Below are 139,351 nucleotides of genomic sequence, written 5' to 3' on the forward strand. Positions count from 1 at the left end.
GGAGTTGGAGGAAGAACATTGGAAATAAGAGCAGGAATAGGCTATTCGACGCCTTGACCCTGCCCTGCTTTCAACCAGATCATGGTTGAACTTCTACCCTGCCATTTTCCCTTACGATCCCCATATCCTTTGATGCCTCTAATATCAAAAGGAAAATCCGATGATCTGTGAATCTGTTGATCTCTGAAGAAACTGAGTTAAAAGATTATCTTTCCCTTTCATCATAATAAAATCGGTGAGATAGAAGACGCACAGAATGTAGGATGTGTGAGATACATTGGCCAAATATTTATCCTTGGGCCAGATGTGCAGTCCGGAGATCTCCTGGTTTGGTGAATCCTGACCTTTACGAACGGTCACCTGCAAGTGGGATTTTCAGTTGGTGAGCAGCGGGCTGAAATAGGAGTCGGACGGGTGTTGCCTGAGGAACGAGTTTTCAGGGGGCGGAGGAGGATTGGGTACAAAACCTGCCTCTATGCTCTGGCACTGTGTTTAAATAAATTTAAAAAATAATAAAACAATAAGCATCTTTCCAGCCCTCTCTCCTGAACCCACTTGAAACTCCCTAACACTCCCTATGCCACACCCATACCACCCCTTGCTAAACCATGCCCCTGATACCACCATTTACCCTGACCTCCTCCATGCCAACTCACCTAATATCCTTGGACACATCCTGGACAGCTTTGATACTTCCTGGACAGCTTGACAGATCCTTAACAGCTAAACAGTTCCAAAGAGGGTGTGCATGAAAAGTACATAATCATGTTTAATTGTAACAACCACAAAGAGTGCTTTATTTCTCCCACAGATGACACAGGGCTATCCAAAATCTCTAAAATGAAACCCCGGCCAACCATAAAAAACTACCAAGGCCAGACCTCCTTACATCTGGGCCCAGATTTTTGCCACAATAGAGAGGCTCCCCATTGTGGCGAAAATCTAGGAAAAGCTGAATTTTCTAAGTCGCACCTGAATCCAGCATTTTTCAGGGCAAGACTGGAATTGGGCCAAAGTTCACATGTGCATGAATCACAGAGGCTGCTGGCCATTTAAATCAACAGCTGCCTCCACTGACTTCACAATTTTGAACCCTAGCTACATGAATCCCAAAGTGCACACAGCAGAATAGCTGAGAGGAAGTCTCAACTTGGTGAATTCATTTGGGGAGCCAGGGTACACCTGGTGAACCCTGAGGTGCATTGGTTGTGTCACAATGTTCCGACATGTGTAACATTGATCTTTAATTACATTGGCTGGCCAAACATACATTGAACTGCTTAAAAGGGAATTTGAAAAAGCAAGTAAACATACTGGGGTTGAATTCTCTGCCTCCCTGGTCACATAATCCTTGGTGCACACTATTGGCAGCAGCAGGGTTCTCTGTTTCCGCCACTGGCCAATGGGATTTCCCATAGTGGCCACCCCATGCCACCTGCAAAACCCAGAAGCAAGGGTGTGCTGCCAGTGGAATGGAGAACCCCGCCAGCAGAGAATTTACCTCACTGAACTTAAGATAGCTGCCACAAGTCACCTGACATCTGATATTATAAGCTAACCAATTCTGGGGGTTCCAATATGGATTACAATATGGTACATTAAGAGAATCTTCTGTGGAAATTCACACCTACTTATGTCAAGCACTATTTCAAAGAATGAATTGAAACTATACTGGACCTCATAATTGCATTTCTACAAAGCTACCTTTCATGTGGAAACAGAAAATCCACCAGGATAATAACTATGTGGAAGGTGTCATCAAGATGGACGACAAAACCTTCAGGAATTAATGGCTGGGACATTACAGCATCTAATGACCTAAGTCATAAAACAATAGCCACGTCTGTCAAGACATGAACTAATCAATTGCCTTCTGAAATCATTTGGAGAGAGGTCATATGACCAGAATAACCATTTCTGAATGTGTTTTATGACAACATGCAAGTTGCTCTAACAAATCAACCAATGACACAGTAGCAATCTCTCTCCCCTTTCTCTCAAGTTCGAGACCCTACCTCAATAACAGTTTGAAATCCAGCACAGAGATAGGGATTTTTCAAACAAAAGAAATGTCAAGTACCCAAATCATCCTCATCTGGAAAAACAGATTACATTTTTTTAAAAAGGCTGTCCCCAGAAATTTGCAGTTTACATGGACTTCAAAATAACTCAAATTTCAAAACCACCATGGAAAAAGTCTGCTGGAGCCACAGATGCCAGTGAAGGACTCATAAATTGTAAATTATTTTTTTATTTACTTTTTATCAAGGATTTTTAAATCAGTCAGACGGTAATTTCCTATTGCATAACTTGTAATTTTGTAAGTGTGTGCACGTGTGTGTGTGTGTGTGTGTGCACATCACGCATGAGGGTGATGTGAATGTCTGTGCATCTGTGTGTGGTGTATTTGTGTGTGTGTGTGATGTGTCTGTGCGTGTGTATGTGTGGTGTTTTTGTGTGTATGTGAGCATGATGTGTGATGTGTATGTGCATGTGTGTGTGTGATGTGTATGTGCGTGCATGCATGTGTGAGTGTGATGTGTGTTTATTTGTGTGTGTGCTCCTCTAATTCTCGTCTTTTATTTCAACTCCTGTACCATTGCTGGCCATGCACTTAGCTTCCTAAGCTCTCTAAGTTCTGCAATACCTTCCTTCAACTTCACAGCCTCTCTTTGTCCCTATATGCTCCTAAAAACCCACCACTCTGGCTTAGGCATTTGATTATCTATTTTAATTATATTTGACAGTGCCCCTGTTTAAGTTTTAATGTATTCAAGATGTTATTTAAATATGGTTGTTGTTGATGTCATGACTCTCTTCAAAGTCAGATTCATGACCGTGTGAATATCCTTCAAATTTCTTTGTAAACAAAGCATTTCCTGTGTGGTTATGGGCCTGGTCATTAAGGGCTATGTTTGTAAGAGGAAATGAGCAAGCTGTAGCTATTAGAAAGCTACTATTAGAAAGATAGCTGTGGAATTGAAGGGACATTTATGCTGATGAATGGTCATCTACATTGCAGTTTCTACATTAGATAGTCAGGGAAAAATAAGAATTCTTCCAGACAAGAGATCCGTCCAGTTTATTCCACAGCTTCCAGTCTGAGATAGGTCACAGTTAAAGCCAGCATTTAAATGCTGCTCTCAACAGAGTGAAGCATTTCAAGACACTTCACATGTGTGTCATTAAAGAAAATTTGACATGGGGCCAGAGAAAGAGATATTAAGACAAGTAACCAAAAACCAGAATAACGGCACAGGGCAGGATTTTCCCGCTGTTTCTGCCGGTGGGATCATTCTGTTCCGCCGATGGCAAACCCTCGCCAGTGAAGTGTTGGCTAGTGTAGACTTCAGAGATGAACAGACACTTCCAACACTGATGAAGGTTCAACTCAATTTTATTAACTGCTTCTAACCAACTAACACACAATGACTGTGGGTCTAAATTATGCTAACTTAATCAAGAGACCTAAACCATGTCCGAACCAGTTGATTCTCTCAGCACGTGGTGTAAGTCTGTGCTGGGCTGGATGGGTTCTTGTTACACTCAGAGGCAGCACCCAGAATGAGCGGGAACCGTGGTGCCCTCTGCCTTTATAGTGTGTGCATTCTAACTGGTGATTGGCTGCGGTGTGTGTACATGTTGATTGGTCCCTGTGTGTGTCCATCAGTGTGTGTCTGCACCATGATATACTGGTGTATATTATGACAGCCAGGAGCTCCCCAACAGTGTGGGGGGGGGGAAAGAAAAACAGGCTGTCTCCACTGCCGCACAACACGTTGCAGGAGGGCGTGGAAAATCTCATCCACATTTTTAAGCACAACCCAAAAGGAAGAAAGAGAACAGGAGAGGTGGAGAGGGAATTCCAGAGCTCAGGGCCCAGGCAGCTAAAGGGATGGCTGCCAATGTTGGAGTAATCAGGAATGTTCAAGAACCCAGAATTTGGAGGAGCGCAGGGACCGTTCGCACAAACCTCCTCTCTGACGCTCAGATTTTAGCACATGGGCAAGAATGACTACATTTTTATTCATCTTGTAAACTGAAGGCCCAAATTTTAAAACAGGTTATTGACACTGCATTGGAGTCAACCTCAGGCTATATCAAAGATCAGCAATAATGTACAGTTGTTCCTGAATCTAATCTCTCTCTCTGTATATCTAGTTTACAGTTATATGTGCAGCCTAGTCTTCCTGCTGGGACATTGGCCTCATTGTGGTTTAGGTACAGCCTATCCCAGCAGTACAGTTCTTCCGTGCCCCGGTATTGGTGCCGGTGCCCGATGAAATAGAACCTCTCACTCCCACTCTTTCAGCTACACTTTTTTTAAATTTAGAGTACCCAATTCTATTTTTTCCAATTAAGGGGTAATTTAGCATGGCCAATTTAGCTACCCTCCAAATCTTTTTGGATTATGGGGGTGAGACCCATACAGACACAGGGAGAATGTGCAACTCCACATGGACAGTGACCCAGTGCCGAGATCAAACCCGGATCCTCGGCGCCGTGAAGCAGCAGTGCTAACCACTGAACCACCGTGCTGCCCTTCTTTCAGCTGCACTGGCGAATGGCAGCACAGTGGTTAGCACTATTGCTTCACAGCGCCAGGGACCCCGATTCTATTCCTGGCTTGGGTCTCTGTCTATGCAATGTCTGCATGTTCTCCACATGTCTGCATGGGTTTGCTCCGGGTGCTCCGGTTTCCTCCCACACGTCCTGAAAGACGGGCTGTTGGGTGAATTGGACATTCTGAATTCTCCCCAGTGTATCCGAACAGGTGCCGGAATGTGGCGACTAGGGGCTTTTCACAGTAACTTTATTGCAGTGCTAATGTAAGCCTATTTATGACACTAATGAAGATTATTATCAGTATTACACCTTTCTGTCCAACCCACGGCTCGGGCAACAGTGTCGAGACTAGAAGCACGTAATCCCGCATTATCACTTTGTTCCTTAGAGGACTTCTGCCTCTACATCATTGATTCTGACACAGACCACAACAATAGAATCTTTTCCATCCTAGAACCAAAGAAACCTGCAGAAAAAGGCCATTCAGCCCATGATGTCTGTGCCAGCCAACAAAAAGAGAAACTAGCTGTTCACATTAAACCCATTTTACAGCACCTGGTCCGTAGCTTTCAGGTTCCAGCACTTCAGACACAGTTCCAGGCACCTTTTAAATCAGTTGAGTCTTTCAGCCTCAATCACAAACTTAGGCAGTGAATTCAAGACAGCAACCACCCTCTGGGTAAAAACAGTTTTCCTCATGTCCCTTCTAATCCTTCTACTAATCACCTAAAATCTATGCCCCCTGGTAATTGACCTCTCAGCTAGGGGAAATAGGTCTATCCTGTCTGCACTGACGAGCCCCCTCATAATTTTGTACACCGCAATTAGGTTGTCCCTGAGCCTCCTCTGTTCTAAGAAAAACAACCTCAGTCTATCCAACCTCTCTCCCTGGCTGACATTTTCAAGCCATGGTAACATTCTTGCAAATCTCCTCTGCACTTTCTCCAGAGTCAATATGTCCTTCCTGTAATGTGGGGAACAGAACTGTACACAAAACTCCAGCTGTTGCCTAACCAGCATTTTGTACACTTCCTGCATTACATCCCGGCTTTTGTATTCAATACCTTGACCAATAAAGGAAAGCCGTCCATTGCTTTCTTTACCACCTTGTCCACCTGTCCTGCCACCTTCAGGACCTGTGGATATGCATTCCAAGGCCTCTCATTTCCTCAACCCCTCACAGTATCTTCCCATTTATTTGTTTGCCCTCCCCAAATGCATTACCTCACATTTTCCAGATTTAATTCTATTTGCCACTTCCACTATTCAAAGTTCGCCTCTCTCATTGCTTCAGGGCATGTTTTACCCTGGAACCAAACCCTTGTTATAAAAACATATCTGTTTCATTGCTGTTCTGTCAGTGAAAGGGAGATGCCCTCTCACCTGATCAAACCTGCACATGACTCCAATTTCACATTACACTTACTGCGCTCTAACAGGGCTCGACGAGCCTCTCCATTAGAACAGGCAGGAAACAGGTAACAAATACTACTTGCCAGCTTTATTTCAAGAAGAATTTTAAAAATACCTCTTAATAGAGGAATAACTGAGTGGAGTTATCCTCCAGTTGATGAATACCTTACAAGGTTGACCAAGCCTACAGAACGACACGAAAGGACCACACACGGAAAATTTCATTTCAACTCAAGCCAATACCTTTTGTGATCCCAGGAAGTGAGCCTTTGCTGAGGTACTTGTGACAATGCAGTGCCCATAAAACCTCTGAAATAACCAACAGAATTACTCTCCGTCTGTAAACACGGATTGACAGAAATTGCAAATGTAACTACATTAACTGGAAGAAGATTTTACTTTTAAAAATAAAACTCTCCAAGAGGAATTGAAAGCAGGTTTTGTAATTGCATTTACCTGAAAGCTCTATAAATCAGGAGAAGCATTGTGTACTGAAACATATTGTCACTCTCAGAACACACTTCTGCCGCATCAACCTCATGCCATTTCTTCTCTTTCACCATCTGGTGCTTCCCCTCTCCAGCTGGGCCCTCAGTTTTGTGAAAAGTTTTCTCACATTGAACTCAGTTGAATTGTTAATGTGTTTACATTCACCCCACTCTGCATGTGGCAGTAACAATGAATAGAAATCTATGTTGAGAGGCGGGGTTTGCTTCCATGGCTGGGCAGGAAAGCTGGTGAAGGTTCTGGCACAGCACTTAATGTTCAGTTCCTGTTACCATTTAGGTGCCATCATTTGAAATGGTCAGTTCAGCCTCCTGACCAGGGAAAGCAGCAACAGTGGAAAACAGAAATTTAGAGGTTTCCAGATCCCGCCAGGCCACACCTTCCTAGCATGGATAGGGTTGTCAACTGTGATTAAATGATTTCCTGGCAGTTTCATCACATGACTTGCCCGCATGCTCCAGCCATTATTCCGAAATCACATCCTTGTGACGTACGACCTTCCAACGCCAATTGTAAAGCAAAAAGGTTCATTATCAAATTGGATGACGCTTGATTTTTAGCCAGACAGCCTCTTGCCCATCTGCCCTGTCCCATTGGGGCAGCACGGTAGCATGGTGGTTAGCGTCAATGCTTCACAGCTTCAGGGTCCCAGGTTCGGTTCCCGGCTGGGTCACTGTCTGTGCGGAGTCTGCACGTCCTCCCCGTGTGTGCGTGGGTTTCCTCCGGGTGCTCCGGTTTCCTCCCACAGTCCAAAGATGTGCGGGTTAGGTGGATTGGCCATGCTAAATTGCCCGTAGTGTCCTAAAAAAAGTAATGTTAAGGGGGGGGGGGTTGTTGCGTTACGGGTATAGGGTGGATACGTGGGTTTGAGTAGGGTGATCATTGCTCGGCACAACATCGAGGGCCGAAGGGCCTGTTCTGTGCTGTACTGTTCTATGTTCTATTTTCAATATTTTTCGCATTTTTCTATCTGATAAAGAGAAATGTTCAAAGAAAATGTCAAAAACAATCATTTTTAATGTTCCATTGACTTTTCTCCAATTCTCCAATTCCTGGAGACTCCAGATCAATCCAGGAGGGATGACAACCCTATCATATAAAAGCTGAAGGTTGGACAAATAACCTTTCCCCCAGGGACAAATTGGGATTCTCCGTTGGCTAGCGCCGAAATCACGAAACGCTATTGGGCAGGGAGAATCGGTCTTGACATCAAAATCATGGGGTGTGACAGAGGGTGACCAGGGATGGGCCATGGGATCAAGGTGACCCACCCCTAGGGGACCGGGGTGTCCAGATACTGACCACCATTGCCGTAGCCTGCAAGGCAACCATCTTTCTGCACACCCAACTGGCCATCCACCATGGCTCATGGTTGTGCTGAGTGCCACCGACTGTATGGGTGCCCTCACCCCACCAGTCAACACACTTGAGCCTCCACCCTGAACCCCACCAACTCCCCCTCCCTTCTGACCCTCCGCCACCCACCTGCGGGGCAGCACATGGACCACCCAAGGGCTACGCCCACAGTAGCACCTGCTGGAGGACGCCAGGCAGGGGAAGCGGAGCGTGCTGCTGGCATGGGTAGCGCCAACCAATGGTACCCCTGTCAGCAGGAATGAACGCCAGGGCCAGGGGCCCACACGATGCTGGGCACCGACAGGCCTAGGGCTGCGGTTGGCAGGGTGCCGGGGAAACAATCGGGGGTGGATGAGGAGGGGAGGGAGGGATACGTGCGGGGGAAGGGTCTGCAGTGCAGGCTGGGGCCACCGTGTAGCCCAGTGGGCCAGATTTGACATGTCTGACTTCCATCCCCCACAGACAATGGATTTTGGGATTCAACCAGGAATGGAGGCCTACACCCAGCTGTGGAGCCTGCCTCAGAGGATCAGGTGGCAGCCGGTGAGGATGGAGAGCCGGCCGACAATAGGTCGAGGAGGAGGTGGGCTCGGGAACCATATGAGGCCACAAGTGTACTGGGCAACAAAATGTACGTCCAATTAGTTAAATGAAGGACAAAACACACCTCTCTGTAAAATAAAGCAAGTTAGCGCGGGCAAATAAAATGTAATATAAGAAGCAACTGTTTATAAATATGAGAAAAGCCAATAAAAAGATTTTCAAAACAAAAGTGTACAGGCAGTGCATGACATTCGAGGACCTGCCGGACCAGCTATGTAGCCAAACACTTCGGCTGAGCAGGGGGTCAGTGCAATGTATCTGCCGCACCGATCATTGCGGGGGTTTGGGGGAGGGCACCAGCTCCTGGTGGCCATCAAGGTGGCGGTTGCCCTGAAACGTTACACCACCTTGGCGGAGGTGGGGACAGTACGTGGGGGGGGGGGGGGGGGGGGGGGGGGATGAGGGTGGACACCGGAGTGGTGAGTATGGATGAACTGAAGACCCTAGACCAAGACCACCCTCAATGTTTGCATATCCTCACCACCCTCAGTGTCCCCGCTGCAGTCAGCCCAAATCAGCCCATCCCTCACACCCTTCTGACAGAGCGCCTAGGCAAGTTGTAAAGTTTCTGTGTTTACTGTGAACAAGTAAACATATATGTATATATAGCTTTGTGCAGTAGCCCCTATCACTATCCTGTGTGCTGCACCCATGTCAACTTCACTAGTCTCTACATTTCTGGCCTCATGGGCCCTAACACTAAGCCTAGGTGGTACATCAGGAGTGGAGGAGGCCTGCTCCAATTCTCACCCTGTGACCTGGGTCCCCTTTGGCGGGCGTCTTCTGGGGCAACTGACCCTAGATGGGCCTAGCTACTGCTCAGGTGTCTCTGGTGGCTTGGTGCCACTAAGTTGTGCCCGCTGCCCATCGGATTCGCCAGGGACAGGAGGGAGCGGGGGCGGAGGTTGGGGGGGAGTCTGACACGCTGCGGTGTTCCAACACCTCCCCTGCAGGAATCACCAGCACGGAGCCCCATCACTTCCTCCTCCCTCAGGGTTCCCAATGGCCCCCGGGCTACTCCATGGGATGGGGTTGCAAGTGGAGCTAACCCCTCAAGCTTCCCCGTCACCTGGTGCTGCCAATCCTGGAAGCCCACCCCGTCCTAACCAGAGTTTCGATACTCATGGCCATGGAGCACAGGGTGTGGACCACCTCCCTCCGGGACTGCACCACATCTTGCTGCGATTGTGCCATCACCTTCTGGGTCTCTCCCACGTCAGCCAGTGACTGCGCCACCTCCCTCTGGGTCTGTGCCATGTCGGCCCATGCCTGGCAATGCTGCCAATGCCCTCAGCCATGGCCCAGTGCAATGTCCAGACAGCCCTGGTACATGGATGCCTGTGACAGGGCAGCCCTGTCTGGGCCTCGGGCACCACCCGCACAGAGCGACCCAGGCCTTGGACATGCTGATCTATAGCCGAAACCTTTGCTCCCAAGGTCTCCACCACAGACCCCATTCATGCGGTGTTGGCCTGGGTGGCATGCATGGTTGGCACCATCTCCTGCTGCTGCACGTGGTTGAACTCCTCCAACTGCGCCTGCAGGTGCTGGATGCTCACTGACAACCCCTCATGTCCTCACTGGCTCTGCAACTGCATCTCCACTGTAGGTGGGGCCGCCCTTTCCAGAAGCCCAGAAAATGCCCAGACAGCAGCTAGTCCCTGGGGTTTGGCTACCTTTCAACCATCCACCCCCTCGGGTGTTCCTACCTCCACCATGTGTGGTGTACACCAGATAGTGCCCCAGGAGCCTCTTCACTAATTTGCCCAGCCGAGGTGCGTGTCTCTGGGATAAGATCACAAGAACTAGGAGCAGGAGTAGGCCGTCTGGCTCCTCAAGCTTGTTCCACCATTCAATAAGATCATGGCTGATCTTTTTGTGGACTGAGCTCCACTTTCCCGCCCATTCACCATCACCCTTAATTCCTTTACTGTTCAAAAATCTATTTATGTTTGCCTTAAAAACATCCAACGAGGTAACCTCAACTGCTTCACAAAATCACAGAAAAATACAGTATAGAAAAGGCCTTTCGGCCCATCGAGTCTGCAACGCCGCATGAAAGGCACTTAGTCTGCCAATCCTAACCCCATTTGCCAACACCTGGCCCATAGCCTTGAATGTTAAGACGTGTCAAGTGCTCATCCAGGTACTTTTTAAAGGATGTGAGGTAACCCGCCTCTACCACCCTCCAAGGCGGTGCGTTCCAGACTGTCACCTCCCTCTGGGTGAAATTTTTCCTCAAATCCCCCCTGAACCTCCCGTCCCTCACCTTGAACTTGTGTCCCCTCGTAACTGACCCTTCAACTAAGGGGGACAGCTGCTCCCCATCCACCCTGTCTATGCCCGTCATAATCTTGTACACCTCGATCAGGTCGCCCCTCAGTCTTCTCTGCTCCAGAGAAAACAATCCAAGCCTATCCAACCTCTCTTCATAACTTAAATGTTCCATCCCAGGCAACATCCCGGTGAAACTCCTCTGCACCTGTTCCAGTGCATTCACATCCTTCCCAAAAAGTGGCGACCAGAACTGCACACACTACTCCAGCTTGTGGCCTCACCAATGTTCTATACAACTCCAACTTGACTTCCTTGCTTTTGTAATCTATGCCACGATTCATGAAGGCAAGTGTACAATATGCCTTTTTCACCACCTGCCCTTCTCCCTTCAGAGATCTATTTACAAACACGCCCAGATCCCTTTGTTCCTCAGGACTTCCCAGTGTGGTGCCATTCATTGAATATTTCCTTGTCAAATTTCTCCTTCCAAAGTGTAACACCTCACACTTTTCAGGATTAAATTCCATCTGCCGCTTTTCTATCCATTTGACTATCCCGTCTATATATTCCTGTAACCCAAGATTCTCAGCCTCACTGTTAACCATCCAGCTTTTAGTTGTGTCATCTGCAAGGGCACTGGGCAGGGAATTCCACAGATTCTGGACCCTTTGGGTGAAGAAGTTCCTCCTCAACTCAGTCCTAAATCTGCTCCCCCTTATTTTGAGGCTATATCCCCTAGTTCTAGTTTCACCCACCAGTGGAAAAAAATCTCCCCGCTTCTATCCTATCTATTCCCTTCATTATGTTATATTTTTCTATCAGAACCCCCTTATTCTTCTAAATTTCAATGAGTATAGTCCTAGTCTACTTTGTCTCTCCTCATAAGCCAATCCTCTCAACTCCAGAATCAACCTAGTGAATCTCCTCTGCACCCCTCTAGTGCCAGTACATCCTTTCTCAAGTAAGTAGACCACAACTGTACACAGTACTCCAGGTGTGGCCTCACCAGCACCACCAGCTGTAACATAACCTCCCTGTTTTTAAATTCTACCCCTTTCGCAATGAAGGACAAAATTCCATTTGCCTTCTTAATTACCTGCTGCACCTGCAAACCAACTTTTCGCGATTCATGCACTGCAACATGCTGCAATTTTGGTGGAGGGTGTTTGAGACAAATGTGACACGAAGTCAGTGTCGTCCCCAGATTGGTGCTCTGGGGTGTTGCCGATTGCGGGCAGAGGGCTCCGTTGCTGTCCATATCCGCCTCTTCCTCGCTGCTCTTAGAACATAGAACATAGAACAGTACAGCACAGAACAGGCCCTTCGGCCCTCGATGTTGTGCCAAGCAATGATCACCCTACTTAAACCCACGTAACCCGTATACCCATAACCCAACAATCCCCCCATTAACCTTACACTACGGGCAATTTAGCATGGCCAATCCACCTAACCCGCACATCTTTGGACTGTGGGAGGAAACCGGAGCACCCGGAGGAAACCCACGCACACACGGGGAGGACGTGCAGACTCCACACAGACAGTGACCCAGCCGGGAATCGAACCTGGGACCCTGGAGCTGTGAAGCATTGATGCTAACCACCATGCTACTGTGAGGCTCCTGGAGTTGTGGGTGGGACCGGGGAAGGGGACATCAGAAGGGCCCGCCTCGGACGGCACGGTAGCACAGTGGCTAGCACTGTTGCTTCACAGCGTCAAGGTCCCAGGTTTGATTCCCGCTTGGGTCACTGTCTGCGGAGTCTGCACATTCTCGCCGTGTCTGTGGCGACTAGGGGATTTTCGCAGTAACTTCATTGCCGTGTTAATGTCAGCCTACTTGTGACAATAATAAAGATTATTATTATCATCGGCAGGAGATCCTGCAAGACACAAGATAAGACACATGTTTGTGGTGGCAGGTGGTGGTGGAGGGGAGGGTGTTGTGGTGGGGTTGGGGTAGTAGTGGTGGTGATGGGGATGGTGGGGGGAGTGGTGGCACGCATGCCATGGGGAACCGCAGCTCATCAGAATCTCACTTGCTCTTCCAATGCCAAGCTCCGCCTCGGTCACTGCCCTCTCCCTGGGCCCACTGATCAGGTCCATTACCCGCTGCTCTGCTGAGGGGAGGGGCTGCAGGTCCGGATGTCCCCCTCTGGTCTTCTTCCTCTCATGTCGGTTGTGGGTCGACTTCTCCTGGGGGCGGGAGACAGAGAGTGCAGAGTGTAAGACAGTCGCTCACATGCAGCACAGGGGGTGGGTAGCTGATGGCCTTCGCGGCCAGGGCACCCGGCCATGGCAGCCGCTATGGGTGTTGGCAAGTGGTGCAGTTTAGGGAGGGGGGGGGGGACCACGGCGCCCATGGCCTTTCCCACCTGTGCCCTGGCCCGGTGAATGGTGGTGGGTGGCAGCCTCCTCCACACCCTGACGTCCAGCAATGTCTCTGGTTCCGCGCCGATGAAACGGCTGCCATTCTCTTTGCTGCTAACTCGTTGGCTGGGATGAGTGTGTGCGGGTAAGGGAATGGAGTACTTATACATGGCTGCATCTTGCCAGCTCGTGTCAATCCTGACTCCGGTGAATCGGACACCGTTATTCACTGGAATTGGATGTGTTCCACGTTGCACCAGTGCTAGCCCATTAACAGTTGACGAATTGCTCTGGGAAAGGTGGTAACTTTCCTGTCATAAAACATCACTGATTCCATTGCGGCGTCAACACAGTCTCTGAAATGGAGAATCCTGCAGGTTGTTCTTGGGAATGAGGATCAGAAAAAATCTCTCCTGTGGTTTGCACCATACCAATATAAAGGAAGATGATTGTGGCTGTTGGAGATCAATCATCTCAATTCCAGGACATCACTGCAGGAGTTCCTCAGGGTAGGGTCTTAGGCTCAACTATCTTCAGCTGCTTCTTCAATGACCTTCCTTCCATCATAAGGTCAGAAGTGGGAATGTTCACTGATGGTTGCAGTGAATAAACGGTATCCGATTCACCGTAGTCAGGATTGACACGAGGCTGACAAGGTGCAGCTGTGTATAAGCACTCCATTCCCCACACACACTCATCCCAGCCAACAACTGATGGTTGCAGAATGCTCACCACCAATCACGACTGCTCATACTGAAGCAATTCATGTCGAAGTGCAGCAAGACCTGGACAATATCCAGGCGTAAGCTGACACCTGACAAGTTACATTCGTGCCTCGTAGGTGGCAGGCAATGACCATCTCCTGAAAGAGAGAATCAAATCATTGCCCCTTGACATTCAATGGCATTACCATCACTGAATCCCCAGTATCAGCATAGAACATACAGTGCAGAAGGAGGCCATTTGGCCCATCGAGTCTGCATCGACCCACTTAAGCCCTCACTTTCACCCTATCCTTGTAACCCAATAACCCCTCCTAACCTTTTTGGTCACGAAGGGCAATTTATCATGGCCAATCCACCTAACCTGATGTTGTGATGTTGTGGCGATTTCGGAGACATGGGTAGAGCAGGGACAGGAATGGTTGTTGCAGGTTCCAGGATTTAGATGTTTCTGTAAGAACAGAGAAGATGGTAAAGGGGGGGGGGGGGGGGGGGTGTGGCATTGTTAATCAAGGAAAGTATTACGGCGGTAGAAAGGACGTTTGAGGACTCGTTTACTGAGGTAGTATGGGCCGAGGTTAGGAACAGGAGAGGAGAGGTCACCCTGTTGGGAGTTGTCTATAGACCTCCGAATAGTTCCAGAGATGTAGAGGAAAGGATTGCAAAGATGATTCTCAACAGGAGCGAGAGTAACAGGGTAGTTGTTATGGGGGACTTTAACTTTCCAAATATTGACTGGAAATACTATAGTTCGAGTACTATAGATGGGTCAGTTTTTGTGCAGTGTGTGCAGGAGGGTTTTCTGACACAGTATGTAGACAGGCCAACAAGGGGCGATGCCACATTGGATTTGGTACTGGGTAATGAACCCGGCCAGGTGTTAGATTTAGATGTAGGTGAGCACTTTGGTGATAGTGATCACAATTCGGTTATGTTTACTTTAGCGATGGGCAGGGATAGGTATATACAGCAAGGCAAGAATTATAGCTGGGGGAAAGGCAATTATGATGCTATTCGGCAAGATTTAGGATGTATAGGATGGGGAAGGAAACTGCAGGGGATGGGTACAATCGAAATGTGGAGCTTTTTCAAGGAACAGCTACTGCGTGTCCTTGATAAGTATGTACCTGTCAGGCAGGGAGGAAGTTGTCTAGCAGGGGAACCGTGGTTTACTAAGGAAGTTGAAGCACTTGTCAAGAGGAAGAAGAAGGCTTATGTTAGGATGAGACATGAAGGCTCAGTTAGGGCACTTGAGAGTTACAAGTTATCCAGGAAGGACCTAAAGGGAGAGTTAAGAAGAGCGAGGAGAGGACACGAAAAGTTGTTGGCGGATAGGATCAAGGAAAACCCTAAGGCTTTCTATAGGTATATCAGGAACAAAAGAATGACTAGAGTAAGATTAGGGCCAATCAAGGATAGCAGTGGAAAGTTGTGTGTGGAATCAGAGGAGATAGGGAAAGCGTTAAATGGATATTTTTCGTCAGTGTTTAACCTGGAGAAAGACAATGTTGTCGAGGAGAATACTCAGGTACAGTCGACCAGGCTAGATGGGATTGAGGTTCACAAGGAGTAGGTGTTAGCAATTTTGGAAAGTGTAAAAATAGATAAGTCCCCTGGGCCAGATGGGATTTATCCTAGGATTCTCTGGGAAGCCAGGGAGGAGATTGCAGAGCCTTTGTCCTTGATCTTTATGTCGTCTTTGTCGACAGGAATAGTGCCGGAAGACTGGAGGATAGCAAATGTTGTACCCTTGTTCAAGAAGGGGAGTAGAGACAACCCTGGTAATTATAGACCTGTGAGCCTTACTTCGGTTGTGGGTAAAATGTTGGAAAAGGTTATAAGAGATAGGGTTTATAATCATCTTGAAAAGAACAAGTTGATTAGCAATAGTCAACACGGTTTTGTGAAGGGTAGGTCATGCCTCACAAACCTCATTGAGTTTTTTGAGAAGGTGACCAAGCAGGTGGATGAGGGTAAAGCGGTTGATGTGGTGTATATGGATTTCAGTAAGGCATTTCATAAGGTTCCCCACAGTAGGCTATTGCAGAAAATAAGGAAGTATGGGATTGAAGGTGATTTAGCGGTTTGGATCAGTAATTGGCTAGCTGAAAGAAGACAGAGGGTGGTGGTTGATGGCAAATGTTCATCCTGTGGTTCACTTTGGAAGGAGAAACAGGAATGCAGAGTACTGGGCTAATGGCAAGATTCTTGGTAGTCTAGATGAACAGAGAGATCTCGGCATCTAGGTACATGAATCCCTGAAAGTTGCCACCCTGGTTAATAGGGCTGTTAAGAAGGCATATGGTGTGCTAGCCTTTATCAGTAGGGGAATTGAGTTTCGGAGCCACGAGGTCGTGCTGCAGCTGTACATAACTCTGGTGCGGCCGCTCCTGGAGTACTGCGTGCAGTTCTGGTCACCACATTATTGGAAGGATGTGGAAGCTTTGGAAAGGGTTCAGAGGAGATTTACTAGGAAGTTGCCTGGTATGGAGGGAAGGTCTTACGAGGAAAGGCTCAGGGACTTGAGGTTGTTTTCGTTAGAGAGGAGTAGGCTGAGAGGTGACTTAATAGAGACATATAAGATAGTCAGAGGGTTAGATAGGGTGGACAGTGAGAATCTTTTTCCTCGGATGGTGATGACCAACACGAGGGGACATAGCTTTAAATTGAGGGGTGGTAGATATAGGACAGATGTCAGAGGCAGTTTCTTTACTCAGAGAGTAGTAGGGGTGTGGAACGCCCTGCCTGAAACAGTAGTAGACTCGCCAACTTTAAGGGCATTTAAGTGGTCACTGGATAGACATATGGATGAAAATGGAATAGTGTAGGTCAGATAGGCTTCAGATGGTTTCACAGGTCGGCGCAACATCGAGGGCCGAAGGGCCTGTACTGCGCTGTAATGTTCTATGTTCTAATGTTCTATGTTCTATATAACCTGCTTGTCTTTGGACTGTGGGAGGAAACCGGAGCACTCGGAGGAAACCCCCTCAGACACGGGGAGAACGTGCAGACTCCGCACAGACAGTGACCCAGCGGGCACTTGAACCTGGGGCCCTGGCGCTGTGAAGCCACAGTGCTATCCACTTGTGCTACCATGCTGCCCATCACATAAGAACATAAGAACTAGGAGCAGGAGTAGGCCATCTGGCCCCTCGAGCCTGCTCCGCCATTCAATTAGATCATGGCTGATCTTTTGTGGACTCAGCTCCCCTTTCCGGCCCGAACACCATAACCCTTAATCCCTTTATTCTTCAAAAAACTATCTATCTTTACCTTAAAAACATGTAATGAAGGAGCCTCAACTGCTTCACTGGGCAAGGAATTCCATAGATTCACAACCCTTTGGGTGAAGAAGTTCCTCCTAAACTCAGTCCTAAATCTACTTCCCCTTATTTTGAGGCTATGCCCCCTAGTTCTGCTGTCACTCGCCAGTGGAAACAACCTGCCCGCATCTATCCTATCTATTCCCTTCATAATTTTAAATGTTTCTATAAGATCCCCCCCCTCATCCTTCTAAATTCCAACGAGTACAGTCCCAGTCTACTCAACCTCTCCTCATAATCCAACCCCTTCAGCTCTGGGATTAACCTAGTGAATCTCCTCTGCACACCCTCCAGCGCCAGTACGTCCTTTCTCAAGTAAGGAGACCAAAACTGAACACAATACTCCAGGTGGGGCCGCACTGGGGGTTACCAAACTGGATTAGCCATATAAATATTGTGGCTACAAGAGCAGGTTAGAGGCTAGGAGTCCTGCAGTGAGTAAATCACTCCTAATTCCCCAAAGCTTGTCCTCAATCCATAAGGCAAAAGTCAAAGGTATGATGGAATACTCTCCACTTGCCTGGATGAGTGCAGCTCCAACAACACTCAAGAAGCTCACCACCATCCAGGACAAAGCAGTCTCACTTGACTGGCACACCATTCAATCCCTCCACCTTTGACACAGAATAGCAGCCATGTGTACCACCTACTTGACCTCACCAAGGCTTGTTAGACTGCACCTTCCAAACTCGTGACCACTACCATCTAGAAGGATGAGGGCAGCAGACACGTGGGAACGCCACCACCTGCAAGTTCCCTTCCAAGTCACTCACCATCCTGACTTGGAAATATATCACCGTTCTTTCACTGTCACTGGGTCAAAATCCTAGAACTCCCTTCCTAACAGCATAGTGGGTGTGCCTACACCTCAGGGACTGCAGCAGTTCATGTAGGCAGCCCGCCACCACCTTCTCAAGGGCAATAAGGGATGTGTAATGAATGCTGACCTATCCAGCGACACCCACATTCCGTAAAGTGAATTTTATGAAAGGGAGGGAGATGTAAATCTGGGTCACTTCTGCTGATTTCAGGCAGACTAAAAGAAAAAAATATCTTCAAGTCACCATTCGCTGTTTTATTTTGCTGGGTGATCCCCGAGGAGGTCAGTGAAATGCATGCTACAAAATGTTGACAGCGTCATTCCTAACTGGCAGGTTGAGAAGAAAAAACTATCATCCACATACTTGACAATAGAGAAGTGGAGATGTTGAATGCAAAACATGGAGTGGATCTATCCTCAAACCATTAGCCATCTAACATCAGGACCATTTGCTGGTCCTTGTTCAAAGGTGTTGTGCGCCATCCAGGAAGGTCAATTAATGGGCGGCCTCCATGAGCACTGATCGATTAGGGATGGCAGGCATATTACGAAGGTGGCAAATCCCATTTCCTGAGTTAACCGTAACTACAATCACCTCAACTGCAAACTTTCCCTGGCTACCTTAGGACCAGCTCCCACTGATGCTAGGATAGCAGACAGAAACTCCAATATTTTAATTAATTTTTAAGACTGAGGAAAGGATACTTTTCTTCACGAGTGATTCCACACAAATAGGGATATGGTATATTAAAACAAACTTTATTACGAACACAGGATTAAAATGATTTTAACATTACACAAGAAATTACCAGTTAAATAATGCTTAACAATAAAAGGAAATGCTTGAACTTTTAACGGAGATCTTCTTTATCTCCAATCAAGCAAAACCCATCTCAGGTGAAACCCCACTTTTAAATACAATTAGCAAACTCAGGAATACTTGCTGTATAGAAATATCTTAGAGAAACTGCTTGGAGTGAGAGAGAGATCCTTCAGGAACCAGCTTGCGGATTCTTGTCTATGTCAAACTATTGCTTAAATTCCCAGCATTTAGCAAACATCTGTTCTGTTCTCAGCAAGTTCTTAACTGAAAACTCAACACCTGACTGCTTTGGCCCCTAGCTCCTCCCATTAACTACATTATCTCTATCTCACTAACTGGGTTATGACCATCTTACTAAGGCTGAACACAAAGTCTCTAACTATCTACTCCCCAGAGAACCTTCTTCCTATAAACAAAATTCAATTCTCCCTATTTCGGCAAACAATATCCATGGTTGGAATGAATGATGACCTAATTTTTCCAACACTTTAATTACCCCTTCTGTAACCCCAGTGTCTGCCTGTCTTTTAAAACAGGATTTTTAAAATCCTTACGACTGTAGAGAGGCACACACACTAACCCAGGATTTTAATCATTACTGAACAAGATACATATAATACAATATATATCTGAAATTCACGTTCATCACACATAGCAATGAGCCCCAGACTGACCCCTGATCGAAAACAGTCCTCCCACTTTCAGCACTCACAATCAGAGAGCTCTGCTTCCATTATGGCAAATCTGTGGCAATGAATGAGCTCCTCTTTGGCAATGACTCTCCTTTATACAAAGGACTGATTGGCTGTCACTTTAGTCAATGGCTTCTTGCTGTGGGAGTCATCTCCTCTTCGGAAAAATGTGCTGACACAGCATGGGGTCCGTATGCCTCTAACAATTATTGCTCAAATATTGTGACAGAATACCTCTCCAGTGTCTGCTCAATCTGCTTCATTGCCTGTTCAATTGCCTTCATTGACCCCTCAGTCAACTTCATTACCTGCTCAATCGCCTTCCTTGCCTCCTGAATCGCCTTCATTACCTCCTCAATCAGTTTCATTACCTACTCAATCGCCTTCATTACCTACTCAATCGCCTTCATTACCTGCTCAATCAGCTTCATTGCCTACTCAATCAGCTTCATTGCCTACTCAATCGCCTTCATTGCCTACTCAATCAGCTTCATTGCCTACTCAATCAGCTTCATTGCCTACTCAATCGCCTTCATTGCCTACTCAATCAGCTTCATTGCCTACTCAATCGCCTTCATTGCCTACTCAATCGCCTTCATTGCCTGCTCAATCACCTTCATTGCCTACTCAATCAGCTTCATTGCCTACTCAATCAGCTTCGTTGCCTACTCAATCGCCTTCATTGCCAGCTCAATCAGCTTCATTGCCTACTCAATCGCCTTCATTGCCTACTCAACCAGCTTCATTGCCTACTCAATTAGCTTCATTGCCTACTCAATCAGCTTCATTGCCTACTCAATCAGCTTTATTGCCTACTCAATCAGCTGCATTGCCTACTCAATCACCTTCATTGCCTACTCAATCGCCTTCATTGCCTGCTCAATCAGCTTCATTGCCTACTCAATCAGCTTCATTGCCTACTCAATCACCTTCATTGCCTGCTCAATCAGCTTCATTGCCTACTCAATCGCCTTCATTGCCTACTCAATCACCTTCATTGCCTACTCAATCAGCTTCATTGCCTACTCAATCACCTTCATTGCCTACTCAATGAGCCTCATTGCCTGCTCAATCGCCTTCATTGCCTACTCAATCGCCTTCATTGCCTACTCAATCAGCTTCATTGCCTACTCAATCACCTTCATTGCCTACTCAATCAGCATCATTGCCTGCTCAATCAGCTTCATTGCCTACTCAATCAGCTTCATTGCCTACTCAATCGCCTTCATTGCCTACTCAATCACCTTCATTACCTACTCAATCAGCTTCATTGCCTACTCAATCACCTTCATTGCCTGCTCAATCGCCTTCATTGCCTACTCAATCACCTTCATTGCCTGCTCAATCGCCTTCATTGCCTACTCAATCGCCTTCATTGCCTACTCAATCAGCTTCATTGCCTACTCAATCAGCTTCATTGCCTACTCAATCAGCTTTATTGCCTACTCAATCAGCTGCATTGCCTACTCAATCACCTTCATTGCCTACTCAATCAGCTTCATTGCCTACTCAATCGCCTTCATTGCCTACTCAATCAGCTTCATTGCCTACTCAATCAGCTTCATTGCCTACTCAATCGCCTTCATTGCCTACTCAATCAGCTTCATTGCCTACTCAATCGCCTTCATTGCCTACTCAATCGCCTTCATTGCCTGCTCAATCACCTTCATTGCCTACTCAATCAGCTTCATTGCCTACTCAATCAGCTTCGTTGCCTACTCAATCGCCTTCATTGCCTGCTCAATCAGCTTCATTGCCTACTCAATCGCCTTCATTGCCTACTCAACCAGCTTCATTGCCTACTCAATTAGCTTCATTGCCTACTCAATCAGCTTCATTGCCTACTCAATCAGCTTTATTGCCTACTCAATCAGCTGCATTGCCTACTCAATCGCCTTCATTGCCTACTCAATCGCCTTCATTGCCTGCTCAATCAGCTTCATTGCCTACTCAATCAGCTTCATTGCCTACTCAATCACCTTCATTGCCTGCTCAATCAGCTTCATTGCCTACTCAATCAGCTTCATTGCCTACTCAATCAGCTTCATTGCCTACTCAATCAGCTTCATTACCTACTCAATCAGCTTCATTGCCTGCTCAATCACCTTCATTGCCTACTCAATCAGCTTCATTGCCTACTCAATCGCCTTCATTGCCTACTCAATCAGCTTCATTGCCTACTCAATCGCCTTCATTGCCTACTCAATCACCTTCATTGCCTACTCAATCAGCTTCATTGCCTACTCAATCGCCTTCATTGCCTACTCAATCGCCTTCATTGCCTACTCAATCAGCTTCATTGCCTACTCAATCACCTTCATTGCCTACTCAATCAGCATCATTGCCTGCTCAATCAGCTTCATTGCCTACTCAATCAGCTTCATTGCCTACTCAATCGCCTTCATTGCCTACTCAATCACCTTCATTACCTACTCAATCAGCTTCATTGCCTACTCAATCACCTTCATTGCCTGCTCAATCGCCTTCATTGCCTACTCAATCAGCTTCATTGCCTACTCAATCGCCTTCATTGCCTACTCAATCAGTTTCATTGTCTACTCAATCGCCTTCATTGCCTACTCAATCAGCTTCAATGCCTACTCAATTGCCTTCATTGCCTACTCAATCGCCTTCATTGCCTACTCAATCGCCTTCATTGCCTGCTCAATCAGCTTCATTGCCTACTCAATCGCCTTCATTGCCTACTCAATCAGCTTCATTACCTACTCAATCGCCTTCATTGCCTACTCAATCGCCTTCATTGCCTGCTTACTCAGCTTCATTGCCTACTCAATCAGCTTCATTGCCTACTCAATCAGCTTCATTGCCTACTCAATCGCCTTCATTGCCTACTCAATCAGCTTCATTGCCTGCTCAATCAGCTTCATTGCCTACTCAATCAGCTTCATTGCCTGCTCAATCAGCTTCATTGCCTACTCAATCAGCTTCATTGCCTACTCAATCAGCTTCTTTGCCTACTCAATGAGCTTCATTGCCTACTCAATCAGCTTCATTGCCTACTCAATCACCTTCATTGCCTACTCAATGAGCTTCATTGCCTACTCAATCAGCTTCATTGCCTACTCAATCACCTTCATTGCCTACTCAATGAGCCTCATTGCCTGCTCAATCAGCTTCTTTGCCTGCTCAATCAGCTTCATTACCTGCTCAATCAGCTTCATTGCCTGCTCAATCAGGTTCATTGCCTACTCAATCGCCTTCATTGCCTACTCAATCAGCTTCATTACCTACTCAATCGCCTTCATTGCCTACTCAATCGCCTTCATTACCTGCTCAATCAGCTTCATTGCCTACTCAATCAGCCTCATTGCCTGCTCAATCAGCTTCATTGCCTACTCAATCGCCTTCATTGCCTACTCAATCAGCTTCATTGCCTACTCAATCGCCTTCATTGCCTACTCAATCGCCTTCATTGCCTGCTCAATCAGCTTCATTGCCTACTCAATCGCCTTCATTGCCTACTCAATCGCCATCATTGCCTGCTCAATCAGCTTCATTGCCTACTCAATCGCCTTCATTGCCTACTCAATCGCCTTCATTACCTACTCAATCGCCTTCATTGCCTGCTCAATCGCCTTCATTACCTACTCAATCTGCTTCATAGCCTACTCAATCAGCTTCATTGCCTACTCAATCAGCTTCATTGCCTACTCAATCAGCTTCATTGCCTACTCAATCGCCTTCATTGCCTACTCAATCAGCCTAATTGCCTCCTCACTCAGCTTCATTGCCTACTCAATCACCTTCATTGCCTATTCAATCAGCTTCATTGCCTACTCAATCGCCTTCATTGCCTACTCAATCAGCTTCATTGCCTATTCAATCAGCTTCATTGCCTACTCAATCGCCTTCATTGCCTACTCAATCGCCTTCATTGCCTACTCAATCAGCTTCATTGCCTGCTTACTCAGCTTCATTGCCTACTCAATCACCTTCATTGCCTACTCAATCAGCTTCATTGCCTACTCAATCGCCTTCATTGCCTACTCAATCAGCTTCATTGCCTGCTTAGTCAGCTTCATTGCCTACTCAATCGCCTTCATTGCCTACTCAATCGCCTTCATTGCCTACTCAATCAGCTTCATTGCCTACTCAATCAGCTTCATTGCCTGCTTAATCAGCTTCATTGCCTACTCAATCGCCTTCATTGCCTGCTCAATCAGCTTCATTGCCTACTCAATCGCCTTCATTACCTGCTCAATCAGCTTCATTGCCTACTCAATCAGCTTCATTGCCTACTCAATCTCCTTCATTACCTGCTCAATCATCTTCACTACCTGGTCACTGGTTCTTTTGAGTGACCATTATCCCCGAAAAAGTGACTCTGGAAAAATCGCTACAACTCAAGACCAGATGAAATAGGAACAGGTCATTTGGCTCCTCGAGCCTGCTCTGCTATTCAATAGGATCATGGCTGATCCAACATTCCTCACGTCCACTTTCCTGCCCTTTCCCCGTAACCCTTGATTCCCTGACTGATCAAGAATCTACCTCAGGCTTAAATATACACAAGGACTCTGCCCCCACAGCTGTCTGTGACAAGGAGTTCTAATGAGACACAACCTTCTGAGAGAAGATGTTCCTCCTCATCTCAGATTTAAATTGGTGCCTCTTTATTCTGAGATTATGCCCTCTGGGCCTTGACTCTCCCATGAGGGGAAACACCCTCTCAGCATTTACCCTGCCAAGCCCCTTAAGAATCTTATATATTTCAATGAGATTACCTCCTTCTAAATTCAAATGAGCAGTCCCAACCTGTTTAACCATTGCTCATAAGACAATCACTCCATAATGGGGTCCATCCTAGTGAACCTACTCTGAACTACCTCCAATAAAATAATATCTTTCCTTAGATAAGGGCACCAAAACTGCTCACTACTCCAGATATGGTCTGACCAGTACCTTGTATTGTTGCAGCAAGACTGCCCGAATCTCATACTCCAACCCCCTTGAAATAAGGGCCAACATTCCATTCGTCTTCCTGATTACCTGCTGCACCTGTGTGGTAGCTTTCGCGCACAAGTATCCCCAAGTCACTTTGTGTTGCGGCTTTCTGCAATTTTTCTCCATTTTAATAATGCTTTGTTTTGGTGTTCTCCCTTCCAAAATGATCAACTTCACATTTTCCCACATTATATTCTATTTGTCAACTTTTTTCCCCACTTACTTAACCCATCAATATCTCTTTGCAAATTGTTTGTACCTCTCTCACAACTTGCCTTTCCACCTATTTTTGTGTCATCTGCAAATTTGGCTACGGTGCATTTGCTTCCTTCCTCTAAGTCATTAATACATATTGTAAACAGGTGCGGTCCCAGCACTGATCCCTGTGGAACTCCACTGGTTACAGGTCACCAGTCTGAAAAAGAACCTCTTATCCCCACTGCTGTTTCCTGCCATAAGGTAATTCTCTATCCATGCTAATATACTACCTCCAACACTTGGATCTTATCTTATGACTTAACTTTTTGTGAGGTGCCTTGTCGAACGCCTTCTGAAAATCTAAATGCAACACACTTGGTTCCCCTCTATCCATTCTGGTTGAGACGTCCTCGCAAAACGCTAATAAATTAGACAGATAAGCTTTTCCTTTCATGAAGCCATGCTGACTCTGCTTGATTAGATCATGATTTTCCAAATGTGCTGCTATTTCTTCCTTAATAATTGATTCCAACATTTCTCCAACAATAAATGTTAGGCTAATCGGCCAGTTATCCGCTTTTGGCCTCCTTCCCTTTTTGAGTAGGGGTGTCACATTGGGAGTTTTTCAATGTGCCGGGATGGTGGCACAGTGGATAGCAGAGACCCGGGTTCAATTCTGGCCTTGGGTAATTGTCTGTGTGGAGTTTGCACGTTCTCCCCATGTCTGCGTGGGTTTCCTCCAGGTGCTCCGGTTTCCTCCCACAGTCCAAAGATGTGCAGATTAGGTGGATTGGCTATGCTGAATTGCCCCTAAGTGTCCAAAGATGTGCAGGTTAGTTGGATTGGCCATGCTAAATTGTCCCTTAGTGTCCAAAGATGTCCAGGTTAGGTGGGGTTACGGGGATAGGGCGCAGTGGGATGGAGAGTGGACCTATGTAGATTGCTTTGTCGGAGGATTGGTGCATTTTGATGGGCCGAGTGGCCTCCGTCTGCGCTGTAGGGATTCTATCATTCTCAAGAATCCAAGGATATTTGGAAAATTACAACCAATGCATCTGCTATCTCTAGGCAAACGGCATGTCACCTTCTTGCTTGAAATTGCCGGCTAAGCCCAGCTCCATGGAAAAATTCAGCCCCTTGAAATCACAAAATCCGGGTGCCGGGAAAGCGCTTGCAGAAATATTTGAGAAAGTTTCTGACAGCAGCACGAGTGGGAGGAGGTTTTTTGTGAAGCAGAAACACTAGCATGGGTCAGTTGGGCTGAATGGCCTGTTTGTCTGCTGTAGATTCAGCTTAATTCTCTGTACACTCTCAGATGGTGTCCAATACAGTAGTAAACATTCATAAAGTAAACGACAGCAAACTCCATTACCGCATGTGTGTGCATAGTAATAGCTACTTATGGTTCTGTTCTACTTGACAGTTTGCATCGATACAGAATTGCTTCAGCTCTGAGGTTAATATTGGCCTTCGTATCACATTTTTAAAAATAGCACCTATGTCGGTGAAGTGTTTCAAAATGTGCTATTAAGCAGTAGGTTACTCAACGTTCTATTTTAAAATGTGCCTCTGACTGGCATAAAGGGAACTCAGATATTGTCAGAATGCTGGGATGTCATTTCTGACAAACCACATAAGAAATGTTTCAGGAAGCTTCTGCCTCATTCAACCAACGTCCTGGGAGATCAGCGTTCCTGCACATGGTGACCAGCCGGATGTTGCTGTAGGACTTTTAACAATCATCAAGAAACATGAATTCAATGCAATAAACTGGGCCCCGAGTTAAGAGCTGCATTTGCGGGAGTGGGTTTTGGCAACTCTCAAAGACGACGCACTGTAATGCTCAAATACAGAGCATGAAACTGGTCACGGATGGAACATAAGAACATAGGAAATAGAGGCAGGAGTGACCCAGTCAGCCCTTTGAGCTCGCTCTGCCATTCAATGAGATCCTGGCTGACAGATATATTTCTGATCAAAAAATAACAGGTTAAAGGGACCTGGACAACAGGTGGGGAGGAGGATTTGAGACCAGGAAGAGATCAGCCATGATCGAGCAGGCTCCAAGGGCAGAATTGACAACTTCTGCTCCTAATTCCTATGTTCCTATGTTCTACTTCAACACCATTTTCCTGCTCTATCCCTGTATCCCTTGATGTTTTTAATATGTAGAAATTTATCAGTCTCAGTCTTGAACATATTCAGTGACTCAGTCTCCACAGCCGTCTGGGATACAGAACTCCAAAGATTCACCACCCTCCCAGTGAAGAAATTCCTCCTCATCTCAGTTCTAAATGGCCTGCCCCTTATACGGAGACGGGTCCCCTGGTTCCAGATCATCCCCCTCGCCCCCTGCATCTACCCTGTCAAGCCCTGTACAAATTTTGTTTTATTTTCCGTTGACTTGGAAAATATTGCCAATATTTTTAATTTCAAACCGAGTAAAAATGACAGTGACGCTAGGAATGGGAGGGCAAGATGGGCTCCCATAGGATCAGAGTACGGTTTCAACACAGAAAGTGGCCATGCAGCCTGTTGGACAAATGCCAGCTCTCTGAAAAAGCAATTCAGCTAATCCCACTGGCCTGTCCTTTCCTCGGATCCCTGCAAATGTTTTGCCTTCAGACAATTACCCAATTCCCTTTTGAAAATCATGATTGAATCTGCCTCCATCACACTCTCAGGCATTCCAGATGCTAACCAATCATTTTGTTATTAATTTATGAGATGTGGGCATCACTGACTAAGCAAATATTTATTGCCCATTCCTAATTTCCCTTCGCAAGGTGGTGGTGAGCTGCCTTCTTGAACCACTTCAGTCCCTGAGCTATAGGTACACCTGCAGTATTGGGTGGGAGTTCTAGGATTTTGACCCAGCAACAGTGTAGGAACGCCGATATATTTCCAAGTCGAGGTGGTGAGTGTCTTGGAGGGGAACCGCCAGGTGGTGGTGTTCCCAGGTATCTGCTGCTTTTGTCCTTCTAGATGGCAGTGGTCTTGGGTTTGGAAGGTGCTGCTTGAGAAACCTTGCTGAGTTACTGAAGTGCATCTTGTAGATACACACTGTTCGTCGGTGGTGGAGGAATTGAATTTTTATGAAAGGGATGAGCTTTGTCCTGGATGATGTTGTGCTTCTTGAGTGCTGTTGGAACTGCACTCATCCTCCTGACTTGTGCCTTGTAGATGTGGACTGGCTTCAGGGAGGTCAGCAACTGAGTTATTTGCTGCAGGATTCCAAGCTTTTGACCTGCCCCTGTAGCCACATTATTTATATGGCTGGTCCACTTCAGTTTCTGGTCAATGGCAAGCCCCAGGATGTTGATAGTGGGGGATTTAGCGATGGTAATGCCGTTAAATGTCATGGGGTGATGGATTCTCTTGTTGGAGATGGTCATTGCCTGTCATTTGTGTGGCACAAATATTATTGCCACTTGTCAGCCCATGTCCTGATCTTGCTGCACTTGGACATGGACTGCTTCATTATCTGAGAAGTCAGTAATGTTGCTGAATATTGTGCAATGTTCTGATTTTATGATGGAAGGGTGGTCATTGATGAAGCAGCTGAAGATGAATGGGCCTAGGACGCTACCCTGAGGAATTCCTGCGGTGATGTCCTGGAGCTGAGATGATTGACGTCCAACCACCGTAACCGTCTTCCTTTGTGCCAGGTATGGCTCCAACCAGTGGAGAATTTTCCTGGATTCCCATTGACTCCAGTTTTGTTGGGCTCCTTGATACCATACTCAATCATTTTTCATTTCATTTCATTTGGCCCCTTATTAAACATGAGTCGCGTTGATTAGCAATGTGTTTCTTGGCACTGCTAATGCCGGGAAACACGCGGCTAAACACGCTCGCTAGATGACTTTGTTCCCCTTTGGGAGAATCGCACCCCAGGAGCTGAGTGACTCTGGGGCAAACCAGACTGGGAGTCCATGAGCAGGTTAATGCTGAGTAAGTGCCACTTGACAGTACTTGACAGTGATATAAATGTAAATAATCTTGTCTTAACCCCATCTAATTTTCCCCTGATTTAAAGTAGTAAATGGATGAATGAGCTTTTGTCATGTTCGAATTTTGTTTTGCTCTGCGGTGAGAGTTTGCTGAACTGTGATAAATTTATAGTTCAATCTAATCCTGCAGTGTGCTCGGATGTCATGTGCAGTTTAGCCAGAGTTAAGCAACCAAAATAATCCAGAGAGCAGAAAGACATTTGAACGTGGGTGTACTTGCAAAAGCAAGCACTGGGTGTGGTGCTGAAACTAAGCAGCTGACAAACTGCAGCTGAACTGTTGAAAGAAAGAAGCCTGGCACCAAGTAACACTGTGGTAAATCAATTGAGCAGGTATGACAATCAAAGTGCGAAGATAAAAGCAGAAAGTTTTCAATGTCAGGCGATTGAATGAATGCTTGCTAACATATACAATTTTCATGTTAAACATGTGATAGTTACTTATTTTGCCCAAATGATAAAGCAGGGGTGTACACAGCTCATTGGTACAAGGCCTTAAAAGGTGCCTTACAAATAATTTCTCAAGGTTTCTCCAGCAAACATGTACGTAATGTTTCTACTCAGGCCCACTCCTGCAACTCTTTTCCCATTACATTGATGACTGTATTGGTGCCGCTTTATGCTCTCATCCGAACCTGGATAAATTTATCGATTTTGCTTCCAACGTCCACCCCTCTCTCACCTTCACATGGTCCATCTCCAACACTTCCCTTTCTTGACCTCTCTGTCTCCATTTCCGATGACGGACTGACCACCAATATTCATCACAAACCCACCAATCTCACAGCTATCTTGACTAACACCCTGCTTCCTGTAAGGACTCCCATCTGATTCTTCCAGTTTTTCAGCCTCCTATTCTGATAATGCCACCTTCAAAAACTGCATTTCTGACATGTCTGCCTATTTGCTTAACCAAGGATTCCCCCCTGCCCTGTGGTTGACAGGACACTAAACCAGGTTCGACCTTTACCCACATCTCCGCCCTCACCTCCCAGAACCATGACAAGGTCCCCCTTGTCCTCATTTTCCAAACCACCAGCCTCCACATTCAAAGGATCGTCCTGGCCCATTTCTGCCAACTCCAGCATGATGCCACTAACAAAAACATCTTCCCCTTACTCCTCCTACCAGTATTCCACAGGGACCACTTCCTCTGTGACACCCTGGTCCATTCCCCCATCATACCCACCTCCCCATCTCCTTCCCATGGCACCTTCCCTTGCAATCGCAGAAGGTGTGACACCTGCTCCTTTACCTCCTCCTTCCTCACTGTCCAAGGGCTCAAACACTCTTTTCAGGTTAAGCAGAGTTTTATTTGTGTCTCGTTCAATTTGGTTTATTGTATACACTGCTCCCAATGTGGTCTCTACTAAACACCGACTGGGTGATCGCTTCACAGAACACCTTCACTCAGCCCGCAAGCATGACCCAATCTTCCTGTTGCTTGGCATTTTAAGTCAATACCTTACTCGCATGCCGAGATGTCTGACCTGAGACCTGCTGTAATGCTCTAGTGATGTCCACGCAAGTTGAAAGAGCAGGATCTCATCGTCTTGGGGTAGCACGGTAGCAAGGGGTAGCACGGTAGCATGGTGGTTAGCATAAATGCTTCACAGCTCCAGGGTCCCAGGTTCGATTCCCGGCTGGGTCACTGTCTGTGCGGAGTCTGCACGTCCTCCCCGTGTGTGCGTGGGTTTCCTCCGGGTGCTCCGGTTTCCTCCCACAGTCCAAAGATGTGCGGGTTAGGTGGATTGGCCATGCTAAATTGCCCGTAGTGTCCTAAAAAGTAAGGTTAGGGGGGGGGTTGTTGGGTTACGGGTATAGGGTGGATACGTGGGTTTGAGTAGGGTGATCATGGCTCGGCACAACATTGAGGGTCGAAGGGCCTGTTCTGTGCTGTACTGTTCTATGTTCTATGTTCTATGTCTGATTAAACACGTTACAGCCTTCAGGATCCAACACTGAGTTTAACAACTTTAGACTGAGATGTTTCTCCTCCATTTGTTTTTTAATAAATGTTTTTTATTGGGTTTTTGAACAAGGTATAATTACCGTTATGTACACAGGGTAAGAAACATATATATATATACACACATATATAGAAGAGAAGGGCACACCCGAACATACCAAAGAGAAGAAAATAGTGCATAGTGAAAAAAAAAATACAATAAAAAATAAAATAGAATAACTGGTAGGGTATTGTGCACCAGCTCAACAGCAGCAGCTCTGTACACCTGGCAAAATTATTTACAACACATAAGTAGGCGACTGTTTGCAGGGGGGGGGGAGGGGTTTGGGGAGGCAAATATACATTCGGGTGTCGGGGAGATAATTACAGTGGGCGATACTTGGCTGTGTTTCGTGTTGTTGTCGCTTGCTTCTCCCGGACGGATCTCGCTGCCATCTCGCGCTCACCTCCGCTTCTGCCGCTCCTCCCGTCTTCCGTCTTTATTTTCCTTTATTTATGCTCCTGGCGATGTCATGCTCGCTTTGGCATCCCGTGCCTTCTTTGCGGCTCTCATTTCTCTGCCTCCCCCCCCACCTCGCTGGTTCTCCTCTCTTGTTCCCCATTCCCCCCCCCCCCCCCCCAGATTTTTGGCTACCTGGCTATTCTTCCTCTTGTTCGTTGGCCACAAACAGGTCCCGGAACAATTGGGTGAACGGCTCCCACGTTCTGTGGAAGTCGTCTTCTGACCCTCGGATGGCGTATTTGATTTTCTCTATTTGGGGAGATTCTGAGAGGTCGGACAGCCAGTCTGCAGCTCTGGGCGGTGCTGCTGACCTCCAGCCAAACAGGATTCTACGGTGGGCGATCAGGGAGGCAAAGGCAAGGGCGTCCGCCCTCCTCCCCAGGAATAGATCTGGCTGGTCTAAAACCCCGAAGACCGCCACTTTCGGGCATGGCTCCACCCTCACCCCCACCACTTTGGACATAGCCTCAAAGAAGGCTGTCCAGTACTCCACAAGTCTGGGGCAAGACCAGAACATGTGGGCGTGGTTGGCCGGGCCTCCTTGGCACCGTTCACATCTATCCTCCACCTCCGGGAAGAACCTACTCATACGGTTTCTCGTTAAGTGGGCTCTATGTACCACTTTTAGCCGCGTCAGGCTGAGCCTTGCGCACGTGGAGGTGGTGTTGACCCTATGCAGTGCTTCGCTCCAGAGTCCCCACCCTATCTCAATCCCCAGGTCCTCCTCCCATTTCTTTCTTGTTGCGTCCAGTGTGGTGTCGGCCCTTTCTATCAGTCGGTCATACATGTCGCTACAGTTTCCTTTGTCTAGTATGCTTGCATCCAGTAGTTCTTCCAATAGGGTCTGTCATGGCAGTTGTGGATACGTCCTTGTCTCCTTTCGTAAGAAGTTTTTGAGCTGCAGATACCTTAGCTCGTTCCCCCTGGCTAGCTGAAATTTCTCTGTCAGTTTGTCCAGTGTTGCGATCCTGTCGTCCGTGTATAGGTCCTTGACTGTCAGTGTCCCTCCGTCATGCCTCCACCTTTTGAAGGTGGCGTCAGTCAGTGCTGGTGTGAACCTATGGTTGTTGCAGATGGGAGCTCTGTCCGACATTTTGATCAGGCCAAATTGCTGCCGCAGTTGGTTCCAGGATTGGAGGGTGGCTATCACCACCAGGCTGCTGGAGTGTTTTTTGGGTGGGGATGGGAGTGCTGCCGTGGCGAGGGCCCGGAGGGAGGTCCCCATGCAGGAGGCCTCCTCCGCGCGCACCCATTCGGCCTCTGGCTCCTTGATCCACCCCCTTATTCGCTCGGCCGTCGCCGCCCAGTGGTAGAATTGTAGGTTTGGGGGGGCTAGCCCCCCCCAGATTCTGTTTTTTGTAGGGCTTTCTTTGGGATCCTCACATTCCCCCCCCCCCCCCCCCCCCCCCCCCCCCCCCCCCCATACGAACGCCATGATTAGTTTGTCCAGCGCTTTGAAAAAGGCTTTGGGGATGTAGATCGGAATGGATCTAAACAGGAAGAGGAACCTGGGCAGTACGTTCATTTTGATCGTCTGGACTCTCCCCGCGAGGGAGAGTGGGAGTGTGTTCCATCTTTTCAGGTCCTTTTTAACTTCCTCTGTCAGGCTGGTGAGGTTCCATTTGTGGATCCCTTTCCAGTCATGGGCTATTTGGATCCCCAGGTAGCGGAATTTGTGTTGGGCTTGTTTAAACGGCAGCCCCTTTAGTGCTGCGCCCCCCCCCCCCCCCCCCCACCCCCTCTACTTGCGGGTGTTCTCCTCCATCTTAACCTCTTTATTGATATCCCATACATTTTTTTTGTTTCAATGCAAAAAAACCTCCTTTCTCATCTTTGCTCCAATTAAGTCTGGGATGGTAGGGCTTTTGGGCAACTGTGGTGATTGTCCTTTAAGAGCTTTAAGAGCAACACAGCAGAGTAAGGGTTACCTGGTTTTGGGGACCAATGGGGATGTTGTGAATCACCCCAGGGTGTGGAGCTCTCTGAGCCAAAGTGACTTTTTGGGAGCAAGCTGTACAATTATTATTAATAAATACTTTTAGTGTTCACTAATGGAAGTCTGTGAATGTGCTTCTTTACAGCATCCTTCCTATTCGGATGCCAATTGAAGCCCTTAAGTGAGCAACTAATGCATATTTAAGGACCCCATCCTGCAGTTGTTGGTATTTAATCAGAAGCGGGTAAAGCGGTTGCCACATGGGGAGCCCAAAAAGCAGACCAGGCGTGTTTACTTGCAAGCTTCCAGGGTGGGCACAAGCTCATTCAAAGGCACACAATGCTGGATTGAGGGATCCTACTTTGGGAAGGGGATGGGGGGGCCTGTTCAAATCACAACCTTGCCCTTTCTACGACCCTTACTTTGTCCACCTAGCCAGTGACCCACTCTACACTCACCAGTGTCATGGGTGCCTTGCTGCTCATGGGCCTCTGGTGGGTGCATTACCGGCAGCTATCACTGCTCTCCAGGTGAAACTGATGGCAATGAGGAGTTGCCAGCCTCAAATGGGCTGGCAACTCTTGGCAGTCTGCCCCTGTGGCCCTGATCCTGGGACACATGCCATTGGCCATTCAAGTGCCTAACTGGCACCTAATACAAGCCTTCCACAAAGGAGGTGACTCAAGGCTCTCGCCAGCCAGCAGGCGAGACCACCCCCCCACCGCCCCGGATTAAATTCCACGCCATTGGTGGGGCTTTGAATTGTTTAACTTCTGGTCCACATTCCCTGCTACAAAGAAGCCTTCATTAGCTTTTTAGTCAAGCACTCCATTAAATAACAACCTGTATTTACACAGCACCTTTAAAGTAATAAAATGTTCCAATGGAACAGGAGCCAATATTGTTATAACCTGCCTGGCCTGCTTACCATTGGCTGGGGACTAATGACAATCCCACAATCCTGTGGGAGTATGAGCTTCCCCAATGAGGGGGGCGGAGAAATCATTAGCAGACTCCCTGCATAAATAAAGCTGCCCAGTTTGGAACCAGCAGAGAGAGAGGAGTTAGCTGCAAGGGAAGTTGCTGCTGTTGTGTACATATATATGTTATTGTAAATAAATGTTATTTCTTTGTATCCTGAAGACTTGTGCTAGATTCTTCGTGGCCCTCACAAAAAATATGTGATGCAGAACCACCCAAAGAAACTAGGTCATAAAGAGAACATCCTAAAGGAGGACAGAGAAGTAGAGAGTTGGAGAGGTTTGGAGTGAGAATCCCAGAGCTTAGGGTCGCAGCGGCTGAAGGCATGACTGTTGATGGGGTAGCAGTGGATATCAGGGATATGCAAGCAGGCAGACTTTGAGGAGCACAGACATTTTGATGGGTTATAGAGTTGGAGGAGATTATAAACATAGGGAGCAGCAAGACCATGGAGGGATCTTAAAATGAGGATGTGAATTTTTGAATCATGATTTTGCAGAATGGGAGCCAATGTAGATCAGCTAACCCAGAGTTGATAAGTTAACAAAACCTGAGTGTGTGTTAAGTCACAGGCAACGGAGGTTTGGATAAAGTTAAGTTTATGGAGGGTGTCATGGTCTCCACACACCCTTTACAATAAATAATAATCAACGACTTTTATTTAAACACAGAACTACAGGATTAAGCAAAATAATTCTGTTCATCAAAGATTAAAGCAAATTATTTCAATATTCTCAACAGGCTTTACCATCGGATACATGCCTTTCATTAACACAGAATTTCTTCCCCAGTCTTCAAGAATTAGAGTTCATTTTTGAGATGAAGCAGAGCTGGGCCTTCTTTTTAAAAATGCATGCTGCCAGCCTGTGTTAAAAGCACCAAACTTTTGTTTTTGGGAACAAATTCAAGAGATTGTGAAATCAATCTGCTTGAAGGAAGCGAGATAAATCAACGCTTCCCAAACTATTTTCAAATGTGACCCCATTGTAACATGTGAAAATTAATGTGACACCACACACCAGCAAAAACAATAGTCATAAGGCAGCATGGTAAGATTCAGTGTATAATTATTAAAGTTTGGGTATTATAGACCAACATACATCATATAAATATGAAAACTTATTTTTAAAGTACTTTGTAAAACGTTATTTTTTTATGTGCTCACAAATTCTTTACTTCATCTAAGCTGCTCCTGCTCAAGGACCTTTGCCAGGAAGCAGTTGAAGTGTAGATTGAAGGCCTAAAGGTGGCTGATGTTGGAGCCCAAGTTGTTCTGTAGCTCCAGAGTGAGGTGTGGTCTTAGACAGGGCACAGCTCAGCAAGGCTCTTTGTCGAGGTTGGGAATGATCGAGGTTGTGTTCAAGGTCAATGAAGTGACCACAGGAAGGAGCTCATGGTCTGGGGTGGGGGGGGACAAGAGGTGAGCAAGGAAGAGCAGGGCTGGCTGCTGCCTCGTCCTTGGTGCTGGTGTGGGATGTGGAGGAGAGGTATCTTGGTCTGGGCCTCACATCTGTGTGATTCAGTCACTTCAGAACAAAGTAGTGTCCTGCCCAGTTACAGGGTTTTATATCTTTGAAAACGTTCTCACTTTGAATTCTGGCACAGTCCATGACAAATTGAACATCATTTATACGACTGGCAAAGCATTCAAGTCTAATCCTAACCTGCCTTGCAGAATTGCTCCAGTTGTCCCCGCAACTCTTTAAAGAGAGTTATATCTCCAGCGAAGATAACCATGACCCAACTCATATTTTCCTATGCTAATAGGGCTAGATGGACAGGGGTGGAGGAAGCCCGCATGCAGCATCAATGCCAACACCGACCTGTTGGGGTGAATGGACGGCATCACGGCTTTGTAACTCAGTGCGGCAATGAGTGGAGAGGGGTGGCTTTGAAATAAAATAAAAGGAAACACAGACAACATGATGATTAATAAGAACATAAGAACTAGGAGCAGGAGTAGGCCATCTGGCCCCTCGAGCCTGCTCCGCCATTCAATTAGATCATGGCTGATCTTTTGTGGACTCAGCTCCACTTTCCGGCCCGAACACCATAACCCTTAATCCCTTTATTCTTCAAAAAACTATCTATCTTTACCTTAAAAACATGTAATGAAGGAGCCTCAACTGCTTCACTGGGCAAGGAATTCCATAGATTCACAACCCTTTGGGTGAAGAAGTTTCTCCTAAACTCAGTCCTAAATCTACTTCCCCTTATTTTGAGGCTATGTCCCCTAGTTCTGCTGTCACCCGCCAGTGGAAACAACCTGCCCGCATCTATCCTATCTATTCCCTTCATAATTTTAAATGTTTCTATAAGATCCCCCCTCATCCTTCTAAATTCCAACGAGTACAGTCCCAGTCTACTCAACCTCTCCTCACAATCCAACCCCTTCAGATCTGGGATTAACCTAGGTGGAAGAAACATTTAATTTAATTGAACCGCTTGTGAGACTAGCGGAAAACTTTGTTCTGACAGTCTCCTGTAACGCATTTTGGGACATTTCACTCCATTAAAGGTGCTATGTCAAATCAAGTGACTGTTACTTTTAAGACTGTAAACAAGGGAGAAAATATTTAAATACTTCCACTGCGGTAAATGAAATGAAGTGTTTATTAGTAAACTAATGGAAAAACTTTCTCAGTATAATCGTTTATTAATGAATATCTCTGGTAAGCCACCAATTTTATTTTCATCAGATACTAATCCAGTAATCTCTACTATATTTTTCAGTTTAAAAAAATATCTTGCGGACGTCACAGGTAAAGAGTGACTATCCACATGCCAGTAGCAAAAGTGTATGTTCGGCACATCGAGGTCAAACAACATTAACTATAAATAACTATTGATATTTGGTACAAATAACAGTTAAGAAGATTTTAGAATTAAAAAAAATGAAGCATGCAATTAAGAAAATGGAAGTGAAACACATGTGATAATTTCAGAAACATCCGCAAGTTGGGAAACACTATTTTAGTCATCACACAGTGTACATTCACTGATTATGTTGCTGATCTCAGCAATACATGGTTTAAGATTTATTTTAAGTGCTAATATGTGATGTAAATAGCTCTGGGATACCAGCAATATGGTGTTTGTTGAACACTGCCTTTACTTTCCAGTACTTGCTACACTTTTAATGACTTTAATCCACTCGGTGAGTTCTTCCCGTGTCGCAGCCTGTATCAGATAGTGCACTTCATCTGCTGTGATGATTTCAAAGAGGTTTCCCTTTACTTCAGATTTCTTTCCTGTAAAGAAAATACTTTGTATGAGATACTTGGCGGCAAATATTCAGTTTAAAAAAAAAACAATCAATACGTGTTTATTTACGATAAACTACCCTCTACCTTTGTAAAGGAGTTTTTGTAAAGAAGTTATCTCAAAAGTGTTTATCTCAAAAGGGGGAGGATTTATTGGCCTATTTTTTTTGTCTGGGCAGACTTCTGAGGTAACCAGTGATGAAAAACCTATTTCCATCCATTCAGATCCTGACTCCCCCCTTTTTTATTTAACGACTATTTCTCTTTTTAATGTTTAATAATAATAATCTTTGTTAGTGTTACAAGTAGGCTTACATTAATACTGCAATGAAGTTACTGTGAAAATTCCCTAGTCGCCACACTGCGAGGCCTGTTCGGGTACACAGAGGGAGAATTCAGAATTTCCAATTCACCTAACAGCACGTCTTTCGGGACTGGGGAGAGGAAACCGGAGCACCCGGAGGAAACCCACGCAGACATGGGGAGAACGTGCAGACTCCGCACAGACAGTGACCCAAGCCGGGAATTGAACCTGGGATCCTGGCGCTGTGAAGCAACAGTGCTAACCATGCTACCGTGCCAACTGCTTCTCTTAGTTTCACTAGACTGTTTCAGTCCCCAACACATCTCACCAAATGTGTCTTCTATAACTTGTATTTTAAAAAATATTTTTATTGAAGTATTTGTAAAATATTTTGTTTCGCGATCGGGGCCCACTGCTCGGCGGGCGGGCCTGTGCTGTGGGGGCACTCTTTTCCTTCCGCCCTCTGCCTTCGCCATGGTCTTCACCATGGCGGAGGTGGAAGAGACTCCCTCTCCTGCGCATGTGCAGGGGTGACGTCAGCAGCCGCTGCCCTCCGGCACATGCGCAGACTTCCGCCGGCCGGCGAAGTCCCTTTGGCCCCGGCTGGCGTGCCGCCAAAGGCCTTCCACGTCAGCCGGCGGAGCCCCAACCACTCTGGCGCGGGCCTGGCCCCTCAATGTTAGGGCTTGGCCCCTAAAGGTGCGGAGACGTCTGCACCTTTGGGGTGGCTCGACGCCGGGGTGGTTCATGCCACTCCATCACGCCGGGATCCCTCGCCCCGCCGGGTAGGGGAGAATCCTGGCTCTAGTCTCCCAAAGCATAATGCGACCTTCAGGGACACCTCCCCCACGTATCAACTCCCTGCGAAACAAAGCGCCCTCCAACCATCCCTCCAGCCCATTCTCTCGCCCAAGACTAAATACAATCTTGTTTAAAACAGAACACAATTACAGCCACCGCCACATCCCATCTTCGGAGCTTAAGTGCCTTTTAACTCGAGTCCAACTTCTTCTCTTTAATAAATGTCCAAACATCATCTGGCGACTCGAAATAGTAGTGTCGATCTTCATGCGTTACCCACAGCCTCGCTGGGTATAACTCCCCAAACTTCACCCCCTTCTTGAAGAGGGTCGCCTTTGCCCGGTTGAACCCAGCACGTCTCTTGGCCAGCTCCGCTCCCAGGTCCTGATAGATGCGCAATTCACTGTTCTCCCACTTGCTGCTCCGTTCCTTCTTGGCCCACCGCAAGACGCGCTCCTCATCTGAAAAACGGTGAAAACGAACCACCATGGCCCTCGGCGGGTCATTCACCTTGGGCTTCCTTGCGAGAGCACTGTGCGCTCCGTCCAGTTCCAGGGTTGAGGGAAAGCCCCCGCTCCCATCAGCGACTCCAGCATACCCAACACATATGCTCCCGCGTCTGGTCCCTCAATGCCTTCAGGAAGGCCAACGATTCTTAAATTCTGCCACCTGGTCCTGCTCTCCAGCTCCTCCAGCTTCTCCTGCATCTTCTTGTGGCGGTCCTCGAGCACCTTCACCTTGTGCTCCAGTACAGTTATCTCGTCCTCTTGGTTGGAGAGTTTAAACTCGATCTCCTGAATCGCTTTCCTCTGAGCCGCCTGAGTCACGACCATTTGGTCGATCGATGCGTTCATCGGGTCAAGCTTGATAGTTACAAGGAAGCGAGGAAGGATCTAAAGAGAGAGCTAAGACGAGCAAGGAGGGGATATGAGAAGTCTTTGGCAGGTAGGATCAAGGAAAACCCAAAAGCTTTCTATAGGTATGTCAGGAATAAAAGAATGACTAGGGTAAGAGTAGGGCCAGTCAAGGACAGTGGTGGGAAGTTGTGTGTGGAGGCTGAGGAGATAAGCGAGATACTAAATGAATACTTTTCATCAGTATTCACTCAGGAAAAAGATAATGTTGTGGAGGAGAATGCTGAGACCCAGGCTATTAGAATAGATGGCATTGAGGTGCGTAGGGAAGAAGTGTTGGCAATTCTGGACAAGGTGAAAATAGATAAGTCCCCGGGGCCTGATGGGATTTATCCTAGGATTCTCTGGGAAGCCAGGGAAGAGATTGCTGAGCCTTTGGCTTTGATTTTTATGTCATCATTGGCTACAGGAATAGTGCCAGAGGACTGGAGGATAGCAAATGTGGTCCCTTTGTTCAAGAAGGGGAGTAGAGATAACCCCGGTAACTATAGGCCGGTGAGCCTCACGTCTGTTGTGGGTAAAGTCTTGGAGAGGATTATAAGAGATACGATTTATAATCATCTAGATAGGAATAATATGATTAGGGATAGTCAGCATGGTTTTGTGAAGGGTAGGTCATGCCTCACAAACCTTATCAAGTTCTTTGAGAAGGTGACTGAACAGGTGGACGAGGGTAGAGCAGTTGATGTGGTGTATATGGATTTCAGTAAAGCGTTTGATAAGGTTCCCCACGGTCGGCTATTGCAGAAAATATGGAGGCTGGGGATTGAGGGTGATTTAGAGATGTGGATCAGAAATTGGCTAGTTGAAAGAAGACAGAGGGTGGTAGTTGATGGCAAATGTTCAGAATGGAGTTCAGTTACGAGTGGCGTACCACAAGGATCTGTTCTGGGGCCGTTGCTGTTTGTCGTTTTTATAAATGACCTAGAGGAGGGCACAGAAGGTTGGGTGAGTAAATTTGCAGACGACACTAAAGTCGGTGGAGTTGTAGACAGTGTGGAAGGATGTTGCAGGTTACAGAGGGACATAGATAAGCTGCAGAGCTGGGCTGAGAGGTGGCAAATGGAGTTTAATGTAGAGAAGTGTGAGGTGATTCACTTTGGAAAGAATAACAGGAATGCGGAATATTTGGCTAATGGTAAAATTCTTGGCAGTGTGGATGAGCAGAGGGATCTCGGTGTCCATGTACATAGATCCCTGAAAGTTGCCACCCAGGTTGAAAGGGTTGTGAAGAAGGCCTATGGTGTGTTGGCCTTTATTGGTAGAGGGATTGAGTTCCAGAGCCATGAGGTCATGTTGCAGCTGTACAAAACTCTGGTACGGCCGCATTTGGAGTATTGCGTACAGTTCTGGTCGCCTCATTATAGGAAGGACGTGGAAGCTTTGGAACGGGTGCAGAGGAGATTTACCAGGATGTTGCCTGGTATGGAGGGAAAATCTTATAAGGAAAAGCTGATGGACTTGAGGTTGTTTTCGTTAGAGAGAAGAAGGTTAAGAGGTGACTTAATAGAGGCATACAAAATGATCAGAGGGTTAGATAGGGTGGACAGTGAGAGCCTTCTCCCGCGGATGGAGGTGGCTAGCACGAGGGGACATAGCCATAAATTGAGGGGTAATAGATATAGGACAGACGTCAGAGGTAGGTTTTTTACGCAAAGAGTGGTGAGGCCGTGGAATGCCCTGCCTGCAACAGTAGTGAACTCGCCAACATTGAGGGCATTTAAAAGTTTATTGGATAAGCATATGGATGATAATGGCATAGTGTAGGATAGATGGCCTTTAGTTTTTGACTTCCCATGTCGGTGCAACATAGTGGGCCGAAGGGCCTGTACTGCGCTGTATCGTTCTATGCTCTATGTATCTTTTTTTCGCTCGGCAAAGCAACTCTTGAAAAGCTCCATCTGTTGCTCCTTTGGCCAGTGAGCCGGCGCTCCCTGGTCCTTGCTGTCTGCCATGCTTCACCGCACTGCCAGCTCCACTCGCTTCCCTCTATCAGGACTAATTCATTTCACATGGCCCCTTCTGGTCCAGCTATCCATACATTGGGGGGGAAATCCTCCTTACTATTGCTCACTCCACCGATTTATGTCATAAAGTCCACAAAAATCCGGGAAAAGAGGTCCGAAAGTCCATTTCAGGCGGGAGCTATCGGATGTGCGACTACTCCTCCATGGCCGCCGCCACCGGAAGTCGTCTTCTGTAACTTGTTAATTGACCACTAACTATCCGTGATTGCAACCTATTTCTGACTAGATTTAAAGTGCCTATTTGGCTTTATTGTTTGCTTTGAATTTTTTATTGTTTGCTTTTACTGCAATGGGCAAAAGAAAGTTGAGCATGTAGAAATCTTTCAGCATGAAAGCTATTCCAATTTTGACTCCGCCATTTCAGATTTCATTCTTTTTAAGGCAGTGAAGCATTAGGTATCTATCAACAACAACTTGCATTTGCATAGCACCGTTAAAGTGGTAAATGTCCCATGACACTTCATTGGAGTAGTAATCAGACTAAATGTGACACTGAGCCAAACAAGGAGATATTAGGACAGGTGACCAAACACATTGCCAAATAAGTAGGTTTTTAATAGTGAGATGCCCTCAATTACGACACAGGAGAGAAGATTGGTAATTCATAGGCTTTAATTACCAGAGAACCAGACAGCAGCCGAGAAGTGTGCTCACAGCATGCTGCCCACTAAGCGTAACCTTATATACAGTTTGCTGGGGGTGGAGCCAGAGGCGGAGTCCCCCAGTGTTCCAAGCCCGGTCTTAAAGGGGCCATCGCATTAAAGGTAAGGTACAGTTATACAGATATCATTCATCACAAAGAGCCTCTTAGAAGAAGAGTGGCACAGGGCTTTCGGGAGGGAATTCCAGAGCTTGGGACCCAGGCAGCTGAAGGCACGGCCGCCAGTGGTGAAGTGATTAAAATCGGGGCTGCTCAAGAGGCCAGAATTAGTGGAGCACAGAAATCTTGGAGGGCTGCAGGGCTGGAAGAGATTGCAGAGAGAGATGGGGCCACGGAAGGATTTGAAAACAAGGATGGGAATTTTTAAATCGAGATGTTGATGCCTCCGATGAAATTATCTGAAATTATTTGAAGGCATTTTTCTTGAGTTCTTGATGAGTAACCTGGGAAAACAATCTCCTGGGTCAAATCAGGAGGGATACTTACCATCTGAGGGACCATCTGTAGCAGTCACCACACAGTTCCGCAAATGAATGGAACCAAGAGGCTGATCCTGATCATCCTGTGGGGGAAGGAAAATGGGAAAAGAGTCGATAAATTCCAACACAAAGCACGGGCCTCATTGCAGAGCCACATACCTTGAAATATTTTGAATAAATAAGGAGAGATTGCAATGGGAGGAAGGTTGATAACAAGAGGGCAGAGATTTGATATAATTGGCAAAAGAACCCGAGGTTAGATGAGGAAAAATATCTGCAGTGAGTTGTTGTGATCTGGAATAAAAACTTTTAAAGGGAATTGAATAAATTCTTCCAGGAGAAGAGCTGTGGAGAAAAAGCATAGGGGGAATGGGACGGATCGTATAACTCTACCAAACAGTAGGAATTGGCATGATGGGCTGATTGGCCTTCTTCTGGGTCATTCTGTGACTCTATGAAGCCAAGCATTTAGTTTTTTAAATGATTTCCATCTCCTCTCTTCACATATCTTTCACGCTCTCCTTTTTGCAGTTACCTGGAGCCATGACACTGAATGGGCTGTTCTTCTATTGTCAAAGCCATCCTGCTTATGTACTGGGGTGGAGGAGATGGGGAGAGGGGGTGTGGAGGTTGGTAATCTGGGAGAAGTAATGACCCTGTGCTTTCTTGTGAAGGCTGGAAGAGAATTCTATCAGGGCATGGCATGAAGGGCAATATGTCCTTCATTTGAACTGTAGCCGCCTCACCTGGGCCCAGATGGGAGAAGTTAAAATTGTGCCCTGGATTTTGTAAGTTACAATGGTTGGGGGGGAAAGAGCAACAGTGTACAGAGAAGTTTCTGGAGAGTGACGTTTGAAGACAGTGCGCACAATCCGTACCGCTGTAGGGTCATAGTAATGCAAATAGGCAGGATCATCTCTCAGGACAAACTTTCGGACTTTCCAATTTCTCCTCCTGTGGCCCTGTTAGAGGAAAAAAAAGACCTTCGGTGAAACATTCCACAGCACATCTGTGCCCATTGAAAGCTAGATCAGCTTGATGCGACCATCAATTCACTCGAGACAAAAGTAGAAATAAACTGTGGCTTTAATCAACTAGAACAGTGCCTGCCTGCGACTGATCCAATACTGAGAACCGCCTACAGGTCGACTGCTCTTTATACCTCCCTTCAAGGGGAGGAGCCATGGGCGGAGCCCATACATGCCCCAACATGTTCCCCTATGGATAATGCCATACAATGGCCCATAGGAGGAGCCCACAAGGGCAACAGCATAGCACCGATACAAATACAAGGGCAACAGCATAGATACAAATCCAATGGTGGGTTATTGGTATAATACATTCACCACACAGTTCCCGATGGAACATGTCAAAGATCAGCTTTTCTGAATCCAGTCAGTGTGCTGGAACTTGCTGACAAAGATCAGTGGCCACCAGGCCTGTACTCCATGTGCTGTGCACATTCATGCCAGATCTGACCGCTAATGCTCTGGTGTGACATTCTCCCTATGTCTGCGTGGGTTTCCTCCAGGTGGCCTGGTTTCCTCCCAAAGCCCCGAAAGACGTGCTTGTTAGGTGAACTGGACATTCTGAATTCTCCCTCTGTGTACCCGAACTGGCGCCTAGTGTGCAGCCAAGGGGATTTTCACAGTAACTTCATTGCGGTGTTAATGCAAACCTGCTTGTGACACTAATCAAGATTATTATTGGTGCCACAGTGAGTATGGCTGGGTCTCTGAATGCTGTAGGCAAGAACACACAAGGGAACATCTGCAATTAGGGCCTGCAGAACCACAGAAGAGATAAGGACCCTGGTTAAGTGCAATAACAGATCATCTCAGAGATGAGTGGGGGTGGGGGGGGCAGGGATGCAAAGCAATGAAGAAGAGCGGAGAAGGGTTGAAAAGGAAAGAGGGTGTCAGCCTGAGCGGAGGGAATGGAGCCCAGAGGCCCAATTGAAAGAAAAGAAAGGCTTGAATTTAAATAGTGCCTGTCACAATAATCAGACATCTCAAAATGCTTTCCAGTCAACAGAATACTTTTGAAAATTACTGTGTAATGTAGGAAACCTGGCAGCCAGTCGGCACACAGCAGGCTCCCTCAATAGCAATGCAATCAAGACCAGATAATCTGTCTTTGTGACGTTAATGGAGGGATAAATATTGGCCAGGACACTGGGCCTTGCTCTTGCTCTTCTTTAGAATAATGCCATGAAATCCTTTGCACCCACCTGAACAGGCAGAGGGCCTCAGTTTAATGTCTCACACAAAAGACAACGGCCGGGATTCTCCAACCCCCCCGTTGGGTCGGAGAATCCCCGGGGTGAGGCGCGAATCTCGCCCTGCCGCCCTGATGCCGGCTGCCCTATTCTCCAGCGCTGTTTTTCGGGCGGCGACGGGATTCCCGCCACGCTGTTCGGGGGCCGTTGACAGCGGCTCCCCCAGCGATTCTCCGGGCCCCGATGGGATGAGCTGCCGTCCAGTTTTGGCCAGTCCCGCCGGAGTGAATTACTCACCTCACGCATGGCAGGACCTGGCAGGTAAGTGTGCGAGGCGGTCCTCGGGGGGGCGTGGGGGGATCCGTATCCGGGGGGGGGGGGGGGGCCCCACAGTGGCCTGGCCCGCGATCGGGGCCGACCAATCTGCAGGCGGGCTTGTTCCATAGGGGAACTTCTTTCCTCCGCGCCGGGCTCCTGTAGGGCTCCGCCATATTGCCCGGGGGCCAGCACGGAGAAGAGAATCCCCGCGCATGCGCTGAAATACACTGACCGGTGCGTGTACGCGCAAGATCACGCTGGCCATTCCACGCATGCGTGAACATGCGCTGGCCCTTCGGCGCCAGCTGGAGCGGCGCCAACCCCTCCGCCGTCCACCTAGCCCCGAAAGTTTGGAGAATTCCTCACTTTCGGGGGCTGTTGACGCTGGAGTGTTTGGTGCCGGTTTTCCCGCAGGCGTGGGGACTTAGTCCCCAGAAGGGAGAATCCCAGCCACATCTCTGACAGTGCAGCACTCCCTTAGTACTGGAGTATCAACCTGGAGTTTTTTTGTGCTTAAGCACTGGAATGGGGTTTGAAACCTGTGCCTAGTTATTCAGAGGTGAAAGTGCTACCACTGAGCCTCAGCTGCCCTATCACAATATCTGATGTTGTCACTTGTGGATTAAGCAGACAGTGTTGCAGTAAAGTAACATAAGAATGATACTATACTGTTATCCTTCAAATGGTTCCACCACGTTATTGCACAGGTACAATGCTGCTGTCCCTTTAACCTTTAGTAATATAACGCAGATCCAGGCCTTTATCACCAACCTGTTTCAGCAGGCATCCTTGTTTTATAATAACTCCTCGAAACTCCTCTTTTAAAAGTTCATCATCATCACTTGAACTTCCTTCACTGAAAAAGCCACTGTCAGCCTGTAGGAAGGGAACATGCAATGTAGGTAAACACAATTAAACATCTTCCCAAAGTAAAGCAATCCACGCAATTTCACCAAACCCATCAAGGCGTTGGTTGGACTTTGGAGCCGTTCCTGCTGGCAGGATCATACAGTCTCGCTGAGGGTGAGCCACTCCCCCACGGGTTCCCCAGCGGCAGAGGGTGCAAACAACGGCACACCCCATTGGCAGTGGTGGGAACACTGCTGGCCAATAGCAGGCCACCTCCGCCCCAAAACATGCCGCGGGGATTGCGGAAAATCCCATCCCTGATCTTTAGTTGCTGGTTTAGCACAGGGCTAAATAGCTGGCTTTTAAAGCAGACCAAGGCAGGCCAGCAGCACAGTTCAATTCCTGTACTAGCCTCCCCGAACAGGTGCCGGAATGTGGTGACTAGGGGCTTTTCACAGTAACTTCATTTGAAGCCTACTTGTGAGAATAAGCAATTTTCATTTCATTTTCATTTCATTTTTCACATGCAGCAAGGGGCGGAATCGCAGGAAACACGAACCCTCTCAGTAATACGGTCCTTTAGAATTGTACAATGGACTTGTCCGACTTTCTGTGTGACAGCATGTGGGGGTTTCTATGTTAAATGTAATTGGTATTGAGGGATTGCTGCACTGTTTGAGGTGCCGTCTTTTGGATGACACACTAAACTGAAGATACAAAATCCTAGTTAGACTACATCTATGAGCAGTTCTGGACACCACACATCAAGAAGGAAATATTGGCCTTGGAGAGAATGCAGCATACATTCCCCAGAACCATGGGTTAATCTATGAGGAACGGTTAAACTAACAAAGGTTGTATTCCCTGGGAATTAGAAGGTTAAGGGGTAATTTGATCCGAGTTTTCAAGAGACTAAAGGGGACATAGACTATATAGAAAGAAACAATTCCAACTGGTCGAAGTCGCGATCAGGAGATTTAGCCTGTAAATCAGTAAATCTAATACTGATAATGTTTTATTATCCAAAGGTATTAAGGGATATGAGGTTAAGGTGAGTAAATGGGGTTAGCTCACAGATCAGCCATGCTCTCATTGAATGGGGGACAAGGTTTGAGGGGCTGAATGGTCTCCTGTTTCTATGTTCTCATATTCTTATGTTTCCATGAATGTTTTATGCCAACTTGAAGAAAGCCAGTGGCATTCTCCTCATGTCCCAGGTAACAGTTATCCCCCAACTAAGATTGCTCATAAAAAAGCACATCTAATCATTTCATCTTATTGCTCTCGTTGGAACCTTGCAGTGAGCAAATTGGTGTGTTCTCTACATTTAAATGGCGTGTACACCTCAAAATTGGCTGAAACACTATTATTAAACCTGTGGAAGTCAGGTGAAGAATTTAGAGACCCACAAGTGATTTTTTTTTTTAATTGAACAATTATCAAAGATATGCCATTGAGAAAATTGAAGCTACTTACTCCACCAGAATGAAATGAAATGAAAGAACAGCCTTGCTCTGGTTTGCTCGATTACACATGAACAGGATGAGACCATTCATGTACTTGAGACATTTAATTAGACAGTGGCTGGTCTGCACTTTAACTCTATCAACTCATCTGAGTTCCAAAACACCCTTAATCATCAAGTTAAGGATTGTTACAACAGAGAGGAACAGAAATTGACCAGCTGTGTCTGTGCCGATACTTTAGTAGAGTTCTCCGAATAATCCCGTTCCCCTCATTGTTCTGTAAATTCGTTCTCCAAATTTCTTCTGAAAATTACCACTGAATCTACTTCCTCTAACCTGTCAGGCAGTGCATTCCACATCACAACTCACTGTGTAAAACAATGTTTCCTCATCTTGCCTCTGATTCTTTTGCTAAATGCCTTAAGTTATGTTCTCTGGTTACTGACCATTCTGCTACTGGAAAAAGTCTCCCTATTTACTTTCTCAAAATCGCTCAGGATTTTGACCACCTCTATTAAATCTCATCATAACCGTCTCTGCTCTAAGGAGAACAATCCCGGATTCCCCACATTAACTGAAGTCCCTCAACCCTGGGTACCATTCTGGACTGTTGTCACACAAGAAATGTCCTGAAGTGCCAGACAGGAAAAAGAATCAACGAAATATTCTGACCACTTACGAAAAAATAATATGCATCAGTGTCATCGACAAAGCAGCTTTCTGCTGCTTGTTCAGCTGCTGCCTTGGCCTTGTCCTCAGCTGGCTGAATGTATGCATCGCAGGTGAGGGCTGCTGCCAACATCAGCCCCTCCCGACGATTCCTGACAAAGTTAGATGACAGCAGCCAGTCAATCACAGAGGCACCTGCAATAAGATTTTAAAATGAATGAAAAAGCATTTCATTCCTTTTTCTAGCATTATTTATTCTCGGGATATGGGCAAAGCTGAGGAACCATCATTTAATGCTGGAAGTTGCTGCAGAAGTTGTTGTGGGAGGACATTTTGAATCAAGCACGTATTGTGGGGCTGAATTAACCTGCAGGTCCAGAGTAGGTAAGGGTGACAGATTTCCTTCTCTGAAGGAAATCTGTAAGCCGCTGGGTTTTTGCGACAATTCGTCATCTCTCACAGCCATTTATTTTTCTGGTGCATGTCCATTAAATTCCAGATTTGCCAAATTCAATTTATCAACATGTAACGGTGGGATTTGAGCTTGTGTCCTCCAAGTGGCTCGTCTAATCGCAATAACCTTAATGGTTTTAAAGCCTTACTGAAGTGTAAATATATCATATCCACAGATTTTCCATTGAAAACCAGGTCCAATTTTCAATGAAGAATTCAAGTCGATGATGACTTGCTAAACAACCTGCACGTTGGGTATACTAAAGTAGGTGGTGTTTGTGCAGAGTCTCTCCCACTTTTTCATTCAGGGCAGTTAAAACTACAATGGTGCAATGCATGCCATAAGCATAGCCGACGAAAGGATGCAGGTTTGATGTTGAAGATGTCCTTCTCCTTGATGAGCAGCTAATAAGGCTAAAGGGTCTCATCTACTCTATACATCATTGCCCAGCACTTTGGCACTTTTGTGATCAATCTTACGAACAGTTTGCATTGTTAGCCAATGTATATCTTACTAGTTTACCCGTATCTGGGAGTTTTCAAATCAGAGTTATCTTCTCCTAATAGACTGACAATTAAAACTGATGAGCCCTCCCATCCTGGAGTTGTCTGGTTTACAGGCACCAGACATGCACTTTCACACCTCCGCACAAAGTTATAAACAGGGCCGGGCACATGAAGCCAGGATGTAGGAGTTTGAATAGGAGAGGCTATTTGAGACGCTGGCCATATGGGACTTTTTGGTGAAGAGCATCTCAACTCTTCTTCATCACCCTAGTCCTTTCTAACCTATTGATCCCTGATGTGTCTGTGCATATATTAATGATGTTACAGAATTGTTCCTATGCAACCCAGTAAACATCTGGGTACTATGGGTCTGAATTTTACCCTCCATTAGTTGCATTAGTATTGTTGCTAATGTACAATGGCTTTCATTGCCAGTTTTTAGACAATATTTAATCTCACCACTCCTTGATTGCTGTTACCTCCTCTAGACCTACAAGATTTCAGGATCTCTGCACTCCTTCTATTCTGGTCTCTTGACCATGTCTGATTTTAATCACTCCTCCTTTGGCAGCCATGCCTTCTGCTGCCTGGGCCCCAAGCTCTGGAATTCCTTTGTTGAACCTCATTACTTCTCCTTAAAAGCACTCCTTAAAAACTAACTCTTCTGGCCAAATATTTGGCCATCAGTCTACTACCTCCCTCTTGTTCATCGTCAAGATTTTTAAAAGCGTCCTGAGACATTTTGATACTTTGATGGAACTATATAAACATTAAGTTGTTCTTGCATGATGTTTGACTTAATCTATTTGGTCGCTCTACTGAGGGGACTGATGAACATGAACCTGTGCAACAAAAGTCTATGAGCCAAAGTGACAGAGAGTCTTCATACTGGAGATTGTAATCTGCTGATGAGTACGTAAGATATCCCTCAATAACACTATCACATAGAAAAACATTCATGTGTTTTAAATTTACCTGCAAAGCAATGATTGAAGACTTTCTTGTCTTTTTGCAATTTCAGTTCTTTGACTCCTGTCTCAGGGTCCTTCATCGAAAGATATAAAGCACTAAACAAAGGAGAGAACATTTTTTTCGAAAATTAGGACCCACAAACCAGTCTCTTTGTTACAGCAAACAACATTGAACACAATTTCAAATTTGTTTTTAATAGGACCTTCAATAGGTCTGTATTTGGTTATGCACTTTGGTAGGAAGAATGGAGGCATGGACTATTTTCTAAATGAGAAAAGGCTTCGGAAATCAGAAGCACTAAGGGACTTAGGAGTCCTAGTTCAAGATTCTCTCAAGGTTAACGTGCAGGTTCAGTCGGCAGTTAGGAAGGCAAATGCAATGTTAGCATGCATGTCAAGAGGGTTAGAGTACAAGAGCAGGGATGTACGTCTGAAGCTGTATAAGGCTCTGGTCAGACCAAATTTGGAATATTGTGAGCAGTTTTGGGCCCCGTATCTAAGGAATGATGTGCTGGCCTTGGAAAGGATCCAGAGGAGGTTCACAAGAATGATCACTGGAATGAAGAGCTTGTCACATGAGGGAAGACAGGACTCTGGGTCTGTATTCGTTGGAGTTCAGAAGGATAAGGGAGGATTTTATTAAAACTTACAGGATACTGAGAGGGCTGGATAGACAGGACTTGGAGAAGATGTTCCACTCGTGGGAAAGCCTAGAATCCGAGGGCACAGATCCTTTAAAACAGATATGAGGAGGAATTTCTTCAGCCAGAGGGTGGAATCTGTGCTGTGGGGGCTCTTTGCCGCAGAAGGCTGTGGAGGCCAAATCACTGAGTGTCTTTAAGACAGAGATAGATAGGTTCTTGATTAATAAGGGGATCAGAGGTTATGGGAAGAAGACAGGAGAATGGGGATGAGAAAAATATCAGCCATGATTGAATGGTGGAGCAGACTCAACGGGCTAAATGGCCTAATTCTGCTCCTCTATCTTATGGTCTTATAGTTTTATAGACCATCCCAGGGTCTCTTTAACAAGGACCAATAAATAAAACCAAGAAAACTGAATGGGGGCAGTTCGACTAATAACACATGACTGCTTACTGAAGAGCTAGGATTTCCACTTGAGAGACTCGTTTCTTCTTTGGATAATTTAGTGTGTATTGTACAAACTTGCAGTCATGCGCACCTGTGCACACACACACCTACATAAGTACCAGCAAGCTACTTAACTGAAGAGAACTGTAATGATATGCAGTAACACTGTATGTGACAAGTGTATATAGCCTCCGACCACTAGGTGTCATGCAAGACAGGACACCTGCACCGGACAGAACCAGTCAGAGTTACAATAGCATGGTTAGAAGCTCCACAGTTTGGCTAGCAATAGTTTAGTCTACCCACAGTTTATTCAAAATTAAATAACTAGTCTTGAACTAAATATTTTGTTATACACTGATTCATTTATTATCATAGTACATGAAGATAACAAGAACTGATATATTTCTTTGTTGCCACAAAGAGAAAGGGTATGAAGGTACATTCTGGATTCTTGTAAAACACGATGAGAGGTTTATTAAGGTTCATACAGTCAAGATAGTGATCTGCCCAAAGCCCGTGCAAACACTCTGCTGAGTCACATGGTGCAGAACCAGCAAGAATGTATTACCAGATACATAACACCCCTCGCCCTTTACTTCATTAGTGCAATGACAACAATTAACATTTGTACAATAGATGCGGGATTCTCCCTAAGTCCCCATGCTGGCGGGAAAACTGGCGTGAACCACTCCAACATCAACAACCCCCTAATGTGCGGAACACTTCCAGGGGCTAGGAGGACGCCGCAGGGGTTGGCACTGTGCCAGCCGGCGCAGAAGGAACTGCGCAAGATACCGTATTCACCGAAGTGCCGGCGTCATCTCGTGCATGCAAGGAACCACCGACGTCGTTCCACGCATGCGCAAACCGGCCAGCATATTCTGGCGCATGTGCAGGGGGTTGTCTTCTCCACGTCGGTCATGGCGGAGCCCGACAGGGGCGAGCGCAGAAGGAAGGAGTGCCCCCACAGCACAGGCCCGTCCGCAGATCGGTGGGCCCCGATCGTGGGCCAGGTCACTGTGGGGCCCCCCACCCCGTAGTTGGATCCCCCCGCCCCGGCCACCCCGAGGACCACCCCAGCCGACTTACCTGCCAGGTCCCGGTGTGTGGGACCATGTCTACTCCACGCTGGTGGGACTGGCCAGAAACGGACGGCCGCTCAGCCCATTGGGCCCGGAGAATTGCCGGGGAGGCCGCTGCCAATGGCCCCCGACCGGCGTGGCGTGAACCCCGTCTCCGCCCGAAAACCGGCGCCGGAGAATATGGCAGCCGATGTCGGGGTGGCGGGGTGGGATTCGCGCCGCCCCCCCCGGGTATTCTTTGACCCGGCGGGGGGGTCGGAGAATCCCACTGCAGATCCCCTGGTATGTTGTTTCTATACATAAATACAATTCAATAAGACAGTCTCTGTGTTAGACGTCTATTCCGTTTTCATAGAATTTGGCGTTCCCGGTCTCCTGTTCAAAGTATAGCTCTCCAGATCTTCGAAAGGTAGAACATCTTGAAAAGTTTCTGCAAACTCACTTTGTGCAGCAAGTAACTGATCAGCATGATGTCACCAATCTCTTTCATCATCTGTCTATACAATGTATGATATTGGACCTGTCTTTGCTGGGATCATAACTGGTACCATATCTCATTGATGCTCTAATTATTAGCTAGCACTCTCTCTCCCTGGTTAAATATTCGTCTTTTAGAGATTTACTCCCTCCTAGCAATTTGTGTTTGTTGTTGTCGTTTGAAAATCTCTGGAGTTAACAAATCAAACTGAATCAAGTGGAGTTAACAAATCAAACTATGTTCATAGTTTCCTCTTAAATAACAGCATTGCTGGTAAGATTTGTGTGGTAGCAAGTACAGTGTTCCGGTAAGATATTAGAAATTTGCTTAGTCTTCTCTATAATGTCTCCTAGTCCTTTGATAAAATGCTTTAACGATTATACATGGGGCGAGATTCTCCAATCCCGCAACAGAGTGTCCACGCCATCGTAAACGCCGTCGCCGTTTTACGACGGTGTGAACTGGCCGCTCCCAGGACTAATTCTGGCCCCTACAGGGGGGCCAGCACGGTGCTGGAGGGGCTTGCGCTGCTCCAGCTGCTGATCCCGGCGCGAACTGTGCGCTGCGGAATCCATGAGTGTGCAGTTGTGCCGGCGCCAACGCGCACATGTGCAGTGGCACTGGCACCAACGCACGCATGCGCAGTGGCCTCCTTCAATGCGCTGGCCCCGACGCAACATGGCGCAGCACTACAGAGACCGACGCGTCGGAAAGGAGGCCCCCAGCCACAGAGGCCGGCCTGCCGATCGGTGGATCCCGATCGTGGGCCAGGCCACATCGGTGGCCCTGTCCAGGGTCGGACTCCCCCTCCCCCCACACAGGCCGCCACTCGACCCTTCCACGCTGAGGTCCCACCGGCCCAGAGCAGGTTAGAACGGCACCAGCAGGACTCTTTTCTTACATCCATCCGGGCCGGAGAATCGGCAGGCCGGCCGCGTAGAGTGGCCTGCGACAGGTGCTACACCAACCACGCCAGTGCCAATGGCGCCGATACTCCGCTCTGCGTCCCGGCGTCGGGGCGGCGTGGCCCGTTCGCGGGGATTCTCCGGCCCGGCCCAGGGCTAGGAGAATCCCGCCCAAGATGTTTGGCTGATCCATTTGTTGGATGATATGGAGCTGTCTTGATATGGTATATACCGTTCCCTTTTAAGTAAAGCATCAGCATTTGCATGCTGCTCTGACTTGCGATACTAGATATCGTAAGTGTGTGCTGACAATATCAATGATCATCTTTGACATCTACTAGCTGCCAAAGAAGGTATACCTTTATATGGCCCAAAGATTGTAGCCAAGGGTCGATAATCCATCAAAAGGGTAAAATAACGGCATTAAAGGTAATGGTAGAATGTTCTTACACCGAAAATGATGCTCAAAGCCCCTTTGTCTAGCTGAGCATAATTAATTTCTGTGCTAGTAAGAATGCATGAAGCAAATGCTATTGGTCGTTCCTCTCCTGAAGGCATAATGTGAGAAACAATTTCACCAACCCGATAGGGTGAGGCATCGCAAGCTAATTGCAACTTCATTTTTGGATTATAATGAACCGACAACCCTGACTTCAGTAAAAGTTCTTTCATTCATTGTATGTATTTTCACATTCTTCTGACCAGTGCCAAGATTATTTGACCCATAGCAACATGTGTAAAATCTTCAACTGTGCTGCTAAATTTGGCATAATAATTGATCAATACTAAAAATGATCTTAATTTGTGTCACATTTAGACGATGTGGTGTTTCTAAGATTGCGAACATTTTCTTTGTCTCTGTCAGGAATTAGTGTTGGACTGGATGGCTGTGACTGATGGAAGCCTTGACAACTTTGCGTCCCTTGTGAATTGGGTGCCCTTTTGGGATGTGCTTGTCATGCTAACTGCAGGCTTCAATCAAATCAGCTGTGCCTCGTCTGCAACAAGAGGCAGTTATTTTCCTGATAGGTTAACTCACCCTCCCTTGACGAGTCATCAGTTGTGCCAATTAAATCTGCAGAGCGAAACATCATGCCACCGAGTGGAGTTTTTAACCTTTTGAAGCATCGGCTCCAGGCATTGAACTCCAATGCTCATACAAGCATTAACATGACATAGATGATACTGATGCGTACCCCTATGTAAGGCGTGATGGTGATGTCTATCATCACTCACCCGTTCAAGGTGATGAAAGGGGTGTCTTTGAGGACCCCTGCATGGATGCAGACCACTGTCTTTTCAACTAACCCCAGGGTTAGTGGTGGGAAGTGGGGGGGGGGGGGGGGGGGGGGTATTTGGAGATGGTCGGGGTACGGTACCACTGAGACTCTCAACGGTCCACGTGCCTCATCCAGGTGACGTTGAGAGGGAAAGTGGCAGCACGGTGGCACAGTGGGTTAGCACTGCTGCCTCACGGCGCTGAGGTCCCAGGTTTGATCCCGGCCCTGGGTCACTGTCCGTGTGGAGGTTGCACATTCTCCCCGTGTTTGTGTGGTTTCGCCCCCACAACTCAAAGATGTGCAGGGTAAGTGGATTGGCGACACTAAATTGCCCCTTAATTGGAAAAAATGAATTGGGTACTCTAAATTTTCTTTTCAAGACGTTGAGAGGAACAACAGTGGGGAAGTGACTATAGTGACAGGGAAGTGTTGAGAGGAGAGGGTGTGAGGCTTAGTAGAGAGGCACTCACTAAGAAGGAAGTGCATAGTTGGATGTCCTAGAGGTGTATAGGGCTGGGAGTCAGGGCTATGTCAGGAATGCTCAATGCTCATTTTGATGCTCTCTTCTTTTCAGTGCATGATTCTGGTGAATCATGAAGTCTGTCAAGTTGGCTTTTCTACTCATAGCAATCGAGCAGCAGCAGAGACATCGATGTGTCGCTGCATGCAGCCAGGACCAGCAGCCACCTGAGAAGGATGAGTCTGGGCCTGTAGGTGTTCCGGGAGCAGCACCGTGGATGGTGGAGCTCCATACGAGACACTACCGGCAAAGGGCCTTCCGACATCGGACATCCTACATGTACATGTTGGAGCTTCAGGGCCGGAGAAAACTTTGACTGTCCCGGGGGACCGTGGATCACCTTTTCCAGGTCCTGCAAAAGCTGGCACCACATGGAATGGGAGGACACTGCCAGGACGGCTGCTCCGAACGTCTGTGCCCTGAAAGGGCAGCATGGGTGATCTGGGAAATTTGGCATTTCCCAGTCAGCCACACACAAATGTATTAGGGAGATGACAGATTCCCTTTATGCGAGGGCTCACATATATATAAACTTAGACCGGGGCCAGGTGAACCAGCACTCCATGGCCAGGGACTTTACCCATTTAGCAGATGTGCCCCAGATGCAGGGTATGATCGACTACACCCACTTGCTCCTGTGGTCTGCATGGCATCACGTAGTACCATTCACAAACTGCAAGGGATTCCACTCCCTCAATGTCCAACTCATTTGTGACCACATGATACGCACCATTCAGGTGTGTGCCCGTTTCCCGGGGAGTGTCCATGACAGTTACATCTTGGGGCGCTCACAGATCCCAGACACTTTTGAAGGAGAGCAACAGCTGGTGGGTTGGCTCCTCAGGGACAAAGCGTACTCACTTAGGAGATGGCTGATGACGTCAGTGCTGAGGCCACAAACACCTACGGAGACTTGCCACAATGAGGCTCAGGTTTCATAGAATTTACAGTGCAGAAGGAGGCCATTTGGCCCATCAAGTCTGCACCAGCCCACCCAGCCTACCCAAGCCCATATCTACACCCTATCCCCATAACCCATTAACCCCACCCAACACTAAGGGCAATTTTGAACATTAAAGGCAATTTAGCCTGGCCAATCCACCTAACCTGCACATCTTTGGACTGTGGGAGGAAACTGGAGCACCTGGAGGAAACCCACGCACACACAGGGAGAACGTGCAGACTCCGCACAGACAGTGAACCAAGCCGGGAATCGAACCTGGGACCCTGGAGCTGTGAAGCAATTGTGCTAACCACCATGTTACCGTGCTTCCTATGCGTGTTTCAACACGCATGCTGGTCAAGTATATGACTGGACCACTGAAGATGCAGTTTTGCCGCCTGGACCAATCAGGGGAATCCTCTGACACAGTCTCCAGAGGGTGGCCAGCGTTATTGTGATCTGCTGCAGAGGGAAAATGAGCTCAACCAGGAAGAGATAGGTGAGTGCCACATCCCCCGGTTGAGGAGGAAGTTGAGGAGGGCTGCAAGGGGCAACACAAGGAGGAGGAGGAGGAGGAAGGACCTCATGCCATGGCCAGGCCCTGCATTGACCAAAGAGCCAGGGACGCCCTCATAGCCACGACGAGGACTAAGGAGTGAAGAGCTCTCCTACCATAGGGTGTGACATCTTATTATTCCTGTGGTGCCTGCGGTAGTTTCTCCTGATGGTGTCCAAGTTCATGGGCAGGGCACTAAAGTCATTGGCCGGACTCTGAGGGAGAATGAGGATGACTTGCATTGAGGACTGAGCAATGCTCATCTCATCCTCAGAGATATGTCTGACTCCTGTCTGATAGAGAGCTGAACGTGTCCAGTCAATGACCGGGCTAATCATGGCGTTCAGACATGGTAGATGACCTCTCATCCCCTGCAGCCTCCCCCGAGGTCAAGGGTCCTGGTGTTTTCCTTCAACTCACCTCCGGGTTGGGTAAGTCTCTCTACACTTTGTCAGCCCATTGCCTCCTCATTACTGGAGAAGAGTGGCAGAAATGAGAGGCCAGGGTGGGGGTTGATGCTGGGGGCAGGGGGATGGGTGGCCTGTGCCAGTAGCAGCACGTCTTTACTGAGTCATCTGTGTGGTAGGTGGCAGAGACATAGCGCTGCCATTCGCACACTCCACAGGGATGGAGCACTGAGTGTGCATGGGGGTTTGCAAAGCATGGCACCATGAAATGACAGGCTGGAAGATCTGCTGGTGAACAAAGTAATGTTTGATTGGGCCTCACGGTAGCATGGTGGTTAGCATCAATGCTTCACAGCTCCAGGGTCCCAGGTTCGATTCCCGGCTGGGTTACTGTCTGTGTGGAGTCTGCACGTCCTCCCCGTGTGTGCGTGGGTTTCCTCCGGGTGCTCCGGTTTCCTCCCACAGTCCAAAGATGTGCGAGTTAGGTGGATTGGCCATGCTAAATTGCCCGTAGTGTAAGGTTAATGGGGGGATTGTTGGGTTACGGGTATACGGGTTACGTGGGTTTAAGTAGGGTGATCATTGCTCGGCACAACATCGAGGGCCGAAGGGCCTGTTCTGTGCTGTACTGTTCTATGTTCTATGTTCTATGATACAAGAGCTATATTACAATGGAGACCTATCTCAACTGGTGCCTGCGTTCACCCATGCCCACTAGGTGCCTACAGTTTCTTACTATGTCTAGATGTATCCCCAGGATCCACAGCTGAGGTTGAGGTGGTCTGCTGCCTTCCACGCCCTGCTGCCTGAGGTGATCTTGGCGGGTGACTCTTGGGGGGGGGGGGGCCTGGATCTTGAAGGTCCAGGCCTACCTTCGGGCAGCGTGGGTGTTGCAGCGTTACCCTCCTCGATGTGCTGGGATTGAGGTGTGTAGCTCACAGAGAAGGTGGTGTTAGATGTGCCCGCTCATGTCTGTAATGCTTGTGTTTGTCCTGTGGAAAGAAGAGTGGAGGCAGGAGTCCTGCCAGTTCAGATGGTTATGAGGAGTGGCATGCGTGGGACTGGAAGCGGGGAGGTGAGGAACAGAGTAGATACTGGGGGCGACTGTGGGGTTTGGGCGGGAGGGGAGTCTTGTGGCAAGTGTTGGCAACCCGCGAGGTGTCTGGGTAAGAGATCATCTTGAAGGTGTGAGTGCTGTGTGAGGGGCTGCACCGAGAGACTGGAGGTGGCAAACTTGGGTCTTCACAGCAATTCATATAATGCAGTACACACTTTGGAAAACCAGTAAATATTATTTTACTGCCTTTTAGGATAGCTATGTTTTTTACTGCTTTTTATTGAGAGGATGACCAGGGTCAATTGGACAGTGAATGGGATAGAATTATTGCAACATAACAAATATCAAAGGATATGCACAGGAAATGTTATAAAGCTCACACTGTGTAAGATATCAAAATTTGAGTAGATAATTCAGAGTTAAGACAGACTGTGGCTAAGGCACGGTAATTCTGTTGATCCCATCATCATAGTTAGTCTTTTCACCATTATAGCCTCTATACTGTTGAAAATCTCTCACTGGAGAAGTCTTTGGAAATCAACTGAGGTCATGAAAGTTGCCACCGAGGCAGGCTTTGGAAAAGAGGGTTCAGAATGAATGTTCCTACCAGAAGAAAATTTGCTTTGTGAATGAAAGTATTACCTTTGTCTGCCAGTGGAAGTGGCATGAAAGCTGCATGTTCTGTTACAGTTTTGTTTTGTGGGAACTAGTACATTAAGGTTAAGAAACTACATGTAATCTGTTATTGATAGGGTTGAAGTTTAAAAGTTTAGATATTGTTTTCTTTTCTTTTGTTTTGATAAAGTTTTTTTTATAATTTAAAAAAAATCTTTCCAGCCACATTCTTAACCATGCATACTGTCATCTTACGGGATCTGCTGAAACCAATGTCACAAAAGGCACTGGTTCACATTTTAACAAGAAAATTTATCTACAGGTCAATACTCTGTCACGCCAGACTCGTCCAACTGCACAGAATAATCAATTTGCTGCTGTATTTGCAAACGATGTAGACAGGAAAACACGGATCAATTGAAATTTTTACCCCAAATTGATATTTTCAGACAACTTGATAGACTTCCTTGTTGACTTGCGTGCAAACCTCTGTCCACCTTCGATGCATTGAATTGCTCTCTTAATGTCCTTCACCCAGGCATCACGTTCTTCAAGATGTGTAGCTTGCAGATAATGGTCCTGATTCTTTGCTGTGTGAAACCTGAAAACAAACTGGGAAAAAGAAGACATCACAATGAAGAACTGCAAGATGGCCAAATCAATCAAAGATGCATAAAAGCAGTCTGATTTCTACGCAGCGAGTTGTTGTGATCTAGAATGTACTGCTTGAAAGGGCGGTGGATGCAGATTCAATGGAGGAATAAAATTGGATGAATACTTGAAATGGAAAAATGCAGTGGTGAGCAGGGGGAATGGAAACAATTGATTTCTCTTTCAAAATAGGCTCAACACAGGGGCAGAAGATGAAAGGGCAGTGTACTTTGCTGCTGCACTGTTCATTAGAATCTACTGACATACACTACATTGGACATTTTAAGTCAAAGATTGTATTATTAATGTGAATTTCTTGACATTGATACTACTGTGGTGGAAACTATGGTTTCAAAGCTTGCAATATTTGGGGCAGATCCTAATGAAGAGGGAAATTGAACTGTCAGGTTTCCCAGGGAAACTAAAACAGAAACTAAGGCTAAGGGTGGAATTTCCTTCCTGTTGGTAGGATCGTCCAGTGCCACCTAAAGCGACCCCCTGCAGCGGTTCTCCAGTGGTGAGACGGGTGAACCATGCCAAACACCGCAGACATTGGCAAGACTGGAAGATTCCATCCAGGGGCAATGGTGAGCCACCTCTGCCGCTGGAAAACAGCTGCAGGGGTGGACAGAGGTGGAAAATTTTACCCTAAAACTGGTTGAAACCAGATAAAAGATACAGAGCTTTCTGAGGTCACAATGTCCATTGATGCAGCTGAAAATAGGGAACCTGAAGGCTGGATCTCGGGACGGAAATGCAGGAAGATTAAGTTATTGCCATTGCTCGAGTTATTTTAAAGGAATTGATTGACCAGCATTGGCCTTACAGTGCACAGGGGTCTTTACGGTTTAAGTAAAGGTGATTCTGGCGGAGCCATACCATCAACACTGTCGTGAGCAAAGCTGAGCATGTTCTGCAGAAGTGTACCATTTTGGTGAAGACTGCGCTGGTGAAACTTGGGTTGGTTAGGATCTGCTGTCAGTTGACTGGCTAAGCCGTCAAATAATAGAAACCAGAATTCTGCCTGAAGAAGTTCAGATCTTTGAAGGGCTTTGTGGCTGAAATTAGTGCCATACGTTTAAAAGTTATAGAAAAAGTGAAATCTTGTCCATTGTTTTTCTCGTTGGGGTCGTTCAGTAAATTTGGTTTGTTGGCCACCACGGGGATCATAACAGTATCTATAATATTTTTCTTACTAATTAATATTTACAAGCAACCCCCCAAATGAGATGCCATCAACAATTTGGATTTATATACCAATCTTTTGCTGTAGTCCAGACATGGAGATGTAACCAAGCTCCCCTTTAGCGGAATGATTCCTTTGGGACTCCCATCTCCTTTCTTGCTGTAAAATTCAAACACATCTTCGAAAAGAACAACCCAAACCGCCTTCCAGGAATTAAACACAGTTCCCTGGAGTAGAAACAAAAGAAAATGTCACATCAGGAGAGATTAATATTTTTATTACCGCATTGTAAGTTCTTGCTGTTGTTTGCAGTTTGTCATTAATCTGCTTGACAAAAGTCCCAAGGCGGGATTTTCCGTTTCAGAAACTAGTGTTGACGCTGGGACTGAATCGGTGAACTTCTATGACAGCTAAATTGGCACCGGTCATGGAGCAATTCATGATCTGTAGAAGGGCTAGCACCGGCGACACGTGGAAAACGAGTGATTCCAATAAAAAACGGTGCCCGATTCGCCAGGGTCAAACGTGAGTCGTGATTGCCTTATTGACTGACACATCCCTCCCACTGACCACATGTCCATTCTCCTGCAGGTCCTCCAGCCGACAGAGCCGGCCCATCCCGGGCGACACCCTCTCCTGACTCCAAAGAGAACAGCTCGGAGGAGAGATCCGAGGATCCAACCGTAAGCGTGGCTCAGCTGTCATCCCCACTCTCCACCAGCGCGGATACGCGTACCTCGGTACCTAGTGGACAGGCTTCTGGGACACAATCTGGTGAGCACCACACAGCTGATGATGCACATCAGGTGGAGGCACGAACTCCCAGACGAGACAACAGGCTCTGCTGGATCCCAGGACCCAGCTGGGTCCCAGCTTGATGCTGAGTCTGTGGTACAGAGGTGCCCGGAGCTGATGGAGATGAAGGGGACCAATTCAGAGGGAGATGTCAGCATCACTCCAGCAGATCCATAGCAGCTTGGAGGAGTTCCAGAGATTAGGGGCACAGGAGATGGGGCTGGCAATGAGTGGCATTGAAGCCAACACTGCTAGGGTGGCGACTGCAGTGGAGAGCCTGGTGCACAATGTCGACATCGTGAGTGAAGGTGCCCAAGGTGTCACGCAGTCGGTGACGGCCATGGCTGAGGATCTCGGCAGAATATACGACTCGCTGGAGATGTCACCCAGTACCAGGCTGACCTTGATGAGATTCTGCAGGACATGTCCCGCTCTCAGATGGGCCTGGCCCAGGTGCTGCGGAGTTTGTCCAGTCACAGGTGGGCATGGCTGGGACGGTGCAGATCATGTCCCAGTCATTGAGGAGAATCACCGAGGGCATCAATACCATGGTGCGGACCATAGGGGACTGCCTGGGCTGGCAGAGCCAGGTGATGCAGGGGCAGCCGGGGCTCGAACCAGCTGCCCCTCCATACTAAGATGGACCTAAGGGTACTGATCGAAACAAAGCGATGCCGGGTACCAACCAGACCCGTCCCATGGACTGGGGATGTTGGCCACCAGCTCCCCCAAGTTCCACCCCTCTGATGACGTCATGTCTCCCAGTCAGCACACGGGACATGTGCTGGCAACAAGTGAGCCGGGGCCCTCCGGCCCCAGAGGGCGCCACCAGGGACATCGAAGACCAGGGGATGAGGTAAGCAGCTGGTTGCTACCACTTCTGATGTGCATCCTGCGGCAACACCAAGATGTACTGGTAGAGCTAGGAGGGCCAAGCACATTAAGGTACACTCGGGAGTGGGGTTTGTGCGATACATTAAACACCTTTTTGCAAAACCAGATGCCTCTGCCACTTCCTTCCACAATGCGGACCAACCCCCGGACCTTTGCCCATCTCGCCAGGCATCCTCCCCACCCATCCGCCCCCATGGTGGCCCACCCCTGCGGAGAGACCCCCACCCACCACAGAGCCCTGGGGTCACCAGCCCAACACCCGCTGTCTCTCTGCCTGTGAGCAAAGATGGATATTCACCTCCTCGGCTCCCCACTGAAGTCCTTCCGCCAGATTCAAGTTTTTCAAAAGCAGTACTAATTGGTGCCACCATGACCACTTGCTGGGGAGGCCGCTGAATTACAGGAGGCCGTTGGATATGGGGTCACTCTTGTTAATTGGATGGAAATTGGGCTTAAGTGATGGTAATTACTCCCTCACCATGCTACAGTGAGATCCCGAATTTGCCTGTGGGAGCGGGCCGGTTGTACCGCAAACTGTTTGGTGCCAGGCGCGGATATCGTCTTTGGCCTCTCCCGCTATTCACTGGCTTAGTTTCGCTTGAGCGAGAGCGCAACAAGGCCGGAGAATCGCTCCCTTAGTCATTTTTTGGGAGAATCACGCCCTTGGTCTGTGTACCAGAATCATACCAAGAAACTCAATCACTTTTACTTGAACTGCCATTGGAAGCTTCTGAAGATCAGCTAGCATGATAAAAATGGGCGCTTTCTCAAGGTGGTCAAAGGAAGTGCTCCAAGGACACATTGAGGAGTTTTCATAGAATCATAGAATCCCTATAGTGCAGAAGGAGGCCTTTCGGCCCATCGGGTCTGCATCAACCCACTGAAAGAGTAACCTACCTCGACCCAATCACCCACCCTTTCCCGGTAACCCCACTAGGGGCAATTTAGCATGGCGAATCCACCTAACCTGCACATCGTTGGGCTGTGGGAGGAAACCCATGCAGACAGGGGGAAAATGTACAAACTCCGCACAGTTACCCGAGGTTGGAACCGAACCTGGGTCTCTAGTGCTGTGAGGCAGCAGTGATAACCACTGTGCACCGTGCTGCCCATGTCAACTTCAAATCCTGGAAGCTCATCTAGGTTTGCAACACTTGACATAACCAAATAAATAATGGTACAGCCTCCTTCGAAAGCAAGAGCACATCAGCGACAGAGAGAAATACAAGGAGAGGGAATCCCAAGACAGCAACTCATCCAAAACTCATCCTGTCTGCAGCAGAACCTTCCTGATGCAGATGGGACTTAGTAGTCAGCTACATACGCACCAGAACACTACCAAACACTCTTGATGATGAACATGGTCATCTTCATCTAGATGGATAACCAAGAAGATAGAGCCCAGTGCATGAGTCTCTACAGAGAAACATTGAAATTAAGATACCGAAGTATCTGGTCCTGGGAATCACTGGGTTTTATTCCATTGATCTCGGGGTTAGCACTGTTGTTTCACAGCTCCAGGGTCCCAGTTTCGATTCCCTTCCCTGCTTGGGTCACTGTCTGTGCAGAGTCTGCACGTTCTCCCTGTGTCTGCGTGGGTTTCCTCCGGGTGCTCCAGTTTACTCCCACAAGTCCCCAAAGATGTGCTGTCAGGTAATTTGGGCATTCTGAATTTTCCCTCTGTGTACCCGAACAGGCACCGGAGTGTGGCGACTAGGGACTTTTCACAGTAACTTCATTGCAGTGTTAATGTAAGCCTACTTGTGACAAGAAAGATTATTATTATTTCCAATTAGCCAGAAGTACTTTGAACATTTGAAGCACTATTAAGCCACAAGCACATCAAGAGTCATCATGTGTAAATTTGAGGAGCCTATCAGCATCCAGTTAGTGACTGAGAGTCTACATCACAATTTGGTTGAGTTTACGGTGCTCGACAAGCACTTCAGCACCTTCTGGCTGATTTACATTGCTGCAATGTTTCCCCCAGGGCAACGTGGAAACTGTTGTTTGTGTTGAGGATCTGATAGTGTCATTCTTAAACAACAGAAAATGCAAATGTTGTGCAAGCCAGCTCATTTCAGAGTCGCAATTCACAACTCTCTGACTTTCAACTTGCACAGACAAACCAAAACAACAATAATTGTGAACACCGGTAGCCACAAGGGGAGGGATAAGAGATTGCAATCTTGATTGTGTTGGCTTCAGAAGATTGAAATACAGCAGTTCCCCAGCAGGAACTATACTGTTTCAAACAAAGACAGAAAATACTGGGCAATCTCAGCAGCTGTGACAGTATGTTTTATATTCAGTCTGTCAGGTGGGACCATCAACTTGGTGAATGACGCTCTTTGGTCTGCCCGAAACCTGTTGATCTTCCAGCACAAGGCGTTGTCCCTGACCGAGTGTTGCAGACTGCACATTCCAAAGCCCAGGACTATGTGCTGAGGGATACACAAAAGCTTGGAGCAGCTGCTGCAAAGGTGCAATAGGGGAACGTCGCTGTCTAAGTCCTTTCAGCCATTAGGCACCAAGGGGAGGGGAATTATATAGAAGCCTCCTCGGGTGCATTACGAACATTGAATGTATGCAGTGAATAATACATGTATTACAATTGTATTGAAGCACCTTGGAGTGCAACTTGATCGATGTACACAAATTAAACACCATTGCTTCATTTGTAATGACCATTTTGAAATGTCTGTAATTCTTTTTGACTGTATTGAAGCACCTCCGAGCGGAACATAATTATTGTAGAAAATCTGAATATTATTGCACTTTCTGTGATGACCATTTTTGAAATGGTTGTAATGTCCTTTCAGATATTTTGTGAGGTGAGTATGGGCGGGATTCTCCGCAAACCGGCGGGACGGGCAACTCCGGCGCAAAGGAGTGTTGTGAACCACTCCAGCGTCAGGCTGCCCCGAAGGTGCAGAATCCTCCGCACCTTCAGGGGCTAGGCCGACCCCGAAGTGGTTTGCGCCGCACCGGCCGGCGCAGAAAGGGCTTGGCGCCATGCCAACCGGCGCCAAAGGGCCTCCACCGGCCGGCGCAAGTTGGGCCGGTACACCAGCCCACGCAGAGGAAAAGAGTGACCCCCACGGCACAGGCCCGCCCGCGGATCGGTGAGCTCTGATCGCGGGCCAGGCCACCATGGGGGCACCCCCCCAGTGCCAGATCCCCTCAAGTCCCCCCGAGGACCCTGGAGGCCGCCCACACAGCCAGGTCCCGCCGGTAAGTACCTGTCGTAACATACGCCGGCAGGACCGACTGAAAACGGGCGGCCACTCGGCCCATCGCGGGCCGAAGAATCGCCAGGGTGCCGCTGCCAATGGCCCCCGACCAGCGTGCCACGATTCCCGCCTCCACCAAATCCCCGGCGCCGGAGAATTCGGCAGCCGGCAGGGGCGGGATTAACGCCCCCACCGGGTCGGAGAATCCCGCCTAAGTTTTGCAAAAAAAATGTCAATTGTGGCTTAATGAGTAGTACTTTTGTCAATAAGTCAGAAGATTGTGGGTTCAACTTTCCCTCATGGACTTGCGTGCAAACAAAAAGACTGTTATTGTTAGAGATGAGATATCAAACTTTGCCCTGTCGTGTGGACATAACATTTCTGCTATTTTGAAAAGGAGAAAGGAGTGACCGGGTTAACCTTTATCCCTCAACCAACATCATTCAAACAGATTATCTGGTCATTATCACATTGCTGGTTCATAGCAGGACCACACAGGGGCAATTTAAGCAAAATACTGCAGATGCTGGAGAACTGAAATAAAAGGAAAATGTCAGCAGATCTGGAAGGACCTGTGGAAAGAGAAACAGAGGGCACGATCTTCCGACCATTCACGCCGGCTGTATCCTCCGGTCCCGCCGACAGTGCAGCCCTGCCATGGGTTTCCTGATGGAGTGGGGTGGATTCAGTGGGAAATCTCATTGTAAGCAGCAGGGCCAGAAGTACCTGCCATCACCCAACAGTGGGTCGCCTCCCACCATTTGGAAATGTGCCGCAGGGAGGCCAGAGAATCTCGCTCAGAGTTTTCTTTTTAAATTTAGAGTACCCAATTATTTTTTCCAAGTAAGGGGCAATAAGCATGACCAATCCACCACATCTTTGGGTTGTGAGGGTGAACCCACCCAGACACGGGGAGAACATGCAAACTCCACATGGACAGTGACCCAGGGCCAGGATTTGAACCCGGGTCCTTAGCGCCGTAGGCAGCAATGCTATCCACTGTGCCACCGTGCTGCCCATCTCGCTCAGAGTTAACGTTTCGTGTCCAATATGACTCTTCTTCCATAAATAGGTTTCATTGCAGTTCTTTAATTTGCAGATGGATTAATTGCCTCATGTTTGAAATTCTGCAAAGAGTGAATAATTCAACGTCGGACCGGCGTCAGAGCAGCATGGTGCGATTTGTGCCTGTTCCGCCGATTCTCAGGCCCGGTCCCGGGGTGAGAGAATCCCGCCCCCCGTAGCTGAACACTCATGCGAAGGAGCATATGGCCTAAGTCCCAACGAGCAAGTCTATATGGCAAACTGTAAAATGTCCCACTCCAACAAAATCCAGCCCATTCCATTTTTGAACACTTTAGCAAATGACCTCTGCTCCAGGCTGCACTGCTCAGAACTGCTTCCAGCCTAAGGGCGCGATTCTCTGGCTGTGTTGCGCTTAAAAGAGAGCACAATGCGGCCGGAGAATCTCGGGAGAGCCCTCTTGCGGGCCTCCCGGCAGCCTTCACGCCTCGCAGGATTCACCCAAGTCCTGCGAGACTTCGGAGTCGGAACTCAACCTAAACGGGGGTGGGGCTAAATGGCGCTCCCGGAAGTAGGTCTTAACTCTATTTGAGTTAAGCCGATGGTACATCGGCTTCCCTCGATTTTATTGCCTCCCCGGGGAGGCTGCAGCCGGGCGGCGAATAGCACAGGTCCACACTAACGCAGACCAGGCGGAATGGCACCCGGGAGTTCTGCCATGTCATTGGAGGCCCCTGGGTAGCCAGGGATAGTGTAGGATGGCTCCCAGACCGTGTCCCTGGAATGTGGGCATCTTGGCGCCACCCAGCTGGCACCACGGCACTGCCAGTCTGGCACTGCCAAGGTGCCTGGGTGCATTGCCAAGCTGGCTGGAGCACTGTCTGGGTGCCAGGCTGTCAGTGCAAGGATGCCCAGGTGCCAGGGTGGCACTGCTAAGGGCCAGAGCCAGAGGGGGGCCACACCCATGAAAGGAAGGTGGGGGGAGGTTGAAGGATGGGGCTGTGCAGGGCTGGTAAGTAGGGGCCTCTGGGAGGTTGGGAGGTGATTGATGAGGGTCCTGGAAGGGAGGGGTTGCTTTAAGGGGACTTGGGTGTCCTAAAGAGGGGTGCCCCAGGGACCCCATAGCAGGGTGTCCTCACCTGGGGTTGTGGAGTAGTATCCCTGTGTCTGCGGGGTGACATTGCCCATGGGTAGGGGAGGACCCACAAGCTTACTTGGAGATCGGGGCACCCTTTCAAAATGGCGATCCGGTCTACGTGTTTAGCTTCCCAAAGCTAAAAAAATTTCTTAGGGCTGGATTCTTCTGCAAGAACGCCACGGGCCAGACGTGGACAATTGAGAGGCCTATTGACCTTGGGCAGAATTCTCCGGTCACCGGGCGGACGCATCTGGAAAATCCCGTCCTAGGTGTGGGCTAAACCGGTGAGAGATTCCCCAGGGCCCAAAGTGACGAAATGTAATTGAATAGCGGTGGGGAACACGCCGGCAGAGCCGGCAGGAAACTACCTGAAAAATCCACCACAAATTAACTTACCAATGTTTTGGGAGAATCGCATCTTTAATCTGTTTCAGCACTGAGGAATTAAATTCTCCCTGACAAAGTAGACGGGATTTTCCTTGCAACCTGCTGTGTGATGCCACGGGCGAGAACAGCCAGAATGTTCTGGCTGGTATATTCTAACTAGATAGAGAATTTCCTATAACATATCTACCCCTGTGCTCACTGATCTATGTTGGCCCCAGTTTGGGAATATCTTGATTTTAAAATTCTCTTTCTTGTTTCAAATCCGTCCATGGCCTCACTCTTTCCCTAGCTCTGGAATCTTCTACAGCCCAGAAACCCTTTGGGATCGCAACATTCCTCCAATTCTGCTTTCTTCTGATTTGAATTGCTCCGGCCATCATTAGTGTCTGTTTCTTGTCATATTTCATGTTTCTTCTAATATTGTCATGTTTCTTCTAATATTTCCCAAAGTGGTTTGAAGTTTAATAATGCTCCTGAAGGGGCAGCACGGTGACGCAGTGGGTTAGCCCTGCTGCCTCACGGCTCCGAGGTCCCAGGTTCGATCCCGGCTCTGGGTCACTGTCCGTGTGGAGTTTGCACATTCTCCCCGTGTCTGCGTGGGTTTCGCCCCCACAACCCAAAAATGTGCAGGGTAGGTGGATTGGCCACGCTAAATTGGCCCTTAATTGGAAAAAAATAATTGGGTACTCTAAATTAAAAAAAAAATAATGCTCCTGAAAAGCACTTTGTGTTGTTGTTGTTGTTGTGTTGGAGTAACAGATGCCAGCACAAGGGAGCGGCACTAAAGGACAGTGAAGATGGAGGTGTAGAGGGAAATGCCAGTTTATAGTGAAGGGAAGGAAAGTTGTACAGTCAATGAGGACAAAGGGGGCCAGAGAATGAATGAACAGAGAGGAGAAAGAATATTTGAGTGAACTGGGAGGGATCAAATAGCGGGGGGGGGAAGAGAACGCCCATGAACTTGTGGGAACAGGCAAAAGAGTGTCTTTTTGTCAGCGTGACACCATACAAACAATTGTGTTTCATAGCAGAATACCCAATACATGTTTGTAATAGTTTACAATTTCCCCTCAAGAAATTGAGGAACGGTCTTGCAATTTTTGCCGTGAAGCTACACAGGGGATTGAATGCTGGGTAACTCTACAACTTCAGTTATCTGTCCCACTGCAGATTCACTCACAGGGGCTGGTTTAGCTCACTGAACTAAATCGCTGGCTTTTAAAGCAGACCAAGCAGGCCCGCAGCACGGTTCGATTCCCGTACCATTCTCCCTGGACAGGCGGCGGAATGTGGCGACTGGGGCGTTTCGCAGTAACTTAATTGAATGCTGCAAGGGTGATGTCCTGCTCGGGCAGATGAATTAAGATGGGCTAAATTGTCCTAACGCAGTCATTATTGAGATCCTAAAGGAGAAATCTTGTCTTTGTGTACCTCTGAAGGAAAATAGAGTGTGTACGAGGGGGCTTGGGGGCAATGTGCCTTTGTGAAGAGGGGAGAGTGAGAGCCTGGTTGGCTTGTATAAATATGAAGAAAAACAAATGTCAATTACATTTTCAGCAAATGTATAGATTTTTTAAAAAAACTGAAGTAAAAGCATGCCTTAACTGCACTGCGCTGATTTTGTAAAAAAATATTTTGGGGGAAAATGACTCCCCGAATGTGTGAACCAGTAATAATAAGAGAGGATGAGAGCACTTGTGATGTGGGGGGAGGGGGACTGGTGGCTGGGAATGAGAGAGGGCGGGGATATGGGAGATCGACACATCTGAATTAATTACTTAGAATTTTACATTTATTATCTACTCCGCTAGGGCAGCACGGTGGCATTGTAGCACATTGTAGTTCAGTGGTTAGCACTGCTGCCACATGGCACTGAGGACCCAGGTTCAATCCTGGCCCAGATCACTGTCCATGTGGAGTTTACACATTGTCAACGAGTCTGCATGGGTCTCACCTCCACAAGATGTGCAGGTGAATTGGCCACGCGAAATTGCCCCTTAATTGGAAAAAAGAATTGGGAACTCTAAATTTTAATTAAAAATTATTATCTACTCCACTGAAGGAGGGGATCAGAAAACTCTGTGGAAGAGTCTGCAAAAATATCTAACAGCGCAATTAGAAGTGATTGGGCTATCTGATGGGAGGGCAACAGGCTGGTAGAGACTCGGATGGGAGAGAATGACTGTCCAGGTAATATTTTTAGAAGTGACCATCTGATTAGATGCTTGGTTGGATGAAAATGCAAACACTACATAGTACCTCTTGTCATGAAAAATTAAGCAGAAAAATGCTTCGAAATAATCTCACTAATATTAATTTAATTCAAAATTTTCCAAAGGAACAACTTTACTGGACCTTCCCCTTAAGCATTGAACTTAGATCTTAATGCTCTCATCAAGAAAAAAGCAAATATTGAAAAGAGGGAGCAGGTTGGCCAACCTCTAAAAAATATATGTTCTTGATGTTTCAGGTGGGTAACCCTCAAGCATGGGTGGGATTCATAGAATCATAGAATTTACCGTGCAGAACGACATTTAGCCCATCGAGTCTGCACCGGAGCTTGGAAAGAACACCCATTTAATCCCAAGCCTCCACCCTATCCCCAGTTAACCTTTTTTTTTGAACACAAAGGGCAATTTAGCATGGCCAATCCACCTAACCTGCACATCTTTGGACTGTGGGAGAAAACCCACGCAGACACGGGGAGAATGTGCAGACTCTGCACAGACAGTGACCCAAGCCGGGAATCGAACTTGGGACCCTGGAGCTGTGAAGCCACTGTGCTAACCACTGTGCTACCATGCTGCCATTGGGAAAGAAAGATTAGAGACAGTCAAAAGAAATGGTGGAGCGGAGAGAGGATCATGGAGCAGACTGTTGTAACCTGCACAAATCCTGTTGGGTAGGGACAATTGGTTTCCCCATGGTTCTTGGGGAATATGAGCTCCCTCGATAAAGGGGAGGGGCAATTGTTAACCTTTTCTATTGTATAATTAGAGCTGGCCAGTTAGGTGCAGGCTCGGGAGAAGACCAGTAGTTAAGTATTGGTGCTGGTAAATATTAGTGTAAATAAAGTTAAGTTTTATTTGACTCACAAAGTCTTGTTGGACTCTTCGTGGCCCTTACAAAACAGACCAAACAGAGTGCGGGTGAATGAGCTGCGCAACACTTAACAGAAAACTGTTCGATTTTATGAAAGAACAGTGAGGTTATGGAGAGACTTGAACAGGAGAGAGGAATGTGAACATTTTGGAGAGGGATAAAGGCATGCGAGATGCATGCACAAATGCCAGACGACAAGGAAATAGGGGAGGAAATTGCTATTTATTGGCTTCTTCTCTCTATCCTCGGACACAACTTCTCTATTGGAACAGTAACACCATCATTTAATAAATGGACATTTCAAATGCTTTACTTCACCTCTCCCTAGCTTTTCTCAGCTTGCTTTACCTTTGCCTGGAAGGTTTGTGGAGATGAGTCACACAGCATTAGAGGCCTTTGGCTGAAAACGGCCTTCAATGATCATTGTTCCAACTAATCCATTCTTGAAAATCCAGAAATGTACTTCAGCTTTTGACAGTATCTTGTGCCGCCCAATAACTGAAGCCTAATGATTTAGCATGGCAGGGAGATGGGGTGGTGGAAAGGGCACCCCAGTTTCAACATCGCCGCTGTCACTACTGAGTTGACTGGGGTATTGTTTTACAAGTCTAGCAAGAGGCACATTGCAATTGGCTGTAAATTACAACTGGAGTGACTCAACCTGAGCAGAATGAAATGGGGCAAAACAATCTTTTCAGGCTGTGTTTTCCAAACTTTTTTTCCCAGGACCCACTTTTGCCAACTGGCCGATCTTCACAACCCACGCTGGCTGACCTTCGTAACCCATGCCGGCCGATCTTCTCAACACACGCCACGTTTGTTTATCTTTAATGCGAAAGGGTAGCCTGCTTGGTCCTCATGATCTCACTTGAATCATGTTCATAGGAGGACAGGGCAGACTTCAACCAGTTCCTTTGTGCCATCTTCATCTTTATGAAAACAGAAAATCCAACCTCGCACATGTAGGTTGTCGTGAAGGGCAATAGCAACAAAATGCTCGTTTTACTCAGCATTGGATACTCCTGGGAGATGCCACTCCAGAATGCTGACAGCCTCGTGGGCTTTTGGAGCTTGTTTAATGTGTTATAACAGGTCAGCTGCAGCAGCGCAGTATTTTAATTTGGAATCAGCTCTAAGTTAATAACTGCCTCTGGGGTATCAGCCTCAAAAGGAATTTTTCACCCACCACTTCTCTTTATAAATCTGAAGCTTCTCCACTCATTTGCCAGTACTTCCTTGCATATACCACATCCTTATTTGCATCCTTATTTGCATTGGCACAATTGACAAAACTAAACCTCAAGAAATCATCTTGATACTGCTTTTTTCCTTAGTTAAGTTTCTTGTTTGTAGTCTGTTAATCAGAGGACCTGGAGCTGTGTACAGAGCTAACATTAGCACTGCTCTGTCCTGTCCTGGACTCTCCTGCGCAGCTCTCCCCAGCAGAATCTGTTCTGAGATCCTGTCCAATATGTACACTGCCTGTTGAGTATCTGGCCATCTCTTATGTTTAAGAAAATGATCCATCTTCACAGTCCTCTTGACAGCTGCTGGAAAATGGAAGTAGCTCTGCTCTGTGATTTGGCATCAAAAGCATGTATTCATTTAGAAGGCGGCAGCGGCCACCAAGAGAATTGTTTCACTGGCTACAATGTGTTCAAAAGTGTAGAAAGGATTCTGGAAGAAGGAACTTCAGTCATGTAGCTAGATTGGAGAAGTTAGGACTGTTTTCCATAAAGATGGGAAGGTTGAGAGGCACCCAAAATCATGAGGGGTCTGGACAGAGTAAATGAGTAAATGTTTCCACTCATGAAAAGATCAAGAACCAGAGGGTACAAAATTAGTAATAGAAGCAATAGTGATATGAGGAGAACCTTTTTCACACAGCAAGTGTTTAAGGTCTGTAATACATTGCCTGAGAGTGTGGTGGAGGCAGGTTCAATCGAGGCTTTCAGCAGGGAATTGGACTGTTATCTGATAAGGAAGAATGTGCAGGGTTACGGGGAAAAGGGAGGAGAATGGAACTAGGTACGTTGCTCATTTGGGGAGCCGGTGCAGAGACGATGGGCTGAATGGCCTCCTCCTGCACAGTAACAATTTTGTAGTTCTGTTAAAACTTAAGACCAATTTCCCTGAGCGGAAATCTCTCAGGGTTTTTCTTTGGTAAAGTTGCTGAGGGTGGTGAGCTGAATGAAAGATTATAAATAAAATGCAGAAGTCTTTCTGCGGTAAAGGCCTTCCAGGCAGTTCGTTTTCACTTGATCTTTGGATCTTTCCGGTATCTTTCAGAAATTGAAAAAAGAAAAGAGGAACTTGTAAAATAACAGTTGGTTTCCCAGGTGGAACATTCAGATGCTGAGGAAGCCACTCATTACATTTAGTGTTACTGCTTTCATATCTCGTATTCCTGTCCCATCAGAAGCACAAAGAGAATCAAACCACAATAGCCGAAAGGATAGCAAAGGGATAGCATCAATTGGCTCTGCCAATGAAGCCACAGTAATTAAACATTGTGGAGATGGTTCTGGTCTCATTTGAGTTTAGAAATAGGACAGTAGTGGGCACAGGTTGTCATGTGAAATTCAAGCTGCTTTTATGCAACTTGCTGAAGGCACTGGATATTGCAAAGACTATGGACCTTAACAATATTCCGGCAACGGTACTGAAGACCTGTGCTCCAGAACTTGTCCCTAACCAAGTTGTTCTAGTACAGCGACAACATTGGCATCCATCTGGCAATGTGGAAAATTGTCCAGGTATGTCCTGTACACAAAACGCAGGACAAATTCGACCCAGCCAAATATCACCCTATAGGTTTACTCTTGACCATCAGCAAAGTTTTGGAAGGGATCATCAACAATGCAATCAAACAGCACTTGCTTCGCAATAACCTGCTCACTGATGCTCAGTTTGGGTTATGCCAGGGTCACTCAGCTCCTGACCTCATTATAGTCTTGGTTCAAACATATACAAAATAGCTTGGCCGGGATTCTCCAACCCCGCGCCGGGTCGGAGAATCCCCGAGGGGAGTGAGAATCGTGCCCCCTCGGCAATTCTCCGGACCCCGATGGGCCGAGTGGCCAACGAGTTTCGCCTAGTCCCGCCGGCATGGGTTACTCAGGTCCCACACGGCGGGACCTGGAAGGTGAGTCTGCAGGGGCCATCATGGAAGGGCGGGGGGGGGTCGGGCGGATCCGGCCCTGGGGGGAAGGCCCCCACTGTGGCCTGGCCTGCGATCGGGGCCTGCTGGCGCGGAAATGGGAACACCCGCGCATGCGCTGAACCATGCCGACCATTCTGTGCATACGCAGAAATACGCCAGCCGCAGCAGCATGCGCGGAAATACGCCGGCCGTAGCGTGCATGCGCAAACTCACGCTAGCCGTTCCGCGCTGGCTGGAGCTGCGGGGACCACTCTGGCGCCGACCTAGCCCCCGAGGAAGGGGAGCATTCCCATTATCGGGGACCGTTGACGCCGGAGTGGTTGGTGTCGCTTTTCACGCCGGCCTGGGGACATAGCCCCATTATTGGAGAATCCTACCTCTGATCTCCAGAGGTGAGGTGAGAGTGAGTACCATTGACCTCCAGGCAGCATTTGACCGAGTGTGACATCAAGGAACCTTAGCAAAACTGGAGTCATTGGGAATCAGGGGGGAAATTCTCCGCTGGTTGGAGAATACCTAGCAAATGAGGATGGTAGTGGCTGTCGGAGTTCAGCCGTCTCAGCTCCAGGACATCACTACAGGAGTTCCTCGGGGTCGTGTCCTAGGCCCAACCCGCTTCATCAATGACCATCCTTCCATCATAAGGTCAGAAGTGGGGAAGTTCGCTGCTGACTGCACAATGTTCAGCGCCATTCATGATTCGTCAGATACCAAAGCAGTCCGTGTCCAAATGCAGCAAGGCCAGGACAATATCCAGGCTTGGGCTAACAAGGGACAAGTAACATTCACACCACACAAGTGTCAGGCAATGACCGTCTCTAATAAAAGAGAATCTAACCATTGCCCCGCAACATTCAATGGCATTATTATCACTGAATACCCCACTATCAACTTCTTGGGGCTTACCATTGACCAGAAACTGAACTGCACTAGCCATATTAATACTATGGCTACAAGAGCAGGTCAAAGGCAAGGGATCCTGTGGTGAGTAACTCACCTCCTGGCTGCCCAAAACCTGTCCACCATCTCCAAGGCACAAGTCAGGAGTGTGATGGAATAGAACATAGAACATACAGTGCAGAAGGAGGCCATTCAGCCCATCAAGTCTGCACCGTCACATTTAAGCCAAATACTCCCCACTTGCCTGGATAAGTGTAGCTCCAAAAAACTCAAGAAGATAGACAGCATCATGACAAAGCAGCCCGCTTGATTGCTCCCCTTCCACAAACATTCAAACCCTCCACCACTGATGAACAGTGACAGCCATGTGTACCACCTACAAGGTGCAATGCAGTAACTCACAAAGGCACTTTGACAGCACTATCCAAGTCCACAACCACTACCGTCTAGAAGTACAAAGGCAGTAGACTCATAGGAACACCAACACCTGGAGGTTCCTCTCCAAGTCACTCACCATCCTGACTTGGAAATATATCGCTGTTCATTCACAGTCGTTAGGTCAAAATCCTGGAACTTCCTCCCGAACAGCACTCTTGGTGTACAAGAAGGTTCTCACTACCACCTTCTCAGCGGCAATTAGGTATGGACAATGAATGTTGGCCTAGCCTGCAAAGCCCATATCCTTTAAATTATTATTTTTAAAAGATCAATGTTTTAGTCAGATTTGCAAAACAATGCCAAATAGAATTCAATCCAGAAGTGTGGGGTAATGTATTTGGAAAATGTTAACAGGGCAAGGGAATACACAACAAATTGTATGCTATTGAGCAGTGCAGAGGACAGAAGGAATGCATGTCCACCGATCTCTGAAGATGTCTAGATAGCTAGATAAGCTGGTCAAGAAGGTATACTCTTCTTTATTAGCTGAGGCATAGAATATAAGAACCAAGAGGTAATGCTTGAACTGCATAAAACACTAGTCATGTCACAGTAAGAAAGATGTTAATGCACTAGTAATGGCACAAGGGAGATTTATGAGGGTGTTACCAGGAAGGGAGAATTTTAGTTATCAGGACTGATTGGATAGTTTGGGGTTGTTTTCATTGGAACAGAGGAGGTCGAGGGAAGATTTGAAGTGTATAAAATTATGAGGGACCTCGATAGAACGGATAGGAAAATCCTTTTCCCCTTGGTTGAGGGTTCCATAACCAGGTGGCACAGACTTAGGGTACGAGGTAGGAGGTTAAGAGGGGATTCAAGGTGAAGAACCAACAGGGGTAGCTAAAGGGAGAAATAATTGTGGGGCAAAGAGGGCATGAAGTCTTGCAGAGGACAATGGGCAGTAGAAAATTGAAGCATGCCAACAAAGGGAGGACAGATGCCAATATGATGTACGCCGTTAAGGATCTACAGGACTATGTGATTTCCATCTCTGAACCAATCGACTGCCTATAATAGGGCACTCTTTGAGCTGGCAGTTCACCCACGCATTGAAATGGGTGAACACAAAATCTGACATGAGTCTATAAAACACTTTTTTATATGCATAAAAAGGATTAGGATTTGACTTAGTCTTGTAAGATTAAGGTTTCTGCTCTCTTGTAACGTAAACTTGTAGCCTTGTACTGTAGAATCCTAGCAAATTACAACATAGAAGAAGGTACTTCAGCCCATCTTCTCTTGGCCAGCTCCCCCTACTCTTTCCCCATATCCTGGAAATCATCTTTTCCCTCTAGTATTTATTCTCTTTTTAAGGATATTGCATCTGTGAATTTCAAATCCAAAACTATTGTTGTATAAAAATTTCTAACCTCATGTTGCACTGTTTCTTTCCAATCACCTTAAATCTGTGCCCCCTTCAGCCATTGGAGTCAATGGGCAAAATGTTCCATGCCCCCATGGCATGCTATGATGTGCCAGAGGCTGCCTGCTATTGGCCTATTTGGATTTTCTGGTCCTGCTGCTGTCAATGGGATTTCCCATTGGATACAGCGCCACAGGACCCGCAGCAGGGGTTCACTGCCGGAGGAACTGGAAAATCCCATCGGAAGGAACGGCCAATTTCTCTTTATGTACTCTATCAAAGCCCTGCATGATTTCAAACACGTCGATCAAACATCACCATAGCCTTCACTGCTGTAAGGAGTACAACCCAGCTTCCACAGCCAAACCATATAACTAACCATTCATCCCTGGAACCAGTCTAGTAAATCCATTCTGCTCCCTCACCAAAGTCTTCACATCCTCACTAAAGTGCGGTGCCCAGAAGTTATTTTTATTCGTTGATGGGATGTGGGCATTGTTGGCTGGGCTGGCATTTATTGCCATCCCTGAGGGTATTTAAGAAACACCACATTGCTGTGGCTCTGGAGTCACACGTAGGCCAGACCAGGTAAAGATGGCAGATTTCCTGAGCGAACCAGATGTTTTTGTGTGACAATTGACAATAGTTTCATGGCCATCGTTAGACTTCTAATTCCAGATTTTTATTTAATTCATATTTCACCATCTGCTTGGTTGGATTTGAACCCGGGCCCCCAGAGCATTACCCTCAGTCTCTGTATTACTCAGCAAGTGACAATACTACTACATCATTGCTTCCTCTGAGGGTACACTACTACAGATGGGACTGTGTTCTATATTGCAGCTAACATTAATAAAATAGTCAAGCAGCTCAGTCTGAGAATCCTTCAGTATACGGGGGAACCTTTGGCAAGAGAAAAACATTACTAGCAATGAATATTTTTTAAATTAAGGAATGATGAATAAGAGTCAGTGATCTTCAGGGTAAGATGCTCATGCAAACCATGAGCGAACACAACAATGATCAACAGATTAGTCAGGAATATTGAGACACCATAACGAACATTCACACCATAATGAATCATCAAGGGTACGAGGGTGGGTGTGAGTGACTAGAGACCGAAAAGGTCTTAAATGCTACTTCACATCATTTGTACATGGCTGGATTCTCCGCAGCCCTGCGCCAAAATCGCGTTTGGTGCAGGGGGTGGAAAATCGACTTTTACGCCAGAATTGGGCCCTCCGCCGCTCCCGCGATTCCCTAGAGAATCGCTCGCCCGCGATTTACACCGCGCTGCTGGAGGTCCATTGTCAGAGGCCCTCCCAGCGATACTCCGCTCCCAGCAGGCCAAGTTCCCGTCGGCGTAGTTCTAACCACGAATGGCCGGTCATGACACACGTATGACGGCTGCGGACTCAGTCCATGGCTGCCCCTGGTGGGGGGTGGGGGATCAAGCACCTGGTGGGAGGCCTTATGGGAAGTCGGGGCAGCAATCGGGTGGGTCAGATGAAGCGGTGCAGGACAGATTGGTGGGACCTTGTTTCTTGGTCCTGCTCCGCGGTCCATGGCTCTCAGCGTGGCCGCTGAAGGCCGCCGCTATGCGCATACGTGGAATCGGAATCGGAAGTGCGGGGGCCTATGTCCGCAGCCAAAGCTGCATGAATCACTCTGGGACCCTGCCAGCCTGATGAAGGTGAGTGAATTGCTCAATATTGTTTTCAGGAAAGTCTGGAGTAAAACATCAGCATTTTTACACCGGCGTGGGGACATAGCCCCATTTTTGGAGAATCCAGCCCCACAAAAAGAGAGAACAAAGGAATAAACAAGGGTTAGGTTCTCTATCCAGTGCAAAATGTCACAATATCCACTCATGTATATAATGAGGTCCAGACAGGCAGTGATTGATACACAGGATGACCAGTAAGCACACAACACAGTGCAGCCAATCACCAGACAGGACACTACCACTATAAAGCCAGAGGGCACTAGGTTTCCCGCTCTCTCGGGACCCAGCTACTGAGACAGTCAGAGTCCACGAGCTAGCCAGTGCAAACACCATGCGGTAGCTAGTAAGTCTGGCCAGGCTACTACAAGGTCACCAGTCAGATCAGTATAGTGTCGACCCACAGCTGAATATATATAGCAGTTCTATAGTTGAATGAAACAGTGTTGGATCTTCTCCAGTGTTAGACGTCTGTATCTAACTTCCCTGCATCGAGTGCAGTCCACATCGAACCAACCTGCCTAACACATCACAAAATTGGATATTATTGTTCACTTCTCTGTACAACTACCGCACATTGAGTTTGTCAAGACTCGGTTAAGTTCAAAAAAAGTTACTTGGAAACCAATAAATTAGTGTCAAGTGTAAGAACCTTACAAGTCCCCAGCTGCTCCCACGGGGAAGATATAACTCTCACCCCACCTACCTCCCACCAGGAATCCAAACTAAGTATTTTGTAACTAATAAACTTTAGGAAGAGTTGCAGCTTTTCAGGAAATGATGTTTTGTGAAGGCCACAAAGAAACCAGCACAAGTTTGAAGAGCCAAGCAGAAAGTAACTTTATTTACAAGAAAAGTACGCAGGGCCAGCCATTCACTGCTGGTTTCTTCTCTAGCCGGTACCACATTGCCTAGCTCTATCGAAACAGCTTTTTTTAGAATTAGAACAGTACAGCACAGAACAGGCCCTTCGGCCCTCGATGTTGTGCCGAGCAATGATCACCCTACTCAAGCCCACGTATCCACCCTATACCAGTAACCCAACAACCCCCATTAACCTTATTTTTTTAGGACACTAAGGCCAATCCACCTAACCCGCACATCTTTGGACTGTGGGAGGAAACCGGAGCACCCGGAGGAAACCCACGCACACACGGGGAGGACGTGCAGACTCCGCACAGACAGTGACCCAGCCGGGAATCGAACCTGGGACCCTGGAGCTCTGAAGCATTGATGCTAACCACCATGCTACCGTGCTGCCCATCTGTGCTGCTAACGTACCACTCCCCCCCACCCTCTCATTGGGGGAGCTCATATTCCTCAAGTACTATGGGGTCACCAATTGTGCCCAGTCAAAAAGATGCGGGCAGGTTATAACACGATGGTTATTGAATTTGAATGGAGTATATGTGTGGTGCTATAAAGCTGATAAATAACTATGAAAATGTACAAGGAAAATGGACAGTCAAATAAGTCTCTTACTGATGTCAGAACTAAACACCACATGCCGGTTGGGTATTTTTCTGCGGGTCGTTGTCCAAAAGCAAGATGCAGAACTGTCAGCATCAAGGAGGCGTGGGGAGTGACTTTCATGACCAATAAAATATGAGGCTGAATTGTAAAAGTTGTGTCATACAAATTAAATTCACCTGAGGAAGGAGCAGTGCTCCGAAAGCTCGTGTTTGAAACCTGGTGTTGTAAGACTTCTTACTATACAAATTAAAAGACACTTAAGCCTTGGAGAAGTACTGTGGCAGCGATTTGCGGTGCTGGATTGTGTAAATTTAAGTAGCTCTATGTGAAATAATGGGCTGTGTGGATGTTTAAAGGTTGATCTGTCTTGCAGGGACGTAGGGCGGGATTCTCCGACCCCCCTTGCCTGGGGCCGGCATCAATCCCGCCCCCGTCGTGTCCCGAATTTTCCACGACCCGAGATGCGGCGGGGGCGGGAATCGCGCCGCGCCAGTCGGCGGGCCCCCCGTGGCGATTCTCCGGCCCGCGATGGGCCGAAGTCCCACCGCTGACAAGCCTCTCCCGCCGGCGTGGATCAAACCACCTACCGTACCGGCGAGATTGGCGGCGCGGGCGGGCTCCGGGGTCCTGGGGGGGACGCAGGGCGAACTGGCCCCGGGGTGTGCCCCACGGTGGCCTGGCCCGCGATCAGGACCCATCAATCGGCGGGCGGGCCTGTGCCGTGGGGCCACTCTTTTCCTTACGCCTTCGCCATGGCCTTCAACATGGGGAGGCGGAAGAGACCCCCTCACCTGCGCATGCGCCGGGATGACGTCAGCAGACGCTGACGCTCCGGCGCATGCGCGGACATACGCCTGCCGGCGAAGTCCTTTCGGCCCAGGCTGGCGTGGCGCCAAAGGCCGTTCATGCCAGCTGGCGGAGCGGGGATAACTCCGGCCCGACGCTGGAGTGGTTCACACCACTCCAACATGCCGGGACCCCTCGCCCTGCCTGGTAAGGGAGAATCCCGGCCCTTGTTAGAGGGGGGAATGGGCTTTGAATTTAGTTCGGCTTTTTGGGTGGCTATTTTTCTAAAGTGATTGCTTCTTCACTGTTTTTTTTCCTGTTGTTTGTTTACTGGGGAATGTGATGCTTTTAAAATGTTTATGTGTGGGGGAGAGAGGAGAGTACAATAAGGAGACAGGCTGCTTGGTGCCAGGGGCGGGAGCTATCGAATCAGCATGGGTCAGCTGACTCTCAGAAGCGCAGTGGGGGGTGGACAGATGTTAAGCTGGAGCTTGACTTGGGGGATTGGGTTTTTAGTGTTGTTGCTAGGGGGGGAGGGAGGGGGGTAGTGCTTTGCTGACAGGGGAGGAATTGTTACTAGGAGACAAATGGGACGACAGGAACGCCGACAGCCCGAGTGGGGACTCGAGGAAGCGGGGGGTGCGAGCTCGAGGCTGGCCTAAAAAGGGTGATGGCTGGTTGGCAGATGTTGGGGGGGTTGGAAGCCCCCCATCCAGGCTGATCATATGGAACGTGAGAGGACAGAATTGGCCGGTCAAGAGGGCTAGCGTGTTCGCGCATATGAGGGAACTGAAGGCGGACATGGCAATGCTACAAGAGACACACCTAAAGGTTACAGACCAGATGAGATTGAGGAAGGGGTGGGTTAGCCAAGTGTTCCACTCAGGACTGGACTCAAAGACCAGGGGGGTAGCGATCTTGCTCAGCAAACGAGTGGCATTCGAGGCAGGGAGAATCGTGTCAGACAAGGGGGACAGGTACATAATGGTGAGTGGGAAGCTGGAGGGGGTGCAAGTGGTACTTGTGAACATATATGCTCTGAATTGGGATGACGTTGAATTTATGTGGCGAGCGTTCGGTAAGATCCCAGACTTGGAGTCCCATAACCTGATCATGGGAAGGGACTTCAGCACAATCATTGATCCGGAATTGGACCGGTCAAAATCCAGGACAGGGACGAGGCTGGCTGCGGCAAAGGAATTGAAGGGGTTTATGGAACAGATGGGGGAATAGAGCCATGGAGGTTTGCATGGCCGAGGATGAAGGAGTTTTCCTTTTTTTCACATTTCCACAAGGTATATTCTCGCATCAACTTTATTGTTCTGAGCAGGGCGCTAATACCGAAGGTGGTGGATACTGAGTACTTGGCAATATAGTGTTGGATCATGCCTCGCACTGGGTGGATCTACGGGTTAGTGTGGAGAGAGGGCAACGCCCGCTGTGGAGACTGGATGTGGGGTTGCTAGCAGACGAGGCGGTCTGTGGGCAGGTTAACAAGTCCATCCAGAACTACCTGGAAACAAATGATACGGGGGAGGTCTCTACAGTAACGGTCTGGGAAGCTTTGCAGGCAGTAATCAGAGGGGAATTAATCTCGATACGGGCCCACAGAGAAATGGCGGAACAGGCTGAGAAGGATAGATTAGTGGAGGAGATACTCCAGGTGGAAAGGAGATACTGGGAGGCCTCGGATACGGGAGGGAGTGGCGGAGGTTACAGGTGGAGTTTAGGCTGTTGACCACAGGGAAAGCGATGGAACAGTTGAGGAAGGCAAGGGGGACAATCTATGAGTACGGGGAAAAGGCAAGCAGAATGTTAGAGCACCAGCTCAGGAAAAGAGAGGCGGCCAGGGAGATAGGTAAAGTAAAGAGTAGAGACGGTAATACTGTCCTGGACCCACCGGGGGTGAACGAGGTGTTTAAGGACTTTTATAGTAAATTATATGAGTCGGAACCCCCGGCTGGGATGGAGGGGATGAGGCAAGTTCTGGATTAGTTGAGGTTCCCGAGGGTGGAGGAGGACCTGGTGGAGGGGCTGGGAGCCCCAATTGAGATTGAGGAAATAATCAAGGGGCTGGAGGGCATGCAGTCGGGCAAAGCCCCGGGGCCTGACGGCTATCTGGTGGAATTCTATAAGAAGTTTTCAGAGATATTGAGCCCACTGCTGGTGAGGATATTTAACGAAGCAAGAGAGAAGGGAGTCCTCCCCCCAACAATGTCGCAGGCCTCGATTTCATTGATCTTGAAACGGGAGAAGGATCCGGAGCAACGCGCTCATGCAGGCCAATTTCTCTACTAAATGTGGATGCCAAACTGCTGGCTAAGATACTGGCCACAAGGATAGAGGACCGTGTCCCAGGGGTGATAGGGGAAGACCGGAGGGGATTTGTAAAGGGCAGGCACCTCAAGGCCAATGTTCCAAGGCTTCTAAATGTTATTATGATGCCCTCAGAAGGAGAGGAGGTGGAAGTGGTGGTAGTGATGGATGCGGAGAAGGCTTTTGATTGGGTGGAGTGGAATTACCTGTGGGAGGCGCTGGGAAAGTTTGGGTTTGGTGAGGGCTTTATTGACTGGGTGCGGTTGCTCTATCAGGCGTGCGTACCAACCGGCTGAGGTCGGGGTATTTTGAACTACACCGAGAGACGAGGCAAGGGTGCCCCCTCTCTTTGTTACTGTTTGCTCTGGCCATAGAGCTATTGGCCATGGCGTTAAGAGCCTCTAGGAACTGGAAAGGGCTGGTTCGATGGGGGGGGGGGGGGGGGGGGGGGGGGGGCGGGGTTGGAGCACTGGGTCTCACTCTACGCAGATGACCTGCTCTTGTGCATTTCGGACCCATTGGAGGAGATGGGGAAGTAATGCGAATCCTGGGGGAATTTGGCAATTTTTCGGGGAATAAATTGAACATGGGGAAAAGCGAGATGTTTGCGATCCAGTCAAGGGGGCAGGAGAAGAGACTGGGAGAGCTGCCGCTTAGAATGGTAGGGGCAGCTCGGTAGCATTGTGGATAGCACAATTGCTTCACAGCTCCAGGGTCCGAGGTTCGATTCCGGCTTGGGTCACTGTCTGTGCGGAGGCTGCACATCCTCCCCGTGTGTGCATGGGTTTCCTCCGGGTGCTCCGGTTTCCTCCCACAGTCCAAAGATGTGCAGGTTAGGTGGATTGGCCATGATAAATTGCCCTTAGTGTCCAAAATTGCCCTTAGTGTTGGGTGAGGTTACTGGGTTATGGGGATAGGGTGGAGGTGTTAACCTTGGGTAGGGTGCTCTTTCCAAGAGCCGGTGCAGACTCGATGGGCTGAATGGCCTCCTTCTGCACGATAAATTCTATAAATTCTATGAAAGAGCTTTCGGTATCTGGGAATCCAGGTGGCCCGGGAATGGGAGGTACTACACAAGTTAAACCTATCCCGGCTGGTAGAAAAAAGGAAAGAGGACTTTAAGTGATGGGACATGCTCCTACTATCACTGGCGGGGAGGGTACAGACCGTGAAAATGACAGTCCTCCCCAGCTTTCTGTTTGTCTTTCAGTGCCTCCCCATCTTCATCCCAAAGGCCTTCTTCAAGTGGGTGAATAAGGTTATTTTGGGCTTTGTGTGGGCCGGTAAAACCCCGCGAGTGAAGTAAGTTTTTCTGAAGCGCAGTCGGGGTGAGGGTGGGTTGGCGCTGCCGAACTTCTGCAACTACTACTGGGTGGCTAATATAGCCATGATCAGGAAGTGGGTAGTGGGGGAGGGGTCGGCATGGGAGCGGATGGAGGCGGCTTCATGTAAAGACACCAGTCTGGGAGCATTGGTAACGGCACCTCTGCCATTCTCGCCGGCCCGATACTCCACAAGTCCGGTGGTAGTGGCGGCTCTGAGGATCTGGGGGCAGTGGAGGAGATATAAGAGAGTGGAGGGAGCATGGGTTTGGATCCCGATTTATAATAATCATCGGTTTGTATCAGGTAGGCTAGATGGTGGGTTCCGGAGATGGCAAAGGGCAGCATTTAGGAGGATGGGGGATCTATTTATAGATGGGAGCTTGAAAGCTTTGGAGGATAAATTTGAATTGCCAGCAGGGAATGGTTTTAGGTCTTTGCAGGTGCGCGACTTCCTGAGAAAACAGGTGCCGGCCTTTCCGCTGCTGCCGCCCCGGGGGGTGCAGGATAGAGTAGTTTCCAGTACCTGGGTGGGAGAGGGGAAGGTATCGGCTATTTACCAGGAGCTTTTGGAGGCAGAGGAAACTCCGGTGGAGGAGCTTAAGGGCAAGTGGGAGGACGAGCTAGGACGAGAGATAGAGGCGGGTCTATGGGTGGATGCCCTAAACAGGGTTAATACCTCCTCATCGTGCACCAGGCTCAGCCTGATACAATTTAAGGTAGTCCACCGGGCACACATGACGGAGGCCCGGATGAGCAAGTTTTTCGGGGTAGAGGACAGGTGTGCGAGGTGCGCGGGAAGCCCAGAAAATCAGGTCCACATGTTTTGGACATGCCCGAAGCATAGAGGGTTTTGGCAGGGTTTTGCTAAGGCAATGTCCACGGTACTAAAAGCACGGGTGGTGCCGAGTCCGGAGGTAGCGATCTTTGGAGTGTCGGAAGATCCGGGAGTTCAGGGGGCGAAAGGGGCCGACGTCCTGGCCTTTGCCTCCCTGGTAGCCCGGAGATGGATCTTATTAATGTGGAGGGACTCGAAGCCCCCGAGTGTAGAGACCTGGGCTAGTGACATGGCTGGGTTTCTCAGTCTCGAGAAAATAAAGTTTGCCTTTAGAGGGTCAATGTTAGGGTTTACCCGGAGGTGGCAGTCGTCCGTCGACTTTCTTGGGGAAAATTAAAATGTCAGCAGATGCAGTATTCCAAGGGGGGGAGGGAGGTGGGGGGGGGGAGGGGGGATGCGGATTGTTGTTGTATGGTTAAGGTGTGTGAAGATTGGGCTGGGGAGGGAAATGTTTATTTTACCATGTTGATGTCATTGTTTTTGTTACTGTTATAAAAAATTTCAAATACCTTGATAAAATATTATTTTTTAAAAAGCTGTGTCATGATGCTTGAAATTGATTTCACCTGAGATGTGTGTCTCATGTTTGTTCGAGACCTTTTAATCCGTAAAGAATTAGAACCTGATTTTTCAAAGCTACTGAGGATTCAAAGTAAGAATTTTAGCCGAGTATGGGAAAGGATTTCTGATTTTATAGAGATTTTTTCTTTTACTATGCTGCTACATACCATCCTCATAAACAATCCATAAGTCTGAATGTATATAAATGTGCTGGTGTTTTCTTGACATCAGAGACTGAAGAAACTCAATCTCCTTCATTCCCATGGCAACTGCTGACTGCAGCACCATGTTTTATTGAACAAGTTATCCAAAAATATCCAAAGGCAAACATCCATTGATTTTCTTCCTTGACAAAATAAAGAACCATTTTGAAATGGTTTCTTTTCAGTTCCACTGTGCTCTGAATCAGGAGATCAGCAGGTGCTGAATGGCCTTCTCATGTCCCTAAAAGTGACCACTGGTCTGATCATAATGGGGTACGGTGCCTAATTTTCCTTTCAGTTTCACAAGGGCACCATAGTTTTACTACACCTTTGTGTCGAAAATAGGGGTTGTTGAGGGCAGGGTGTTGGAGATCGATAAGGATTTAATGGACTGGGAAGGCGCCCTGAAAGGAGAAGTTAAGCGGATGTCGGAGGAAGAGCTGAGGAGGGTGAATGCATCCTCTTTGTGCGCTAGGCTTAGCTTCATTCAATTTAAAGTAGTCCACAGGGAGAATATGATGGTTACCAAAATGAGCAGGTTTTTTGAGGGGGCGGAGGATAGGTGTGGGTGCTGCGTGGGGAGCCCATGAACCATGGGCGCGATTCTCCGAAATGGAGACAAAGTCCTGACGCCGGAGTGAAAACCGGAGTGTTTCACTCCGGCATCGGAGCCCGTTTCCAGCCCCTTATTCTTCGCCCCCGAGGGGCTAGGAGCGGCGTCACGCATTTTACGCGTTCTGGGCCTTGGCGCCACGTCAATGGCGCTGCCGGCGTTGCGTAAATGACGTCACCCGCGCAAGCGAGGGTTGGGCGGCACCAACCCGCGCATGCGCGGTTGCCGTCCTCCCCGAGGCGGAAGAAAGGAGATCCTCCTTTAGAGAGGCCGGCCCGCTGATCGGTGGGCACCGATCGTGGGCCAGACCCCATCGGAGGCCCCCCCCGGTGCAGGAAACCCCCCACAGGCCGTTCCCACCCCCCCCCCCCAGCGTTCCCGTGCAGTTCCCGTCGGCAGCAACCAGGTGTGGACGGCGCCGGCAGGAACCTTGTGTGTTGGGCCGGCCGCTCGGCCCATCCGGGCCGGAGAATCGCCGCTCGCCTTTTGCAAACGGCAAGCGGCGATAATCCAAGTGGCCAGGCGTGATTCTCGCGCCGCTGGTTTGGGGGGGTGGGAGAATTGCGTGCGGGTGTCGGGGCGGAGTGGTGGGACTCACGAGGTGCCCCAGCGATTCTCCCACCCGGCGTGGGGGGGGGGAGAATTCCGCCCCATGTCCATATGTTTTGGGCCTGTCCGAAACTGGAGGAGCTTTGGCGGGGGTTCACTGACGTGATGTCTGAGGTGCTGAGGATGAAGGTTGTCCTGAGTCCAGGAGTAGCAATTTTTGGAGTGTCGGAAGACCTGGGAGTCGAGGGGACAAGAGAGGCCAACGTCTTGGCCTTTGCCTCCCTGGTAGCCCAGAGACAGATCTTGTCGGAATGGTGGCACTTTAGGGTTAAAAAAAGGAGGCCAGGGTGGGTGGAGGGCAACGGCAGGGAGTGTTGGGCACTGGGGTGTTGGCTATTTATTTGTTATATGATTACCTGTTTGTTCTCTTTTTGGTTTTGGTTGTGTTTGATGTGTATATATAAATGCTCTAATAGAAACATTTTTTGTAAAAAAGTGTTACAACCCCCTTGGCCAGTGCACGATCAATTCCACCCCACTTGAGCTGGAAATTAAATGAACTTTTATTTTAAAATAACCAAGATCTCGGCTGCCCAATAATTACAGTCACCAGGTTTGTAAATTTAAACACAAAGAACTTTTTATTATTAACAGTAACTATAATTAAATAGGCAACAATTGCAACTGGTTAACTACTACCTAATCACTAACCTCCCTTTTAGCTCACCCCACCCTCCATAAGCAACACATGGACAAACAAACATAGAGGGGAAAGAGGGGTGTAAAATAATGATGGAAGTAAAAGGATAACCGTCTTTGTGTCAATTTCTTTCTTCAGTCTTGACTTTCAGGTGGAAGTTATCTTTTCCTTCAGCTTGAAATGATTTTCACTGTTGACTCACAGAAATAGCAGGCAGTCAGCATTTAAGAGACAGAGAGAGCCAGCTTCTACTTTCAGGGTGTAGAAGCTTTTGCCTTCCGCCAGTGGGCAGCAGAGAGAAAGAGCTGCTTCCACCTTGAGGGTGGCTTCTTTTTGTTTCTCTCCAAAAACCCCACCTGACAGAAACCAACCACTGTTGGCTACCAGACAGAATACTGTCCCTGGCTATTCCATTGGCCACAAGCCAACCAATCAAAATGAATATTCCAATTTCCTGGTGGCCATAAACTATGTCCAAAATACAAAACTTTATAACACAATGTACTATTTTGACACTTTGAGTACTTTACTTCCTCTGCTCAAATTAAAGGTATGTCTCCATTAAAAATCCATGCACAAAAAGTGATCAAGACAAAACAAAAGAAATAGGAACTCAAGGAATCAACAGGAAGGGTCCTTACAATAGAAATACTATTCTGCAAACTCCCCAGATACTTTTTTTTAAATTGTGAAATGCGAACAGGCTTGAATTATTCATTTTTAAATTAATTTTGAATACCCAATTGTTTTTCTTCCAATTAAGGGGCAATTTAACGTGGCCAATCCACCTATCCTCCACATCCTTTTGGGTTGTGGGGGCGAAACCCACGCAGATACGGGGAGAATGTGCAAACTCCACACGGACAGTGATCCAGGGCTGGGATCAAACCTGGGTCCTCAGAGCCATGAGACAGCTGTGCAACCACTGTGCCACCACGCCGCCCAGGCTTGAATTATTCTGAAGACTTTGTCCGCCTTCCCATTTTTCTTTTCCTTTCTGTTGGCACACTGACTCATTCAGGGGTAAAGTATCCAGACCAGTCTGGCTCCAGTATCTTGTCTAAGTGCCTATTCTTTGGGTTCATATTCCTAAGCAACAGGGGCATTAATGCTTCAGCATAAATGGGTTAACAGCTCCTTTGAACCCTGGTCTGATAACTATCATTTGAACGTGAAGGGTAAAATTTGCCCTTCGCACAGTCCAAAACCATAATTTTTAACATTTCCAACAAGTGGTTGACTACCTGCAACTCCCAGCATCCCCAAGGAAATTCTCCCCAATGTCTCAGCTTACAGAAAATTGGCAGAAACCTCAGATAAATGTTGTTGGGCGGCACGTTAGCACAATGTTGCTTCACAGCGCCAGGGTTCCAGGTTTGATCCCGGCTTCCGTCACTGTCTGTGCTGAGTCTGCATGTTTTCCCCGTGTCTGCGTGGGTTTCCTCCGGGTGCTTCGGTTTCCTCCCACAAGTCCCGAAAGATGGGCTTGTTAGGTGAATTGAACATTCTGAATTCTCCCTCAGTGTACCCGAACAGGCGCCGGTGTGTGGCGACTAGGAGCTTTTCACACTAACTTCATTACAGTGTTAATGTAACTTCATTACAGTGTTATTGAAAAAGGTGGTTTGCATTGCTGCCTCACACTACCAGAAACCCGGGTTCAATTACGGCCTTGGGTGACTGTGTGGGGTTTGCACTTTCTCCCCATGTCTGCATGGGTTTCCTCCGGGTGCTCCGGTTTCTTCCCAAAGTCCAAAGATGTGCAGGTTAGGTGGATTGGCCATGATAAAATTGCCCCTTTGTTCTAGGCTGAAGCTTTTATGTATGATAGCTAATAGGTTTTCAAAATTTATTTTTTTAATATACATTTCAAAGACATGGACAGGGATCTCTGCCCCCACCCACCAGGTACGCGGTACATACTTGAGCGATTCGGCCAGCATTGTCTACCTCATAGGCTGCAGGAAAGGATGTCCCGAAGCATGGTACATTAGCGAGACCATGCAGATGCTGCGACAACGGATGAACGGACATCGCATGACAATCACCAGGCAGGAATGATCCCTTCCTGTCGGAGAACACTTCAGCAGTCAAGGGCATTCAGCCTCTGAACTCCAGGGAAGCGTTCTCCATGGCGGCCTTCAGGACGCGCGACAACGCAGAATCGCCGAGCAGAAACTTATAGCCAAATTCCGCACACATGAGTGCGGCCTCAACCGGGACCTTGGATTCATGTCTCATTACGTTCACCCCCCCCCCCCACCATCTGGCCTGAGCTTGCAAAATCCTACCAACTGTCCTGACTTGAGATAATTCACACCTCTTTAACCTGGGGTTACCCCTATCTCTGGATCTGTAAAGACTTAATTACCTGCAAATACTCTCATTCAAGCATTGTCTTGCATCTTTGACTTTGTCGACATATATGTTTCTGGAACATACCTCTTCATTCACCTGAGGAAGGAGCAGTGCTCCGAAAGCTAGTGTTTGAAACAAACCTGTTGGACTTTAACCTGGTGTTGTAAGACTTCTTTCTGAAAAATATTCAATGACCTTCTTTCCACCGCTCTCTGGGGAAGAGAGTTCCAAAGATTTACAACCCTTTGAGAGAAAGAAAATTCTCCTCATCTCCGTCTTAAATGGGAGACTCCTTATTTTTAAACTGCTTCCACTAGTTATACTCTCTCCCACATGGGAAACATCCTTTCAGCATCCACCCTGTCAAATCCCCTCAGTATCTTGTTTCAACAAGGTCACCTCTCAATGCCCCAAACTCAAATGAACACAGGCCCAACCTGTCCAACCTTTCCTCATTGGATAATCCCGTCATTCAGGGGATCAATCAAGTGAACATTCTCTGAATTGCTTCTAATGCTATTATGTCTACTCTAAAATAGGAAGCACTAAAACTGTATGCAGTACTCTCAATGTAATCTCATCAATACCCCTTCCTCACTCAACCTTCCTGCCTCCTCCACATGTTCTTTTCAACAGAAGTTAAAAGTGCATCTGTGTCATGTCCCATTCAATATGTTCTTGACTGAAATCACTTGTAAGTGACTCATGGATTGAACGTGTGACCTATCTAGTCTGCATGGTTTAATTTCATACCATGTAGGGTTGTAGGTCATCACCCCTATGGCCCACCCTTTCCTGTTCAACACCCATAAAGGAAAGAGCTTTTAAAATTTCCTTTGTTCCTCATTGTCATAGTTCTTGACTAATGGATGAGAACTTAATCATAGCATTATACAGCATGGAAAGAGGCCATTCAGCCCATCATGCACGTTCCAACTACTTTCTAATCTCAATCAGTGCAGTGATAGGACTATTACAAATTAATCTCAGTACACTTGAACTAGCGGAATTGAAGGGTAGCACAGTGGTTAGCACAGTTGCTTCACAGCTCCAGGGTCCCAGGTTCCATTCTCGGCTTGGGCCACTGTTTGTGCGGAGTCTGCACGTTCTCCCAGTGTCTGCGCGGGTTTCCTCCGGGTGGTCCGGTTTCCTCACACAGTCCAAAGGTGTGCGGGTTAGGTGGATTGGCCATGCTAAATTTCCCGTAGTATCCAAAAAGGTTAAGTGGGGTTACTGGGTTACGGAGAGATAGGGTGGAGTTGTGGGCTTGATTGGGATTCTCTTTCCAAGGCCCGATGCTGACTCGATGGGCCGAATGGCCTCCTTCTGCACTGTAAATTCTATGATTCTAAATCAGCTACGGTTTCATTTACATTTTATTTACCTTTTCCAGGACTGCTGTGCAGGTCTCTCAACACTTTGCCGACTATTTTGCACATTCTCCAAATTGCACTGGATACCATAGGACCCCAATTTGTATGGACCAGTGAGGCTAAGTGTCTCTCTCCAGTTGGCACTTGCACTTGCCTCTGTCAAAAGGCACAGCCAGATATGGCATCGGCATAACCAGTCAATTGCAATTCTCAGCACTCACCCACCATATATTGGCCCTCTCTGTCTCCATACTATAAATACACAGGAAATACTCCAGTACCGTGCAAAACCAATGTTTTGTGGTCAGTTCCTATCAAAGAATTACGGGTATTGCAACTTTTGTCGAATTTGAATATGACCATTGTAGAGTACAGGCGCTAGTGTAGTGGCAATGTCACAGGACTAGTAATCTAGAGGTCCAGGCTCTGGGACGTGGGTTCAGATCTTACCATTGTAGCTGGAATTGAAAGCTCATCTCAGCAATGATAACCATGAAACTATCATCAATTGTTGTAAAAACCCATCTGGTTCACTAATGTCCTTTAGGGAAGGAAATCTGCTGTCCTTTCCAGTTCTGGCCTACACGTAACTCCAGAGCCAGAGCAATGTAGGCGACTCTTAACTGCCCTCAAAAATGGTCTAGCAAGCCACTCAGTTCAAGGAAAATTAGGATGGGCAACAAATGCTGGCCTTGCCAGTGATGCCCACCTCCGATGAAAGAATAAATTAACTGCAGCTACTGGTAAACCTGCACTCATGCATGCAAATTATTCAATGTGCTGTTCCATAGATACGTGTCGCAGATAAAACCTGCGATCACCTTGGTCGTATCCATCACGTGGTGCAAAGGAAGCTTGCAGCTAAGGTTAATGGTTTTCTACGTGGGTGAAACTGAACAAAAAATCTGAGGCTGAACACTGACAGAAATACATCGACAATGCACATTTTGACATTTATAAATTGATATTTATAATTGGTTACCGCTGCAGCCTTTAATAGTGGCCCCTCATTCAGCCACACAAAAGCCACATCAGTCAGAGCAGGAAGTAACCATTTGACTTCTGAATCAGCTGTCTGACTATTCACATAAAATGCTGAAATGAAACTTAAGGTTAAACGTTACTGATGTGACCATCAATTCACAAGACACGTGGTTGGAAGTGAACAGTGGTTTTAATAGTCTTACAACTGAGCCTGCCTGCGACGAAATGAACTGGCAGCAGGCTCACAACTGCAGATATTTATACTTCCAGTTATTGGGAGGAGCTATGGGCGGAACAATGGGCGGAGCCAAGGGTGGAGCCCAGTACAAACTCCTCATTTCCCCCTATGGGCAGAGCCACGCAACTGCTCGTATACCGAGCAAACAAGGACACAACACACACAATATAACACAGTGTGAATTACTAGCATTGTGATTCACCACATTCACCCCCTGTAAAAAAAATCAAGTCTAGCGGGGGTGATGGGTCTACAAATTGAGTCGGTCCGGCGATCGAGTCGTCCTCTGAGATCTATGAAGCACCAGGGTTGCAGCCTCTTCTGGTGGCTGGGTGGTGGCGGTCGGCAAGGGTACCATGGCGGACTCCGGGGGTGATTCGGTCCGAGCTTCATACCCGACTGGTTCGACTGGTGACGGGGAGCGCCGGAAACCCATAGGCGCGGGGGCGCGGAGCACGGGCAGTGAACCTGCAGGCATGGGGGCGCCGGGCCCGGTGTCTTTAACTGTGCTGGGAGCGAAACTCCCGTGGTAGTGCTCCTAGAAAAAACAAATAGCCGCTCGTGAGGGGTCTGGTTAGTGGCAGTGCATAGGAGGGACCTAATAGCATGGAGCCCGTCGGGGAGGACCTCCTGCCAGTGGGAGGTCGGGAGCTTCCTGGACCGGAGGGTCAGTAGGACGGTCTTCCAGACTGTCGCGTTCTCCCTCTCCACCTGCCCGTTCCCCCTGGGGTAGTAGCTGGTAGTCCTGCTCGAGGCAATGCCCTTGTCGAGCAGGTACTGACGCAGCTCGTCGCTCATAAAGGATGAACCCCTGTCGCTGTGTACATAGCTGGGGAAACCAAACAGGGTGAAGATGCTGTGCAGGGCCCTAATGACTGTGTGGGAGGTCATATCGGGGCACGGGATAGCAAAGGGGAAGCGGGAGAACTCTTCTATGACGTTTAGGAAGTACACATTCCGATTGGTCGAGGGGAGTGGCCCTTTGAAATCGATGCTCAGGCGTTCAAAGGGCCGGGAGGCCTTTACCAGGTGGGCCCTGTCTAGTCTATAGAAGTGCGGTTTGCACTCAGCGCAGATCGGGTAATCCCTGGTGATGGCTTTTACCACCTCGGTGGGGAAAGGCAGATTTCGGGCTTTGACGTAGTGGGCGAGCCGGGTGACCCCCGGGTGGCAGAGGTCATTGTGGATAGCTTTCAGGCGGTCGTCTTGCGCGCTGATGCACGTGCCGCGGGACAGGGCATCTGGGGGCTCGTTGAGCTTCCCCGGTCGGTACATGATATCGTACTTGTAGGTGGTGAGTTCGATCCTCCATCGTAGGATCTTAATTTTACCCCTTTGTGAGTTGTCAAACATAAAGGCAACCGATCTTTGGTCAGTGAAGAGGGTGAACCTCCTACCTGCGAGGTAGTGCCTCCAGTGCCGTACGGCTTCCACGATGGCTTGTGCTTCCTTTTCGACTGAGGAGTGTCGAAGTTCCGAAGCAGAGAGGGTTCGGGAGAAAAAGGCGACTGGTCTCCCTGCCTGATTTAGTGTGGCTGCGAGAGCGACCTCTGAGGCGTCACTCTCCCCCTGAAAGGGGACGGATTCATCCGCCACCCGCATGGCCGCTTTGGCGATGTCCTTCTTGATGCAAGTGAAGGCCTGGCGAGCCTCATCTGATAGAGGAAAGAGTGTGGCCTTAAATAGTGGGCGGGCTTTGTCCGCATACTGAGGGACCCACTGGGCATAATATGAGAAAAACCCCAGACACCTTTTGAGGGCCCTGGGACAATGAGGGAGAGGGAGTTGTAAGAGGGGGCGCATACGGTCCGGGTCGGGGCCCAGGACTCTGTTTTCCACAACATAGCCGACGATGGCTAGCCTGGTCGTGCGGAAAACGCATTTCTCCGTGTTATACGTGAGGTTGAGTTTCTGGGCAGTCTGGAGAAATCAATGGAGGTTAGCGTCGTGGTCCTGCTGATCATGGCTGCAGATGGTGACATTGTCCAAGTACGGAAACGTGGCCCGCAGCCCGTACTGGTCCACCATTCGGTCCATTGCTCGTTGGAACACAGAGACCCCATTCGTGACGCCAAAGGGAACCCGGAGGAAGTGGAAGAGGCGGCCGTCGGCCTCGAACGCCGTGTAGTGGCGGTCCTCCGGGCGGATTGGGAGCTGGTGGTATGCAGACTTCAGATCCACCGTGGAGAAGTCACGATAATGGCCGATCAGATTCGCCATGTCTGCAATCCTGGGGAGGGGGTATGCATCGAGGAGCGTGAACCGATTAATGGTTTGGCTATAGTCCACTACCATTCAGAATTTTCCCCCAGTCTTGACGACCACCACCTAAGCTCTCCAGGGGCTATTACTGGCCTCTATGATCCCCTCACGTAGAAGCCTATGGACCTCAGTTCTGATAAACACCCTGTCCTACAGGCTGTATCGCCTCCTGCGAGTGGCTATGGGTTTGCAGTCCGGCGTGAGATTGGCAAAGAGTGGAGGGGGGTCAATTTTTAGCGTAGCGAGGCTGCAGATAGTGAGTGGGGGCAAGGGCCCGCCGAAGCTGAGTGTGAGGCTTTTGAGGTTTCACTGGAAATCGAGTTCCAGTAAGAGTGGGGCGAAGAGTTTGGGGAGTACGTATAGCTGGAAGTTCGAGTAGCTAGTGCCCTGGATCGTTAGGATCGCGACGGTGCACCCTTGGAGGTGAACAGAGTGAGAGCCCGAAGCGAGGGAGATAGTTTGCCGTGCAGGGAAAATAGGGAGCGAACAGCGTCTTACCAGATCTGGGTGTACGAAGCTCTCGGTGCTCCCGGAGTCAAAGAGGCACGGTGTCCTGTACCCGTTGATTTTAATGGTCATCATTGAGTTGCGGAGGTGTTTCGGACGCGACTGGTCCAACGTGACCGCGCTGAGTTGCAGGTAGTTGGCGGCTCAATCAGCTGTGCTGGAGTGGCCCCGTGATGACTGCCCTCTGAGTTCGTAGTTTGAAGAGGATGGATCCCAAGATGGCGGCCCCCATGAGTCGCACGTGTCAGATGGGGGCGGAGTCGGAGTACAGGCCGCAGCATTTAGGGATCTGCGGGCCTGTGAGTTTTGGAAACGAGTGCTCTGGGCTGCGGGAGAGTTTGGAGAGGGGGATTTCTTCACCAGGCACACCCGGGCATAGTGTCCTTTGCGACCGCAGCTGCTGCAGGTCGCGTTGCGGGCCGGGCAGTACTGCCGTGGGTGCTGGGGCTGTCCGGAACAATTGCACACTGGGGCTGCGTAGTGGGTGGGTGGCCGAGCGGTGCAGGCCTGGGGCAGTCGCTGGTCGGGGGCCCAGGATGGGGTCGCTTGGTCCGCGGGAAACAAGGTGAGGCTGCGGAACGAGACCTCCATGGTAGTAGCCAATTGTGCAGTGTCCTCCAAGTTCTGGGCCCCTTTTCAAGCAACCGCTGGCACACATAGTTTGACCTGAGCCCTGCCACGTACACATCTCTGACAGCGAGCTCCATATGCTGTTCGGCTGATACAGCTTGGTAATTACAGTCCCGAGCTAAAGCTTTTAAATCCCGCAGGAATTCATCCAACGACTCCGCGGGGCGATGGTGGCGGGTTGTAAAAATGTGGCGCGTGTAGACCTCGTTGATGGGCCTCACGTACATTCAATCTACCATGGCTAGGGCCTTCGTATATGAGGTAATACTATTAAGTTGAGTAGAGATACGGTGGCTCACCCTTGCATGCAGTAGGCTGAGTTTCTGCTCCTCTGTAGTTTCTGATGTGCTTGATTCAACCAGGTAGGCCTTGAAACATCTGAGCCAGTGTTGAAAGACTTATTTCGCCTCTGCAGCCTACGGGTCGGGTTCTAGTCGATCAGATTTGAGGGCTGATTCCATAGTCGTTTTCTTCAAGTTTCCTAAGACTATTAAATTGATGTGACCATCAATTCACAAGACACGTGGTTGGAAGTGAACAGTGGTTTTAATAGTCTTACAACTGAGACTGCCTGCGACGCGATGAACTGGCAGCAGGCTCACAACTGCAGATCTTTATACTTCCAGTTAGTGGGAGGAGCCATGGGTGGAACCATGGGCGGAGCCAAGGGTAGAGCCCAGTAAAAACTCCTCATCTCCCTCAACTGCTCGTATACCGAGCTTACAAAGACACAACACATACAATATAACACAGTGTGAATTACTAGGATTGTGATTCATCACAGTTACTCTGGGTGCTTTAATTATGTCGGGCCTTTGGAAATATTCCTTCCTCGTGTTTCACCAATACCACCATGCACAAACCAGTCATTTCAATTGGGCTATTATTTATAGACTACAGAAGCCGGAGAGTGTTGACTAAACTAAGTCTTGAGATAGTGTAGGCGTGAAAAAAGTTTTTTGGCAGCAGCAACAATTTACATTCATCTTTCATGTCATGAGACAAAAACAGGCACCGACAAGCAAGGAGATATGAGGCAGGCCAAGAGCACATTGGGGCTTCACGAAGCACTTAAAAGGAGGGGAGGTTGATTGAGAGATGGCGGGGATTGGGTAAGGAATTTTAGAGCATTGTGACTAGATAGCTGAAGGCACAGCTACTCATTGGTGGACATAGAAGGGGTGAGATGCATACACAAACAGAGTCAGAGGAGCAAATAGTTCAGGGGTGGTAGGGAAGACTTGTAAACCTGGAGGAGGTTATGAGTATGGGGGCGAGCTGAGGCCATGAAGATACTTAAACACAAGGATGAGAATATTAGGTTTGAGGCTTTGGAGGTGCTGTGAGCCAACCCAGGTCAACACGTCAAGGATATTTGAGTGGAAACTTGGATATTGGCAGCAAAGGTTTGAAAGAGCTGAAGTATACAGAGAGGGGCCATCAGTAAAGAAAACATTGGCACAGTCAATCTAGAAGTGGAAAAGGCAAAAAGGAAGAAGAATTAACGTTTCTGGTAAAGAGTCATAGGAACAAATCTTAAAATGACCTTCCTCTATGCACAGATGCTGGCTGATATGAAACCCTAGTAAAACCACACTATTTGTGTAATGTGGGCTCCACACTGTGGGAAGGTCATTGAGGCAATAAACTCACAGCAGCTATTAACCAGGGTGAGGAACTACAAAGAAGAGAGACTTGTAAAAATGAGGCGGTTCTCATTTAAATAGAGATGAAGGATTAATTTGATAAAGTTATTTGATAAAATGAGGAAGGGATGTGGCAGAGCAAATATAAACAATTTTCAGTCATTGAGACATCTAAAATAAGGAGACATTCTTAGGCTGGGCTGCCAGCTGATACTGCATGGAACAGTCTGGCTGTACTGCCCTAAAATGGAAACCTGTGTGTCAAAAGGGTCTGTCCCCTGACAGAGGTGAGCTTTCCATCCTGCCAGTAGACTCAAGGGAAGATTGTGGTGGCCACAATGATTGTAGAACCACGGCGATAAGCCACTTCCCAACATTCATGGGATCCTGCCATTCATTTCTGCCAAGCAGGAAAGTCTTCTGGTCAGTGCCATAACTTTCGCAAAACCAGTTGTGTGGAAATGCAATTTTGTCTGTTGGAATTAGGAACCAGCCTCTGGCAAACAGGAAATGCACACAAGGCAAGCTAAAGAACATTTCTCATTAATTAGAATCTGGTCCGACAAACCAGCCTTTTTCCCATCTTTCTCTTACTTATGGCTAATATAAATGTCTAACTTTACATTCAGATGGCTAAGCTGGAGAATTTGCAAATATCACGTGTTTCACTGTGATATTTCCTTTATATTTGTGAATCCAGAGTCACTATATGTTGCGCGGTCTGCGCCGTGTGACCTCACACACTGGAGAGGTTTTCACAGTAACTTCATTGCAGTGTAATGTAAGCCTACTTGTGACACTAATAAAGATTGTTGTTGTTTTAACTTTCTCTTTGTGCATCAAGTGTGTGGATCAGCTGTGGTTTGTGCGGATATGATTTTTAAAGCGGATAGAGAATCATTGAAGCCAAGGATCTACTATGAGGTGCTTGGTTGTGACTTCTGGAGAACTCCTTTCAGCTTTCTGAGCCTCATCTGGGTTGAAGTCTCATTTTCAAAGGTTATTTGCATGGGTCCGAAAGGGTTTGCATGACTTTCAAGTTATACTGAGGGATGTTGATGAGGTCGTGGGGAAATGTTTGTGCTCCCATTATTCCCAAAACAGATTAGCACAAGATGAGGGATAAACATTTGGATTCATTCAAAGCTGACTCCAGCTAAAGCTTCAGTTAATCTGCATCCTTTGCAAAAACAGTTCGTAGAGAGACGAGAATTGATTAAACTCTAGTAATGATGAGGAAGAATAAAAGTGCTCCCTTTACCGCCATGTGGACTTCTGTAAATGAAGGGTCCTTCAGTTTCCTCTGGGTTTCCCCAGTAATTTCACAGGATCATCAGATTTTTTTTTAATAGCTGGTTCTGTAAGTTTCAGTACCTCCATCTGGGTAGTTGTGGACTGGTTTAGCACAGGGCTAAATAGCTGACTTTTAAAGCAACCCAAGGCAGGCCAGCAGTTCAATTCCCTTGCCAACCTCCCCGAACAGGTGCCGGAATGTGGCGACTAGGGGCTTTTCACAGTAACTTCATTTGAAGCCTACTTGTGACAATAAGCGATTTTCATTTCATTTGTCTTACTCCTGGCATTAACTGAAGTAATTTCATGGTTACTCCGTGTTAACAGTGGGACTTTATTTGTTTATATGTAAACAAATTGAAACAGTAGTAGATTAGGACACGTCCAATGGGCAGTCAAGACACCCAGAGGTGACACTACCACAAGGGGGCATTACACAACCCATATATAAGGACAGGGCACACATGCTCTGTCTCTTTCCACAGGCAACACTTAGAGAGTAGGACAGGGGCAGATCAGAAGCATCACACCCACCACGTGGCTTAGAGCAGACTGGTTAGTTAGACTGAGTTACTACAGCAAGATTAGCAGGAGAGTTGAACTCATAGAGAACTGTGCTAATGGTACAATAAATCACATTGAACTTACTTCAAAGTCTGGAGTATCTTTTGATTAAAGCTGCATCGAGCTGCAGCCTGTGTTATCCCAGAGTACTTAACACAACAGCACACACACACTCCACATCATGGGTGTGATTCTCTGTCTTTGAGACTAAGGGCTGGATTCTCCGATTGCTGACACCATAATCACATTCAGCAATTGGCCAGAGAATCCGTTTTTACCCCAAAATGGGGCCCGTCGGCGTTTTTGGACGCTCCGCCCGCTCAAAATCGGCATCAGCGCTGAGTACGCCGCACACCGTTGGGACGGCCTCAGGATGTCACCTGAAGCCTTCCCCCGATGCTCTGCCCCCAATGGGCTGACTTGCCGATGGCATGGGGCGCGTGTGCTCACAGTTTTCGGGTACGTCGCGTGGCGGCTGCGGACTGTGTCTAGCACCGTCACAGTTGGGGGTGGGGTGGGGGGGAGCCGTTCCGCATGCCTGGAGGCTTCGTCAGGGGATGGGGGGACTGCTGTGGGATGTTCCAGGGGTGGTGAGGAGGGTTACAGTGGGACACTATCTGGCAGGCCGGGTCCTTGTGCAGCCGGTGCAATATTGTATTGTGCGACCGCTGCAGGTCGCCACCGTGCGCATGTGCGGCCATGGATCCGGCAATTCTCCATCCATATCTGTAGGTAAAGCCGGTGGCGCGGCTGCTAGCCCTCCACCAAGCGGAGCATCAGTGTCGGGGCGGTGTTGACTTTTTGGTAGTAAGACTAGACACATGCTCCGGACATCACCTCAAAATCGGAGCATGTGTCCAGCCCTAAGTGTTGACGCCAATCCGTGAACTTGTACAACAGAAAAACCGACACCGCATCTGGACCGTTTCTGCTACCATTGAGGGGCTAGCAACTGTGCCGCGTGGACACTATCGATTCCAATGAGAAATTGTGTGGGATTCAAGGGGTTCGTGATCGACACCCGGGAGGCTGACAAACTGCAGCCGCACATACACATTACACTGCTTACACACACTTATCCCAGCCAAAAAGATGGCACTGGTTGTGCTGGAGCATGTCCATATTGCTGATGGGCCGCCTGTGGCCAGGGGGCACCCAGGGGGGTGCCCTGGGGGGGGGGGGGGGGGGGGGGGGACACCTATATGACCATTGGCACCAGGTTCGAAGTGGGCCATTAGCGGTGTGCGCAGCTGCATGGCTGCCTTGGAGGCTGCGGCAATAATGTTCCCTGGCCTGTCCACCCCGACCCCACAGCCCACCTCTTGGCTGCCCCCCCCTACTCCCCCCAGCCCTGGCAGAAGTCCCCTGGCCAGCGGCACAACTGTCAGCAAACTAAGGCGATGTTGGACATCTTCCGTACACCTCTCTCTCCCTCAGCAGCCGCCACGTCAGTTTCACGATTTTGTAAAGCACAAGTGAACCACGTGGTCGGGAACTCGGCCCATCGGAGGCGGAGAATCGCAGAGGCCCCGGAGAATACCAGGTCAGGACTGTTAATGATATGCAAACAGTGCTTACTGTACGTGTGGAGTGAAATGCATTGCCGCCATTTTCGAGGTGACGGAGAATCGTGATTTGGCATCATATCGGCACCTGCTGCAATTTTGACATCGGAAGCTATTCTCCGCCCAATCGCATTTCCCGATTTTACCGTCGGCTAACGGAGAATCCTGCCCATATCTCAGAGCACTCAAACCCTCGCTCAAACCCAATCTCAAATTCCCAGTGTGGAACTCCGAGTGCAATTCTTCTCGAGTTCTCTGTTCGAAGGCAGCTCCAGCTCACAGTACCATGGATAGGGCAATGAGGCAGGTCCCAAATCCCCTTGCTGTTGACATTAATCTGATCCACTCTGGCCACCCGGAACCCCAGGAATCTAAGATGCTGTGGCTACATACACATTGTGCTCTGCAGCTATGGGCAGTGATGGTAGTGGCTCCAATGTCTTTCCGTCACATGGATCTCTACCACTCTAAACACTTGCCATGGTCGCATGTTGGAAGGATTTTACAGATTGTCACTCAACCTGTGTGGCCACGTTATGAACATACCTTCCTTGGCCATCAAGTCCTGGAATAGGACTTGAACCTGGATCTTTTGCCCTCAGAAGCAGGGCTGATATCCTCTGCACTACAATTAGGGGAAAATATTACAGGGATTGGGAAAAGAGCAGGAGTGAAGTAATAACTGGCTAGTTCCATCAAAGAGCCAAAGCAGACACAATAGGCTGAATGACCAACTTCTCTGTGGTATCAATTCATACATCTAATTCAGTAAATGAAGCAATGGTCACATGGCACTGGAATAGCTGACCCTGTAGATGGACTGAATGGTTGCCCCGTGTGCTGTAACCATTTGAATGACTGCGATTCTTCAAAACCTCAGCAACGAAATACAGCTAGAAAAACACTCAGCTCAGCAGCTTACACTAGAAAACGTATTCCATATCCCAAAGCGGCTGTGACTTGTCTTAAATGAATGAAGCCATGAGAAGACAAGTTTGTTGTTGAATCAGAAGAACCGTTCGCCCTAGGGGAGTTCCCTGAAGGGACCTTTGTGTACCTTCTGGATAAACAGTGACTCAACAGAGCGAGTCTCAGAAATCACCTGAACACTGTTCTTAAAAGTTTGCAAACTGCTAACAGTGAGTGGGTCAAACAAAAACCATATCTGCCTGGCTCATACCAATAACTTCCACCCAGTGAAATAGAGTCTCTTTTTGTCTGAAAAATTGGCAAATGTAAAAGCTGATGGTGAGCATAACATCGATACACCAGGTGCTGGTGGAACAGGGTAAGATGTACAGCACACACATACAGGAACATTATAGAATCATAGAATTCCGACAGGGCAGAAGGAAGTCATTCAGCCCATCAAGTCTGCACTTACCCTCTGAAAGATTACCCTACCTAGGCCCACTCCCCCGCCCTGTCCCCATAACCCCCCCCCCCCCCCCAATAACACTTAGGGACAATTTAGCATGGCCAATCCACCTAACGTGCACATCTTTAGATGTGAGAGGAAACTGCGCAGGAAACCCACACAGACACAGGGAGAACGCGCAAACTCCACACAGTCACCCAAGGTCGGAATTGAACACGGGTCCCTGAAGCTGTCAGGCAGCAGTGCTAACCACTTTGCCATCATGCCATGAGTTTATCGCACTCATATTTGGCCATTTATTTGCTCTGAAACTAGAAGCAAAAGTGGGGCAGCAATTTGTAAAAACTAGAATGCACAGTTACATTGGAAAATAATCAGATATCCTGAAGTTGCTTATATTAACAAATTGTACAGACTTTTCACAGGAATACAGAGAGGTCTTTCAGTTCCCCAAGACAGAACAGAGACTGATCGCAATTGAATCTTTAAAAAAAATATTGATTAACTGTAGATTAATTTTAATTCTCTCTTGCAAAATATAAACTGCTGCGAGCTATGCGAGCAGCTGCCGCGAGCAAACAAATAAGTTACAGATCTGAAACTACAGCCCCCCGAGTGGCAATGGTTGATCCAATATATAATGTACCTTTTTGACAAGATAACCCTCCCGGATAAGTTTCGCCTCTGCTTCCATTGCTGTTGGTAAATTGCCTCCTGACCTGACAGGCTTCAGACTGGAGTGAGATTGTCAGTGGCTGCTCACCACAGACCACACCCCCTCCCACCACCCCCCGCCTCCCAACGTCTTTTAAAATAAAAAACGTTAGTTCCTCACTGACACATTGCATCATGAGCAGAGAAGTAACAGTTTCCGCTCTCAGGTCTGTTAAAACCTCAACAAATTATGGCTGTTATAAATATAGCCTGTTCACTGAGAACAGACGGGAGGGAGAGATGGATTTTACTGTTACGGATGTAGTTGAAATTCCCCAGGACCCCGAACCATTCTGACGCTGCAGTGAATTTACTCCATGGGAACAATGTTTTTATATCATTTGAAATGGTTACTAATATGCATTGCGTCGTGTTAGGTACACTGGTGTAACACTGGCTGCAACTGGATGCAGCTTAGATCAGAAAGTTAATTCAATCAGGTTTATTGAACTAATAGCACAGTTAGCACAGTTCTCTGTGAGTTCGACTCTGCTAACTTAAGTGTGGTTACTCTGTCTGACTGAACCAGACTAGCTCTTAGCCACGTGGTGGAGATGTGAGATTGTAACAACACCCTTGCCTGACTCAATAGATGTTCATCAGTGGAAAGAGGCGGAGTGTGAGTGCCTCGTGTCTTTTGTAGTCAGATCCCACCCCCGAGTGTCCTGCCTGCTTATTGGTCATGCCCTGTTCTCTGTGTCCATTAGCTGCTTGTCTGTATATCATTATGTGTGTGTGTGCCTGCATATCATGACACACTGTTACAAAACCCTTGATCAGGCTGCCTTTTAATGCCTCATCTGAAAGAGGGCATCTCCAGCAGTGTCGCACTCCCTCAGCGCTGCCCTACTGCCCTGGGTGGAGTGATCAAGTCCTTGAAGGTAGGGCTTGAACCCACAACCTTTTCATCATGGGTTTGGGCGCCACTGGCTGGCTGGGGCATTTAAATAGTCAATGGAATTGCTGTGGATCTGTAGTCACGTGCAGACCAGGCTGGACCCCCCACACACAAAGTAAGGACGGCAGACATTAATGAATCCCAATGGATTTTTACGACAATGGTTTTATAATTTAATAATAAGGGGCTGATTTAGCACAGTGGGCTAAACAGTTACCTTGTAATGCTGAACACGACCAGCAGCGCGGGTTCAATTCCCATACCAGCCTCCCCGAACAGGCGTCGGAATATGGCGACTAGGGGCTTTTTACAGTAACTTAATTGAGCTTATCTGTGATAATAAGTGATTATTATTACTATTATAATTATAATTAGACTTCTGGGCCGGGATTCTCCCCTACCCAGCGGGGCGGGGGGTCCCGGCATAGCGGAGTGGCGCCCACCACTCCGGCGTCGGGCCTCCTCAAAAGGTGCGGAATTCTCCGCCCCTTTAGGGGCTAGGCCCGTGCCGGAGTGGTTGGCGCTACGCCGACTGGCGCCAAAACCGCCGCCAATGGCCTTTGACACCCGCCGCCCGGCGTCGGGGCTGGCTGAAAGGCCTTCGCCGGTTTGCGCATGCGCCGGTGCGTCAGCGTCCGCTGACATCACCACCGGCGCATGCGCGGTAGGGGGGGTCTCTTCCACCTCCACCATGGTGGAGGCCATGGCGGCTGCGGAAGAAAAAGAGTGCCCCCACGGCACTGGCCCGCCCGCCGATTGGTGGGCCCCGATCGCGGTCCAGGCCACCGTGGGGGCACCCCCCAGTGTCCGATTGCCCCGTGCGCCCCCCCCCCCCCCCAGGACGCCAGGGGCCCGCTCGCACCGCCAATCCCGCCGGCACAAGAGGTGCTCCAATTCCCGCCGGCGGGAGAAGCCTGTCAGCGGCGGGACTTCGGCCCACCGCGGGCCGGAGAACCGCCGCGGGGGGCACGCCGATCGGCGCGGCGTGATTCCCGCTCCCGCCGATTCCCGGGTGGCAGAGAACTCCGGCCACGGCAGGGGCGGGATTTACGCCAGCCCCGGGCGATTCACCAACCCTGTGGGGGGTCGGAGAATTCCAACCCTGATTCCAGATTTTTATTGAATTCAAATTTCACCATCTACAGTGGTGGGATTTGAACCCAGGTCCCCAGAGCTTTACCCCAGGTCTCTGCATTATTAATACCATTATGCCACTGCCTCTCCTATACTTGACCCCAAAGGTTGCCACAGAACCACTGATACATTTTTTAAAAAATGTTTTTAAAATATTGTCATGTAAAGAGAGAATTTCATTTACCAGAAACAAGAGTGTACAATATCAATGTAAAAAAGGGATGTTGGAGAGTTAATATTAGAAAAAACCCAGCAGAGAGCAAAGATGAAACAGATACCAGAGGGAGAACCACAAACTCCTCTGGGGATAGTTTTGGCCCCTTGAGATCCATCCTATGTACCGGTGTGGGGGCCACTGTTCGCTTGTCCCGGTGGTCCGCCTCCACCACTGTAACTGTGCAGCTTTGCCACCCCATCCTCCACCCCCTCCACCCCCGGATCTTCGTTGTCTCCTGGTACTGAACCATACCTGGAGGGGGGGTGGGCTTGTTTGGCGTCAGCCGGGCGCAGTTTGGTCCCGCCGTTGTGGTCGGTTCCATTCTCGCCCTCACCCTTTATCCCTTCCAGTTCCCCTTTCCTGCTTGCCCTGCATTTCCCTTGGTGTCATCCCCTCCTCCCCTCCTACCACCTGCCCCTCCCCCCCACCTATTCCTCCCCCCTTTCCCTTCTCTCTTCCATTGTCTGTTTTGTTCCCACCCCTCCCGCCTCCCTTTGCTTATTTGTTGTTGGTCATGGAGCAGGATGGTGAATAGTCTCCTCACAATGTGAAATCCTTCCTCTGATCTCCAGATGGTATATTTTATTTTCTCCAATTTGAGAAAGTCTGCCAGATCGGACAGCCAGTCTGCGGCCTTGGGTAGCGCTGCTGATTGGCAGCCGGGTCGGAGTCTTCGGCGGGCAATCAGGGAGACAAAGGCCAGGGCATCTGTCCCTCTTGCCATAAAGGTTCTGGCTGGTCTGATACCCCAAAGACCTCCATTAGCGGATATGGCTCCACCCTTACTCCCGCAACCTTGGACATGGCATCAAAGAAGGCCATCCAGTACCCAACATGCCTGGGGCAAGATCAGAACATATGGGTGCGGTTGGCCGGGCCTCCCTGGCACCGTTCACATTTGTCCCCCACCTCCGGGAAGAACCTGCCCATTCTTGTTCTGGCTCAGTGCACTGTGGACTACCTTTAGCTGTGTTAGGCTCAGCCCTGCGCATGTGGAGCTGGAGTTCACCCTGTGCAGTTCTTTGATCCAGAGTCTTCCCCCTATTTCTAGTATCTTTTTGAGTATGTGTCCGTATATGTCAGTGCAGTTACCATCCCCTAGTTTGTCCACGTTCAGAAGTCTGTCTGGTAGTGAGTGTCCAGTATTTGGGGGAACTTGTTGTCTCTTTTCGGAGGAAGTTCCATCTCTGTAGGTCCCTTTTTACCACCTCCATCAATCTTGTTTGGTTCCATTTATGGATCCGTGTCTAGTCATGTGCGATTTGGATCCCCAGGTATCGGAATACGGTCTGGGCCAGTTTGAACAGCAACTTCCCAAGACCTGTTCGCACCCCCCCCCCCCCCCCCCCCCCGCCCCCCGCCCCCCCCCCCCCCCCTTACAAGTTCACAAGGAAGATTTTGCTCTTGACCAGGTTGAGTTTCTAACCTGAGAAGACTCCGAACTCCCTTAAGAGTTCCATTGTTCCTCCCATGCAGGCCAGGGGGTTTGAGGCATAGAGGAGGAAGTCGTGCACGTAGAGTGAAACACTATGCTCTCTGACTCCCCTTTAAATGCCTTTCCACACCTTCGCTGATCTGAGAATGATTGCTAGTGGCTCGTTTGCCAGGGCAAATAATAGAAGGAACAATGGGCTTCCCAGCCTCGTGCCTCTGTGCACCCGGAAGTATCCGGAGCTGGTCGTGTTTTTCCATACACTTGCCATGGGAGCGCTGTACAGTAGTTTCACCCATGAGGTGAATACTAGCCGGAACCCAAACCATACCATGAGGTACCTCCATTTGACTCTGTCAAAGGCCTTCTCTGCATCTAGGGTGATGATCACCTCTGCTGTCTCCTCCCCGGGTGGGATCATGATCATAGTCTGTATGACTCGCACTCCGCCAGGTCTTTGTCCTTTTTAGTGATCAATGATATTGGGTCTGTGCCTGCCTGGGTGGCAGGGTTCCCCTTGATAGTGGGTCATTGAACACCTCTAACAGATGCGGGGCCAGTGCTGGCGCAAATGTTTTATAGAGGTCCACCTGGAACCCATCCAGACCCGGTGCCTTCCCCGGCTGCATGGAGTTAATACTCTCCATGACTTCCCCCAGTTCTAATGGCGCTTCCAGGCCCTGCTCTTTTCCTCCCCCACAACTGGTATGTCCAGCCCATTGAGGAACTGCTTAATCTTCGAAATGTACAGCTCTTGATAGAAAGTCACAAAGGCCGCATTGATCTCGTGTGTGCTGTGACTAGTCTGCCATCCCTATCCTTCACCTGGCTATTTCCCTCTTGCTGCCTGCTTTCTCAGCTGGAGAGCTAGCAGGCGGCTAGCCTTGTCTCCATGCTCATAAAAGCCCCCCCCCCCCTTTTCTTGTGGAGCTGGTTCACTGCTTTCCCGGTGGAAAACAGGTCAAATTCCATTTGTAATTTTTTTCAACTCCGCTAGCAGTTTCACAGTCGGGGTCGTGGAGTACCACCGATCCACCTTCAGTATGGAGTCTACCAGCTGCTGCCTCGACACCCTTTCCTTCCTATCCCTGAGAGCTCTGTATGCTATTATTTCCCTTCTTATCCCTGCCTTCAGTGCCACCCAGAATGTGGCCTCCCAATTCAGGGCGGCATGGTAACACAGCGTTGGGACCCGGGTTCGATTCCCAGCTTGGGTCACTGTCTGTGCGAAGTCTGTACATTCTCCCTGTGTCTGCGTGGGTTTTCCTTCGGGTGCTCCAGTTTATCTCGCAATCCCGAAAGACGTGCTTGTTAGTTGAATTAGACATTCTGAATTCTCCCTCAGTGTACCTGAACGGGTGCCAGATTGTGGCGACCAGGGGATTTTCACAATAACTTCATTGCAGTGTTAATGTCAGCCTACTTGTGACACTAATAAAGATTATTATTCTGATTGCAGGTTGCATACCCATCGATGACTTGTGGCATTCTGTCACAGAACGCCTTCTTGGTGAGGAGGGCTGTGTCAAGGTTTGATGGGGGCCATCCAAGATGACCGTCGTGAATTTTGTTGCTCCCAACCATGTGTGCCTTCTTGCGACCAGTGCTCTGTTCTCCCCCTCATGAAAGCCCGCCTTCTCAACCTTGCCCCTCGCCTGAGGTGTGGTGATCCTCAGGTTAAATCACCACCAGTCAGCACTCCCGCTCAAAAGGGAAAGCAACCTATGGTCATCTGGGACGATGGCGACATTACCTATTTACCCTCCCCCTCACTCCTGGCCCCCTCCCACCCTCTATTCCGCGATTCCCCCCATCCCACATGGGCCTGCCCATCCTCCTGACCATTCCTCCGTGCCGCTGTGGGCTTCCACCCCGCCTCTCCCCCCCTCCAATCTTCACCCCCCCCGCGCCGCTTCCCCCAGCCACAATCCCCCCCCCGCTTCCCCCAGTCTAGTGTTGTGCCTCCCCTCCTTCCAGCCAATCCCTCCCTGTCGAGAGATGTGCCGCCGCCCCTCCATTGCACTTTCTTCCCTGTACTACCATGTTCACCAGCATGGTGGCTGCTTCCCTTGGGAGCGATTACATAGATACATAGATACATAGAACATACAGTGCAGAAGGAGGCCATTCGGCCTATCAAGTCTGCACTGACCTACTTAAGCCCTCACTTCCACCCTATCCCCACAACCCAACAACCCCTCCTAATCTTTTTGGACACTAAGGGAAATTTATCATGGCCAATCCACCTAACCTGCACGTCTTTGGACCGTGGGAGGAAACCGGAGCACCCGGAGGAAACCCATGCAGACACTGGGAGAACGTACAGACCCCGCACAGACAGCTACCCCACAGGGAATCGAACCTGGGACCCTGGCTCTGTGAAGCCACAGTGCTTGCCAGATATGCTACCATGCTGCCCCAATGGGGCCCCTAATGGAAGGCAAATGCTGCGATTTCAAATGTGCAGTGTCCACAACCTTCCAGTATGAAAGAAATAAGAAAGCTACTAATTCTTTAAAAGTTAGAAACTAAATGGGATAGAGGAAATAAGTGGTCTGGCAGTAAAGATATGCAAATTTGTATAAGTAGCAACATAAGTTGATAAAGCCATAAACAGAATGGGATTGATTTGGAGAGGAGATGAATATATAATCAGGGATCTATAGAGAACTTTTATGAGGTTACACTTTCAGCAGTGTGCGTAATTCTGGTCTCAATAGTACAATAGGACAAAGTCCATCCTGTGAGGCATAGATGACCATATTCATCATCTGGGATGTTTAGTAGGATTCCAGTGGGTACGTAGGTGACTGCTAAGGCTGATCTGCGCCAGGAATTTTCTCTCTGCCTCTGATATGCGTTTTCTCTCAAAGGGGACTGCACCATTTTTTATATGATTGCATCAGGTGTATCAATCCTCAGTAAGCTTCTCCCAGGACTCAGAATTGATATCAAAGGCCTACATGAAGCCCCATGAGTGTCCCTATAGTGCTTCCTTCAACTGCCATGAGAGCACACCCAAACCCAAGCTCTCCATTGAAGATTCATTTTGATAAAAAGAATATCAGGCATTCTGGCTACATGACCAGCCTAACTCGGTTGCAAGCGTCTCAACCATCCCCCAACCGTTCTCTCTCCCCACCTCCCCTCCCTTTCTGGTTTGGTATCCTTCTGCACCACTACCCCCCTCCCCGCCCCAATTGGCCTCCAGGATATGCATTTGCATGAAATCGAAGTAAATTCATCGTTAACAATTTGTTTCCATTACTTTGTGTCCCTTTGTGTCCATTACTTTTGCTGCTTTCCCATCCCGTTCTTGCGGATGAACACTTCGGGCGCTGTGAAGTAATCGCAAATCCCAATCACGTGTTGGAGGGTATCACTCTCCGGAGCACCTCACACCAGAACCCCTCCTCCATACCCTCTCCCACTTCTTCCTCCCACTTTGCCTTGATCCCTTCTAGCAGCGATTTCTCCTCCTCCAAAATAGCCCCGTAAACCGCCAATACTACCCCCTTCTCCAGTCCCCCTATTGTCAGCACCTCCTCCAGCAATGTGGAAGCCGGCTCTACTGTGAAGCTCTGTATCGCCTTTCTGGCAAAGTCTCGAACCTGCATGTATCTAAATATTTCCCCCTGCTCCAGCCTATACTTCGCTTCTAGCTCCTTCAATCCCGCAACATAAACCCCAAGAAACAAATCTTTTAGTGTCCTAATTCCTTTCTCCTCCCATCTCCGAAAATTTCCATCCCACTTCCCTGGCTCAAATCTATGGTTCTCCCAAATTGTTATTTCCCTTGACTCTGCCCACAACCCGAAGTGCTGTCTAAACTGCCTCCAAATTCTCAATGAAGCTATTACTACCAGATTCCCTGAGTCTCTCCCCGGGGCTGTCGGGAGCAAAGCTGTCGCTATCCCGACCCCCTACCCAAACTCTCCTCCATTCTGGCCCATTGGGAGTCAACTCCTCTGACCCAGCTCTGAACCTTCTCCACATTCGCCGCCCAGTAGTAATACATCAGGTTCGGAAGATCCAAACCCCCTGCCTGCCTTCCTCTCTGTAGTAGCACCTTTTTAATTCAGGCCACCTTCCCTCCCCATATGAACACGGTAATCATCCATTCAATCTCTCTAAAAAGTGCCTTTGGCAGGAAAATCGGAAGGCATTGAAAAATAAACAAGAACCGTGGCAGCACATTCATTTTAACCGCCTGTATACAACCTGCCAGTGACAGAGGGCGACCATCCCACCTTGCCAGATCAGCTTTCACCCTCTCCACCAAACTAGAAATGTTGTACCTATAGAGCCTCCCCCCCAACCCCGGGCAACCCACACCCCCAGGTATCTAAAGTGAGTCCCTGCCTTATGGAATGGCAGTGTAGCCATCTAAGATGGCCACCTGCAAAGGACCATGGGAATTATGGCCAACCCAGGACTCAGACAGATACAGAGCCAATGTGTATTTGAAACACAGGTAACCAGACCTCATCGAAACCCCCGCTCGTTTGCATTTTAATGGCCCATTTTCCCAGGACAACAGAACGCCAATCAAGCAACCGGTACAACTACAGACTGATTGAGAGGGGATTGGAGGCGCAAGCCTCCGGTGAGGTTGGTAACGTGGAACGTCTGGGGGCTGAATGTCCGGTTAAAAGGTCCCGGGCGTTTGCACACCTCAGGAGCTTGAAAGTGGGGGTTGTCTTTTTGCAGGAAACACATCTCTTTGTGAAGGATCAGGTTAGGTTAAGGAAAGGGTGGGTCGGGCAGGTTTTTACTCGGGGTTTGATTTGAAATCGAGGGGTGTGGCGATTTTAATGAGCAAAAAAATGGGATTCATGTGTGCGAAGGAGGTGAGGGATCCAGGTGGGAGATATGTGATTGTGAGTGGGGTATTGGAAGGGGCACCGGTAGTGTTGGTAAATGTGTATGCCCCAAATTGGGATGATGTGGGTTTTCTGAGGGGTTGCTGGCAGCAATCCCGGATTTGGCCACGTACCAGTTGATCATGGGAGGAGATTTTAACTGTGTCCTGGAGCCGAGGGTGGATAGATCGAGCCCCAGGTCGATGGGTAGGGTATGAATGGTAAGGGAGCTGGGGCGGTTTATGGAGCGGATGGGTATGGTGGATCCACGGCACTTTCAGAACCCAGGGGGAAGGGAGTATGCCTTCTTTTCACACGTTTATAAGGCGTATTTGAGGATTGATTACTTTGTAGTGAGTCAGGAGATTTTGGTTGGGGTGGAGGGGACACAGTATGCGGGGATAATTATCTCGGACCATGCACCCCACTGGCTGGATATTTGATTCAGTATGGGACGAGAGCAGAGGCCGGGGTGGAGGTTTGACTCGGGGTTGTTGGCGGATGGAGGTTTTTGTGATAAGGTGCGGTTGGTGATTAGGGATTATGTGGAGTTCAATCAGAATGGGGAGGTGTCGGCGGGCATTTTTTGGGAAGAACTGAAGGCAGTGGTCCGGGGAGAAATGATCTCATTTACGGTTTGTGCGAATAAGGAAAGGAGGGCAGAACATGACTGTCCAGTGAGCGAGATAGTGGAGGTGGACAGGGAATATTCGAGGGTGCCCACTGTGGAGGGATTGGCGAGGAGCAAAAGTTGTAGGGGCAATATGACAGGCTGACAATGGGGAGGGCGGTAGGGCAACTGCATAGGGCAAGAGGGGTGCAATACGAGTATGGGAGAAGGTGAGCCGCATGCTGGCGCACCAGCTGAGGAAGCAGGCTGCGTCCAGGGAAATATTGAAGATCCGGAGTGGGGCTGGGGATGTGATGTCAGAGCCAGGGAAGATAAATGAGGCATTTAGAGAGTATTACCAGGGACCTTATGAGGCAGCCCCAGGAGGGGAGGAGGGGGACATGGGGCGGTTTCTGGACGAGCTGGAATTTCCCCAGGTGGAGGAAACAAAGAGACAGGCATTGGAGGAGCCCCTGGGGCTGAGAGAGGTGCTGGATAGTATCGGGGTATGAAGTCGGGGAATGCCCCTGGGCCGGATGGGTACCCAGCAGAATCTTATAAGGAATTTGCGGCGGACCTGGCACCACATCAGTTGGGGGCATTTAATGAAGGACTGGAGAAGGGGGAGTTGCCGGAGACGATGAAGCAGGCAGTAATCACACTAATCCCAAAAAAGGGAAGGATCCGGTGGAATCTGAGTCGTATAGACCCATATCACTATTAAACACGGATGTGAAAGTATTGGCTAAGTTGTTGGCGGGGAGGATGGAGGACTGTGTCCCGGGGCTTGGTTGCAGAAGATCAAACAGGCTTTGTGAAGGGCAGGCAGCTCGCGAGTAATATGAGACGGCTGTTGAATGTGGTGATGAATCCGTCGAGAGCTCTGGTACCGGAGGTGGTGGAGTTCATGGACGCGGAGAAAGCATTTGATTGGGTGGAGTGGTGGTACTTGTTCGAAGTTTTGGGAAGGTTTGGGTTTGGGCCAAGATTTGTGACATGGTTGCGGTTGCTGTATGTGGCGCCTAGGGCGAGGGTGAGGACGAACGATATGAGCTCACAAAGCTTTGACTTACACAGGGGTACGAGGCAGGGGTTCCCGCTGTTGCCGCTGCTGTTTGCGCTGGCCATAGAGCCAGTGGCACTGGCTCTCAGGGGGTCAGCAGAGCGGCAGGGGATAATGAGGGGAAAAGAGGGAGCATCGGGTGTCGCTCTATGCCGATGACCTCTTGCTGTATCTTTCGGATCCGTTGTAGAGTATGGGAAGGATTATGGGCCTGTTGGGGAGGTTTGGAGGGTTCTCAGGATACAAGCTGAATGTAGGGAAAAGTGAGGTATTCCCGGTGAATGAGCTGGCACAGCAGACTAATTTAAGGAGGATGCCATTTATGGTAGCAAGGGATAGGATTAGGTATTTGGGGATTCAGGTCGCGAGGGAATGGACGGGGCTCCATAAGTGGAACTTAACGAAGCTGGTGGAGGAGGCCAGGGAGGATCTTAAAAGGTGGGATACACTGTACTTAACGTTGGCTGGGAGGGTCCAAGGGTGAAAATGAATATTCTGCCAAGGTTCTTGTATATCTTTCAGGAGCATGATCTGATATTGCAAGTGCCGAGTACTCCGACCCTTTAACCCCAGCCAGTAGCGCATTCCCCACCATGAAAAGGTCAATCCGCGAGTACACCCTATGGACCGCTGAGAAAAATGAGTACTCCCGTTCCTTCGGGTGCAGAAACCTCCAAGGGTCCACCCCTCCCATTTCCACCATTAGTCCAGTCAGTGCCTTCGTCCCCCCCCTGATGGGACCAGCCAGCGCGGCCATGACCTGTCCAATTGTGGCTCCTGCACCAGGTTCCAGCCCCCCCCCACACTATCAATTTGTGTGTGTCCAAGTCAGGGATGGCCCCTCACACCTTCTTAATTGGGACCATATACACTTAGCAGCGCCACTAGCTTCCCCTCCAGCACCCCTGTCACAATCACATACCTATCCCCCTAATCTGCAACCATCTTCTCCATCTGGAACTGTACCCTTTTGTTGACCTTACCTCTACCCCTCGAGTTCTTCCGTCAAATCCAGAGTGAAACACCTGACTAACCCAGCCCTTTTTAAGTCTCACTTGGTCCTTCACCCTCAAGTGAGTCTCCTGCAGCATTGCTGCATCGGCCTTCAAACTTTTAAGATGCACAAGCACCCTTGACCTCTTGACCTGGCCTCCCAGCCCCCTCACGTTCCACGTGACTATCCTAACTGGGGGTCTCTCACCACCCCTTCTTATCCACCATCATCATACCACAGGGCCCTGCTCTCTGAGCCTTCCCCGTCCCTTTCTATTATTACCAAACCCCCTCCCCACTCCCAGAATCCCCCCCTGCACTTCTCCTCGCAAAAATCTCCCGCAGTATCGTTGAGCCAGAAAGTCGAAGAAAGGTTGCCACCGCCTAAAGAACCCTTGTACCGATCCTCTCAGGGCGAATTTGACCTTCTCTAGCTTGATAAAACCCGCCATGTCATTGATCCAGGTCTCCATGCTTGGGGGTCTCGCATCCTTCCATTGTAGCAAGATCCTTCGCCGGGCTACTAGGGACGCAAAGGCCAGCACACCGGCCTCTTTCGCCTCCTGCACTCCCGGCTCCACCCCAACCCCAAAAATCGCGAGTCCCCAGCCTGGCTTGACCCTGGATCCTACCACCCTCGACACCGTCCTTGCCACCCCCTTCCAGAACTCCTCCAGTGCCGGGCATGTCCAGAACATATGGGCATGGTTCGTTGGACTCCCCGAATACCTGACATACCTGTCTTCACCCCCAAAGAACTTACTCATCCTAGACCCGGACATGTGGGCCCGGTGCAGCACCTTGAATTGGATGAGGCTAACCCGCACACATGAGGAGGAAGAGTTAACCCTCTCCAGTGCATCAGCCCATGTCCCGTCTTCGATCTGTTCCCCCAGTTCCCCCTCCCACTTAGCTTTCAGCTCCTCTACTGACGCCTCCTCCACCTCCTGCATAACCTTGTAGATATCAGATATCTTCCCCTCTCCGACCCAGACCCCCGAAAGCACCCTGTCACTCACCCCCCTCGCAGGAAGCGAAGGGAATCCCTCCACCTGCCGCCTAGCAAACGCCTTTACCTGCAGATACCTGAACATGTTCCCCGGGGGAGCCCAAATTTCTCCTCCAACTCCCCCAGGCTCGCAAACCTCCCATCAATGAACAGGTCCCTCAGCTGTCTGATGCCCCCTCTGTGCCAACCCTGGAACCCCCCATCAATGTTCCCCGGGATGAACCGATGGTTCCCCCTTAACGGAGCCTCCATCGAGCCCCCCACTTCCCCCCTATGTCGCCTCCACTGCCCCCAAATCTTGAGGGTAGCCGCCACCACCGGACTCGTGGTATACCTCGTGGGAGGGAGCGGCCACGGCGCCGTTACCAGGGCCCCCAGGCTTGTATCTCCACAGGACGCCCTCTCCATCCGTTTCCATGCTGGCCCCTCCCCCTCCATCACCCACTTGCGCACCATCGACACATTGGCCGCCCAATAATACCCCGAGAGATTGGGTAATGCCAGCCCCCCACCATCTCTACCCCGCTCCAAGAAGACCCTCTTCACCCTCGGGGTCCCATGCGCCCAAACAAAGCTCATGATGCTGCTAGTCACCCTCCTAAAAAAGGCCCTAGGGATAAGGATGGGCAGGCACTGAAAAAGGAACAAGAACCTCGGGAGCACCGTCATTTTGACGGACTGCACTCTACCCGCCAACGATAGCGGCACCATGTCCCACCTTTCGAATTCCCCCTCCATCTGCTCCACCAGCCTGGTAAAATTAAGCTTATGGAGAGTCCCCCAACTCCTGGCCACCTGCACCCCCAGGTATCTAAAACTCTTCACTGCCCTCTTAAACGGGAGCCTCCCAATTCCCTACTCCTGATCACCCGGGTGTACTACAAATACCTCACTCTTGCCTAGATTTAACTTATAGCCCGAGAAGCTCCCAAACTCAGCCAACAGCTCCATCACCCCCGGCATTCCCCCCACTGGGTCCGCCACATACAACAGCAGGTCGTCCGCATACAGCGATACCCTATGTTCTTCCCCACCCCGCACCAGACCCCTCCACCTCCCCGACTCCCTCAGCGCCAACGCCAAAGGTTCTATCGCCAGTGCAAAAAGCAAGGGGGACAGGGGGCACCCCTGCCTGGTCCCACGGTAGAGCCTGAAGTACTCTGATCTCCTTCCATTGGTAACTACACTCGCCATCGGGGCCTCATAAAGCAACCTCACCCATTTGATGAACCCCTCCCCGAATCCGAACCGCTCCAGCACCTCCCACAGGTACCCCCACTCAACTCTATCAAACGCCTTCTCTGCATCCAGCGCCACCACTATCTCCGCCTCCCCCTCCACCGCCGGCATCATAATGACATTTAACAATCTCCGCACATTCGTGTTGAGCTGCCTCCCCTTGACAAATCCTCTCTGATCCTCGTGTATCACCCCTGGCACACAGTCCTCTATCCTGGTGGCCAGGATCTTCGCTAGCAACTTAGCGTCAACATTGAGGAGCAAGATTGGCCTGTATGATCCACACTGCAAGGGGTCCTTATCCCGCTTCAGGATCAGGGAAATCAGCGCCCGTGACATCGTCGGGGGCAAAGCCCCCCCCCCCCCACCCATGCCTCATTGAAGGCCCGCACCAACAGGGGCCCACCAGATCCGCATACTTTTTATAAAATTCCACCGGGAACCCATCCGGCCCCGGTGCCTTACCTGACTGCATTGACCAATCCCCCTTACCAGCCCTCCAACTCGATCGCGCCCCCAGCCCCTCCACCAGCTCCTCTTGCACCTTTGGGAAACATAGCCTGTTCATGAAGCTCTCCATCCCCCCCCCCCCCCCCCCCCCCCCCCATCGGTGGCTCCGACCGGTACAGTTCCTCGTAGAAGTCCCTAAAGACCCAGTTCACCTCTGCCCCCTTCTGCACCACATTCCCACCCTTATCCGTCACTCCACCAATTTCCCTAGCCGCATCTCGCCTACGGAGCTGATGCGCCAACATCCTGCTCGCCTTCTCCCCATACTCATATACCGCGCCTTGCGCCCTCCTCCACTGTGTCTCCGCCTTTCTGGTGGTCAACAAGTCGAACTTGGCCTGCAAGCTACGCCGTTCCCCCAGCAACCCCTCCTCCGGTGCCTCCGCGTACCACCTATCCACATCCAGGAGCTCCCCCACCAGTCTCTCCCTCTCCTTTCTCTCCCTCCTTTCCCTATGGGCCCGGATGGAAATCAGATCCCCCCGGATCACTGCTTTCAGAGCCTCCCAGACCATCCCCACCCGGACCTCCCCCGTATTGTTGGTCTCAAGATACCCCTCAATACTTCCCCGGACCCTCCCACACACCTCCTCATCAGCCAGCATCCCCACATCCAGGCGCCACAGTGGGCACTGGCCCCGCGCCTCCCCCATTTCCAAATCGACCCAGTGCGGAGCATGGTCTGAAATTGCTATGGCCAAATACTCGGCATCCTGCACCTTCGGGATCAATCCCCTGCTCAGGACGAAAAAATCTATTCGGGAGTAAACCTTATGGACATGGGAGAAAAAGGAATACTCCCGCGCTCTCGGCCTCCCAAACCTCCAGGGATCCACCCCTCCCATCTGGTCCATAAACCCCCTCAGCACTTTGGCCGCCGCCGGCCTCCTACCCGTCCTTGAACTGGACCGGTCCAGTGGGGGATCCAGCACTGTGTTAAAGTCTCCTCCCATGATCAGGCCCCCTGCCTCCAGGTCCGGAATGTGGCCCAACATGCGCCTCATGAAGCCAGCATCATCCCAATTCGGGGCATATACATTAACCAGCACCACCTTCTCTCCCTGCAGCCTACCCTTCACCATAATATATCTGCTCTCCTTGTCCGACACCACCTCAGACGCCTCGAACGCCACCCTCTTCCCCACCAGAATCGCCACCCCTTGGTTCTTCGCGTGTAATCCTGAGTAGAAATCCTGCCCCACCCACCCCTTCCTCAGACGAACCTGGTCCGCCACCTTCAAGTGGGTCTCCTGGAGCATAGCCACGTCCGCCTTCAGCCCCTTCAGATGAGAAAATACCCTAGTTCTCTTAACCGGCCCATTCAGCCCCCTCACGTTCCAGGTGATCAGCCGGATCAGAGGGCATCCCGCCCCCCTCCCCCCGCCGACTAGCCATAGCTCATCGACTGCTCGCCCCAGGCCAGCACACCCCGCCCGACCTGTTTCCCATGACGATAACGCCTCTCCTCTACCCCCCCGGCCCACACCAGCTCCTTCCTGGCCATTCCAGCAGCAACCCGGTATCCCCCCCCCCCCTCCCCCCCCTCCCCCCACCCCCCCCCCCCAAGGCTAGGACCCCTCCCAGCCGCGATGCACCCTCCATGGTACTTCCGTGAGTCAGCTGACTTCTGCTGACCCCGCCAACTCCCGCCAAAACCCGGCCCCTCCCGACATGGGGTCATCCCCCCTCCTGCCACACCTCCTTGGCACCTTTTCAGCGCGGGAAAAAACCAGTAGAGGCCCCGCCCCCACTGCCAGCTCCACCCCCCTGCCCTGCAGCACGAGAAACCAGAGGAAAGCCCACGCTTTCACCCTGCCCCACTCCACCCTTCTGACGCAGCTCCCCAAATTCCAGCTCCACCCTATCCCCCAGCCCCATACAGAAGAGAACATTTTTAAAAAACAAACCCCCAGCATTCCCACATAACCCAAAACCATACCCAACAGAACCACCCGGAAACAGAGCAAAAAACCAGCATAAAAAACACATGTCAAAGTTACAAAAACAGCAACAGCAAAAACAGCAACGACCATAGTGCACCGGACCCCGCTGCCCCCAGATCCTAGTTCGAGTCCAGCTTCTCCGCCTGTACAAAGGCCCACGCCTCCTCCGGGGACTCGAAGTAGTGGTGCCGGTCCTTATATGTCACCCACAGACGCGCAGGCTGCAGCATTCCAAATTTGACCTGCTTGACATGCAGCACCGCCTTCGTCCGGTTAAACCCGGCCCGCCGCTTAGCCACCTCCGCACTCCAGTCCTGGTAGATTCGCACTACCGAATTCTCCCACTTGCTGCTCCTCTCTTTCTTGGCCCAGCGCAGCACACACTCCCGGTCACTGAATCGATGGAACCGCACCAGCACTGCCCGCGGGGGTTCATTTGTCTCGGGCCTCCTGGCCAGCACTCTGTGGGCTCCCTCAAGCTCCAGGGTCAAATGGAAGGACCCCGCTCCCATCAACGAGCTCAGCATCGTGGTCACATAAGACGGAAGATCCGACCCCTCCAGCCCCTCCGCCAGGCCCAGGATCCTCAAATTCTTTTGCCTCGTGCGAACGTCCAGCTCTTCCAAGCGGTCTTGCCACTTTTTGTGAAGTGCCTCGTGCAACTCAACTTTCCCCACGAGGACCACGGCCTCCTCCTCCCGCTCAGCGGCCTGCTGCTGCAACTCCTGAATGGCCACCCCCTGGGCCGTCTGGGTCTCAAGCAGCTTGTTGGTAGTCGCATTCAGGGAGTCCAGCAACTCAGCCTTCAGCTCCGCAAATCAGCGCAGAAGAGCAGTTTGCTGCTCCTGCGCCCACTGCCTCCAATCCTCGTGTGCTCCGCCGGCCACCATTTTGTCCTCCTTCCCCCGCTTTTCCTGGGGAGCTGCTGCAGCCTTTTCCTTTGCCCCACTCCGGGTAAGCACCATAAATTTCGGGGAATGTTCCTCCAAACACCTTCCCCCACTGGGAATCGTCGAAACAGCGCCGTTTGGGGCCCTAAAATAGGCCCGAAAGTCTTTTAATAGCGGGAGCTGCCGAACGTGAGGCTTAGCTCCGCATCGCCGCAACCGGAAGTCCCTCGGCCGATGTCTTTGCCACATCCACCCTCACCGGGGTGATTGCCTCCTCCACCAATGATCTCAGTGCGACCACCATCTCCTTCCTCAACGCCTCGCAAATTGCTTCTCCAGCTCCACAGCCATCACCTCGGTCATCCTGCGGCCACACCACGCGGTCCGGCATCCACCATCTTGTTAGTGCTTTTACTGGTCCTCTCCTTTCCTTTGGCAGCGAACCCGCGTTTCCTCCCTTCTTCACAACTGTTTTTGGCATCCCTTAACCACTTAATATTTTTCTTCTTCTTTCTTCAATCTTGAGATAAATAATAAAATAATGAAATAAATAAAATAAATTAAAAATTGAAAAATTAAATTTTTAAAAAACTTTTAATAATTAAAACATTTCAAAAATTAAAGTTCAAAACATTCCTTCTCCTGGGACCAGAGTTCAAACATCCCAAACATGCATTTTCAGCCGGGTCCACCCGGTGTGCGCTGCTCCCCCTCTACATTCATGCTGGATTCAGGCCTCTCCTCAGGCCTCGCTCCTCCCCCGCCGCTTGCTTCGGGCTCGATGCCCCTGCTCATCCGGTCACGGGGCTCCCCCCCGGCCCGACCCGGCGGCCATCCCTCAGGCCCCAACAGCCGAAGAAATCCCGACCGGCGAAACTACGGGGATACCCCAGAAAATGCCGAAATACCGGCGGGAGCCCCTCTCCACCGCGACCGCTCCACTCTCACAGGCCACCGGTAGTCAATCTCCCCGTGTTAGCATGAGTTTTGCACCCACAATCCAAAAGATGTGTACGCTAGGTGAATTGGCCATGCTAAATTGCCCCTTAATTGGAAAAATGAATTGGGTACTCTAAATTTATTTTTAAAAAAGTACTGTGAGGTCAAAGGGGTTAAGATGTATAGTATTTTAATTCCACTTACCTGAGAAGTTTGAGTGTCAGGAATTAGCGTGTTGGGCTGTGAAGTGGGAGAATGAGGATGCCCTCTAGGTATATGCTTGTCATGCTAACTGCAGTCTTCACTCTAATCAGCCATGCCTTGTCTGCCACATGAGGCAGTAATTTTTCCAATATGCTACCTTGCCCTTCAATGACTAGTCAACTGTGCCAATGAGATCTGAAGATCTAAACATCAGTGCCACTGATTGGAATCCCAAGCATTGAACTCCAATGCTCATGCCAGAGTTAACATCACACAGATTACACTGGTGTGTACCCCAATGCAAGGCTTCATGGTTGCAAGTATCATCATTCACCCCATTCCAGGTCATGTAGGGGGGCACCTTTGAGGTGCCCCACAAGGATGTAGATGCTGGCCCAATGCATCTATTTAACTCACTGTTTGGGGGCAGGGTGGTGTTGGGGAAGGTGGGTTGAAAGATTGCTACTGAGAGTCTGGAGGGTCCAAACCCCCAATCCTGGTGGAGTTGAGAGGGACAACTGTGGGGATTTGCCAGTGTGAGATGGGAGGGTGTGAGGCCTAGTGGAGAAGCACTCATTAAGGGGCAATCACATAGGTGGAGATCTAAGAGGAATGGAGGGCTGAGGTTGTGGTTCTGTCAGAAATCCTCAACGCTCACTTTGCTGTTCTTTACTTTTCAGTGCATGATTCTCGAGAATCATTGAGCCTGTCCAGTTGGCTCTTCTACTCATAGCAATCGAGCAGCAGCAGAGACATTGCCGTGCCTCTGCACATGGCCAGGACCAGCGCCTTGCAAAGAAAGGGGAAGGTTGGGCCCAAAATTGTTCCGGGAGTGCACCACCGTCGGTGACACTACCAGCAAATGTTCTTCTGATGTCGGACATCTTACCTGCAGATGTCAGATCTTCAGAGCCGGAGAAGACTTTTCTATCTCCAGGGACGATAGACCATGTTTGACATAACACTAATCCTGCAACATATGGCACCACATGGAATGGGAGGACACCCACTGCCCTTGGCCTTTAAAATTACTGCCGCTCTGAACATCTGCACGAGGGCAGCACTGGTTATCTGTGTGGCATTTCCTAGTCAGCCACACATAAATGCATTAGGGAGGTGACAATTCCCTTTGTGCGAGTGCTCACATATATATAAACTTGGACCGGGACCAGGCAAGCCAGGGCGCCAGGGCAATGTGCTTTACCCGCTTAGCAGGCATACCCCAGGCGCAGGGTGTGGTCGACTGCACCCATGTGGCCCTGAGGCTTCCATGGCATCACGCAACACTATTCATGAACTCCCCGTCCTCAATGTCCAACTTGTTTGTGACCACACGATGTGCATAGTGCAGCTGTGTGCCCATATCCCTGGGTGTGACCATGATAGTTACATCTTGGGCCGTTCTCCGATCCCATATTTTTTTTGACGGAGAGCAGCGTCTGGAGGGACAGTTCCTCGGGGACAGAGGTACCCATTCAGGAGGTGGCTGATGACACCAGTGCGGAGGCCACAAACACCTGCGGAGAATCACTACATGAGGTTCATGCTTAAATGCGTGTGCTGGTCAAGCAGATAATTGGACTGCTGAAGATGCATTCCCATGTCTGGGCCAGCTGGGGTGGGGGTGGGGGGGTGTCCTCTAATACAGCCCCCAGGGGGTGTCGCACAAAATAGTGGTCAGCTCCACTTTCCACAACTTGGCTGCAGAGGGAAGACTAGCTGGAGAAGAAGGAGGTGGAGGAGTGCCAAATCTTCTCGGATGAAGAGGAGGTCGAGGTGGGCGATGAGCCGTTACCCACGGAGGAGGAGGAGATGGTCCACGTCATCAGCATCTCTTCTTTATTCAATCATCAGTGTAGGAGGTGGCAGAGGCACAGTACTGCCATTCTTACACTCCGCAGGGATAAAGCAACGAATGTGCACAGGGGTTTGTGGAATACGGCGCTATGAATAGATAGGATGGAGGATCTGCTGTGAACACAATGAGGCTTAATACAAGAGCTATATTACAATGCTCACATATCTCAACTAGTGCTGATGCTCACCCATGTCCACTAGATGCCTCCAGTTTCTTACTCTTCTTTACGCTCCCGCTATGTCTAGGGCCCAGATCAACTTTCAGGCAGCACAGTTTTTGCAGTGCGACACTCCTTGGTGTGTCGCTCACAAAGAGGTGAGTGTGAAATAGACTCAATGGAGGGCCCTGGGTTGTGCTCCAACTGATCCTCTTCCCTTTGGGTGCCTGGGCATCGCTGTGCTCTTCCATGGGTAGACAAGCAGCTGGAGCTAGAAGCCACTCTGTCCTCTGGTGCTGACTCTTATGGATTGCCACCAGTGCCTGCACCATGCAGTTGAAGTCCTGCACCATTGAGCTTATGCCCTCAGCCATTGAGGCCATGAGCTGAGCCGTGGAGCGGACATCCCTTGGCATGGAGTGTGCCAAGGTCTCCACTGTGGATGTCACCTTCGTAGTGTTGGCCTCATTGCATCGGAGTGACGGAACCATCTCCTTGGACAGAAGACAATGTGACTCCTCCAGCAGAGATGCTGTCATCCCTTCCTGACGTTCGTAACTCTGCCTTTGCAGTTCCATCAACTCTGGGTCGACCCGACCCCGGGGCACGTCATCGGCCAGGAGCTCAGCAATGTCCTGGCCGCCTGTCATCCCTCCGAGTGCCAGATCCCTGGGACGTCCCTTCCTCCACCTGCTGTGGATCTTCAGCTGTAAGGTGCTCACCAGTGAGTGACCCAGTAGCCTGCCTTCTAGTTAATGCCACTGAGGTGTATCTGCACTGGTGGGAGGTGTGGGTGACAGATGTAATGCCCCTTCAATGGTGGTGTCTGAGAATTCTCCCTCTGAGCTGCTCTGATCAGTGGTATCCCGGAGGTGTGAGGATGGTCCAGACATTAGTACATCAGGGGGATAAATTATGCTAAATGTTTACTCATATGAGGTTTGAGGAATGATTGTCTGTCCTTAGGGTTTTCACTTTTGCTCACAGCCCCCACTTTGCTATCCACACAGTGGTGGTCTTGCTCCTCCCTGGCCAGCTCAAGGTCTCTTTCCTCATGTGGAGTGATGTTGCAGAGCCCTGACATCACTGCCAGTTCAGATGGTTGAGGAGTAGCATGTGTGGCAGCAGGGATGTGAGGGGAAGAGTAGATATTGGGGGGGATGGCACCATGGGGATTGCAGCGGAGCGGGGAAGAGGGCCCCCTGACAGTTAGGCAACCCACGAGGTGGCTGGGTGAGAGATGAACATGTAGGGCACGAGGGATGGGCAAGGGGGTGCAGTGAGAAATTGGAGGTGGCAGGCTTATCCTGGCTGCCTGATGATAATACATTTGTTTTCGGCATTGATGCCCCGTCCACCTCTGGGGAGAGCTGGCATTTGCTAAAGCAGCCACGGCCTACCAGGCAGGGTTGGTCACCTTGCTGCAGGAACGTCTTCTGGAATGCCGGTAAAGGAGGTCCTGCCTCTGTTGGACTCGATCCAGGAGTCGGCGAAGGCTCCCTCCGAGAATCATAGAGCAGGCTTCCTGGCTGCTATCCCATTTAATGGATCCGGGACTGGAAAAGAAAGAGAATGGTTGTTGATTTGACTGATGCAGTGCTGGAAGGGTACCCCAAGAGCAGGAAGCAGTTTTTTGTAAGTTTAAAAAACAATTCTAGTCACTTTCAACTGGATCAAGTTTGGCTTTGTTTAATAGAGGTTAGGACTTTGCAAAGAGTGTTTGGCAGTGGGACAATTAGTGAACAACAGGGACCCATGCTTATTTTGACTGTGTCACTGGATATTCTAGATGAACATACATTTACTTGAACAAGTTATTTTCTTACATATTAATGATCTTTGTTGGTGTCACAAGTGGGCTTGCATTGACACTGCAATGAAGTTGCTGTGGGGGTCCCCTGTTCGCCGCATTCCGGCGCCTGTTTGGGTGCACAGAGTGAGAATTCGGAGTGCCCAGATTGCCTAGCGGCGCGTCTTTTGGGACTTGTGGGGGGAGGCCGGAGCATCCGGAGGAAACCCACGCATACACAGGGAGAGCGTGTGGACTCCATACAGACGGTGATCTAAGCTGGGAATCGAACCCGGGTCCTTGGTGTTGTGAAGCAACAGTGCTAACCACTGTGCTACTGTACACGAGCAACACCTGCAGTGGCAGATTGTCAAATTCCAATCTAGCCTTTGACCATCCATCCTGGATTTTTGCAGCTAATGATCCGCAAAATCAAATTATTCCAGAGCTTGGATGGTTAAAATTGAGGATTGGTTCCATAAACCAGGCTGAACTAGAATGAGGCCGCTTAGAAGGAGAATCAGGCAATACATTTTCACACAAAGGGTTGTGGATGTCTGGAAAACTCCCTGCTAAAAGGCAGTAGATGCTGGGGATTAATTGGAGCCATGAAGTCTAAAATCGATCATTTTAATTTTTGGGTAAGATATTAGGAGTGAAGCTTCAAATCAGTCCTGATCCAACTGATCGAGGATCTGAATGGCCTTTTCCTGCTTCTAGTCCAAAGATAGCTGCCATTATGTAATTCTGGTAAAGCCACTCAAACAAAGTCCTGCATCAAGCAGTTGGCGGTGAGTTAGTCTGGGATGTACATCAGAGGTTGTCCTACCAGATCCTCCACTGAACTGAAGGCAAATAAATAACTTTTAAATAACTGATGATAAAATTGAAGTGTAGCACATCTACCAGGTGGTGTTATCTGAGGGGCAAATATGAGACCAATGCCTCTGCTCTCCAGTAAGGCAAATGGATGATAAAATCTTTCCACATTAGACAAGCAGGACTCTACCGATGAGGATTTCTCAATAGCTTGGTGATGGCTTCCAGTGTTTGGTAGGCAACCTGGTATAATGTGTTGATGGTGTACAACATGCTCTAACAGCACGGTAGCATTGTGGATAGCACAATCGCTACACAGCTCCAGCATCCCAGGTTCGATCCCGGCTTGGGTCACTGTCTGTGCGGAGTCTGCACATCCTCCCCGTGTGTGCGTGGGTTTTCTCCGGGTGCTCCGGTTTCCTCCCACAGTCCAAAGATGTGCAGGTTAGGTGGATTGACCATGAGAAATTGCCCTTAGTGTCCAAAATTGGCCTCAGTGTTAATCTTGGGTAGGGTGCTCTTTCCAGGAGCCGGTGCAGACTCGATGGGCCAAATGGCCTCCTTCTGCACTGTAAATTCTATGAAAAAACAATCTCTTTTGGAGCCTATTTCAATAATATCTCCATTGGTTTATTAATTCAGGAGGAGATTGGTATAGAAACAGATAAAGATCACATGGTCACTGTACCAGACTTCTGAAGATTGGGAAGGAAGGTCCTAAGAGATTTTATGTAAATATTAATAGCTATTTCCAGGTGCTTTCTACCCAACAAAAAAATGTTGACATGCTGTATCTAGGAATTTGTGGATCCTCTAGTTGCTGGATGTTACCAGATCCTGCAGCTTGATGCAAATGTCACTGCGCAATTTGTTCAATTCTCAAGGTTACTGTGTGTTCTATCTTCTGCATCTGATCACTTAAGGAGCATTACTTCACATTGAGGTGATATGATTATATTTGTGCTTTCAACAAAAAATTAGCTAGATTCTGCCCTTCCCTGTTCAAAATTCCAACATCACTCTTCAATTATTTTAATTGTGCTTTTGCGGTTCCTCTCTGCAGTGCAGCAGACTTCTGTTTTGGTTGACTCTGCGTGGCCCTGATGCATTGAAGTGGCATCCAGTTTGTGGTGCTCTCCAGTGCATCAGATCTATTGCTGTCTGAAATCCATGGAGGATTACTCTGCATCTAAACTCAGGAATTTCCTAGCTTGGATGTTGAACTGAGCTTGCTCATCTCGCTCTGCAGCTCGGCAATTAATGAATAATCAATACATCACGTACAGACCTAATGTGTCAATATTATCTTTTCATAGACTCGTGTGGTTAAGCTATGTTTTTGGCTCAAAGATTTATTTTGTCATGAGCTGGTATGGACTTCAATGGTGGATGAACTGATTAACAGAAGCTACAGTATTGTAAATGTTTTATTTTTCAGATTAAAATATTGCAACGTGATGCTGTTATTCTTCCGTTAAAAATTGTAAATAAACATCTCTAAAAACCCGGCATGTCCTGATGTTCCCAAAGCTGTAATAAGGGTTCCCTCATTTCATAAAGAAAACCCTGAGTCCTGGTACAAGATCTTGGAGGGTTGTGGGACTGGAGGGAATTGCCAATAGGGGGAAAGTTAATACATGGTATGTATCACAATGGTTAACACTGCTGCTTCACAGCGCCAGGGACCCAGGTTCAATTCTGGCCTTGGAGACTATACGAAGTTTTCACCTTGTTCCTGTGTTTTCCTGGATTTCCTCCGGGAGCTCCGATTTCCTCCCACAGTCCAAGATGTGCAGGATAGGCCATGATAAATTTTAGTGTCCAGGGATGTGTAGGTTAGGTGGGTTATGGGCATAGTGCAGAGGAGTGGGCCTTGGTATGGTGCCCTTTCAGAGAGCCGGTGCCGACTCAATGGGCTGAACGACCTCTTTCTGCACTGTTGGGATTCTGGGTGCTATGATGAAATTTGAAAACTAGGATGAGAATTTAAAAATTGAGGCTTTAAAAAAAACTTTCACTGGATGTCATTGTGGGCTAGGCAAGGATTTATTGTCCCTATTTACCCTTGAAAAGGTGGTGATGAAATACCTTTTTGAACCACAGTTGTACACATGGCGTCAGTGTGGTGAATGTACTTCCATGTAATTCACACTGTATAGTATTGTGTCCTTGTGGGCTCTGTCTGTGAGCCGTTGCGCGGCTCTGCCCACAGGGGGAGATGAGGAGCTTGTACAGGGCTCCACCCTTGGCTCCGCCCATGGCCCCTCCCACTACCGAAAGTATAAAGTGCTGCAGCCTTGTGAGCCTGCGCTCAGTTCCTCTGGTCGCAGGCAGGCTCAGTTGTAAGTCTATTAAAACCACAGTTTACTTCCAATCGTGTCTTGAGTGAATTGATGGTCACATCAATCAGTGAGCCATGGAGCTGTTAGGGAAGGGAGTTCCAGGATTTTGACTCAATGGCTGAAGGAACGGTGAAATATTTCCAGATGGTGTGTCATTTTGAGGAAAACTTGCAGGTGGGTGTTTCCATGCATCTTCTGCCCATGAACTTTGAAGTGGCAAAGATGATGGATTTGGAAGGTGCTATTGAAGGAACATTGCCTAACTGTGAACCAATGTAGGTCAGCAAGTTGAGACAATGGGTGAAAAAGGACTTAGTGTGAAGTAGGATACAAGCAGCAGTTAGTTGAAGCATGTCGGAAGGTGGCCAGACAACACTGGAATTACACAAATCTGGAAATAACGAAGGTTGGGGTAAGCAGGGGAGTGGGTGTAAGAAACAGATGAGCTGAGGATGTATTTGGGTGACATTAGAAATGGACAAACCATCTCCAACAAGAGAGAATAGAACTCCGAGAAAATGCTGGAAAATCTCAGCATTGGAAAGGGTGCAAAGGGGATTTACCAGGATGCTGCCTGGTTTGCAGGATAGGTCTTATGAGGAAAGGTTGAGGGATCTAGGGCTTTTCTCTTTGGAGCGGAGGAGGATGAGAGGCGACTTAATAAAGGTTTATAAGATGATGAGGGGGATAGATAGAGTGGACGTTCAGAGATTATTTCCTCGGGTGGATGTAGCTGTTACAAGGGGGCCTAACTATAAGGTTCGGGGTGGGAGATATAGGAGGGATGTCCGAGGTAGGTTCTTTACTCAGAGAGTAGTGGAGTCGGACACTTTAGGAAGTTCCAAGTGGTTATTGGATAGGCACATGAAGCACACCAGAATGACAGGGAGTGGGATAGCTTGATCCTGGTTTCGGACAATGCTCGGCACAACATCGAGGGCCAAAGGGACTGTTCGGTGCTGTACTGTTCTATGTTGTAGCGCTGGTGAGTGTTGTGGAAGTGCTTATATGGAGCTCCCCAGTGATTGCAGTAACAAAGTTTTCCCGGGGTGAGCGAATCAGCGGGAGGCTGCCAATAGCATGATTCACGTGAAGGAAGGTCAAAATTCCGTGAGATTTCCCGCTGATGCTGCCGGCAGGATTCGCACCATTTTTCTCACCGGAACTGACACTTTGCTATTTTTTGGTAAGATTCCATCCAATGAGTTAAAAATTTAGTAGAGGCTTTCTGGATGATTGTGGATGATGAATTCAACATGGTTAAATTGATAAATTCAGTGCTAAAATAGAGAATCTTATTACAATGGTAGAGGATAGAGCAAGGGTATAGAATTTACAGTACAGAAGAAGGCCATTCGGCCCATCGAATCTGCACCGGCTCTTGGAAAGAGCACCCTACCCAGGCCCACATCTCCACCCTATCCCCATAACGCAGTAACCCCACCCAACACTAAGGGCAATTCTGGACACTAAGGGCAATTTAGCATGGCCAATCCACCTAACCCGCACATCTTTGGACTGTGGGGGGAAACCGGAGCACCCGGAGGAAACCCACGTACACACGGGGAGAACGTGCAGACTCCGCACAGACAGTGACCCAAGCCGGGAATCGAACCTGGGGCCCTGGAGCTGTGAAGCAATTGTGCTAACCATAATGCTACCGTGCTGCCCTACAATGCTACCGTGCTGTCCTATCATCAGTTATACACAGAATGGCACAGAATATACAACATAGGAACAGTGCATTCAGCCCAGTGAGTCTATGCTCACAATAATGCAAGTTTAATGTTGAAATTCGGTGTGTGATAAATATTCTGGGAAGAGTTTTGTTTTATTCATTCGCAGAATGTGGGCTTTGTTGGCTAGGCCAGCATTCATTGCCCATCCCTAATTGCCCGTGTGAAGATGATCATGACCTCCCTTCTTGAACCGCTGCAGTCCGTACAGTCCACAGTACTGTTAGGGAGAAAGTTCCAGGATTTTGACCCAGTGACAGTGAAGGAACGACGATATATTTCCAAGTCAGGATGGTGAGTTACTTGGAGGGGAACTTGCAGATGGTGACGTTCCCATGTATCTGCTGGCCTTGTCCTTTGAGATGGGAGCAGTCATGGGGTTGGAAGGTGCTGCCTAAGGAGCCTTGATGAGTTTCTGCAGTCCATCTTGTAGATGATACACATGACTGTTACTGTCCGTCGGTGGTGGAGGGAGTGAATGTTTTTTTTTGTATATGGGATGTGAGTGTTGCTGTCATGGCCAGCAATTATTGCCCATCGCTGAGGGCATTTGAGAGTCAACCACATTACTGTGGATCTGGAGTCACATGTAGATCAGACCAGGTAAGGATGGCAGATTTCCTTCCCTAAAGGACATTAGTGAACCAGATGGGTTTTTACGACAATTGACAATGGTTTGACAATGATGACCATGAGACCCTTGTAATAAAAATGCATCTGGTTCACTAATGCTCTTTAGGTCAGTGATTTTCACACTTTTTTGCCCAGGACCCATTTTTACCAACTCGCTGATCTTCACGACCTACCATTTCGCTTACCTTTAATGTGACAGGTGAGCGTGCTTGGTCCTCACGATCTCACTTGCTTTGTCATTCAAATTTCTGCTAAGGACTTCAACTGATGATTTAAATTCTCCCTTCATCCTTCGAAAAAAATCATGAGATTTGTCCTCAAACTCACCATGCTTAATCTACAAATGCCTTGAAGTATTGAGGGTTTTAATCTTTTATTTGCCAGTACTTCCTTGCACATAACACACTAGGGCTTTGCATCCTGATTTGCATTGGCACAATTAGTAAAGCCATACCTCAAGAAATCATCTTTATACTGCTTTGTTCCTGATTTCAACTTCTTCTTAATGAGCTGTTCAGCAGAGGCCTTGGAGCTCGCACCAGCACTGCTTTGTCCTGCCATGGACTCTCCTGCGAAGGCCTCTCCAGCAGGTTCAGTTGTGAGATCCTGGCCTGTTTGTGTCTCTGGTCCTCTCATCCTCTTTACAAACTGATCCATCTTCAGTTCTTCACACACTTCTGGCAGCTACAAAATGGAGAAATCTCTCCTCCGTGATTTTGCGGCCAAAGCACAGAACGCGTGTCGCCAGTGCCGGGTACATGATCTGCTCTAAGCCACCACTTCTGGTGGGAAGACTCTGCCATTTTTAAAAAGAAATATAGTCCTGGAACAGTGTGCTGACGTCAGGAGGAGACAGTACTGATACAGTGCGCTGATGTCAGGAGGAGACGGTACTGGAACAGTGCGCTGATGTCAGGAGGAGACGGTACTGGTACAGTGCGCTGATGTCAGGAGGAGACGGTACTGATACAGTGCGCTGATGTCAGGAGGAGACGGTACTGATACAGTGCGCTGATGTCAGGAGGAGACGGTACTGATACAGTGCGCTGATGTCAGGAGGAGACGGTACTGGTACAGTGCGCTGATGTCAGGAGGAGACGGTACTGATACAGTGCGCTGATGTCAGGAGGAGACAGTACTGATACAGTGCGCTGATGTCAGGAGGAGACGGTACTGGGACAGTGCGCTGATGTCAGGAGGAGACGGTACTGGTACAGTGCGCTGATGTCAGGAGGAGACGGTACTGGGACAGTGCGCTGATGTCAGGAGGAGACAGTACTGATACAGTGCGCTGATGTCAGGAGGAGACGGTACTGATACAGTGCGCTGATGTCAGGAGGAGACGGTACTGATACAGTGCGCTGATGTCAGGAGGAGACGGTACTGGTACAGTGCGCTGATGTCAGGAGGAGACGGTACTGGGACAGTGCGCTGATGTCAGGAGGAGACGGTACTGGTACAGTGCGCTGATGTCAGGAGGAGACGGTACTGATACAGTGCGCTGATGTCAGGAGGAGATGGTACTGATACAGTGCACTGATGTCAGGAGGAGACGGTACTGATACAGTGCGCTGATGTCAGGAGGAGACGGTACTGATACAGTGCGCTGATGTCAGGAGGAGACGGTACTGATACAGTGCGCTGATGTCAGGAGGAGACGGTACTGGTACAGTGCGCTGATGTCAGGAGGAGACGGTACTGGGACAGTGCGCTGATGTCAGGAGGAGACGGTACTGGTACAGTGCGCTGATGTCAGGAGGAGACGGTACTGATACAGTGCGCTGATGTCAGGAGGAGACGGTACTGGTACAGTGCGCTGATGTCAGGAGGAGACGGTACTGGTACAGTGCGCTGATGTCAGGAGGAGACGGTACTGGTACAGTGCGCTGATGTCAGGAGGAGACGGTACTGGTACAGTGCGTTGATGTCAGGAGGAGACGGTACCGGGACAGTGCGCTGATGTCAGGAGGAGACGGTACCGGGACAGTGCGCTGATGTCAGGAGGAGACGGTACTGGGACAGTGCGCTGATGTCAGGAGGAGACGGTACCGGGACAGTGCGCTGATGTCAGGAGGAGACGGTACTGGTACAGTGCGCTGATGTCAGGAGGAGACGGTACTGATACAGTGCGCTGATGTCAGGAGGAGACGGTACTGATACAGTGCGCTGATGTCAGGAGGAGACGGTACTGGTACAGTGCGCTGATGTCAGGAGGAGACGGTACTGGTACAGTGCGTTGATGTCAGGAGGAGACGGTACTGGGACAGTGCGCTGATGTCAGGAGGAGACGGTACTGATACAGTGCGCTGATGTCAGGAGGAGACGGTACCGGGACAGTGCGCTGATGTCAGGAGGAGACGGTACTGGGACAGTGCGCTGATGTCAGGAGGATTCGGTACGGGGGCAGCGGTAGCACAAATGGATAGCACTGTAGCTTCACAGCGCCAGGGCCCCAGGTTCGATTCCCCGCTGGGTCACTGTCTGTGTGGAGTCTGCACGTTCTCCCCGTATCTGCGTGGGTTTCCTCTGGGTGCTCCGGTTTCCTCCCACAGTCCAAAGATGTGCAGGTTAGGTGGATTGGCCATGATAAATTGCCCTTAGTGACCAAAAAGGTTAGAAGGGGTCATTGGGTTACAGGGATAGGGTGGAAGTGAGGGCTTAAGTTGGTCGGTGCAGACTCGATGGGCCGAATGGCCTCCTTCTGCACTGTATATTCTATGTTCTAATGACTAGATTCAAAAAAGTACTGCATTCGCGGTAAAGCACCTTGGGACATTCTGAGGTTGTGAAAGGTGCTATACAAATGCAAGTCTTCCTTTTCAATTGCTTTGTAGGTATATACTTCAATAGTCATTCTCATTCTAGGAATTTACTGCCACTTTCTGTCTCACAAGCATTTGCTGCAATCTCCTCTCAGTTGTCCTAATTTACAGTAATGTTGTTGTTTATTGTCAGGGCATTTTACAACGTTGTACCTTACTTATAGATTGACCATAATATCATTCCTCTTTACTGCACTGAATATCTGCCGCTGTCTTATGTTAAATAACATGGGCTGGATTCACCGCAGCCCTGTGCCGAATTTGTGTTTAGCATGGGGCGGAGAATCTAATTTCACAACGAAATCGGGCGTGATCGCGGAGTACTCCACGCGGCTAGGGGCCCATTGACAGAGGCCAGCCGAGCAATCCTCTGCTCCCGACCGGCCGCGTTCCTGACGGCATGGAACTATCCTGGTATTGTCGGTCGGGATGCTCGCGTTGCGACTGCGGACTCAGTTCGCTGCCACCCTGGTGGGGGTGGGGGTATCGGACACCGGGGGGCGGGGGCCTTATAAGTGGCTGGGGGACAGATCCGCGGGGTCGGATTCTCGGGTGCGCGGCTGATCTGAGGGGTCTAGTTTTTTATGTCTGCCTCCGAGGTCCGAGTCCGCCATGGTGCTCGGCTGGAGGCCGCCGCTATGCGCATGCGCGAACTCAAAACCGGAACTGCAGAGGCCCGTATCCACAGCTAAAGCTGCGTGAATTATCTGGGTCTCTGCTAGCTCCCTGCAGGGCTATGAATTAGTTCCACTTATTCCCAGGAATCTCCAGAGTAAAATGCCAGCGTTTTTGCGCCAGCGTGGGAACACAGTCCCATTTTGGGAGAATCCAGCTCCATATTTCTCCAATACTCCTGGGCGGGATTCTCCGCTTGCCGATGCCAAAATTGCAAAACGCGATTGGGCGGAGAATAGCTTCCGATGCCGAAATAGGAGTAGGCGCCAGTTTGACGTGAAATCGGGTTGCTCTGGCACCCCAAAAATGGCGTAAAAGCGTCACTTGCCACACGGGGTAAAAGTAGGCAGACCATTAGCGGGCCTGACATCATGGGCTCGATACTCCGAAAATGGGACTATGTCCCCACGCCGGCGTAAAATCACTAGCGTTGCACTCCGCAGTTTCCTGCAAAAAGTAAAAGTCAATTCGCTTACCCTGAAGGGGCTGGCAGGGACCCGGAGTGCTTCACGCAGCTTTTGCTGCGCAAAAGGGCCCCCACGCTTCCGTTTCCGAGTCCGCGCAAGCGCACGGCTGCAGCGTCCAGAGACCGCGCCGAACGCCATGGTGGTCTCAGACTGCGGACCAACATGCGAGGTTCCCAACCGGCCATATGTAGTTAGAACCAAGCTGTCGGGAACTGGGAGCGGAGTATCGCTGGGCAGGTCTCTGGCAATGGCCCACCATCTGCACGGCGTAAATCGCGGACACATGGATATTTGGGCTCAGAGTTTCAGTGGAGAAGCACTGTGCACGATTCCGTCGTAAACATTGATTCTCCGCCTCCACGCCATACGCAATTTCGGCGTGGGGCTGTAGATACTCCAGCCAGCTATGCTCTGGTGGCTCCGCGATTCACTGTCTCCGATGGGCCGAGTTCCCAATGGCGTGGTTCACTTGTGGTTTTAAAAATCGTGAATCAGGCCTACTGGCTGCTGAGCGAGAGAGAGGAGGCAGGAAGTGGCGTGGATCGACTGCTGGCTGCAGGCCTGGACACCAGCCATGCTGGATGCAGCGGGGGAGGGGCCCCTGCCAGGCACAGGTGAGGGGAGGGAGAGGGCGGGGGGGGGGGGGGGGGGGGGGGAACAGGCCGAGCAGCCAGGGTGACCCCCCACGGGACTGGGGCGGTGCCAGGGCACCGACCACCATTACGGCAGCCATCTTGGTGAGCACCCACTGACCACCCACCCCGGCTCTACACAGTGGCAGCGGCTGTATCGGTGCAAATCAGCCCCCGCACCCCATCCCCCTCGCCAGAGAGCGCCCCCTCCCCACCCCCGAACACCCCGCCCAACCAGCAGCCACCCAGCATGGGACCACCCAGGACCACACCCAAGGCAGCCCCCAGTGAAGGCAGTGCCAGCCAACGGTACCCCTGGCAGCAGGGAGGGGCCGGATACTGATGGGGCATGGGTACAGGGGTGGGGGGGTGAGGTATGCATGGGTCCTTCGAATCGCCGAAGGGGGGGTCATGTCTGGAATTTCACAGGTGCATCCGTGCCATCACTGACGCCCTGTATGCCCAGGCGGATCAGTACATCCAGTTCCATGTGGACCGGTCCCATCAGGGAGCCCGGGCAGCGGGGTTCCCTGCCATCGCCGAGGTACCCCAGGTCCAGGGGGCAATAGACGGGATGCATGTCGCCCTACGGGCACCGGTGGATAACAGGCCGCTATATACTAACTGAAAGGGGTTTCACTCGATGAACATCCAGCTGGTCTGTGATCACCAGCTGCGCATCGTGCACGTCTGCATCCGATACCCGGGTAGTGTGCACGACTGCTTCATCGGTGATCTCTGACATATTTGCGGGGCACCCACCCCTCCCGCCGGCTGAGAGGCTGCCTGCTGGGTGACAGGGGTTACCCGCTGTGGCCACCTATCCGGAGGCCACAGACCGACGCGGAGACCCACTACAACGACGCCCATACAGCGACCAGGAGTGTGGTTGACATGTCCAAGGCATTCTGTGGAGGTGCTGGCCGAGGCCTAGGACAGTGTTGCCGTATCACTGTGTCAGAGCCACCTGGAAATCGCAGCGGCGCTCCTGAGCATGGCCCAGTCACAGCAGGCCATGGCTGGGGTTGTTGGCGGCTTTGCCAATCATAGTGCAGAACATAGGGAGGTGGCACAGTCCCAGACGGAGATGTCGCAGTTACTAGCTGATGTGACAGAACCCAGAGTGTGGTGGCACAGTCACTAGGTGATGTGGTGCAGTCGCAAACTGAGATGGTCCACTCCCTGTGCTCCATGGCCATGAGCATGCATATCCTGGTCGAGACCAGAGCGGGTCTCCAGGACTGGCAGCGCCAGGTGGCTCGGGTGCTTCAGGGATTAGCTCCGCTCGCACTCCCATCCCATGGATGAGCCTGAGGACCATCGGGCACCCCGAGTGAGGAGGAGGTGATGGGGCCCAATGATGGAATACCGCGGCACCTCGAACTCGGCCCCTCCTATCCCTGGTGCATCTGGTGGGCAGCGGACAGAACAGGGCGACACCACGCCACCTGGGACGCCGAGCAGCAGCCGGGCCCAACCAGACTCGGCCGCCCCAGAAGATGCCCGCCAACGGGATCCCAGGTTGCAGGGTGAGAATCACAGCAGGCTGCCTCAAATCCTGCTATGCCATCTGGGGAACCACCAAGACATAGTGTTAGGGCCCGTAAGGCCATAAAGTTAGATACCGATTAAGTAGGGCGGGAGGGGGGGGGCTGGTGGAATGGGCAGATGTTGTGGGTGGCCTGGGCTCCACATCCCTTTAACCATCCCCACCACTGTCACCCCAAGGATACGATGGGACCTTCTGATGGCCTGGCCAACTCGCATGCAGGGGTCACCCAGGTAGATGGTGGAAAGTGCTACCATGGGCAGGGGTCAGACATTGTCAAACAATGCAGAGCACCAGAGCTCATCGCAGAGCAGGTTGTCATCATCCTCCCTCCTATGTACCAGACCCAGTGATACTGCCAACCCAGGGCCCACAACCCGTAGTGTGGCAGATGGGGGGGTAGGGTGATGTGATGCTGTGTCCATGGTCAGTCCCCGTCTCCGTCTCCCCCCTCCCCCCCCTAGTTGGTAAACCTGTAGCCGATCAGAGTGCCCCGTGCACTTTTGCCCTGGCGCACATATCGTACGGCTTCCCGTGCCTCTCTGGGCTCCATGTCCTGCCCAACCTCGCCCTCTCCCGCCTCCTCCTCATTGGATGAGGCCTAGCGTTCCGCCTGATCCTGCAGCAGGTCGCCCCTCTGTTGCGCAATGTTGTGGAGGAGGCAGCAGGCCGCCACAATGCGGGCGACCCTTGTACTGGATGGCCCCTCCAAAACGGTCCTGGCACCTTAACCGCATCTTCAAGAGGCCGAAGCACCGCTCGATCATGCTCCTGGTTGCAGCATGGGAGTCGTTGTAGTGGGTCTTGGCATCAGTCTGTGGCCTCTGGATAGGCATCATCAGCTACGACCGCAGTGGATAACCCCTGTCATATATCAGGAATCGTCAAGTGTGCCAGGATGAAGACGTTATGCACACTGCCTGAGTATCGGGCACAGAAATGAATGATATCAGCTGCATGTTCATCGAGTGAAACCACTTTCAGTTGGTGTAGAGTGGCCTGTCAGCTGCAGGTGCTCGAAGGGGGACATGTATCCCGTCAGTCATCCCCTGGACCCAGGGCATCCCGTCGATGGCGGCGAACCCCGCTTCCCCGTCATCCTGGTGGGCTGGGTCCACATTGAAATGGATGGATTGTGCCTCCTAGGCATATAGGGCCTTTGTGATGGCACAGATGCACCTGTGCACTGGGGACTGTGAGATCCCGGACAGCTCCCCATTCGGCGCCTGGAAGGACCCCGTGGTGTAAAGGTTCAGGGTGGCCGTCACTTTGCCGGCCACCGGGAGCGGGTGCCCTCCCCATACCACATGGTGCCAGGTGTGCCATCATCTGGCAGATATGTCGCACTGTCTCTCTGCTCAGCCGGAGTCTTCAACAGCATGCCCGGTCCGGCTGGTCCTCAAATGACGGGCGGTGCCGGTACATGCAAGGCCTCAAGCGCCGCCTCCTTGGCGCCTCCCCCTCAGCCTGTTGGGCAGGTGGCTCTCCATCCTGGGCGGCTGCCTCCTGTTCCTCTGCAGCACCAACTGCTGCTGCATGTGCCACTGCTGCAGCTTCCTCCTCCTCCTCAAGCAGCTCCAGCTCATAGTGCCGCACGGCATCCCCCAGGATGTGCCACCGCTGCAGCTTCCTCCTCCTCCTCAAGCAGCTCCAGCTCATAGTGCCGCACGGCATCCCCCAGGATGTGCCACCGCTGCAGCTTCCTCCTCCTCCTCAAGCAGCTCCAGCTCATAGTGCCGCACGGCATCCCCCAGGGCAGGGGCGACTAGCAGGAAGGCCACCATTGCTGGTTGTATTCCAATATCCATTGTCTGCAAGGGGTGAAAGGCTGACTTGTTACCAAGCTCAACCAAGTCCAATGGGCTATACTGTGGCCCCTGTTGGCACTGCGGGCTCTGCCCCTGCATGTTCTCCCCCCCCCCCCCGGCCTCTGCGCCCCTGGCTCCATCGGTGGCTGGCATTGAGGGGGCTTCTGGCACTGGTGCAGTCCCTGATGCCAGGGGTACCATCAGCTGGCACTGCCCATGCCTGCAGTACACTCTGCCACCCCGTCTGGCACCCTCGTGGGGGCTTTCTTGGGTGGGCCACCGGCAGGTGCCAACTGGCCAGGGGGGTGGTGTATGGCGGAGGGTGGGATGTTGGGGTGGAGCACTCATATAGCCGGTGTCACTCTGTAGAACCAGGGGCCAA

The 139,351-nt window shown here is 49.2% G+C and overlaps 1 protein-coding gene and 1 long non-coding RNA gene across 2 annotated transcripts; one reads left to right on the forward strand and one right to left on the reverse strand.

Moving 5' to 3' along the window:
- Nucleotides 1-36,440: 36,440 nt before the first annotated feature.
- plek (pleckstrin) lies at nt 36,441-103,791 on the reverse strand. The gene is made up of 9 exons (XM_038807121.1): nt 103,672-103,791; nt 60,776-60,931; nt 59,298-59,479; nt 49,934-50,025; nt 48,009-48,193; nt 45,786-45,890; nt 43,357-43,440; nt 42,486-42,561; nt 36,441-37,280 (listed from the first exon to the last, which is right to left on the reverse strand). The coding sequence occupies exons 1-9, from the start codon at nt 103,717-103,719 to the stop codon at nt 37,141-37,143; spliced, it is 1,068 nt and encodes a 355-aa protein (XP_038663049.1). The 5' UTR covers nt 103,720-103,791; the 3' UTR covers nt 36,441-37,140.
- Nucleotides 103,792-125,262: 21,471 nt separating this feature from the next.
- On the forward strand, nt 125,263-127,282 carry LOC119977857. The gene is made up of 2 exons (XR_005463298.1): nt 125,263-125,332; nt 126,948-127,282. It is a non-coding gene; the product is annotated as an uncharacterized LOC119977857 (long non-coding RNA).
- Nucleotides 127,283-139,351: the final 12,069 nt, after the last annotated feature.

This window comes from Scyliorhinus canicula, chromosome 1, assembly GCF_902713615.1.
Source record: "Scyliorhinus canicula chromosome 1, sScyCan1.1, whole genome shotgun sequence".
NCBI lineage: Eukaryota > Metazoa > Chordata > Chondrichthyes > Carcharhiniformes > Scyliorhinidae > Scyliorhinus > Scyliorhinus canicula.

What these genes read in the sequence shown, in the direction of transcription:
- plek (XM_038807121.1), bottom strand. Translation starts at nt 103,719, where the DNA reads ATGGAAGCAGAGGCGAAACTTATCCGGGAGGGTTATCTTGTCAAAAAG. An exon ending in AAGGATGCCTGCTGAAACAG is followed by an intron (nt 43,441 to 45,785) that starts GTTGGTGATAAA and finishes TTCCTCTAACAG; the next exon opens with GGCCACAGGAGGAGAAATTG. An exon ending in ATTACTATGACCCTACAGCG is followed by an intron (nt 42,562 to 43,356) that starts GTACGGATTGTG and finishes CTTCCCCCACAG; the next exon opens with GATGATCAGGATCAGCCTCT.